This window comes from Tamandua tetradactyla, chromosome 10 (assembly GCF_023851605.1).
Source record: "Tamandua tetradactyla isolate mTamTet1 chromosome 10, mTamTet1.pri, whole genome shotgun sequence".
Taxonomy (NCBI): Eukaryota; Metazoa; Chordata; class Mammalia; order Pilosa; family Myrmecophagidae; genus Tamandua; species Tamandua tetradactyla.
This window is the reverse complement of record NC_135336.1, coordinates 51,235,858-51,380,036: the sequence shown is the minus strand read 5'-3', so window position 1 is coordinate 51,380,036 and position 144,179 is coordinate 51,235,858. Positions and strand designations below refer to the sequence as shown.

Genomic DNA, 144,179 nt, shown 5'->3' with positions numbered 1-144,179 from the left:
CCCACCTGTCACCGTTCTCTGCGGCCTGGGGATTTCCAATCCAATTCTCTCAGTTGATCCGGGGTGTCGCGCGTGGTGTGGGCGCCAGCCACCACGGTTTCAGGGGACCGCCTCTCCAATTCTCCCAGCCGGCCCGGAAAGGGGGAAGGGAGTGACTCCGGCCGTTTGCCGCCCCGCCCTGTGAAGCCCGTGCGCCTCGGCGATCTCACCTGAGCGGCTTCTCTCAGCCAGCCAGCCGTTCCAGGATGGGGTACGCTGTCTTTTTTATCTCTGTTGTGGCTTTAGGCGCTGTTCTGTATCGTTTCTACTCCCCTAGTAGCTGTCCTCAGAAGAAACTAAGATCCGCGCATCTTACTAGGCCGCCATCTTCCAATATATCTGCATTTATTTTCTTAATCTGAAGATTTAAAAGAACTCACAGTTTTTCTTTATTTATGTGTGTGTATGTGCATACATGTACATTTTCTTGTTATTTTACAGTAAACTTCTACTGTTTGGAAAACTGTTCAAAGAAACAAGATAACTAGGATTCATGCAAAACACTCAAGCAGACAATCAAAATAGAACAGTATTTTACAAAATCTGTGTTGTAGACTAGTTATAGTAGTGTACTATTGAATACTTATTTTAGATTTTCCAAAATTTCCTTGATATATGCCTATTAGTACTAGTAGTTGTAGTATCAAAGTTATCATTTTCATGCTAAGAAAAATGTACTTGGCTTGTGGGCTCTCTGCTTCTTGTGACGATGTCATTCTTCTCTGCTCTCTCTGAATTACTTATTCTCCAAAATGTTTCCTCTTTTATAGGACTTCAGAAACTAATTGAGACCCACCCAAATGGGTGGAGACATGTCATCACCTAATCCAGTTTAACAACCAATCTCGATTATATCACATCTCTAAGGAGATGATCTAATTACAGTTTCAAGCATGCAGTATTGAATAGGTATCATTCTGCCATTATGAAATGGAATTTAGATTAAAACATGGCTTTTCTAGGGGACATACATCCTTTCAAACCAGCACATACACTTACAAACTTCAATAAAAACTCAATGGCAAAGGAGAAGTCAGTTATTGGTAAAAATATTTTCTTCTTCCTTTTCCAAATCCTAAGACTTAAAATCATGCTTCACTTCTTGATAAGTCTTAGAATTTATTTGTTGTCATAGAATACTTGTCTTCCAACTTTTTGAGCATGACCTATAGTAAGAAATACATTTTACTTGAGTATATCAAGTAATGACACACATGTAACAAGTGAAATTAAAGTATCATGAAATACTATATATATATATTGACTAGAGGCAATGAAATTGATTATTTTCCTTTTTTGCTTGTTTCTTTTTATTATGTATTAGAAAGTTTTAGGTTTAAATTATGCATATATACTGAGTTCCTATACAACACCCCATTAACATCTTGCATTAATATGGTACATTTGTTACAATTCATGGAAGAACATTTTTATAATTGTTTTAGTTTCTTGGGTTGATCGAGAAAATGCCATGCAATAGGTTGGATTATGTAATGAGAATTTATTATCTTATGGTATTGAGGCTAAAAGAAAGTCGTAAATGAAGGCATCATCAAAGTGATGCTTTCTCTTCAAAGACTATGCCATTCTGGGGCTGACAAACTTGGTCCTCAGTTTGTCACATGGCAGGCACATGGTGGCCTCTCCTGGGTTTCCTGTTCTCTTCTGGGTTTCATCAATATAGGCTTCCCATGGATTTCTCTCTATTTGAATTTCATTCTGCTTATAAAGGACTCCAGGAAAGAGGATTAAGACCTATCATGATTAAGGTGTGCTGCACCTTTTAAACTGAAGTAACCTCATCAAAATGTCCTACTTACAATGGAGTCACACTAAAGGAATGGACTGAGTTTTATAACATGTTTTGATGGGGTACATACAGCTTCAAACTACCACACTCCACCCTCTGGACTTCAAAAACACATATTCTTTCTTTATGCAAAATATGTGCATTTCATCATAATATTCCAAAAATCCATAAGATAATTTTAAAATAATATTTAATACAAAGTCTCATCAAAATCCTTTAGGGTGTGGTCTGTCATGGAGCATAATTCCCCTCTGTTTGTGGGTCTGTATTACTAATAGTCCATTACGTTTAGTAGGAATCACTGTGTTGTACAGCCCTGTTTGTTTGTTTTAATTTTTATTCTATTAACATGTATTCAACTTAAAATTTGCCCTTTTAACCACATTCAAATATATATTTCAGACTTATTATTTGCATTCACAATGTTGTGCTATTGTAACCACCATCTATTACCAAAATATTTCTATTACTCAAAAGAGGACCTCTGTCCAATTTAAGCATTAACTCCCAATTCTCTTCCCCACCCCATTCCCTGGTAATCTGAATTCTAGATTTTGACTATGAAATTGCTGTCTCTAATTATTTCATACCAATGATGTCAAACAATACTTGTCCTTCTGTGTCTGGCTTATTTAACTCAACATGATGTCTTCAAGGTTCATTCTGTTGTTGCATGATTTGGGATTGTTTTCTTTTTTATGACTGAATAATATTCCATTGTATGTACATACCACATTTTATTTATCCATATAAATTGATAGAAACTTGGAGTGTTTCCATCCTTTGGCAATTGTGAATAATCCCATTATGAAGATCACTGTGTGTAAACATCAGTTCAAGCACCTACTTTCCATTCATTTGTGTATGGACCTAGTAGTTGGATTGTCAGATCATATGCATATAGTTTTATACTTAGATTTCTGAGGAACCACCAAACTGTTTTCCACAGTGGCTGCATAATTTTTGTCTTTCACCAGCAAAAAATGAGTGTTCCTACTTCTCTCCATCCTCTCCAATACTTCTAATTTTTGTTCATTTAATAGTAGCCATTCTAATGGGTGTTAAATGGTATCTCTAAGTGGCTTTTCAGTCTCTTTTTTTTTTTCTTTTTTTTGCATGAGCAGGCATCAGGAACCGAACTTGGGTCTCCGGCATGGCATGTGAGAATTCTGCCACTGAGCTACCATACCACCACCCTCTCAATGTGGTTTTGATTTGCAATTCTCTTATAACGAATGACCTTACATATCTATTCATGTGTGTTTTGACCATTTGTATAGCTTATTAGGAGAAATATCTAGTCAATTATTTTGCCCATTTTTAAAAAGTGTTTTGTCTTTTAATTGCTGCATTGTAGAATTCCTTTCCATATTCTGGATACTAAAACCTTATGGGCTATGTGGTTTTCAAATATTTTCTCCTAATGTTTAGGTTGTCCTTTTACTTTCATGATAAAGTACTTTAAGGCACAGAAGTTTTTAATTTTGATGAGTCCCTTTTATTTATTTTTCTGTTTTGCTCATGCTTTGGGCACAAAGTCTAAGAAACCATTGCATAACACAAGGCCCTGAAGATACTTCCCTGCATTTTCTTTGAGGAGTTTTATGCATCTAGTTCTTCCATTCAGATCTATGATCCATTTGGGTTTGTTTTTTTGTATATGTTGTGAGGTAAGGGTCCAACTTCATTCTTTTGCACATGCAAAAGAGCATTTTCAGCACCATTTGTGGAAGAGACTGCTCTTTCCAATTGAGTGAACTTGGTGCCCGTTCAATAATCAGTTGACCATAAATGAGAGGGATGTTTTCTGAAATCTTACTTCTATTCCATTGATCTGTATGTCTCTCCTTGTGCTAGCGCCATACTGTTTTGATTACTATGGCTTTGCAACAAATGAAAATTGGGAAATGTGAGTTCTCCAACTTCATTCTTCTGTCCAAGCTGGCTTTGGCTTTGTTGAAATCTTCTATTTCATCTTATTTTAATGCAATTCCACTGAGATATATTCATCATTTTATCAATGCAAAGTGTATAATCAATGCCTTACAAGATCACGTATTTGTGCACTTATCACCACAATCAACTTTAGAACAATTTCATTACTCAAAAACAGAAAAAAAGAAATATGTAAATAAAAAGAAAACCCAAAACATCCTGTGGTAGTTAGACTCAGTTGTCAACTTGGCCAGGTGAAGGCACCTAGTTCTGTTGCTGTGGACATGAGCCAATGGTAGGTGAATCTCATCTGTTGCTAATTACATCTGCAGTCGGCTAGGAGGCGTGTCTGCTGCAATGAGTGACCTTTGACTTAATTGGCTTGTGCTTAAATAGAGAACACAATGTAGCACAGTTTAAGCAGCTCAGCATTCCTCATCTCAGCACTAGCAGCTCAGCCCAGGCCTTTGGAGATGCAGAAAGAAGTCACCCTGGGGAAAGTTGTTGGAACCCAGGGGCCTAGAGAGAAGACCAGCAGAGACCATCTTGTGCCTTCCATGTAAGAAAGAACCTCAGTGGAAAGTTAGCTGCCTTTCCTCTGAAGAACCAACAAAATAAATCCCCTTTTATTAAAAGCCAATCCGTCTCTGGTGTGTTGCATTCTGGCAGCTAGCAAACTAGAACACATCCTATACCCCTTATCTGTCTCTATTATTTTTTAACAGATTTATCCACACACTGCGCAATCCATCCTATGTATACTATCAATGGTTCTTGGTACAATCACATAGCTTTGTGATGGTTAGGTTCTGATGTCAACTTGGCTAAATGTTTATGCCCAGTTATCTGGTCAGGCAAGCACTGGTCTGACCATTGCTGCAAGAATATTTTGTGGCTCACTGTTAAATCAAAAGGCTGGATATTAAGTCATCAGTCAGTTGATTGCATCTGTGGCTGATTACATCTGCTATCTACTAAGGCATGCCTCCCACAAAGAGATAATCCAATCCGTTGAAGGCTTTTATGAGAGAAGAGAGTTTTTTACTGCTTCTTCACCCAAGGAGCTTCTCCTCTGGAGTTCATCCAGATCCTTCATCAGAGCTGACAGCTTCTTGTCCTACAGATCAGCCCTACAGATTTTGCACTCTTGCATTCCCATGGTTTCATAAGGCACCTTTATAAATCCCATATTTACAGATCTCTTCTGTTGGTTCTGTATCTCCATAGAACCCTGACTAACACAGTTATACATTCACCACTGCAGTTAATATGAAAGCATTCTCAATTCTTCTGAAGCAAAGAATCCCACAACTCTTCTATTCCCATATTATTGATAGTTAGCTGTAGTATAATGCCTTTCTTACCATTATTACAAGAATGGTACAATGTTGCTGTTAACTATAGGAGGGAAAAATGGAAGGATCTGAAAATGTCAATGATTATAAGATTTCAAAATAAGTTTCTAAGCAGCAAGAGAATTGGAGATGTTGCAAAGGGAATGTTCAGTATATATGAATGTTTTAAAAATATAATTTATGTACATCATAAAACATCATTAGAAAAATCAGAGGACAAGCCAATTAGTGAGAAAAAATGAACGACATCTGCATACAAAAGTGCAATAGCTTTTATTTTTGTATGCTGTAAGGCAGGGTCTTATTGTAGCACCATTTGTTGTATTTTTGGGGTTTTTTTTCTTGGGGGGCATGTTTGTTTTTGGGAAGTGCATGGGCCAGGAATCAAACCTGGGTCTCCTGCATGGGAGGTGAGAATTCTACCACTGAACTACCCTTGCACCCCCCTGCAATAGGTTTTTGATGCAAACTGTATATATAAATAACAAGAAAAACATAAGGCTCGGTGAAAAACTAGGCAAAAGACATAAACAAGAACTTTTCAGGAAAAACAAGATACACTAGTAAACAAAGATACATAAATCACATTATTTTATATATCTTCTATTCGGAAAATTCCCAAATATGTCAGGCACTTTATTAAATATTGATGATGTGATACCAAATGCAACATCCTAGATACTCAACAGAACAAAGTTTTTATTATCCAAAAGTTCCAATTTGCTACTTATTATTTTATTATCCAAAAATTAGTTTACTAGTTGTTCTTTAACCTGTGCTTATATCTATGCACCTATCTCCTTTCCTAGTGTCTCTCCTATTGGCTCTTTTCACATATTATGTGAACTATTATGGTTAGTTTTATTGCTTGCAGTCTCTCTCTCCAATCAAATGCCAGATCAATTTTCTGAATTGTGCCCCCATGAAGACTTCAATCCTATTACTGTGGTCCCAGGGAAACTTCAATATTTAATACTTCTAAGATAAATTCAAATTCCAATAGCTCTCACGATCAGGTTTGCCAGCTTTTTTATTCTGTCTATCCATTGTTCACTTACCTTATCCTTCAACTGAATGTCAAACTCATTTACATAAACATTGACTCTTCTCATGATATTATTCCTGTTTTCCCCCCAAACATCAAAAATGTTTCCACTCTTTAACATGCTAGACTCATCTTTATTGACTGAAATCCCAAGATGTTATAATATACTCAACAAAATTTAAAATTGCTTGTGAATAACTTGCATTCCTTTTTATTCATAAATATATGTTCAATATCCTTATTAGATTGTAAACATTATACAATTAAATGTGATTAATTTACTGTGAATAGAACTGTAAAATGCTAGAAGATAAACACAGTATTAACCAAATCTCAGCCTTTTTTGCAAGTGACCTAGATGAACTACAGTAAGCTATTCTATATTTCAAAGTGTGCATTTTTATTCCACAATCATGAAAAATAATGCCTAACACTTGGTAATATACATGAAGGTTGTAATTTAGTGTCTAGGAGATGTTACGTTCATAGTAAGTAATTTTTCTTTCTCTACCAGCAGTGTGTCCAAATGTAAATCTCTTGGGCCCTGTATTTCTTTACTTGTAAAATAAAAACAATAAAATCTGTCCTACCCACCTGACAGGTAAGCATCCAAAAACGAATGCCTAAAAAAGCACAGGAAAAGATGTTCGGCATCATTAACTATAAGGAAATGCAAAATTAAAACCACAGTGAAATATCATCCCACATGTACTAGAATGGACACCATTTTAAAAAACAGAAACTTTCAACTACTTGAACTGATTCAGAGAAGTGGGAATGCTCATTCAATGCAGGTGACAATGTAAAATGGTGCTACACCCATGTGATATTAGGGATATACCTAGAAGAACTGAAAGCAAGGATTTAAAAAGATATTTGCACACTAATGTTCAACATGGCACTAGTTTGTTAGCTGTTAGATTGCAATATACCAGAAATGGAATGCTTTTAGACAGGGAATTTAATAAGTTACAATTTACAATCCCAAGCCTACGAAATGTCCAAACTAAGGCTTCCAGGGAGAAATACCTCAATTCAAGAAAGGCCAATGGATCTGGAACAGCTGTCAGCTGGGAAGTCATGTGTCTGGCATCTGCCGGTCCTTTTCTCCTGGACTCCATTGCTTTCAGCCTCTGTTCCTGTCAAGGCTCCTCACTTTGCTTTTCTGGGCTGGCTTTAATCTTTTGGTTTCCCTTGGCTCTCTCTAGGTTCTGCTTTGTTTAAAACGCATGGTGATGTCTGCTGGTCTCCAAGTATCTCCAAACATCCATGTGTCTGCTCTCCAAGTGTCGGCATCTGTGTCAGCTCTGTCATTTTTGACTCTCTCCAAAATGTTTCCTCTTTTAAATGATTCCAGTAAACTAATCAAGACCCACCTGGAATGGTTGGAATCACATCTCTATTTAATCAAAAGTCACACCCACAATTGGGAATTGGGTGTATAACATCTCTGTGGAAATAAACTAATTAAATTTCCAACTTACAGTATTGGATCAAGATTAAAAGAAATGACTACTCCCACAGAATTGGATCAGAATTAAAACATGGTCTTTCTGGGACACAGAACTCTTTCAAGCTGGTACAGCATTATTCAAAAGATGGAAGCAACCCAAGTGTTCATTAAATTGATGAATGGACAAATGAAATGTGGTATACACATATGAAAGAATATTATTCAGCTGTAAGAAGGAATGAAGTTCTGATGCATGCCATAACATAAAGGAACCTTGATGACTGAAATAAGCCAGAAAGAAAAGGACAAATATTGTGAGCTCCCTGGTAGGAACTAATCATAATAAACAAGCTTATAGAGAGAATCTAGAATGTAAGTTACCAGAAGATTGACTGGGGTTAGAGAATGGGCAGTTGTTAACTTGTACAGAATTTCTATTTAGGCTGATGGTAAAAGTTTGGAAATGGGTGGTGGTGATGGTAACATTATTGTGAATGTAATCAACAACAGTGAACTATATAGGTGAATGTGATCAAATAAAGAAACTTAGGTGTATATATTATGAGAATAAAAATTAAAAGATAGAACTGTACAACACAGTGAACCATATTGTAGCAGATAATACATAAGCATGTTCTTTCAAGGGTAATAACAATTGTACGATACCAATACAAGGTGATAATAATAGAGTGTGATATGGGAAAAATAAGCTAATGTAAGTAATGGATGGCAGCTATTTTAATAAAATTATCAACTGTAACAAAAGTAGATACTGTTAAACATACAGCACAAATATAAAAATAGTATCATTAATAGTAGTAATAAATGTTCCACATTTATTCAAGGTGTTGATGGAGAGGTTGTGTATGGCAAACCTATATTTTATGCATGATTGTTTTGTAAACTCACAACTTCTCTAATCGAAAGGTAAGAGGCAACATTTAAAAAGTTTTTACTAGGTGGAAGTGATATAGAACACACACAGTGCCTGCCCTCAATGACTCTCTATAAGCTACTGCTCTGATACAAAAATAAAAGGCACCTTCTGACATGGCTTAAGCAGAGAGAAGAACTTCCCTACATCACTCAGCCACCTGGACCTGGATGTGGCTCCTGGACCGCAGGGAGCAGTGTTTTTACTGTCACCTGTCTCTATATCTCTGCTTCAGTTTTCTCTTTCTGCATGTCCCTTCTCTCTGCTGCTCAAACCATGGTAGAAGATGGCCAAACACAACTGAATTTTGATAATACAGACATATAGGGACTGTCCCTTTCTTTCCCTGTTGGTTACTTCCCTGGCCCCTACTCCCCACTTACGCCTTGTTATAGATTAAATCATTATTTTGCTTCTGGGTTGCTACCAGAATGTAATATACCAGAAATGGATTGGCTTTTGCAAAAGGGATTTGCTAGGTTACAAATTTACAGTTCTAAAACCATGAAAATGTCCAAATTAGGGTATCAACTAGAAGATACTCTCGCTCAAGAAAGACTGACTCCATATGGGGTTTCTCTGTCACATGGGAAAGCACATAGTAATGTCTGCTGGCCCATTTTCTTGGGGTCATTGCTTTCAGCTCCTGGTTCCAGTGGCCTCCTTTCTAAACTTCTGTCTCTTTCTGTCTCTCTGTGAACTCTTTAAGACTCCAGTGAAGCAATTAAGACCTACCTTGAATGGATTCACCACATCTCCATGGAAACAGCCTAATCCAAAGATCCCACCCACAATAAGCCTGCACCCACCAGATTGGATTAAAAGAGCATGGCTTTTTTGGGTATATAACAATTTCAAACCAGCACACGCATGTCCTCCATAAAGACATGTTTAAGTCTTAACTGTGACTGTGAACCGATTTGGAAATGGGATACTGGAAGTTGACATTATTTGAGGTGAAGCCAATAGATTCTTGTTGTTTAAACCAAGAAAAACAGGACCAAAATCGTTAATATGATTCAAATGTCAGTATTTCATAAAATACATATTCAGGGACGCCCCATGCCCTTCTCTCTCCTTTCCATCCCATTTTACCTCCCATTAAGTAACCAACTTCATTAGTTTCTAATTCATACTTCCATGTTTCTTTTTCCAATGTTTCTCCTTCTTTCTTACCCGAAAGTTTACATACTATAAAACTTCCTTTGCATCTTGCTTTTTTCTCTTAAAAATATATCCTAGAAATCACTCTGCATGAGTTCGGAGAGCTTCTCATATTTTCAGCTGGATTGTACTCCACACTTGGCTCCTAAGCTTGAGCATTTAGTTAGTTTCTAATATTTTATAATTACAAGTAATGTCACAAAGATAAAACTGATGCATAGTACTTTTTCCATCTTATTGGAGGTGTTTCTTGTATCTTCAAAGTAAATTCCCAGAGGTGAGATTAATGTGCCGAAAGATAGATGCCTAGGTAGTCCTATTGCTTATTATCAAATTCCTCCCCACTGGAGCTTGTCAATTTTGAGCTCCACCAACAAGAAATGAGAATGTCTGCTTCCTTATAGATTCACCTATAGAGTGCATGGTTGAACATTTGAATTTTGCTAATCTTATAGGTAATATATTGTAACTCAGTGTAGCTTTAATCTGCTTTTCTTTCATGAATAGTAGAAGTAATCTTTTCATAAATCCATATTTTTTATGACCTGTTCATTAATTTTGTCCATTTTCTAATATACCTTACCTTCAGTTTTTAATTTGTCTTTTTAAAATTAAGGACAGGTTCCCTTTCTCTGTGGTTCTATACTACTCTTGAGCAATGCCGCTCTATCCAATCTAACCTACCTCCTCTTCTGTGCTGGGGCTTGGCCTGGTCATGCACCTGCAACCCCCACCTGCCAAGTAGCTTCAACAGAGAAGTGGCTTGAGAGGAAGTGGCATCCACACAGGCCCTCATCAGAGGGGCAGATGCTTTGGAGTTCCAAGATCATGATGTCATCACCAATCTCATCCTTGATGAGTTTGGTCCTGTTCTGGAACTCTGCCATCTGCTAGCCAAACAGGTCCTGCTGTTCCTGGTACAGCTGGACCACATCAAAGGCCTGGCTCTGGAACCAGTAGATCTCCACATTCTCAGCATCCACGTATAGTGACATGTGGCACAGGAACTTCACCTTTTCCCTGATGAGGGCCAGGATGGATGCTCCCCAGGCTTGACCACCTTGGCCTCCTCTCGAATGGAGAAGCTAGAAGAAGTGCTCAATTCAACCCCCATCAAATGTAATTTTTTATCACCTCATTGCAGATCAAGAATCTAAAGTAAACCATTCAAATGGGGAAAATGGGGCATGCCACTGGATATCTGGTTTGTTTTACTCGGGGAGTAATTTTCATAAAAAAAAATGTGACTTGTTAGATTATGAAACACACAAGACACATTACAACATTACAGTGTGTGGTCCTGGACCAGCCTTTGGTTTGAAACAACCAGCTGCAAATAAAATGTTGGGACATGTATGCCAGTGTGAATGTTTTCAAGGAATTAATGAAGTGGAATGTTACTGAAAGGGATTCTTTGACAAAAAAGGCAAGTTTCAAAAACAGTTTGTACACTATGATCTAACTTAAAAAATTACACATTTGCTTAAATGTGTAGTGGAAACAATCAGAAAGGAAATACACCAAATTGTTGATGGCCAATTTCTGTATGATGGGGAATACGTGATTTATATTTTTGTTTTATTTTCTAATTTTTAGTAATGCATAAGTATAGCTTCTTGATAACAAATGATACTTAAAGAATTAAAAACTATGACTAAAGACATGGGTGCATTTCAAAAGTAAAAAAAAATACTTAGTAATTTTTCTTTTAATTTGTATTTTTATGTGATCAATAAAAATATTTTGTTCAGATGTTTGCACAACATCACTATTTCTACTGTTGAAATAAATATAACAAGATTTCACATTGAAGCTGTATAGGTTACCTGTACTCTTAATGATAAGCAAAAGAAGTAATGACATCAAAGCAACAAACCATTTAATTGAGTGGTATATTCGAGAATTTCACTGGCATACATCATGGACAATGAATCAAGCTACGTGAAATGTTCGTATCCATGAGGATTTCAATGTAAGTAGCATGATTTTTAACAACAGATCTTGAAGTGTTCTTTGCAAAGTTCTTCTTTTTCAGAGAGATTGAGAATATAAATATCTAAGACTAAAGATGAAAGTATTACTAATTTGAGAATACACATTGCACATGAATCCATATTCAAACATAGTCACTAGAGCATAAATAAAACAGATTAAAATTCAACAATTCAGTGTACGTTTGATAGATGTTTTAGTTAATAAGTGATTAATATTTAAGACTTAGAATGTGTCTGACTTTGTAAAATTAGGGATTCCATATATCTGTAAACAATATTAAACATGTATACTGCCTTCTATTGTTAGTATTTGTTGAGTTCGTTGAACACGGTAACTAATTACTTTCTGTCACAATCTGTGATCTCATTAGTAATTACTCTCTCATTCTGATGGACTCTATTAGCTTTGATTTTGAAATACGTCATTGGAAAACCTCTATTTTGAACTTATATATCCATTTGTACATTATTTGACTTATACATAATTATATTTTGCTGAGTACTAATTTTATATTAAAATGATCATTTTCTGTTTTCTCCTCATCTCCCTGACTTTGACAAACATTTTTATCATATTAAATCAGTTTGTTACAAGGGTCATATTGGTTTCAGAATGTTATGAGGTTTACTTTTCATAATTCTTTTCAAAATATTTATTACTTCCTTATTTCTCAGACTATAAATAAAAGGGTTCAGTAAAGGAACTACTAGAGTATAGAAAATAGCAACAACTATATCTTTATCTTCTTCTTTAACTGAACTTGGTTGACCATACACAAAAAGAAGAGAACCATAGAATATTGAAACAGAGAGAAAGTGGGATGCACAAGTCGATAAAGCTTTGCCTCTTCCTTGTTTGGATTTCATTTTGAAAATAGTGTAAAGGATGCAGAGATAAGTGATTACAATTATGGTAATAGTAAAGATTTGAATTGACCCTGCAAAGATAAGTACCATTAGTTCATTGATATAGGGGTCAACACAGGAAAGACTGCATAATGGAAAAATATCACAAAAAAAGTGATTGATTTGATGAGAACCACAGAATGTTAACCTAAATAGTAGCCCTACCTGAATCATGGAATGCAAGTTTCCAGCTATGTAGGCCCCTGTGAGCATCTGAATGCAGAGTTTCTTTGACATCTTGGTGTGGTACTGTAATGGGCTGCATATTGCCACATACCGGTCATAAGCCATAGCTGCCAGAAGAAAGCAATCTGTAGTTTCAGCAAGACAGAGAAAATAAAATTGTGCCATGCATTCATAAAGGGAAATCATCTTGTCTTCTGAAAAGAAGTTCCCTAACATCTTGGGTGTAATAGCACAAGAACAGCAGGCATCCATCAGAGCGAGGTTGCCCAGAAAGATGTACATTGGTGTGTGAAGACGACGCTCCATATAAATCAATGACACCAAACCAAGATTCCCCACCATAGTGATCAGATACATCGCAAAGAATATCACAAACAGAAGGGACTTCAGCTCTGGTCGATCCGTAAATCCCGTGAGGATAAATTCTGTTGTCATTGAGTGGTTAACTTCGGTCATCTCCACCTTTTCTGTTGAGATAAGAATTATGAAGAAAGAAGATTCTAATTTGGAGTGGGTCTTATTTTCCTATAAATTCCCTTTGTGCAACAGGCAGAGAGGCTTCTTCAGTCATCCTCTATTGTCTTTCAAATACAGGCACACATACTTCTAGAGGAAATTATTTGCCTAAACTTCAGCTCTATGACCTCAAGCTCTGAGGTCAGGATATATAGAAGTATTTTGATAATTGCAAAGAGAGTCCTACAATAGTAAAGCTTTGCTGGGTTAATATATGCAAGGATGGTGTACAAACTATATTTGATTCAGTATTTCCAAATAATTTCCTTGTTAGTTTTTGTTTTGAATATCCTTATCTGTATACTTAAAAAGCAACTGTCCTGTGTATGTACTTTTCCACTAAAAAAACATTTTTCATTTACTATCTCATTGGAATTATGTTTGAAAATTGTGTAGACTAGATATGTTAATTTATATATCTTAGGAAGTACATAAAGAGTACTAAGAATGAAGGTGGGGATTGTTCACCATTAATGGAACTTGTCATGGAAATTGAGAAATAAATATACACATATTTATTTAATAAATAATTTGCATATATCAACTCAAATTTTTATCAACTCACTGTAGAACTTTTTCTTGCCTGTGCAGAACAAATTCTCTGAGAATACTTGCAAAAACAATTTGTATCCATTTATTTTACATATATCTTGCTTTAAAGGTCTCCTCAATGTTCTAAATATTAGGTTTATGGCCACCATATGCTAAAAATGGTGTATAAATTATGATATTTTACAGATGTAAAATATATTATTTGAGTACTATTTAAGCTCACATTCTTTTGATCATTTCTAGATCTGTTTAACGTTACTGGAGTTCACTGGCCATAATTTCCCAATATTGACATAAACAATATTCTGCTTCCAGAGAAACTCTAAACTTTGGCCCCTTTAAGATAAATTCAAATTCTATAGGGTGCCATTTAAAGTTCTCTGTATCTTCATTTCCCACCTTCACCAATAGCCTTTCCAGCTTTCTCACTCATCACTCAGTGCTCCTCTTCTTCCTCCCTCTCCCCAAAGTTCCACACTTCTTTCTGTACGTACTGATTCCGACCATGCTACTCCCTTGTTTTTGACCAAATATCAAAATTATTTCTATAAATTATTTGAGGCATAGTTTGCATATAATGCCACTTAGCAAAATTTTAACTAAATACTCCAGACCACACTTATCTCCTTTTTTTCAAGCCATCCAGTTTGTTTTATGTATCCAAAGCAATCTAGGATAATCTACATTAATTTTCTTTATAGATCCATGCCCAATTTCCTTATTAGATTAAGGCATTTGAGATTAATGGTGACATGTATCTTCTTAAAATATTTTTATTTGAAAAAACAGATAATACACTTAGAACCACGGAAAGTGCATATCTTAGCTAGCTTAACCATAGGCATATTTAAATAAAGTATCCAAATGCTCATTGTAAACCAATGTTTGCATAATAAGCTTCATAAAACAATTTTAAATTAAGGTAATAAGGAAAACAAATCTACGAATTCAGATAACAAAGTGTCTCGAATTCTAAATATTAGACCTTAACTGTGAATGTTCTCAAAATGTTCTTAAAATTTCAACTTATGTATGAGACTAAATCAAAAAATGTTTATTTGGTACAAAATTTATATTTTGACTATGCATGTCCTGATTTAACTTATGTAGGTAGTTGGTTGAACAACATAAGTACATGGAACCGTGGGTAGGTCATGAGATTTTGTTGGTTTGTCCAGTGATGCCCCGATTAATCCCAGAGTGATTCGATCAGTGAGTGGAAAAGTATTTGCAAAATCCCGTTCGGGGAACGACCAAAGCATTAACACCAGATCCTTACCGACACTAACTTTGTCTTGTGAATTTAAATGTGCACACAGCTTAGCAGTAAGAAGGAAGTTCCACAAACATTAGTGAGGAGAAGGGACTGTAGTAGAGGAGGAGATCAGAGCCAGCAAGTCCTGATAGGGAGAGAAACTGAGGCAGTCCAGGCCTCACGCCTGCTTCTTGATCTTTAAAAGTAGAAAGTGCATGATGTTTTGAGTAAAGGGTGGAGAGTGAGAGAATGGACAGCAAAGATAAGTGAAGATTTTTTTTTAAATGCCTTTTTCTACTTTGAAACAATATAAAGTAGCCTTATTTAAAAAAAAAAACACAACAACTTAAAATTGTTAAGTAACTCAATGAAGGTTTTCATCCACAAAAATCTTTAGGCGAAAATTTATACTATTTGAAGGCAAACCAGACCATGGTTAACTGTTCTTGTCACTCTTTCCTCAATTAACTGCAACTCTCCGAAGAGTAAGGGCTTCTATTTGTTCCTAGGCTGTAGCCACTCCTTCAGGGAAATCTGTTAAAGAAATTTTTGGAAAAGATGTACTTTAACCCAAGGAAACCTGACCTTTTAAACGGAAACAGAGTACTGACAGCGCTAGCCCTACGGGTATGCAAATGAGCATTTCGCTCATTTTGTGAGCCAGCAACTGCCGGTAGTTCTTGCATGCGTGGAGCCACGGCTGAAGGCAGCGTGATGCAGAACCCAAAACATTTATTGAGATGTTATCCAGTTCCCGGAGGCTCAGAAGCGCGGCCGGTCCTTCGCATTCTGCCTTACGTGCGCTCTTGGCGTAGGTCACGGCCCCACGCGCTACAGACCCAGCAGCAAACTGCAAAATAAGAGAGCCCAGCGCTGAACCACTGTTAGGAGGATCTCTATTAAGATTATGAGCCAGCTGATACCTATTTGGGCGAATCATTTTGTCCGCAATTAACCAAATTTCTTTCCAACTCGCTCTTCTAGTCCCCAAGCCAAAATTAGAATTATAATGAAAGAAGACTACTGAAGATAATTTTTTATCTACAACATGTTTCTTGATGAGAAACTTGACTAACTTGCAAGTTAATTCTATTTTTAAATCTCTTTAACTCAGTCTTCTCAAAACAAGACCTCAAAAAATTGTTTCACAACTCACTGTTATTTTTCTTCACGGAAATCTTTAGTAAAAGGCGAAAGACTTACACGGTTTTAAGAGAAACTTGACCATGAGAGTGATGGCCTTGCTCATCTTCCCAGATACTGGCAGATCACTTGTTGTGGTGGTGCCTTTGCACCTACCTTGTAAAGAATTATCCCAAACATGTTCACATTGGATACAAATCTTCTGACAAGAAAGTTATTCAAATAATAGTTATTCAGATAGATAATACTGGTAATAATTCTCATATATCTGCATTGCATTCTGGTATGCAAATTAGCTAGCCACACAAACCAGAACTTTCCCTAAACTCTGCCTCCTCTACAAATGAATGGAGAGACAGAGAGATGCGGGACTTGATTCCTGTTAAGTCCTGTCTTCCACGCAGCAAGTGCATGTGCTCAGTGTAGCATTTACCACTTCACAATTACCATTCTATCCTACCCTCCCTCTTTGATTCCTTTCTCTTCAAAAAAAAAAAGTTCAAGTCGAAACATATTACAAATATCTATGTTGCTATAGTAATGACCTGTTAGTAAATACTTTCCTGATTTCAGAAAAACATGAAGACACAAATGTTTTTACAATTAACATATGAAAATCTTAACCACCTAAATGTATATCTTAGATAGCTTACCATAGGCATATTTATATAAATTTCTAAATAATCACTATAAAGTCTGTAAGAACAATGTTTCATAAAGCAATTTAAAATTAAAGTAAGGAAGGAAAAAGTCTACAAATATATATATCAGAGTTCCTTAGATTCTAAATATTAAGCACTAGTTTAAATACTCTTTGATTAACTACCAAAACTCTGCACATTCTCAAAATATCAAACAGAATGTTATTACAAATATCAACGTTGCTATAGTTGTGACCTATGTTACTAAATATATTCAAATTTTTTATTTCAGGAATTTATTTTATCTATTGTTACTATAGCTGCCTGTATATTATTATTATCTTTTTTTACCATTTTTTAGTTGTAAGATATACATAAATAAAGCAAAGAAAGAAAAAAGCAATAATTTTCAAAGCACACTTCAACAAGCAGCTACAGAACAGGTCCCAGACTTTGTTATGAGCTAAGATTCTCTCATCTCCAAAACACTGTTCCAAAACACTGGAGGCTTTATCAGAGTCCAAAACACTGCTTCAAAACACTGGAGGCTTTATCAGAGTCATAATAACAAAATTATATAGTATCTGTCCTTTTGTGTCTAAACTTATTTCACTCAGCATTATGTCTTCAAGATTCATCCATGTTGTCATATGTTTCAGAACATCATTTTGCCTAACTGCTGTATTATATTCCTTTATATGAATATACCATGTTTTGTTCACCCACTCATCTATTGGTGGGCACCTGGATTGTTTCCATCTCTTGGCAATTATGAATTGTGCTGCTATGAGCATCAATGTGTAAATGTCTGTTCGGGTCACCGCCCTCAACTCTTCAGGGTATATACCAAGTGTTTGTATTACCAGGCCTTCAGGCAACTGAATATTTAGGAATCGAAAGAAACTTTCTGAATATCATAAAGGGCATCTATGAAAAACCCAGAGCCAGCATCACACTTAATGGTGAGAAATTGAAAGCATTTCCCTTAAGATCAGGAACAAGACAAGGATGCCCATTATCACCACTATTATTCAACATCATATTAGAAGTCCTAGCTGGAATGATAAGGCAGGAGATAGAAAGAAAAGGCATCCAAATAGGAAAGGAAGAAGTAAACTTTCACTATTTGCAGATGAAATGATCCTTTACTTAGAAAACCCTGAGATATCTACAGCAAAGGTACTTGAGCAAATAAACAAATTCAGCAAAGTGGTGGAATACAAGGATAATGTACAAAAATCAGTAATGTTTCTATACACAAGAATACATATCTGAGGTGATAACTAAGGAAAAAAAATTCCACTCAAAGTAACAACCAGAAAAATTAGGTATCTAGGAATAAGTCTAAACATGGATGTCAAGGACTTATACACAGAAAATAACAACAACAAAAAATTGCTGAAAAAAATAAAATTGACCTAAACGGATATAAACACATTCCATGTTCATGGATAGGAAGGTGATTGTCGTCAGGATGTCAATTCTACTCAAACTGATCTACAGGTTTAATGTAATACCAAAAAAAATCACAACGACCTACTTTGAAGACTTAGAAAAGCTGGTTATCATATTTGTGTGGAAGGGAAAGTGACCCCGAATAGCTAAATAAATCCTATTAAAAAAAAAGAGTGAAGTGGGAAGTCTATGACTTCCTGACTAAAAACTTACTTTAAAGCCCAGTACTGGCACAAAGATAGAAGGATTGAGCAATGGAATAGAATCAAAAGTGCAGAGATTGCCCATCAAATTTTTGGACATTTGAACTTCAACAAGGCCTCCAAATCCACTGAACTGGGACAGAATAGTCTTTTCAATAAATGGACATGGGAAAACTAGATATCAGCAGTCAAAAGAATGAAAAAGGAACCCTAGCTTCTACCCTACACAAAATTTAATTCAAAATGGATTAAAGACCTACATATAAGAGCCAGTACCATAAAACTTCTTGAAAAAAAATATAGGGAAACCTCTTCAAGATCTAGTAATGGAGGTAGCTTCTTAAACTTTACACCTAAAGTACAAGCTGTGAAAGAAAAAATAGAAAATGGAAACTCCTTAAGATCAAGAGTTTCTGTGCCTCAAAGGACTTTGTTAAAAAGGTAAAGAGGCAGCCAACTGAATGGGAGAAAATATTTGGAAACCACATATTGGATAAAGGCTGGATATCCTGTGTACATGAAGAAATTACACAGCTCACCAACAAAAGAACAAAAATACACAGTTATGAAATGGACAGAGGATATGAATAGGCACTTTTCTGAAGAGCTGCTCATCTTCATTGGCTATAAGGGAGATGCAAATTCAGATGACAGTGAGATATCACCTCACATCTATAAGAATGGTTGCTATTAACAAACAGGAAACTATAAATGTTGGAGAGGACATGGAGAAATTAGAACACCTGTTCACTGCTGATGGGAATGTATAATGGTTCAGCCACTGTGGACATCAGTTTGACATACATCTTTTAAAGTACTCTAAAATAACAAGGGAAAGGTAGAATGATCATATACACTTTTTCTCTACTCTGATCAACTATGGGAAGTGTATTTGTTTTTAGTATCTTACCAATGATAGTAAGTCATGTCTTGGAATCTACATATTGAGATTATTAACCTTGAAGAAAACACTACAAAGGAAATTATTCATAACATACCCTTTTTTTAAATGTAAGTGCCCTTTATCTGAATTGACTTATTTCTACCATTTTTTTGTTTCCTTGGTATTTCTAAGATTTTCTAAAATATATAGCTTATAAATTAATAAATAATAGTACACTTCCCATTATTCTTAGTTTTCCAATACTTAGGAAAAAGAGAAACATTTTTAAATCTTGATAGGATGTTTCAGAAGAAATCTAGTTTTTCTTTACAAGGCTATCTTTTCTTATTAAATGTTGCATTAAGAGGTATTATCTGAAGATGCTAATCATGCAAATTCCATAGTCAAAAGTGGTTAATTTTTCCATAATCTAAACATCAATCTAAGGTTTCTGGCTAAATATTAATATATGTATGTATGTATATATGTACATATGTATGTATGTATTTTAAAACACTAATGTCTACAATGAACAGAAAACAGTCAGGTGGTTTTATCCCAGTGCTGAGGAAATAGTTTAAATATGGTGGAGTAGAGACTAAAAGTTTTGAGGGGTTCAGCCAGCATCACAGATTCTTCAATCTGTGAGTGACATCTGATCCCAAGTCCTACAAATCTCTCTGCAATAATTCTGCTCATGTTATCTAGACCCACATATGAATTACTCAGATTATTCTCCTCTTTTCTGGTCACTCCAATTGCTCCCTCTCACTTTTTTACCCTGTTTTTTCTTCATATCACTAAAGAGATGTGGAGTTTCTGGAAAGTTATAGAAAGCTCCAATAGCTAAATCACAATACAGACCCCATAGGTTTGAAACAGGGCCTTCAGCAGAGATAAAATAACTATGCAAATAATAACTCCACTATGTACTGTGAACAATGCTAGAGCCAAGTAATTGAGCAATGGAGAACAATAGAACATCAGGATAAAAAGGTGATTAATGAGCTACACTATGTCAGACTAACAAAGTGTAAGTTACACGAGGCCAAAAAGCATTACATATTAAAATGAAAGTTGTACATCTAAGATCAAGAATGGCTTGGGCCAGAAAATACCGTCATCTACGAATAAGTAAACCATATCCCCAGTCATCTACCTTGTTGCTCTGACATCCCTGCCTCAGGTCATACTTCGGCAATCTCAACATTTCCCTTATGACCTAATGACAGAGGAGGAAAAGGTCATTTTGCTTCTTGTTTGGCCAGGTTTGTATGTAGGAACTGGCAAAAATGATATTCTGCCAAATTTAGCTTTACTCAGGGTGCTCCTGAAAATCATCAATAAGGGAAAATCCTCCTTTTAGACAGTGAACAGATCCATTTTCACTTTATAGAAGAGATGTGGTCCAAAGTAAGTATACATAGATTCAGGGTGAGGTAAGTGGTTTGGATGTTTGTCAGTGGCCTGGAGGAAGATTTCAAGGTAAGGGACCAGGGGATCTGTGAAAGAAGCAGATAGATGGATCTATTGGAGTGGATATGAAGGAGAGAGAGCTTTATGTCAAATTATAATGTCCACATTAGTACATTTTCCAAGGAATAAACACTAAAGATCAAGTACACAGAATGACTGAGAAAAGTACAGACATCCAGCTTCCTTCATCTGTCACCCAGTGCTGGTTCAATTGACACATGAATAACACTCAGATGGAGGCATGCACATGTGTAATGGCATGAGCCTGCTTTTCAAAACTGATATCAACTCCTATTGCAGCCAGATGTCCAACAACCCAGAAACAAAGACCACTATGAAATTCTCAATAAAGCAAAATTATTCAAAGAGAATATTCAACCCCTAGGTGAAAGTTGTTACTATTCCTACCCTGAGTGAAGGATAAATTCAGTTTAACTGTCACCATCTAATGCATATATGGGTTGTCTTTCCTATAATAAGACCTCAGGGACTAACTATGAGGGCTGACAGAGTATGCTTAACTTTGCCCTGATCTAAGATGCCTATTTACAGCAAAGGACGTGTGATATTCACAGTGACTGGTCTACTGGTTCTAACATATTCACATCTTAAAGATATCGATGCCTTCAAAAATTGATGGAATGGCCTTTAGAAGATAAAATTGTGTTTACTTCTTTGAGAAGGATGAAGGGGCTTCATCATCCATGATGCAATGCATCAAAAAATCAATGAACATTATATGATGAAATGTCCTTAGTAGGTTGAATACATGGGCCCATGAACTTACCACATGACCCATGTGGAGAATTCGTACTTTATCTTCTCACATACCTGAGCTATATGAATTGAAGGGTCCTGGTATTGAGAGAGAAAAGTTTTTACCTGAGAGTACAATAAGAATCACATTATACTTAAAGCTAAAGACAAAGTAAAATGTATTTACTGACAAAAACAGTTACAATGGACATTAAGGATATTATATATCAATAGAAGAGTCAAACTGTCAAGAATGTATGTATGTATGACACAAACAAACTTCCTTTTATTGAATAACAGAGTCGCAAAATACAAGAAGTAAACACTGATGTAATTGAACAGGGAAAATGCTATAATAATAATTGTTCTATAATAATATATGGAGACTTCAGTATACCATTTTCAATAATAGGTAGGTCATCTACACAGAAAATCCATAAGCAAACAGAAGACCGAACAATACTTCAGACCTACTTGACCTAACTGCCCTATATAGAACATCAGCAGCAGAATATATATTATGAATTGCATGGGGATGATCCTCTACCATAAGCCACAGTAGGCCACAAAACAAGGGACTTAGGTCACACACAAATCACAGAAAGCATCTTCTCCAACCGGGATGGAATGTATCTAGAAATCAATGCTAGCAGTAAAACAAAAAGATTCATATACATGTATAAATTAAACAACACGTTCATAAACAACCACTGGGCCTAAGAAACAATCAAAAGAAAAATTAGAACATTCTCAGAGATGAATCCAAAATTAAAACACAACTTAACAACATGTATGTGATGCAGGAAAGGCAGCTCTTTAAAGGACATTTATCCATGTAAATGCATACTTTTAAAAAGAAGAAATATGTCAAATCAATAATCTTTCTTAAAATCTTAAGGAACTTGAAAAAGAAGAGCAATTTAAAACTCAAGTTAGTAAAAGGAAGGAAATAATAAAGATTCAACAGAAGATTAAATGAAATTGAAAATAGAAAACAATTGAGAGAACCATTGAAAGCAAAAATAGTTTCTTATTAAAGATCAATAGAATTTTAAAACTTTAGCTAGATTGACAAAGAAAAAAGAGGACGTAAAAGCCAAGATGAAAAATGAAAAGTAGAGACATCACTATTAACCACTCAATAATTAAAAGGATTATAAGACAATACCACGAACAATTGTTTGCCAACAAAGATAATCAGGATGAAACTGAAAATTCTTAGAAACACACAACTTACCCAAACTAACTTAAGAAGAACTAGATCTTAAAAGATAGATAGATTGAAATGGTATGCAAAAGATTCCCAGAAAAGAAGTCAAGGACCAGATGGCTTCTCTGGCGAATTTTACCAATCATACAAAGAAAAATTAACATCAATTATTCATAAACTCTTCTAATAAAGTGAAGTAGAAAAAAACGTTCCTGACATTCTGTGAAGCCAGAATCAACCTGATTCAAAGCCATATAATGCAGCACAAGAAAAGAAAGTTACGGACCAATGTCCCTTGTTAGTATAGAAGTAAAAATCTCCAACAAAATACCAACAAATCAAATTCAACAGCATATTATGGATTAGAGACCATAACCAGTTGGAATTTACCCAGGATGCAATAGTGGTTCAACATAAGAAAATCAATCAATGTAATAAAAACATCAACAGAATGAATCAGAAAACAAAAGCATGATCAGCAATTGATAACAGAGAAGGAAATTGACAAAATCTAATAATATTGCATGATAATTTTAAAAAGCAGTCAGAAAACTAAGAATAGAGTAGATCCTCCTCAAAAAAGATAAAAAATCACTTATGAGATACTCACAGCTATCATCATACTCTATTGTGAGAGACTGAGAGCATTCTCCCTAAGATCAGGAACAAGACATGGCTGGGCACTTCAACCACTGCAATTCAATATATTGCTGTCCATTCTAGCTAGAGAAAAAAGGTAAGAAAAGAAATAAAAGGCAAACAAATTGTAAAAGAAGAAGTGAAAGCATCTCAATTTTCACATGACATGATTCTTTTTATAGAAAATCCCAAAGATTCCATGATAAAACTAGCAGTGCTAATAAACAAATTCATTTAACTACCCTGGTATGAGATGAACACACAATTTAAAAATTGGCAAATGATCCTAACAGGGTCATCCCACACAAACAGATATACTGATGTCAAATAACTATGTAAAGAGATATTGGACATCATTTGTCATTAAGAGATTTCAAATTAAAACAATAATGAGATATCTGCTAAACTGGCTAAAATTCAAAAAAATGACAATACCAATTGCTGATGCACATGTAGAGCAACTGGAACCCATGAAGGTCACCTTATTCTGTTGCCTGAGATTGCCTGGGATCAATGTTAATCCTGCAGCTAGAAAGCTATCTATCATGCCAATCTTGATATTTCATACCATTCCCCAATCAAAGGAACCAGGACCATGAATAAATGACTGAATCTAGAATTGAGGATGAAAATGTACAAGATAAGCCTAGGGCATACTGTAATGCCAGAAAGTTAGGCAGTACTAGCAAAAAGGAAAAAAAAAATGATAGGATTATGTCAAAAGAACACAGTAGAAAAGTGAAAAAAGTTCCTAATGGCCAAAGCAGGGAACAATGTGAGCAACCAAAAGCAGTATAGTCTTGGATTATAAGGCAAATTATAAAATAACTATCTGTGAATCAATACTAACATGAATACATGCTTAAATACATAAATAAATAGGGAAAAATAGACATATATCCCCTGCAGGTAATTCTAAATAACTTATAAATTACTCGGTCATCAGGGAAATGGAGACTAACTCACCACCCAGTCTTCTTGTGGACTTTACATAGAGACTTCTTGAAAAGAAAACAGTATGGAAAAGGAGAAAACAATCATTTTATAGTAGAGAAATTTGACAAATACTATCTCAGGCAAGTGACCAAGTTCGCAATCAATAGTTATGTCATATTGATACAATGTACTATTGTCATGATGTTGCATAATGTTTGTATGATTCAATGATAATTATACGATGATTGCCCATCTGTCTCTTGAATCCCAGTCCTATTTCTCTGCCCACTTCACTTCTTGGCTTCTTGAAAGAATTTCCCTCTCCTACTGTTTTTACTTCTTCGTGTTAGGCATGATATAAACAGGGAACAAGACCAAGGATTTGAGCCAGATGGCCTGGGTTTCATTCCTGACCTCCACTTCAGTATCTGTGAAGAAACTTTTAAAGTTCTCTGTCTCTCAATTCTTTAAAAATAGGAAGTTATTAGGAAGCAAATTAAGAAATGTAAGCAAAATTCTCAATAATTGTGCTGTAATCATGAACTGTATATAACTGAAAAGTTTCGTGTTGATACAAGATTTTCTGAAGATTAATTTAAGATAGCAAAAAAAGGACAAATATAGAAGGTGTATCAAGTAGTTTTCATCCAGTTTCAAATAAAACATCTTTCCCAAACCAGCTTATATGTTAAGTCTAGTTATTATATTACACAGTCAGAAGAGATGTTTTATACTAGTGGCTCTGTCACTGTTTCAGAAAGAGTTCCTCAGCTGTCCTCCATTATGCACTAAATTCACTCCCTGACTGTCTTCTCTCTCAATGATAAAATGGGTGAAGACAGAGCCAGATTTCCAATCCATGCACTATGGACCCTAAGTTATAGTTGCTACAATTTTGATGGATAGCTTTTCAAACAAAGGAAAAATATTTATCAGAAACTTTCAGAAAATCACATTTCTGTCTTAGGCCCAAAACAAGTTAGGTAATTATCCTTCAAAAATCTGTAGAAGTCACTGTTGTTAAGGTTGGGAGGCAAGATACAGAAATAAAAAAAATCTGGTGGCTTTGAAAGGAAAGGGGATGTAAGAATTTAAGGCTTACAACTAATAGTGTAAATTAAATTAAGGGTGCAGACATGAGGTACAATATTCACCTAATTCTGAGATCGTCAAACTTTTTGTCTCGACTGTTTATGCTCTTAAAAATTATACTGGACCCCCAAAAGGTTTTGATTATGTAGATTTCTTTATCAGTATTTAGGAAATTTAAGTAAATCATTCAAAACAAAACACAAGAAGGTAAATCTCAAAAGTTAACAAATTTTCCAGGACCAGGTATAAAAGCATCGTATCTTTCCAAATTGATTTGCAATGCTATTCTTACCATGTACTTGGATTGACTTCTGGACAATATTTTTACTTCAACCTATATATTAAATCTTGAACTAATGTGAATTTGTTTAAAACATTGAAGATTTATCACACAGTTTGATATTCAATACCTAATATCAGTCACTTTCAATGTTCTATTAGCTTATCTTTCAACATATTTTAGAATCTTGTAACAGATTCATCCCTCTCCTCTGATGTTTTGAATGGAATTACATTAATTCTCAAAATAATGTTAGAGACACACTTTAGATTATTCACAAAATTCTACCAGAAAGATTCATAATTAAATGCAAGAAAATGGAATATCTGAAAATATAAGTGATTATGAGAAGCTTCTATGCAGCAATGCAAGAAACAAGACTATAAAGGGAGAAATTAGTAGATTTGAGTACCTTGAAATGAAAATTTCTGTAAATTATAAAGCATCATAAGCCAAACTAAATGAGAAGGAAATTATTGAGAAAAAAATGTAGCACAACCACATATAAATGTTTAACAGTCTTTCATTATGTGTATGTATAAATAACAAGAAAAATCATAAGCCTCATTGAAAAAAGTAGTAAAAGGACACTATCAAGCAATTTTTAAAAAAAATAATTAAAATGGTCAATAAATTATGAAAAATATTTACTTAACTAACAATTAAAATATTTTAAAATTATATATGCTATGTCTCATGACATTAAGAAATGCATATTGAATGTCCAAATATGTCAGGCACTGAAATAAATATTAGTAGCATAATATTTAGGTATGACTGGTTGCTATTCCAAAGAGGAAACAGGCCTTCATTTTTTATCCAAAAGTTACAATTTGGTGTCTGTATTTCTTAAAATGCTGTTTATATGTATGCATGTCTTTTCTGTCTTTGAGTCTCCCCCAGTTTCAAATCTGATCACTTACATATTAATTAATGTGGTTAGTTTCATTTATTCCAGTATTTTCCCAAATAAATGCCAGATCAATTTTCTGAGAGGTACAGTATTATTCTGCTGCCAAAAAAAAGGATCAATATCTGATGCCCCTAAGATAGATTCAGATTCCTTAGGGTGGCATTAAGTTTTTCAGTAACCTGATCCGCTTTCGTCCTTATTTCCCGCATTCACCAACAGCCCTTACCAACAGCTCTTTAAACATGCGCACCTTGCCCATCATTCTTCATTTGACTTACACAACCTAGTATCTGTCATGGTTTAATATCTTATACAAAAGTGGCCATTTTCCATTTTCTCAGTATCCCTTGACTGAGAAATTTAAACATAATAGCATATCCAAACAATTCTCCCAATGAGTTTTCTTCACTTATTTGATATTTTCCCATTCATAGCTTTACAGGTCTCCTTGATGCTCTAATATATGTGAACCGGTGACCATACTCTCAGCTTGATAACCATATTATGAAATTCGATATGCAGCCATCATATACCTCTACTACTTGTTCCATAGGGACTCTGTCTAACATTTCTACTTCATCATGTAGGAACTTATTTATGGTCACCTTGCCTTGATCATTTCCAGATCTAATACTGACAGAAGCAACAGTGTGCTTCTGGAAGCCTTCAATCTTCCCTACGTCTAATATAAATTCAAATTCCTTAAGATAGCATTTAAGATTCTCTTAACCTCATCTTCCACCATCCTTATTTCAAACATTCCTACAAAAGCTCTTCCAGCTTTGTCACTCTGTCTACCCACCCCTCATGTCCCTCCTCAGCCCACAGCTAGTGCCATGTTCATTTCCATAAACAGAGACTCTGACCACGCTGTTATTCCTGTTATTCTTTACTCAAATACTAAATCCCTTCACCCTTTATTTAAAGCAATGTTTGCATATAGTACTACATAATAACATTTTAACTAATACATGGAACCCACTGATTTCCATTTCTAAAATCTAAAGCTAGGTTTATACTCACCACAATGGAGAATTTATTCAGGTTGTCTACATTACGCATTTTTTTCACGTGCAATACACAATTTCCTATTAGGTTACTAGCATTTCAAGATTAACTGTGATTTACAGTACTATTAAAGGAGGTGGAAAATACAGTAGGAAAAAAGGCAAAATTGATTCAAATCCTAGATTTATTCTGATCATTTGTAACAAGTGAACTTATTCCAGTATCCTACTAATAATATTATGTCACTCTTCTGCATTTGTAAATTGAGATTCTAAATTTCAAAGAAGAGTTCACAAGGAAATTATTCAAAATCCGTAATTTTTAAAAACATAGCTGGCTTTCTATTACCTGAATTTATGCAACTACTATTTTTGTTTTTCATAAATTATAAGATTTTTTAAAAAGAGAAAATAGCTTATAAATAAAATTTAAAAGTTTGAATGCCTTTATTCTCCAGCTTTCTAATACTAAATAAAAAAGAAAGCACTTTGAGTATTATTAGGGGGTTTTACAAAAAATTTTCACTTTGAAATTCTATCTGCTCCCATTATTAATGATGCATTAGGATATATCGACTGAAGATGGTGATCATGTATATTACATGATCAAAAAGCATTTCTTTTTATGCAGTCAACATATCAAAAGGGAATACTGTCCAACTATTTATTTATTTGAAGCCATTAAATATGAACCATTTACATTAGTCACCTATGTAAGAAGTAACTTTCAAAGCAATTGCCTGAACTATATAACAAAATTATTTTATGACTTACCTGACCATTTTGAAATTCTATTTTATATGCTCAGAATCACTCAGGATTTGTTGAAGTATTATGCTTCATCCTAGCTCTACATAGACTCCAATTTAAAGAAAAGTTACAAGGATAATGAGTTAAAATCGAAGAAAAAGGAAAATTGATAAATAAGTTTAGAAAAATATATACTCATGTATGTTATTATTAAGGGTCAACATCATAGAACCTTCTATTCTCTAGGCTTCACTGAGAAGGCCTTGATACACCTTTTGTTTTCCTTATGGTCTTAGAACTCCACAAAATTCAGAACATAAACCTTTGTTTCTGAAGCATTTGGGATTAAACTAATAAGCATTTGTTAAGCTACTAATAGGTCAGTGCCAATAATTATGTGCTTTGCAGTGGAAAGCTTGCTTTCCATTAAATCCTAAAGGCATTTTCTTGCACTGACATCATTGTATTTCTACAGGGAGCTCTGGTCCCCCAAACATACCTGTGCAGCATAATTAAAGATTCTCTGTGAGATCTTGAAGTTAAAGCAAATAACTGTCACAAAATCTATGTGATAATTATCTTGATGATTTTAACTTATTACACCTTCACAATTCTTTTCACCATTGTGTGCATTCCTAAAATGAGTGCAAAAATATCTCAGGTTTGTTTCAGCACTAACTTGAAGAAATGTGACTGTGTTTTATTAAAAATGATTAAAATATGGTAATGAGGAGACTGAACTGTGTGATGGGTTCTGACAATGTTAAAGGATTGTTCACTCTGAGTTTAATGTCTCCACATACCTCAAAGCCCTTATGGGAAAAATTTTGATATTATTTAGATTGTTTTGCCTTTTCACCTCAGAGTTTCTTTATATAGTTTACTCTGTTATTTTTTACCACTTTTCAGCATATTTTATAGTTATTTATTAGTGCAATTATAATCTGTAAACCCCTCCTCAAATCCACATTAGCATATAATCTTAAGAGGAAAGGAACTTCTTTTATTTTGTGTGAAACTTCATTCCCAACACCTTGAATATTCTGGCACTTTGTGTACCTTATAAATATTTCTTAAATGAATAAAATGGGATATTCACGAATTCCCTACCTAAGAAATCTTAATGGTTCCACATTATTTTTAAACAAAATCCATTTTCCTTGGTGTGGTATTCCACATACTCCACAGTCTTTATCTGACTTATCACCATGCTTTCTCCCCCTTATCTCAGAGCACCTGGCTATGCACATCCCTTCACTGCTCCTCAGTGCAATTGCTTCACCCTTGACTCAGTAAATTTTCTCACAAAATTTCCATTACATGAAATATCTTTCTCCACTTTATTCTACTCAATCTTATTTTTCCTTCTGCTCAAATATGATTACCTCCATGAAGAAGGAAATTCCTTTAGACCAAGTTAATTGCCCTCCTCTTGATCATCATAGAACTTATCTGCCCTCATAACACATTTGTCATTTAATCAGGGGTGACTTGTATGACAATTTAAATGCATTAAACTTAGATAAATATTCTCAAATCAAGAAACATGCCATGTATCTTTTGGCTGAGCTTACTGCAACATTTGCTAAAATTTCATTTATTTTCAGCTTTATCACATACACAGAGCAATGAACAAGATACTGGGTAGAGGGAGCACAAGGTGTGGACAGAGTGGGGCTGGAAACTTCTTAGTCATTACAAATGGTTCTTGAGATGCTAATAATCTGGTTGAGGGTAAAATAAATTATCAATGAAAGTGCTACACAAAATTTGATAAAAGGAAGTATAAACATGCTATATGAAAATATACAGAAGAAATCAACTAGTGCTTAAGAAAGAGAAGGAAGGATTTCTGAATGGAAGTGTCTTTTAAGATGAACCATACAGAATAAGTAGGACTGTAAAAGGTGAGAGTTTGTGGACCGACAGTTGCTTAAGGGAATCACATGAGTAATTGATGTGGCCTGTAAGCTTGACAGAGCAAGGTCATATCACAATTTAGATAGTAAAAAAGAATGGCTAATGATTAAGAGTTTCGAAGCAAGCATTGAGGCTAGCAGTCCTGACATTTAAGCAATAATATTTGACAGACCTATTGTATTAAGATATTATACCAGTTTGAATGTATTATATACCCCAGAAAAGTCTTGTTTTAATCCTGAACCAATCTTGTGGAGCCAGCTGTTTCTTTTACTCCTAATTCAATAATGTACACTGAAAACTTTTGATTAGATTATCTCTACAGAGATGTGGTGTCCAATTGTGGGTGTGACTTTTTGATTAGAGATGTGACTTCATCCATTCCAGGTGGATCTTGATTAGTTTACTAGAATCCTTTAAAAGAGGAGACATTTTGGAAAGAGCCTACAGAAATGACAGAAGCCTCCAAACCAACAGAGAGAGAGCCAAGAGGAATGTCAGAGCAGAGCTGATAATAGATGCAGACACATGGAAAGCAGAGACACATATGTTTGGAGATGCTTGTAACCCAGCAGACATTGCCATGAGATACTAAGCAAGGCAGAACCTGGAGAGAGTCAAGAGAAACCAAGAGATGAAGGACAGCACAAGAGAAGCAAAATGAGAACCCCTCATAGGAAAAGTCTGAAAGCTATGGAGGTCGGGAGTAAGGGACCAGCAGATGCCATCCATGTGACTACGCAACTGACAGAAGTGTTCCTGACATATCGACCTTCCTTGAAATAATGTATCTTTCCCTGGATGCCTTAGTTTGGGCATTTTTATAGGCTTAGGACTGTAAACTTGTTACTTATTAAATTCCCTTTTTAAAAAGCCATTCCAGTTCTGGTATATCACAATCCAGCAGCTTACAAACTAATACAGATATCTTGGAAGAGATAATGGAGTTTATAGGAAGTTTATGGAAAGCCCCAATAGGAAACTCACACATGGGCATCTATGATTTTGGACCAAGGCTTAGCAGTGTGCAGCATATAATTACAAACTATGCAAAGAATAACTCCCAGGCATACTGTGAATACTCTAGTGTCAGAGCTCCTGATCATTGGACACCTATTGATGGTGAGAATTTCCCTACATCAACTGGAATTTTTCAGACTATCAAAGTAGAAGTTCCTTCAGGCTCAGCAGTAAGCCATTGTAAGACAAAACTGGTACTTCCAGGATCAGGCAGAAGCTGGGATTTAGGACACAGGAACCTGCACAAGTCGGTATCAAGACATCCATATCAGGTACCAAGACATCCACATCATCTAGCTGTTACACCTATATCGCTACATCAGATAATACTTTGGGCCTCATAAGGATTCTTATGACAGATGATAGAGGAAGAAAACCCAGGCATTGTTCTAATATGGTCCATTAGGCGATGCAGATCTCTATCTCCATCCAAGGATGCCCTTGAAAGACACCAATGAGAGAAATTCCTTTTGGGCAATGCCTTGATTATCTATTTATATTGAACATAAAGAGATGTGTCCCAAAGCAAGTAGTTATAAATTCAGGAAGGGGTAAATTCCCTGGATGTTGCCAGTGACCTAGAGGGAGAAATACTAAAAGATCAGGACAAGAAGATCAGTGGAAGAATGCATCTATTGAAGTATATAATAAGTAGGGAGCTACTTATATCACATGCTAATGCCCCCCAATGTGTATCTACCATGGAAGAGGCACTAAGCAACCGAGTAAATAGAATAACTCAGCTAGTTGAAGTCATGTAGTTTATTTCTTCTGCCAACCTAGTGGTAGCTCAATGGACACTTGGACAAAGTGAATATAATGGGTTGATGGAGGCATGCATATCCCTAATAGCATGGACACCCACTTTTCAAAAGTAAAACATCTGCTACTGCTGCCAAGTTTCCAGCTTTCCAGAAAGAAAGATCCTTGTGGTTTCCTAATGTGGCATACTATCTCAAGGGGTACAATTAGCCACTCAGTAGCAAATTGACTAGTATTTGCATTTGTTAAAGCTGCCAGATTGCAATAAACAAGAAATGTAATAGCTTTTAAGTAGAGAATGTATTAAGATACAAGTTTAAAATCCTAAGGCCATGAAAATGTCCAAACTAAGACTTCCAGAAAAAGATACCTTGGCTCAAGAAAGGGCCGATGAAGTTCAGGGTTTCTCACTCAGCTGAAAAGGCACATCTGCTAGCTTTCTCTCACTACTTCTGTAAATGGCTTCCACAGGGGGTGATTTCTTTGCATCTCCAAAGGTCTCTGGTTGTGTGGGCTCTGAAGCGTTCTCTGAAATGGTTCCTTCTTAAAGGACTCCAGTAAGCACCCACACCTTGAATGGCAATAGACACATCTCCATTCAAACATTGCACCGAATCAAAGGTTGCACCGAATCAAAAGGTTACACCCACAATTTGGTAGGCACATCTCTATAGAAATAACTTAATCAAAAAGGTCCCACCCAACAATATTGAATCAGAAATAAACACGATGGCTTTTTGGAGTACACAACAATTTCAAATGGGCACAGTTAGTGTAAACATCTTTCACACTGAGAGGAAGAATTCATTCAACTGGAATACACACATAATCCAGGTACAATTTATTTTTCCAATCTACAAGATGTTAGATAGCACCACTAACTGAGGCCTGGCACAGTGATGCATATCATATCATTGGATTAAGAAATCTCCCTTACAGCAAAAGTGTTGTGGCACTGGGCAATACCCGTTCCACTAGTTCTATCACTTCCCCCATCACACAGAAGCTTCTGGTTAAAGAAAATTCTGGAGTGGTGTTTAGAACACAAAATTGAGGAGTCATTTTAACATGGATAACTTTTGATGATGAGATTACATCTTCCATGCTGTAGTGTATTCCAAAAAATAATGAATAATAATTATATGGTACCAAGTCCTCAGTAGTTTGAATATGGATTAGGAATTCTCCAGTGTCCCACTTGAGAAATTTGTACTTCTGGTGCTGTCATCTCTGATCAATATTTTTATAGAGATCTTGGTTCTCAAAGCAAAAATGAGTTTGTCAGGAACACAGCAAGAATCCTATTATATTTAAAGCCACAGTTGCCATCCAGTCAATTTTGGTTTGTGGCAAGAAACCACAAGGAAAGAAAGGTTCCAAGGGCCTTGCAGAGTGTCTGACTCAAATAGTCAGAAAGTTGTAAGGATGATATTTCACATGGTGTTTCCAAAGAATGCATTCAGCCTTCAGGTGATCCATTGGAAACTTCAGTACTCACTTGCACAAATGTGACAATAACCAGATGTGGGAGTTTGAAGCTGTTATGTTCCCAGAAATATTATGTCCCTTTAATGTCTTCCTTTGGGTCTAGCCCTATTGTAGTAGAACTCTTGTGATTAGGTTATTTCAACTGAGATGTGACCTACCTCATTCAAGGTGGGCTTAATCCTCTTATTGAAGTCCTTTATAAGATGATAAAGAATAGAAAAAACCCATAGAAGGTATATAAAAGTCCTAGGGAAGCTAAGAGAGAACCCACAGACAGCAGAGTGGAACTCAATGAAGCCAAAACCTGAAAACAATGAACCCCAGGAGACAAGGATAACTAAGCACTGCTCATGTGCCCTCCCATGTGACAGAGGTTACTCAGATGCTGGCAGCTGTACTCAGAGTCTGGTTATCATTTTACTCAGGCCTTGAGATGGACATTTCCACTGCCTAAAAACTATATATTTTAGGTTAATAAATTCATTATAAAAGCTAAAATTTTAACCAATTTTCTTAATTAAGATCAATTAGGAAAACATGGACAAAGAACTAAAAGGATAGCAGGAAAATGTCATATTAACAAAAAGAGTATTACAATACTAAAATAGAAACTATAAAGAAGAATTAAATAGAGGTTCTGGAGATGAAATACACAAAAACTGAAATGAAAAATTCAATAGAAGTTATGAACAGAATATATGAGCAGGCTGATTTGAACAGCTTCAAGATAATACAATTGAATTTGGACAATCCTAGGAGCAGAAAAAAAGGAAGACTGAAGAAAAATTGAAGTATCTGAGGAACCTGTGGGAAATCATCAATGTACTAATACATGTATCATAGAAGTCTCAGAATGAGAGAATGTGACACAATATATATTTAAAGAAATAGTGGCTGAAACATTCCAAATATGACTGAAGAAATTAACACGTGCATCCAAGAAAGCCAACACTCCACACAGATCAAATTCAAGGAGATTCATACTGAGACACCTTATAGTTATATTATCAAAATATAATGACAAAGGTAGAATCTGTGAAACAAAAAGAAGAAGCAATGTATCAAGTATAAGTAATTTTCAATAAGATTAAAAATTTTTGTCATAAACCATGGAGGACAGAAGGCAATGGGATAACATATTCAAAGTGCTAAAAGAAAAAACCTATTAAACAAGAACATTATATCTGGAAAAAATATCCTTTAAGAAGGACTGAGAAATTAAGATAATTTGGATAAGGAAGAGCTATCAGAGTTCATTTCTACTAGCAAGGCCTAAATAACAATACTAATAGGAACCCTTCATGCAGAAAGAAAAAGTTGCTAGACAGAAATATGAAGGTATAGGAAAAACAAATCTCTCTGGCATAGGTATCTGTGTATGTGGATAAATAAAAATTACAGTATTTTCTCATTTTTCATTTATATTTCTGGTTTTTCTTTGCACTTTTTATTTGACTTAAAAGAAAAATAAAAAACAGAAGTCATAAGCTTATGTTATTGAAATCAAAAAATATGAAGATGCAATCTGTGACAGGAACCACATAAATGAGCAGGACAGAGGGATGAAGAAACTGTGTGTGTGTGTGTGTGTAGACTATTGAAGTTAAAGTGCTAGCAATACAAACTAAATTTGCATCGATTTAAGATTCTAAATGTAATCCCCTGGTAACCAGCAAGAAAATCTCTAAAACTTCTACACATAAAGAAATGAGAAGTGACATAAAATGGCTCATTTCCAAATGTCATCTAAAGAAGATCAAGGTAGAACAGGAAAAAAAGAGGGACAAAAAAAGAATAAAATGATTACAAAAACCACAGAAGTCTTGCTTTACCAGTAACTATCTAAAATGTGAATGAATGGATAAAACTCTCCAAAGGGAAAGGTTGGCAGAATTTATAAAGAAGCATGACCCATCTCTGTGCTGTTTATTGGTGACACATCTTAGATCCAAACACACAGAGAAGTTGAAAATGAAAAAAATCCTATGTAAATACTGAGCAAAGAGAGACCTGGGGTAGTTAGACTAATATCAGATACAAGATGTTTTGGGTCAATGTTACAAGAGACAAAAGAGGATACTATGTATTGATCAAAAGATATATTAAAGAAGAAAATATAACAATTATAAACCTATATTCACTGGAAGCATGAACCTAAAATATGAAGTAAAGATTGACAGAATAGAAAGAAGAAAATGACATCATGCAATAGTAGCTGGAGACTTCCATGCAATACTTTTAAAACTATGCCAGGATCACCCTAATGCCAAAGCCAGATAAAGATAATGCATGGAAAGAAAATTATAGAACAATTTCCTTTATGATTATGCATGCAAAATACTCAACAAAATACTTGCAAATCAAATCCTACAGCACTCTAATGAAATTATACAGCATCCTGATGTAAGTTTTATCCTAGTTATACAAGAGTGGTTTAACACAAGAAAATCTATTAATATAATGCAGCACATTAACAAAACAAAGGGAAAAAGCCTCAGATCATCTCAATGCTGAAAAACACTTGACAAAACTCAGCATCCTTTCATGAGAAAAGCACTTGGAAAATTGGGGATAGAAGGAAAAATCTTCAACAAGGCAAAAGGCATATATGAAAAGCACACAGCTAACATCATATTCAGTGGTGACAGCCTGAAAGCTTTCCACCTAATATCTGGAACCAGGCAAAGATGCTCACTGACACTGAGCATTCAGCATTGTACTGGAGTTTTAGCCACAGCAGACAGCCAAGAAAAAGAAATAGAGACATCCAAATTTGAAGGGAAGAAGTAAAACTTTCCCTTCTTGGAAATGACCTGAAAACTTACATGGAAGGGTAAGGGACCACTTTCTTCATTTCATTCAAAGAAGAATGATAGTGGAGGACTCACACTTCCTGACTTTAAAGTTTATTGCAAAGCTATGGTGGTCACAACAGCATGGAACTGGCACAGGATGGATAAATCAAATGGAATCAAACTGAGAGTTCAGAGACAGGCCCTCACGTCTATAAACAACCAATTTTTGACAAAAGTGAAAAGACCACTTAATGGGGAAAGAATATTATCTTCAACATATGGTGTTGAAAGAAATGGATATCTATGTGCAAAAGAGTGAAAGAGGACCCCTATCTCACACCTATCATTCAGGGAAAATTTCTGTAGGTTACAAAACATCATACGCAAAATTTGAAGGCAAGTAAATCATTGAGAAAAAATGAACTGCAGCTGTGTACACAACTTCAACAGACTTTCAATGTAAAAATAAATAAAAAGATAATCACAAGGCTCACTAAAATTTAGGCAAGGACCCAAGAAGGTGATTTTTCAGGAAAATTTAAAATGGAAAAAATGTATTTAGCAATGTTTACATTCACCAGTAAGTAGAGATATAAAAATCACATTCATTAATTTATTATGTACTCAGGAAATATTTACTGAGTGCCAAATGTGTCATACAATGTATTAAATGCTGGTTACATAATATCAAATATGACACTGATATTTGAGAAGAAAATAGGCTTTCATTTAATTACCAAAAGTTGCAATTTACTGTTTATTCTTCTTTAACAAACTGCTTATATCCATGTATCCCTCTCTTTATGCAGAGTCCCCTCTGTGTTCTACTCTCATCACCTATTAGTGAATTGTTGGGATTAGTCTCATTGCTTCACATCTCCCTTTCCAATAAAATGACCAAACAGTTTTTAGAAAATAAAATTGTATTACTCTGCTTCCAAGAAGAATTCAATCTTTGATCCTTTTAAGATAAATTCAGATGACTTAAGATTTTCAGTAACCTGACCATTTCCATCCTTATTTGTCACATTCACCAACAGTTCTCACCAATAGCTCTGCCAGCATTCTCACATTGTCTGCTCATTGTTCACTTTATTCCCCCACCCCTGGGGTAAAAATACTCTCTGTAAACACTAACAGTATTCATGCTAGTATTCCATCCCCCCCAAATATCAATAATATGTCTATTCATAAAGCAGATTAACTTCTAATGTTACTAGGTTAGTAAACACCGCTGTATAGGATGATCTTCATTGTCTGAGCAACTAAACATGTTATATACACCCAACACAATCTAGAATTCCATGTGTATTGTTTTTATCCATATTTGTATGCCCAATATCCTTATTGCAAACAATTTGAGATTAACTATGACTTAAGCTACTGTGTTGTAAAATCCTAGGAGAAAAAGGTAGTATTGATCCAAATCCCACCCCTATTCTCAGGTGACCTAAATGAATGTGGATAAACTACTAAATATGTGAAAATGTGTATTTTTACTCTGGAAAAGCATGAAAAATAATACCTGACAGATAGTAGGGTCCAAATAAGTTATTTTTTCTTTCAATTTTCAGTGTTAATTTTTCTACGTATGCTTTTTTCAGATACTTACACAGCATCTGCCTATTTCTACAAATGATAAAAATCTAATACAATGTTGCATTATAAGCAGTGTGGGTTAGTGATATTACTAATAATGAAGAAGACATGTAAGAAGGGAAAATACATTGATTTAATATTCTGTAATTGCACTGTCATACATCATGGACAACTAATTAATCTATGTGAAAGCATACAAATCCATAGGGATTTCACTGTCAGTAGCATCATGTTCAACTATTGAGTGACAAATCTGCATTTGAAAGACTGTTTCACAGAGCTTGAGAAGATACAGAACTAAGAAAAAAATGGAAAATATTCTTAATTTGAAAACACATATTCTTCCATGAATCCATATTCAAACGATCTCTAGAACAAACACGAAATTGAGAATCAAATTCAAATCTCATTTTATATCTGATACATGGTGTAGCATAAGAAGGGATTAATATTTGAGAACTTGGATTGTACCTGAATTTGTACAAGATTCCACATATTTTCCAGCAATATTGCTTTGATATACTATCTTCTATTTGTAGTATTTGTTGAATTTGTTAAGCATTGCAACTAAATATATTTGGAGACAATTGAAGACCTCATGGGCAATCATATACTCATACCTAATGGACTCTGGCAGATTATATTTTGAAATACATCTCAGTAGAAACCATGTTTTCAAAACTTAAATATCCATATATACATTATTTGACTTACACATCAAAATGTAATATTATTTAATATTTTCCATATAATATTTCCATTTGACATTTTCTTATTATCCCTCGACTTTAAAAAAAATTTCAGTATATTCAGTTTGCTAGTGGGTGTGATATTTCTTTCAGAATGTTATGTGATTTATTCTTCATAATCCTTTTCACAACATTTATTACATCTTTATTTCTTAGACTATAAATAAAAGGATTTAAAAAAGGTATTATTATAGTATAAGAATATCAATATGTATGTCTTTATCTTCTTCTTGAACTGAATTTGGTAGAACATAAGCAAAAAGAACAGAACCATAAAATAAGGAGACAGGGAGAAAATGGGATGCACAAGTTGATACTGCTTTGCCTCTTCCCCTTTTGGATTTCATTTTGAAAATAGTGTAAGGAATGCAGAAATAGGAGATGACAACTATGGTAATAGTAAAGATCTGAATTGACCCTGACAAGATGGGTATTATTAGTTCATTGATATATGGGTCAACACAAGAAAGTCTGCACAAAGGAAGAACATCACAAAAATAGTGATTGATTTGATAAAATCTACAGAAAGTTAGCCTAAAGAAAACTCTAAATGAATCAGGAAATGCAAATTTCAAGCTATGTAGGCTGCTGCAGTCATCTGAACACAGAGTTTCTTTGTCATCCTGGAGTGGTACTGCAGTGGGCTGCATATGGCCACATACCAGTCATAGGCCATTGCTGCCAGAAGAAAACAGGCTGCACTTCCAGGAAGACAGAGAAAATAAAACCGTGCCATACATTCATAGAGGTAAATCATTCTGTCATCTGAAAATAAATTCTCTAACATCTTAGGAGTAATAGTACAGGAACAGCATGAGTCCATCAGAGCCAGGTTGCCCAGAAATATGTACATCGGTGTGTGAAGACGACACTCCATACAGAGCAGTGCCAACAAACCAAGATTTCCTATTATGGTGATCATGCAGATGATGGAGAACACCACAAACAGAAGGGGCTTCAACTCTGGTCTATCTGTAAATCCAGTGAGGGTAAAAACATTTTCCATGGAGTGATTATCTTTGGTCATTTCCACCTTCTCTGTTGAGATGGGATTTATGGACAAATTCTAATTTAGAATGTGTCTTATTTTCCCTTCAAATTTCTCACTGTGAAAAAGGCAGAAGAGCCTCTTCATTTGTCTTCTTTCTTTCAAATTCAGGCACGCAGGCTTCTAGGGGACATTATTTCCCCTAAAGCTAGCTATATGGCTGTGAGCTATGAGACCAGGATACATAGGAACATTTTTACAATTTCAAAGACAGTGCTTACAGTAGTGATGGTTTGCTGTATGGATTTAGTCAAGGATATTGTACAAACCTAGGATACACATATTAGTTCAGAATTTCCAAATAATTGCAATGTCAGTGTTATATTGAATATTCTTAAAGCCTACTTTAAAGCAATTTTCCTTTATATGTATTTTTTTTCCTAAGCAAACATTTTACCTATAATATTGGAATTATGATAGGAAGTACATAAAGATCACTGGAAATGAAATAGTGAGTGTGTGTCTCTGATGAAACTCACCTGGAAAGGTTTGGGAAATAACTAGCCACATATTTATTTAATTAGCAATTAGTAATATCAGCTTTATTTTTATGTCAACCCATTATGTCACCTATTTCTCTCATCTCAGAGGAAATTATCTGAGACTATATGTAAATTAATTTTTCTTTCTCTATTTATGTGAATATAGTCATTTGTTGCCTTCAGGGTCTCCTTGATGATCTAATCTTACTAGGATCATGAGCATGCCATGGTAATGGTGAACAAATTATAAGGATTGTAAGGTGTATGAATATCCATCATCTTGAGCCTTTCCATAGAGATTCCTCCCAATATCGTTAGCTTATCACATGATCTTCTTTTAATTTGATTACCCATTGAGCTCATGTTTCCTTGATTCCTATATCTATTTATCTTATTAAATTCAATGACCATAACTTTCTAATATTGACCAAATCAATAGTATGCTTCTAGGAAAACTTTTAACTGTGCTTCCTCTAAGATAAATTCTCTTTCCATAGGGTGGTATTTAAAGTTCTCTCTATCCTTAACCACCTCCATCCTCATCTCCTACATTGATCAACAGCTCGTTCAGTTTTGTCACTCTATCCACCCATTCTTCATTCCTTACTACCCACCCCTTACAACCACACTCATTTCCACTAAAATTGGACAAATATTAAAATCATTTCCATCCTTTGTCTTATTTTATATTTAATGCTACTAATTACCATTTTAGCTAAATGCTCTAGACACTACTGATCTTCATTTGCTAAACTATCAAGCATGTTTTATATACCCAAAATAATCTAGAATAGTCTACTTTGGGTTTTTAAAATACATTCATGTAGATTTCCCATATTAAATTGTAAGCATTTGAAATTAATTGTGATCTACTTCTTTGAAAAGACCTATAAAATGCTATGAAAAAATCAGAATGATTCAGATTCTATCTCCATTCTTTTTTACCTGACAATTGAACTGCTCTTCAATCCTATTAATGATACTAAGTCACCTCTTTGTTTTCTACAAATTGAGATTTTATACTTTGAAGAGTCTAAGAAGGAAATTATTCAAAATTAGTCATTTTTTAAAATGTAGGTGTTTTTCTGCTATCTGAAATGACTGATTCCTACCATTGTTTTGCTTCCTTGGATATTTACAAGACTTTCTTAGGGTGTATCTTTTTAGTTTATAAATTAATATATAAATGTAAATTTGACATTATTCTTAGTTTTCCCATCCTCCGAATAAAGGAGCAAATCAAATATATCTACTATAATATGAGGACAATTTTTTTTGCTTTGGAAGCCCATCTTCTGTCATGGGACTTGCTTCAGAAGATGTTAATCATGTAAATTCTATACTCAATACTAGGTAATTTTTTCATAATAAAACATCAATCTGAATTCTTTTCCTGAATTTTTATTTATGTTAATACATTAATTATAAAAGATTTAGTCATCAAGATAAGTTAGAAACAGCTTTATTGTACATGCTTATATTATTTAGCAGAATTATTTTGTTACCTTACTGTATGTTTTAAATTCTACCTTATAATTAGAAAAAGTCATTTCAGTATTGTTTCTCATCGGAGTCTATACAGTCTTCAATTTAAAGAAAAATTAGAAAGATCAGGAGTTGAACCTAAGAACATTTTAAAAATGATTAATTATAGAAACAGAAATTCATAGACATTATTAAAAGTAAAAATAATTTGAATATTGCTCTTACCTGATTTTCACAGAAAAGGACTATGTTACAGCTCATTACTTGCCTTACGTATAAGGATTTACAGAATTTCAAAATATAAATCTTGGTCTTCAAGACAACTAATAGGTCAGTGTTAATAGTTATGTTACTTACAGTAGAAATTAAATTTTCCATCAAATCCTAAAGGAATTAACATGCAAATGTGTCATTTCATTTCTGTGGGGAAATACATTCCCTAACATATATAAATCATGGAGGCATTAATTAATGATTAAGAAAGGAAATAACCCTCACTAAAGTGCACTGGATGATGATATTGCTGACTTGATGTAACTGATGTCACCTTGATGAACCTGTTTGCATAAAACCTAAAACAGGTAGAAAACAGCCTCAGCTTATTTTAACCACTTGCTGGAGGAAGAAAGATTAATATGGTTTATGAGATGTAATTAGAACAGGCTTGTGAGAAGACTAACAGATGTGGTTAGCCATCCTGTGAGTGACTCTGTTCCCATATCCTACAATGCTTTCTTTAGAATAATTCAGATATAATTACTAAGACCCACATATGAATTACTGAGATTGTTATCTCAGTATTCTGTTCACTCCTCTGTTCTTCTCAGAATTCCTGTTTATCTCTACTCTTTCACTTTCTTACCATGTTTTTCTCTTCATATCACTAATCACTTCTCAACATACTATATAGTTATTTTTGGTGCATCACTAATCAATCAAACATTCCACCACCAACTTTAGCATGTAGAAGCTTAAGAGGAAGGGACTGTACTTATTTTGTTCATTCCTGTATTATTATCACCTTGAATGGTGTCTGGCACTTTGATATATTCAATAAATATTCTTTGAATGATTGGACAAAAGTGATGATCAAGAATTCTTAAAAATTGTTACTGGCCCCTGATTACTTCCCAAACAAATCTATTGTCCTTATTTGGGCATTCCATATAATCAGCAGTCTATCTGCACCGGACCTATCACTTTGCTTTCCCCCACTCAGCTCAGGCGACATGGTCATGTGCCTCACCTCATTGCTCCTTTATGCATTTGATTCAACATCGACTCATTGAACTTCCTCATAAAATTTTCCCCACCTAAAACACCTTTATATTCCTCTCTTTCTCTCCTAGCCCTTATTATCCTGAGTCCAAATCTACCCACTTTCATGAGGACTCTGCCAGGTTCTTTAGGTAAAATTGATTTTCTCTCTTCCCTACACGATGCTTTCCTGCCTTCATAACTCATTAGTCACTTCAGGTTTGTCACTTAAGTTTTTCCAATTATATATATAAGTTTTGATCAAGTATCATTAAACAGGGATCTTGTCATATATGGGCACCTCATAGCAAACTGTCCTACATCCTCAATAATTAGTACATTCATTGCTAAAATTTCAGTTCAGTTCAGCCTTTATAAAGGATTTGGAATACACAAGTGTGGAGTTCAGGGTGTGAGTATGGTGGGGCTGAAAATTTCTTAGATATTATAAAAGATTTGTTACAAGAAGTTCATAATCTGGAGTAAAAATGACACATTATTAACAACAATGCAATAAAACATAAGTATTATAAAGAAGTATGTAAATATGTTATTTGTGAGCAAAAATAAAGAGCATCACAATCACCGTGAGAAAGAAGGAACAATTTTCATACAATTGTCCTTGCAGATAAATCTTTCAAATAATATGTATTTTAATAGATGAAAGACAAAGGAAGGACAGTTTTCTGTGGGAACTCTAAGCATAAGTAAAGCAAGACCTGAAAGCTTGAAAGAACAAGGCCTTGTCAGAAAATGGACACTGTCTTAGTATACAATACCACAACTTTGTTGACTGAAAAACAGGGTTTAAGGTGGTGTGATGGTCACTCACTGGCAGAATTCTCACCTGCCAAGCAGAGACCCGGTTTGATTCCCAGGGCCTGCCTATGCAAAAAAAAAAAAAAAAAAAAAAAAAAAAAACACACAAGGATTTATTGGGTCACTGGAAGGCTGCTAAAATCTAATATCATGGTCTCAACTGGTCATGCTTTCTCCCCAAAATATTGGCACTCTGTTGCTGGCTTGCCACAAACCTTGGAATTCCATGGCTTCCATCTTTACCTCTATCACATGATCCCCTCTTATGGCTTTCTCTAAGGGACTGGCTTTCTCTGGATGGGTCTGAATTTTCTCTCCTTATAAGACCACCACCAACATGGATTAAGGGCCACCCTGATTCAGTTTGGTCACATCAAAATAAAATTTAAAAGAACTTATTCACAAATGACTTCATAACTTACCTGATAATACATTTTCAAAGGTGTTATTTAAAGATAGAATCACAATGAAAATAATGTGGTGTGAGATTAAGAACATGGGAATTGTTGGGTAATATTAATCATAACTCAATCTATCAAAGATGGTAAACTTGGGTGGCTTAAGTGATAGAGTCCATGATATAAGGTGATGTTTAAAAAATTATAAAATTTAAAAATTATAAAATTTAATTTAATAATTTTATTAAAAATTATAATATGATGAAACAGTATTATTTTAATTGTAGTATTAGGGCAGTGCGTTGGTGGCTCAGTGCCAAAATTCTCACCTGCCAGTGCCTGCCCATGCAAAAAATTAATTAACTAATTAATTGATTTAATTAAAAATAATTATAGTATTAACTATAATCCATAGATTACATTATGATTCACTGTTTGTATTATACTATCTTCTTGTTTTTAAAAACATTTTTAATCTAGTAACATATAAGCAACTTACATTTTACCCTTTAACCATATTAACATGTATGATAGCATGGTGTCCAAATCAACCTTCACAATGCTGGGCTGCCATCACCACTGTCCATTACCAAAACCTTGCATCAATCCAAACATAAATTCTGCATCAGTTAAGCATTAACTTACCATTCCTTACTCCAGTCATGAACTCTGGTAACATTTATGGCACTTTCTGACTGTTTACATTTGCTTATTCTAATTTCATATCTGTGAAATCATACAGTATTTCACCTGTGCCTGACTTGTTTCACTAAACATGATGTTTTCAAGGATTTTCTATGTTATAGCATGTACCAGAATTTCATTTCTTTTTAGCTGAATAATATTCCGTTTTGTGTTTATACCACATTTTGGTTCTCCATTCTTCAGTTGATCAACATTTGAGTTGCCTTCTTTTAGCAGTTGTGAATCATTCCGTGAGCATTAGTATACAAATACCTGTTCAAATCTCTGCTATCAATTCTTTGGGTATATCCTAGAAATGGGATGGCTGGGTCATATGGTAATTCTATACTTTCTGAAGTAAAATAAAAATTTCTTCCACAGTTCCTATACCATTTTACATTCCCGTGAATGATGAATGAGTGTTCCCATATATATCTACATGTCTTCTCCATCAGTGTAATTTTCTTTTGTTAAATGATAGCCATTCTAGTGAATGTGAAATGGTATCTCATTATAGATTTCATTTGCATTTCCCAATGTCTAATGATATTGAGAATCTTTTCGTATCCTTTTTTGGCCATTTGTATATTCCTTGAACAAATGCCTATTGAAGTTGTTACCACCTTTTTAAATTGGGTTGTTTGTCTTTTCATTGTTGAGTTGTACGATATTTTTATATATCCTGAGCAAACACTTATTAGATATGTGGTTTTCAAATATTTTCTTCAATTCTGCAGTCTGTCTTTGTATTTTCATGAAAATTCCTTTGAAGGCCCAAAGTATTAGGGCAATTAGACTATTTTTTCTTTTATTGCCCATGCTTTTGGTGTAATGTCTAAGAAATCATTGCCTAACACAAGGTCCTGAAGAAGCTCCCTATGTTTTCTTCTAGGAGTTGTATAGTTTTGATTGATATTTTGATATTTGATCTGTTTTGGGTTAATATATGTATGTAGTGTCGGGTAGTATTTCACTTTCATTCTTTTGCATGTGCTTTTCTAATATTTCTAGCAATGTTTGTTGAAGAGGTTATTCTTTCCCTAATTTATGGACTTGGTTTTATGATCAGAAGTTAATTGGCCTTAGATATAAGGGTTTATTTTTAAGCTCTGAATTTGATTCCATTTCACTATGTCTGTCCTTGTGCCAGTACCATGCTGTTTTGATTATGGCACCTTTGTAACGGCTTTTTTTTAAAATATAGGTTTTGAAATTGTGAAATGTGAGTCTCCATTCCAGTCTTATAAACTTTTATCTTAAATAAATACTCTAAATTTATATCTTGAGGAATTTGTAAAAGAAGAGCAAACTAAACCTGAAGTTCATATAAGGAAGGAAATAAGAAGGGTTAGAAGAGTGACAAATAGAATATAAGGCACAAAAACAATTGAGGGATTCATAAGAATTAAAAATTTGTTCTTGGAAAAGATCAATAAAATTGACAACCCAAGAAACAGACTGACAAAGAGGAAGAAAACATGCAAATAACTAAAAATTTAAAATGAAGATTGAGATATGAATATTGATTTTTCAGAAATTACAAAGATTATAAAAGAATACCATGAACAATTGCTTTCCAACAAATCAAATAACCTAGATGAAATGGGTAAATACACAGACGAATAATTTACCTAACAATAGAAAAGTTCAACATACAAGTAAAGAGATTATATTACCTATCAAAGAACTCCCAATGGAAGTGAGACAAAATGGTAGCATAAGGAATGTGGAATTTAATTAGTCCTCTAGATCAGCTAGTAAATGGTCAGGAACTATCTGAAACAACTGTTTGGAGGGCATCTGTGATGGGACACCAATCATATATCAGTCAGGAACACATGGAAGAGATAAAAATCACAGTGAAGAACATTAATAAAGCCTCTAAACTGTGGAGGCTGGCACTCCTTCCCCTTTGCCATGGTAGAGTTTGTTGGACAAGCTTCCTCATGGGAAAAGGAAGTAGTTTCTCCTAGGAGTGAGGGAAGGTAGATCAACTAAGCTCCAAATGCAGTTTTATTTAACAAATTTGAGCTGCTGAATATAAGCTCCAAGCAAAGGTAAAGCCAAAATATACTGGAAAGGAATCCTGAGGTCTCTCTCAGCAGAGGTAAAGCAGGACAGATAGGAGGGAGTGGAAGTAGACTTACAGAGTTGGCCAAGTTCAGAATACTGGAAAAGGGCTATGCCTCAAGAAAAGGAGCATAAGTGCCAGGAACAAACTTAAGCTCTTGACAGGCAAACACTGGGGACTGAGAACTGGCTCAGAAAAGAAATTTCTTGTTTTTTTCTTTTAATAATATTCTAAGTAGCTCATTATAAAAAGCCTCAGACATTTTCAGTTATTAGTGCTGACCCAAGGAAGGATGGAATTAAGATAGATCTGAGAGACATAATAAGTAGTCAAGTGAAGGAAATAATTCCCTAAATAATGTACCTTCTCCAAGAAGGGGGAAAGTGGCAGCCCTCATTCACAGAATTCAGACCCCAGAAGCTGGAAAACAGAAACAGTTTAAGATTGACTTCTATCTCAGCCTCATCCCTGGCAGGGACAGGATCTGCTTAGAATTAAAGGCTTGGTACCATATTATGCTGGTGGGATGCTGTGGGCTTTCAAATGTTACCTGCTGGGCAGGTATAGTAAAGGAACAGAGTCTAGAGGCTTTACAGAAAAGTCTGAAAACCTGCTGGGTTTCATTCACAGGGAAACTTATTACTGATTACACCCTCTTCCTCACACCTGGGACTGTCTGGTATGGGGAAATCTAATTGGGGTCTATCATATCACAGGAAACCCTCCTCAAAAATGTTCCCTATAGGCAAGGCAAGAGCTAGAAAAGCATGAGTTAAAAGAAGCTATGCTGGAGGTCTACAGTAAATTGAACTCTATGCCAAAGAACACATACAGAACAAAGCTAGCAAACCAGAAAACCCTAGGAAAAGAAGTGAAAACAATCTCCAGAATAAACTAAGCAAGGATATCTAATGAGAAAATCCAATCACTTAAAGGCTTTTAAAGAAAAAGAGAGACTCTTTTACTGCTTCTTCAGCCTGTTAGCCTCTTCTGTGGAGTTTATTCAGATGACTTATTGGAGCTGCCAGCTTCACAGTCTCTCCTATGGGTTTTGGGCCCTTCCATTTGCATGGTTGTGGGAGACACCTTTATGAATTTCATATTTACAAATGTCTCCTGTTGGTTGTTTTTCTCTAGAGAAGTCTGACTAACACAGCTTGGTACCAAAAGTGGTTGTTGAGAAATAGAATCTTAAAAATGAGTATTTATAATTGGTGTTCTACTCTGACCATACGCAGAGGCACTAATGACTGTTTCCAATAATTAAGATGGCACTGACAGTCCATGGGGTGAGTAGGCAAAACACATACCCAGCATATCACCATTCGATTCTTTTAATTGTATGTTCACACGAGGCAACACTCTGGTTCATAATGTTTTCAACATCTTTATGAATTTTTGTGGAATTGAGAGGTATAATGATGTTGGTTGGTTGTTGTCAGATACACCAGATACAGTGATAAGGTAAAGGGATGAGCTGAAGGCCTCAAATTTGAAACTTCAGACCATATGAATGATGAAAAAGTTTCCATGTGTGCCCTGACGGAAAATCTTAATTCCTGTGGTCGCAGACTTGAGAGCTCTGAAAAACAGACACAAAGCTTCATTGTGTGAGTAGCAAATTTATAACCTAAGCTAAAATCTCCACATTGCAGGGCATTGAGTTAAAGTAAGTGCTTTGATTGGAAAGGAATGGGATCCTGAAATGTGGGATGATGATATATGGCTTGATAATCATGGCACTGGGGAGACTGTAACCATGGAATCTGCTGAGTCATTACCAGATAGACCTGTAATGGACTACCCCTAGGAAAGTCTTCCCAGACTCCAGTCTTCATAGAGGAGTTCTGTCATTCAAACTACACCTAACAAGATTCCCCCTTCACTGCCTGCTAACCCTGTAACCACCTCTGCTGGTGAAAAATCCCTCATTCCTCTGTCTGGAGCAACTAATCCTGTTTCACCAGATGAAACTTCAATGGATACCCTGCGTAATAGGCTTGAAAGACACTTCTATTCCTTTTCATGACCCACCTCCATCACCCCTCTTTGCTTCTAGACCTATAACTAGACTAAAGTCCTAACAGACCCTGAAAAATGAGGTACAAAGTATGACCCATGAGGAGGTATCCTTTACTCCAAAAGAACTGCATGAGTTTTCAAGCAATATAGACAGAATTCATGGGATGGTGGTGGAAGGAATACAATGTTGGAACAAGCTGAATTTTTTATATGGGCCCACAAAGGAGAAATTCTGCATTCAGTGTTGTAGTTTGAGGGGTTAGAAAAGGCATTAACAGTTTGTTTGAATGGTTGGCTGAAACATGGATCTAAAGGTGGCCAACATCACCTGAGGTCAAAATGCCAGAACTGCCCTGGTATAATGCAGATGAGGAGATCCAGCAGCTTAGAGAGATGGGAATGTTAGAGTGGATTTGTCAAGGAAGACCTGCTCATACACAGGAATGTCCAGAGGACACATCTTTCAACAGAACGAGAAATAAATTCATAAGACTAGGCCCATCCCCCATGAAGAACTCTGTATTTGTCCTCTCTGTAGGTCCCTCTCTGTGGGAACTGCTGTCATTGTGCTGGAATCCTTAAATCCAAGGGGGATATAGGATCCCGAGTTGTCAGAAGCCATTTGGTAACAGTTTATTACCATAAACAAGGTAGGCATGGCCATCATAATGGGCAGCAGACTCAAAGCTACAGTCAAAACAATCTGAATCATAGAGATTTGTGGCATTGAATAGTAGATCATGTGGTACCTAGAAGTGAAATAGGTGGGCAGTCTACTAAATTCCTATTTGAACTGTATAAGCAGAACAATTGTAGGTCAAGTGAACAGAAGTTTAGCTTAAGTTACAAAAACAGAGAGCCCTGGCCCCTTAATCAATTCCCAAACTTGAGAGGGTTTAGACCCAGAGCCCCACAAATGAGGGAAGGGATGGATATACTCGGGGAAGGACCCTTTTATACTTTGACACTGCTCAAAATCTACAGTTACCCTTTCTCCCAGCTTTCCAAAAGGAGACCTCCAGACTTTTACTAGAGTGACTGGTAATTGGGAAAAAGAAGTGATCAGAAATTTGGAGGAATATCAGACACTGGTTCAGAAGTAACACTAATTCCAGGAGACCCAAAATGTCACTCTGCTCCACCAGTCAGAGTAGGGGCTTATGGGCATCAGGTGATCGATGGAGGATCCAGTGGGTCCGTGGGCCCATTCTGTGATCATTTCCCCAATTACAGAATGTATAAATGTTATTGGCATATTCAGCAACTGGAAGCATCCCCACATTAGTTCTCTGACTCAGAGATTGAGGGCTATTATGGCAGGAAAGACCAAGTAGAAGCCATTAGAACTTCCCCCACCTAGCAAAATAGTGAAGCAGAAGCAATACTCTATTCCTGGAGGGGTTGCAGAGATTCATGCCACTCAAGGACTTGAAGGATGCAGAAGTGGTGATTCCCACCACATCCCCATTAAACTTTCCTATTAGGCTTGTACAGAAAACAAATGGGTCTTGGAAGATGACAGGAGATTATTGTAAACTTAAAAGTGTGGTGACTTCTATTGCAGCTGCTGTTCCAGATGTGTTATCATTGCTTGGGCAAATCAACACATAGCCTGGTTCCTGGTATGCAGCTATTGATCTGGCAAATGCTTTTTTTCTTCAATAATTGTCAGTAAGGGCCACCAGAATCAGTTTGTATTTGGCTGTCAAGGCCAGAAGTATACCTTCACTGTCTAGCCTCAGGGTATATCAACACTCCAGTCCCATGTCACAATCTTGTCCAAAGGTACACTGGGCCATTATATTGATGATATCATGATGATTGGATCTAGTGAGCAAGAAGTAGTTAAGAACTCTAGACTTATTGGTAAGGGATTTGCAGGTCAGGGGTAGGGGTTTAATCCTCAAAGTTACATGGGCCTTCCACCTCAGTGAAATTTCTAGGTGTCCAGTGGTGTGGGACATGTTGAAATATCTCTTTGAAGGTGAAGGATAAACTGTTTCATCTGGCCCTTCTTATGGCCAAAAAGGAGACATGATGCCTAGTTGGTCTCCTTGGCCTTTAAAAACAACATACTCCCCACCTGGGTGTGCTACTCCAGCCCATTTACTGAATGACCATAAAATCTGCTAGTTCCAAGCAGGGGTCAGAAAAATAGGAGGCTCTGTGACAGGTCCAGCCTGCTGAGCAAGCTGCTCTACCACCTTTGCCATATGATCCAGCAGATTTAATGGTGCTGGAAGTATCAGGGGTAAATAATGATGGTGTCTAGAGCCTTTGGCAGGTCCCTATAAGAGAGTCACAACTCAGACCCTTAGGATTTTGGAGCAAATCCTTACCATCAGTTGCAGATGACTACACTCCTTTTGAGAAGCAACTATTAGCCTGCTACTAAGCCTTAGTAGTGGCTGAATGCTGAACCATAGGCCACAAAGTTATCATGAGACTTCAGTTGCCTATCATGAGCTAGGTGTTGTCTGACCCAACAAGCCATAAAGTATGGCATAAATAGCAGTGTTTCATCATAAAATGGAAATGGTACATTAGAAGTGGGGCTTAAGCATGTCCTCAGGGCACAAATAAGTTACATGAGGAAGTGGTCCAAATGCCTATGGCCCCTACACCTGCCATATTGCCATCTTTTTCCCAGACCAGCTATGGCCTCTTGGGGGAGTTCCTTACACTCAGTTGTCTGAGAAAAAGAAAACTGAGGCTTGGTTTACAGATGGTTCTTCATGATATGCAGGGACCATGGGGAAGTGGACAGCTAAAGCACCATAACCCTCTCTGTGATGTCCTTAAAGGACAGCGCTGAGGGGAAATCTCCCAGTGGGCAGAACTTTGAGCACTGCATTTGATTGTTCATTTTGCTTACAGGGAGAACTTTTTAGGGAAATATTTGCATATTAACTCATGGGATTTTGCTTATGGGTCATCTAGATGGTTAGGGTCTTGGAAGAAGTGTGAATGGAAAATTGGTGGTAAAGAGATCTGGGGAAGTGGTATGTGGATAGAACTTTCTGTGTGGGCAAAAAACATAAAGATATTTGTTTCCCAGGTGAATATTCACTGGAGGGTGTCTTCTACAGAGGAACGCTTTAATAATCAAGTGGACAAGATGACCTGTCTTGTGAATACAAGTTATCCACTTTCTTCAGATTCTCCTGTCATTGTCCAATGGGCTCATGAACAAAGTGAGCATGTTGGTAGAGATAGAGGTTATGCATAGATTCAGCAACATGGACTTTGACTCACCAAGGTTGACCTGGCTATGGCCACTGCTGTATGTCCAAACAACAGAATTCCAGCAGCAGAAACCCAAAGTCAGTCCCCAGTATGGCACCATTCTCTGTTGTGATCAGCCTGTTGCATGGTGGCAGGTTAATTACATTGAACCACTTCCATCATGGAAGGGGCAGTGAATTGTTCTAACTGCAATAGACACAGATTTTGGATATGGGTTTGTATTTCCTATATGCAAAACCTACCATTCATGACTTACAGAATGCCTTATCCATCATCATGTTATTCCACACAACATTGCTTTTGATCAAGAAATCCACATCACAGCAAATGAAATGTAGGGATGGGCACATGCTCATGGAATTCTCTGGTCTTGCCATATGCCCCGTCATCCAGAGACATGTGGTTGATAAAAAGGCCTTTTGATGACCCAATTACAGTGCCAATGAGGTGCCAACAACTTGCAGGGTTCAGGCAACGTTCTCCAGGTAAGATTACGTATGCTCTGAATCATCATCCATCCACTCTATGGTGCTGTTTCTCCCATAGTCAGGATTCATGGGTCCAGGAATCAGGAGGTGGACATGGCAGTTGAACTCCTCACTATTATCCCTAGTTATACACTAGGAAATTTTTTGCTTCCTGTCCCTGAAACTCGGTCTACAGGGTCTTAGTTCCAATAAAGAGAAGTGTTCCTACCAGAGGTACAACAGTGATTCAATTGAACTGGAAGGTAAGACTGCCACCTGGCAGTGATTGTGAGTCAACAATCACAAAAGGTGATTAATTTTCTGTCCAGTGTGATTGATCCTGACTATCAAGCTGAAATTAAGACTGCAATTACACAATGGAGGTAAAAAAAAAGAGTTTTCCTGGAATATAGGGGCTCCCCCAGAGTGTCTCTTAGTACTAATATGCCCTGTGATTATAGTCAGTGGAAAATTGCAACAACCCAATCCAGGCAGAATTACCAATGGACCTGAAACCTCAGAAATGAAGGTCTTGGTCACTCCACCTGGCAAAGAACATGAGCAGCTGAAATGCTTGCTGAGGTTAAAGGGTACATGGAATAGGTAGTAGAAGAAGGTAGTGATAAATATGCACTATGACTGTGCAACCAGTTATAAAAATGAGGACTGTGATTGTATGAATATTCCTCCCTGTTTTATTATTAGGATGTTTGCATTTGTTCATAAGCTAATATCATGTTTTCCTCTTATCATACGACATAAGTTGCATTGCTCGTGTTACAGTATTTAAGCCAAAGAACATAGAGTTTAAGAGTGCATGTTACCTAAGGATTTTGCACCCTATTCTTGAGAGATATAGTGTTTTTCCAGTTGTACACAGAACAGTTGAGTATTTTTAGGTCAAACATGTTTGTTATTGCATTCTATTTGGAAATTATGTGTGTTTCAAGGTGATGTGTATAGCTGTCAAGTTGACAAGGTGTGAGTTGTGATGGTTAGAATCTGGTGTCAACTTGGTCAAATGACTAAGCCCAGTTCTTCTGTAAGACAAGCACTGGCCTGACTATTGCTGCAAGGATATTTCATGGCTGGGTGATTAAATCATCAGCCTGTTGATTGCATCTTTGGCCGATCACTTCTGAGATCAATTCTGGGGTGCCGCCAACAGTGAGGTATTCCAATCAGTTAAAGGCTTTTAAGGAACAAGAGAGCCTCTTCCAATGCTTTTTCAGCTAGCTAGCCTCTTCTGTGGCGTCATCCAGACACTTCATCAGTGCAGCCAGCTTCCCAACCTCCCATATGGATTTTGGGCTCTTCCATGCTCATGGTTGCAAGAGAGACATTTATAAATCTCATAGTTAAAGATCTATTCTGTTGGTCCTTTTCCTCTAGAGAACCCTAACACTTCCTCAACATGATAAAGGGAATATTTGAAAATCCCACAGCTAACATCATCCTCAATTGGGAAAAACTGAAAACTTTCCCTCTAAGATCAGGAACAGTCAACGGTGTCCACTGTCACAATTTGTTCTAGCTACTGGCTGCAGTAATGTGATATACCAGAAACAGAAAAGCTTTGAAAAGGGAGAATTTATAAGTTGCAAGTTGACCATTCTAAGTCCGTGAAAATGTCCCAATTGAAGCAAGTATATAAAAATGTCCAAATTAAGGCACCAACAAGGGGTAACTGTCACTCAAGGAAGGCCAGTGAAGTTCTGGGTTTCTCTCTCAACTGGGAAGACACATGATGAACATGCGAACTCTGCTAGCTTTCTCTCCAAACTTCTTGTTTCATATAGCTCCCCATGGGGCATTTTCCTTCTTCATCTCCAGAGGTCTCTAGCTGTGTGGACTCTTGTGGTTTTCATGGCTCTTGAGACTCTCAAGCTATTTCCAAAATGTTTCATCTTTTAATGCATCAAGACTCACCTAGAATGGGTGGAGTTACATCTCCCTCTAACCAAAGTTTAATACCCACAATTGGGTGCATCACATCTCCATGCAGATAATACAATCAAGCTTCCAACATGCAGAGCTGATTAGGGATTAAAAGAATCAGTTGACTCCACAAGTTGAATCAGGATTAAAACTTGGGTTTTCTAGGGTATATAATTCTTTCAAACCAGCCACCATTGTTCTTCAACATTGTGCTGGAAGTTCTAGCCAGAGCAATTAATAAGGAAAAAAAATAGAATGCATCCAAATTGGAATGGAAGAATAAAACTCTCACTGGTTGCAGATGACGTGATACTATACGTGGAAAATCTCCCCAAATACTATAGCAAACCTCTGGAACTAATAAATGAGTACAGAAAAGTGGCTAAAATCAGCACCCAATAATCAGTAGTGTTTCTATGCACTAGTGATGAGCAATCTGAGGAAAAAATCAAGAAAAATTTCATTTAAAATAGCAAAGAAAAGAATCAGATATTTAGGAACAAATTTAACTAAGGACACAAAAGACCTATACATGGAAAATTATAGTGAAAAAAATTATGGAAGACCTAAGTTAATGGAAGGGTATGCTGTGTTCATGGATTGGAAAATGAAATATAGTTAAGATGTCAATTCCACACAAATTAATCAATAAAATCCATGTAATACCAATTGAAATCCCAACAACTTACATTGCATGAATAGAAAAACCAATAACCAAATTTGTTTGAAGTGTAGAGTGCCAAAAATAGATAAAAATATCTTGAGGAAGAGAAATGAAGTAGAAGGTCTTACACTACCTGTCTTTAAAGCACATTATGAAGCTACAGTGGTCATAACAGCATGGAACTTAAACAAAAATAAATATATGACCAGGGGAATTGAGTTGAGTGTTCAGAAATGAGCCCTCTCACCTATGAACAATTGATCTTTGATAAGGTGGTCAAGCCAACCCACCTGGGACAGAACAACCTCTTGAACAAATGGTGTTTGAAAACTGGATATCCATATCCAAAAGAATGAAAGAGAACCCCATCCCACACCTTATACAAAAGATATTTGTGTTCCACGTGAATACTCACCAGAGTGTGACTTCAGCAGAGGAGGGTTTTAATAATCAAGTGGAAAAGATGACCCATTCTGTGGATACCAGTCAGCCTCTTTCCCCAACCACTCCTGTCATTGCCCAATGAGCTCATGAACAAAGTGGTCATGGTAGTAGGGTTGAAGGTTATGCGTGTTCTCAGCCACATGGACTTCCATTCACCAAGACCAATCTGGCTACAGCCACTGCTGAGTGCCCAATCTATCAGCAGCAAAGACCCACAATCAGTCCCTGATATGGCACCATTCCCCTAGGTGATCAGTATGCTACTTAGTAGCAGGTTGATTAAATTGGACCATTATCATCATGGAAGGGGCAGCAATTTGTTCTATATACAAATATGAAATAGACACATACTCCAGATATGGGTTTGCATTCTCCACATGCAATGCTTCCATAAAATGACCATCTGTGGTCTTACAAAATGGCATACCCATCATTCATTCCACACTTGTTTCTGATCAAGGAACTCACTTCACAGCATTACAATATGGGAATGGGTACATGCTTATGGAATTCTCTGGTCTTGCCATGTTCCTCATTATCCTGAAGCAACTGGAGCTAGAACAGTGGAATGGCCTTTGGAAGACTCAATTGCCATGCCAATTAGGTGGCGACATCTTGCAGTGCTTGGCAGTGTGCTCCAGGAGGCTGTGTATGCTCTGAATAAGCATCTACTCTATGGTGCTGTTTCTCCCATAGCCAGGGATTCATGGGTCTAGGAATCAAGGGATGGAAATGGGAGTGACACTACTCACTATTACCTCTACTGATCCACTAGGAAAATTTTTGCTTCCTTTTCCTGCAACCTTGAGCTCTGCTCATTTATAGATCTTAGTTCCAGAAGGAGGATTGCTTCCACCTGGAGACACAACAATGATTCCATTAAACTGGTAGCTAAAACTGCCACCAGGTCACTTTGTACTTCTCTTGCTTCTGAGTCAACTGACAAAGAAAGAGATTACTTTCTTTGATTACTGGCTCAGGTGATTGATCCTGACTGTCAAGGAGAAATAGGATGGCTACACAATGGACATAAAGAATGGTTTTCATGGAATACAGGAGATCCCCTATGGTGCTTTGTGATTTGTTTGTCAGTAACTGTGTTTGTGGGAGGGAGGTATTTTGGTAGCATAAATTCTATTATGGAAAAAAGAAACACTATCCAAAAATTGGAAAAAAACCAAAGCAAAACAATCAGAAATATTAGAAATATCCCAAGGTTGCAAATATCAAGTCGACTCGTTTGAGACAAGTCAAGGTCATATACTTAATTGTATATTTCATATTCTGAATTTCATATTCTGTTAAAACTGTTGAAAATAAGTTACCTTGTAGAGGCATGTTATTTACTGCCTTATACTATGCACTAAGAAGACTCTTCACCTTTTGTAGATGATAAAATCAAGGTATTCTTGGAATTCATTTTGTTTAAAACAAATCCTTTGTGTCTCTTATTGCTTTTCTATTTTCAGTTGTATTTATCCAAATATTGTCTATATGGCCTGACCTTAATTAAAATTTCTTAGGTTTTCCCTTTGTAACTTGGTCTTTATTCATATTTTTAGTTAATTTACTTATTTTGGTTTGGCCTTACAGCTTATTAATATCTACTCTGTCTGAATAATTAAATCATGTAAAATTATTGAAGAGTGCCTCTCTTGTTTTCTTTTTAACATTTTCACATCTATTGAACTTGAGATGAGTGTTTGATTTCAGGAAAAAAGAGAGAGAAGAGGACCATTGTATACGGAGACAGATACAAGTAGAGAAAGCTATTCTTATGCCTTTTAGACACTTCTTTCTCAAGATTTTAAAGAGAACAGGTGTATAGGAGAAAAGAACAGTCAAAATGGTGAACACTGAGTTGAACTAAAGAAAATAAAAAACATCAGGAAATAAATAAAACGGCCAATACAAGAAATCTTAAAGTTATGATGTCACATTATAACATAGAGATATGTTAAAGTTATAGAAGGTTAATCTTTTTTTTAATTAATGAACGGAAAAAAAGAAATTCACCCAACATTTAGAAATCATACCATTCTACATATGCAATCAGTAATTCTTAACATCATCACATAGATGCATGATCATCATTTCTTAGTACATTTGCATCGGTTTAGAAGAACTAGCAACACAACAGAAAAAGATATGGAATGTTAATATAGAGAAAAAGAATAAAAGTAATAATAATAGTAAAAAACAAACAAACAAACAAACAAACAAACAAACCTATAGCTCAGATGCAGCTTCATTCAGTGTTTTAACATGATTGCTTTACAATTAGGTATTATTGTGCTGTCCATTTTTGAGTTTTTGTATCTAGTCCTGTTGCACAGTCTGTATCCCTTCAGCTCCAATTACCCATTATCTTACCCTGTTTCTAACTCCTGCTGGACTCTGTTACCAATGACATATTCCAAGTTTATTCTCGAATGTAGGTTCACATCAGTGGGACCATACAGTATTTGTACTTTAGTTTTTGGCTAGACTCACTCAGCATAATGATCTCTAGGTCCATCCATGTTATTACATGCTTCATAAGTTTATTCTGTCTTAAAGCTGCATAATATTCCATCGTATGTATATACCACAGTGTGTTTAGCCACTCTTCTGTTGATGGACATTTTGGCTGTTTCCATCTCTTTGCAATTGTAAATAATGCTGCTATAAACATTGGTGTGCAAATGTCCATTATGTCTTTGCCCTTAAGTCCTCTGAGTAGATACCCAGCAATGGTATTGCTGGGTCGTATGGCAATTCTATATTCAGCTTTTTGAGGAACCGCCAAACTGCCTTCCACAGTGGTTGCGCCATTTGACATTCCCACCAACAGTGGATAAGTGTGCCTCTTTCTCCACTTCCTCTCTAGAAGGTTAATCTTAAATTAAAAAGACCTTAATGAATTAAGATGTAAAGGAGAGTCCCTAGAAATTATCAGACTGACAGCAGGATTCAGTCTATTGGTCATTATAACTGGATAAAGTAAAGGGTTGCATATAGCTACACAATGATCATATGATATTCTTGCCAGGAGAAAACATTTTGTGATTAAGGATTGTAAACGGGAGAAATTGCATCATGCATTCTGAAAAAAAGATATTATTTTACTCTTTGTGTAAAGCTGACTGGTATTTGGGGATCACCGTGGGTGATAGCCAAGCATCCACAAATGCTGAACATTCAAGGAATAAATACATGAAAGTGTGATCATGATGGTCATTCCACATGAGAGAAATCAGTATAATTCTCCTTACCATGGTGATGTGTTGTATTATCAAGAATACTGGGAATAGGGGATATTCTGGTCTACTTCTAAGTCTGGTCTACGTGTAACAAACTACATCAGCAATGTTACATTTTTTTTCTATGTCCTCACTGGATGTCCCCTCAAATACGATGGAGTACATGGGAAAGATCACTCACTAAAGATAGAGATTTATAAGGTGAAAATTGGGGGAGTGGAGTTGAAGTAAACCCATTCTCCTCTCAGAATGAATTTACTCATTACTAATTTAATTGATGGAAACTGTTTTCATGAATTGAAGAAATGGAAATAATTATAATTATTTCAGATCAAAAATGTGTAGGAAACAACAGATTCGTGTAAAGAAAAGGCATTCTAAGCATGTGTTAAATATATAAAGTCACTAATGAATGTGAAAAGGAAATTCTGTGTGGATGTGACATGGGCACAGTGTCAAGAGAAAAGAGTTTTGAGGAGTTTGGATTACAAAAACGGTTAAATGTCACATGTAGAATCTTGACATTTCTCTCTCCAGTAATAGACATTCGCTGAAAACTTTTAAGACACAAAGTAACAGTGTAAGAAATTTTTAAATGACTTATTTAGTAATATGGAAAATAGTTTATAGAGAGGGAAAACTGAAGTCAAGGATATTAGTTAAGAAGCTGTTACTATTTTCCAGATTACACATTAGATCACCTGGGAAAGCTCTTTGTGCCAACTAGATATTACAGTATATTACTGTAGAAATTGATTCAGTCGGTCAAGAATAAGGTCTAGGAATGTGCATTTTTTTAAAAAAAATGCTCCTCAGGTAATTGAAATTTATGTGTAGTATCGAGTCCATGTGTGATATGAGAGGAGTGTGAGGGGGAAGATGAAGAGATAAATTCAAAAGAACACATAATGTAGCATCACTTGAACCCAGTAACTTATTAGAAACAAAGGGATGATCAGTGAATGAAGGAGAAGCCACTTGGTGACTGGGTAGATGATCATTGAAAATTGAAATTGAGAACTCAGACGTAATGCCAAATTTATGGACAGAAACATCTTCTGAACATCCATGTGAGATATAATTTATATGTGAGTCTACTAGAGCTTAAAAGAAATAATGGGTTAAGAGTCATTGGAGTAGTTGAAGGGATGGTTAAGGATCCATGTGCAGAAAGAAAATAAGAAGGTGAGGAAAGAATCTTGCAGAAATGATATTAAATAGGGTCGTAGATATATGTTATGTATTATATATATATGTTATTATATGGCCAATATTTGTTCCCTTTTCCCACTGTATGACTCTTGGCTGGAATCAAAGGCTATCATCCACTCTAGAAGCCAAAAGAGCTAGAAAAGTGCTTTTCCATCATGGTTGCACCTACGGTGAAAATATTTGACCTAGCTTTGACCTATCAGTCTGACTCACGTTGGACTTACACTATAGGGAGGAAGACAAAGGTACAGGGACAAAAGAGATTTCTGGTAACAAAGGCAGCCAAGGCAGCATATCAATACTCCAGTAAGGGCATCCTACTTCCATGCCAGGTGTGTTGACAGTATGAGCTTTGGCATGTATAGTTCAGCAGTTGTGACTGTAGACCTCACTGAGCTAGAACTAAGGCATGATTTTGATTGTTGACTGGATGCCTTACTTCCTTCTGTTTCTATACATTTTTCCAGCTAATTTCTTCAACTTCCATAGTCTGGAGTCAATTTTTGTTTAATAGTTTAACCTCTACCTGGGTCAAAATTGGCAAGATGAGTAGACTTAATAAACTATTATCAAGTTTTGATATAATTTTTCTTGGAAAACCCAAAGAAGGGGAGAATAAATAACAGACAAGAGAGGAGCCAGTGTTACTGCAAAAAATTCTGAAGGAAGAAGTAAATGGCATTATGTGGAGAGGTAGTCCCTAACCCAAAGTTTGACTTAAATTTATTGTTCCCTAAATTTTATGTAATTATCTCCTACTTATTTTTTTTTGCATGGGCAGGCACCAGGAATCGAACCTGGGTCTCTGGCATGGCAGGTGAGCATGCTGCATGCTGAGCCACGGTTGGCCACCCTCCTATTTCACTTTATTACCTATCTTTGATGAAGTCTGTATTACTGCTTCCATTTACTCAGCACATTTTTTACCTTTCTTTTCAACAGCTACATGGTGGTATAATTGATATATTTTTAAATTGCATGTAGTTCTATAGTATACATATCTAATCTTTGATATATGAACAAATCTGCAAAAACAACCACCATAAGCAAAATGCTTAATGCATCACTCTATGTAAAAACTGTCTTATACCCCTTTGAAATTCCTCTCTACCAACCCCAACCACAGGCTAACCACTGATTTGTTTCCTATCACTACAAGTCAGTTGCCATTTTCTACATTTTTAAATATTGAAATCCTGGAGTATGTGTGTTCTTTCTGTTTTCATCTTTCACACAGCAAAATTATTTTTGCATGCATCCATGTTGGTTTATATATCAATTGTTCATTCCATTTTATGGATTGGTAAGAGATCATTCCATGTATTTATGACAGTTTGTTTATCCATTTACCAATTGATGGATTGATTTGTGTTTTTCCCAGTTTTGGATGTTACAGTTAGAGCTACTGGACACATATGTGCATGCATTTTGTGTGGTAGATGGTTTTATTTCTCAAGTGGAAATACTGAATTGGGGAATGGCTGTATTGTCTGGTGGGTGTGTATTAACTCTTTAGGAACCTGCCAGAATGTTTTCCAAAGTCATGTGATTAAATTATAGATATATGCCATGCCTTCAAATTCAAAATGTGTAAACCCTACCTCTCAAAAGAAGTAAATTAGAATTATCATTTACTCTAAAAAAGTTACCATAAGAGTCATTTAAATCCTCTTCAGTACTAACATTTCTCTTAATAGCAAAATTAATACAGTATTTTACATATGAACATTTGTGCATTTTATACATAAAATGAGGGTAAAATAGTACATGCTTTGTGAGGTTAAATAAGAATGTATTACATGTAGAGTTCTTAGAACAGATCCTGAACATTGTAAGAAACATTAGGTAATAGTTCGATGCCAACCAAGCATGTGGAAAGGAAGAATCCATGCCTGGCTTGTGTTACAAGCTCTAGTGTGCACAGGAATTGGGCTCTGTTTTGAGTTGCCTTGTGGCTGCATTTCATTAGGGATAAGAGAGGGGTCTGGGAATATATTATCAGGGATAGATTATTTTCCAGTTAAGGTTCATTTTGAAGCAGATGCCACTTTACTTTGCAGGTTTTATAGTCATCTTTGCATCTCAAGGTGGAAATATTTTTGTTTTTTAAAAAAAGCTTCCCTTGTCCTTTTTTTTCAAGCAAATTGCCCTAATTCATTTCTGCAAATATTCTTGTCATGATAAAATTCTGTGCTGTATTTGTTTTTTGTAGCAATGTAAGATTAAGAGAATGCTTATGTGATGGATTTTTTGGAGAGTCACACCCCTAGTTCACCCAACACAAAACTGAGAAGAAGGTCATTTGTTTTGATGTCCTCCTCCCACCACTTTTAGGACTACCTTCTCCTGTGTACCCTATGCCCCCAGTCTGTCCTGGCCTTTAAGAATCCTGATGCTTTGGTTATTAGCTGGCCATGGTCTTGGAGACTTAATGGTTTCCTTGATTTGTGCCATGTGCAGAGCCATGGGTCTGGATGCTGGTGATCTTGATCTTCGTATATTGGGTAGCTGCACATCAGGGCAAATCTATTGAGAAGAAGTCTTAAAGGCTGACTAGAAACTTGTCTCAGACTCATCCTCCTATAGTTTGTCGAAGATAGAGAACCATCTTAGAGACAGTAAAGTGGTGTAAGAAACAATTTAGTCAATGTGATCTGATGCACAGGACTACCTACATTAAGTAACATGAGAGAACCCAGGATGCAGTGAAAGTCTAGTTCAAAAGGAGTAGAAAGTGCATGCATACTCTTGTAAACCTGTAAATTATAAAATGGGGAATTCCTAAGTTCATTAGCGTATGAAAACCTAGTTTCACAGCACCACTCAAGCACAAATAAGACAGAGAGGACACTGCACATCACATTCACCTGAGGCTGATCTGGATAAGATGGCTAAGCTCCAAATGAAAACCACCAGCCAAAGCAGAGCCAATCTGCAAAGACTGTCAAAGGTCTTTTTTCCTTTGGTTTGTTTCCTTTGGTTATGTACTGGCACTCAAGAAAATCTCTGTCCTAGCACTACCTAGATAAAAATTTAGGTAACCAACATCTCAGGAAATAAATCTCAGTGTTAACATTAAAATATTTAAAAATACCATGTGAAAAAAGATTACAAGAGAAATAAAGAAACAGGAAATCATACCTCATCCAAAGAATTAAGGTAAAATCTAAGAACAATCAATGAAGAGGAACAGACTTTGGACATACCAGACAAAAGCTTTAAATAATGATCTTGAATATGCTTAAATAGATGAAAGAAAACATGACGATAGAACTCAAGGATGTGAGGAAAATAATGAATGAAAACGTGGAAATCTCTTTGAAATTCAGAAAAAGAACTAAACATAAATAGTGAAGTTGAAGGAAACAACTACTGAAATGAAAAATATTCTAGTGGATTTCAACAAAAGTTTGGAGCTGAAAGAAGTGGGAATCAGTGATCTCAAAGACAGAATAATTTAAATGAATTAGGTTGAATAACAGAAATAAAAATGAATAAAAAGGAGTAAACAGTACCTAAAGCACTTAGGAGCTACCAACCAAGAATAGCAATATTTGGAATTGAAGAAGAGAGAATGGGGCTTAAGGATTATTCATAAAAATATGACCAAAAATTTCCCAAATATAAAAAAAACATGAATATGCACATTCAAGATGCCCCATGAATGAAAAACAGGGTAAACGATAATCAAATGTGCAATGCAAACTGTAAGAGAAAAGCACTGAGTTGTATCTAAGGGAATGCCAATAAGATAAGCTGCTGATATCTTACCAGAAACCATGAAACCAGAAACCATGGAGGAAAAAAATGTAGTGGTAAAAAATAAAACAGGGAATGAAAATAACTGTCACTGAAAATCATTTTTATCTCAAAAGATTATCTTTCAACACTGGGAAAGAGATTAAGACATCCCAAGATAGACAAAAGCTGAGAGAGTTATATCAGCATTAGACCTGCCCTACAAGCAATACTAAAGGGAGTTCTTTCAAATGAAAAGAAAGGAAATTAAGGACTAGACAGGAGTGGCATAAAATTTTAAATATTTTAATAAGGATACCCATATGCATAATAACAAATATCAGTACTATTGTATTGCATTTTTAAAATGCAGCTCCAGATCTTACTTCTTACAGGTGGTAAAATGCAAATGCATGAAAAGTAATGATGATTGAATGGTTTGTGACATACAAGGTAGAAAAATATAATTTGTAACAAGTACAAAAATGGTGAAGGATGGAGAAATATAAGAAAAATGCAGTTTTAAGCTACTGAAGTTATGTTTGTATAAATCAAACCTGATTCCTAAATGTTAACTATCTGTTAACCAAAAAGAAAATATATGAAAAAACATATTCTGAAAGAAAGGAGTAGGTACTCAAAATGGTGTAATGTAAAAACTCAAATAAATATGAAACGAGGCATTCATCAACGAATTCAAGTTCAAAATGGTAGAACCCAAAAAAGGATAAAATAACAAAATTACACTAGAAACTCCTGCATTTTCAATAATTACTTTGATTTTAAGTGAATTAAAATCCCCAGAAAAAAGGGAGAGGTTGGCCAAAATGTATATGAAAGAAATACCTGACTAAATGCTTGTTAAATGCATATCACCTCAAATTCAAATCTACAGTAGGTTGAAAATAAAAGGATGGAAAAAATACACCATGCAAATAGTAACTGAAAGAGAAGTGGGGTAGCTATAGACTTAAAGTCAAAAAATGTTATGAGGGACCAAGGTCTTTATATACTGATAAATTTATCAATTCCACAGGAAGACATAACAATTATAAACATGAAATAGAAAAGCCCAAATATATGCAGCAGGTATTGACAGATGAGAAGAAATATATGGTTCAACATTAATAACTGGAGATTCAATGCACCACATGCAATAATGGATAAAATATCTAGAAAAGGACAATAAAGAAATAGAAAACTTGAACAATATCTTAAGCCATCTAGAACAGTTAATGTATAGAATACTTCCCTTAACAATAGCAGAATACAAATTTTTCCCTATTGCACATGGATCATTTTCTGAGAAAGACCATGTTTTGGATCAAAAAATTCATTGAAATTATACAACATATCTTCTCTGATCACAATGGAATGAAGCTAGAAATCACTGTGTGGTCATGGAAAACTAATAACTTAAGGAAATTAAAAAAGGTATTCTTTAAAAATATATGGGTTAAAAAGTCACAAGAGACTTCTGGAGAAGATGGCAGCTTAGTAAGTTGCGCGCGTCTTAGGTCCTCCTCCAGAACAACTACTAAATAACTAGAAACAGTACAGAACAGCTCCTGGAGCCACGACAGAGACCAGACACACAGTGTACCCCAGTCTGGAATGGCTGGACCAGCTATGAGATTCCGCTGCGGTGAGGTCCCTGAAGGGTGCACACTTCCCTGGGCTCTGGCAGCTGGCAGCTGGCCCCCCTCCCTCCTCCTTCCCAGTCCGGCTGAGAGACTCGGATTGGCGGTTCCAATAGCCACGGAGGCCGGCGACTGGAGCCCCTACCACGCACGTGGCTTCCCAGGCCAGCTGGAAGCCTCGGATTGGCGTTTCCCAGAGACGCGGCAGCTGGCAACCAGAGCCCCTCCCATGCACGTGGCTTCCCGAGCTGGCTGGGAGCCTCGGATTGGCAGTTCCCCAAGCTGCAGCGGCTGGTGACTGGAGCCTCTTCCACGCACGTGACTTCCCGGGTCGGCTGGGAGACTCGGAGCAGCGGTTCCCCAAGCCGCACGGCCAGCGACCGATGCCCCTCCCATGCACACGGCTTCCCAGACCAGGTGGGAACCTTGGATCAGCAGTTCCCCAAGCCACCGCGGCCAGTGACCGGAGCCCCTCCCACACATGCGGCTTCCCAGGTTGCCTGGGAGCCTCGGATTGGTGGGTCCCCCAAGCTGCAGTGGCGGCGGCCGGAGCCCATCCCACACTCACTGCTTCCCAGGCCAGCTGGGAGCCTCAGATCGGTGGTTCTCCAAGCCGCGGTGGCCGGCACCTCTCCCCCACATGTGAGTCTCCAACAGTAGTAGAGACTGAGTCCAACCTAACACCAATAGTGGCATTAATGAACAACTTCTGACTACTAAAAATAGGCCCTCAGCTCTGGCAAAACTGATCAAGGTGGAAGTCACCTATTGGGATAATGGGAAAAGAGGAAAGGGGGTGAAACCGAGCCTTCTGCGGCTGTTTCTGCGGAAGCTTGGTTGCCTCTGGGCTCAGCGCGGGGATTAGACAGGTTGCAACTGGCCCGAACGCAGAGCCGGGCTGCTTTCAGGGCTCTCTACCACCTGAACCTTCCCCGCGGGAGGGGTGAAATGCAACTCAGGTGGAATCCCTCTCTCAAGGAATTCAGATCCCAGAACTTCACAATTTGAAGTCATTAAAACCAACCTACAACCTTTACTCTGTCTCCACCACACACCCAGCTGCAAGAGTCTTACAAAGTTAAAAGAGCCACAACATCTTTTGCTGGTTGGACCGGCAGACAGACAAGCACCACATACTGGGCAGGTTAAGAAAAACAGAGTCCAGAGACTTCACAGGAAAGTCTTTCAACCTGCCGGGTCCCACACTCAGGGAAATCTGATTAAATGCCCAGATGCCAGCAAAAAATAACAAATCACACCAGGAAAACTGAAGATATGGCCCAGTCAAAGGAACAAACCAATAGCTCAAATGAGATACAGGAGCTGAGACAAATAATTCTGAATATATGAACAGAAATGGAAAACCTCTTCAAAAACCAAATCAATAAATTGAGAGAGGACATGAAGGAGGCATGGGATGAACAAAAAGAAGAAATAGAAAGTATGAAAAAACAAATCACAGAACGTATGGGAATTAAAGATACAGTAGAAGAGATGAAAAAAACAATGGAAATCTACAATGGTATATTTAAAGAGACAGAGGCTAGAATTAGTGAACTGGAGGATGGAACATCTGAAATCCAAAAAGAAACAGAAACTATAGGGAAAAGAATGGAAAAATTTGAGCAGGGGATCAGGAAATTGAATGACAATATGAAGCACACAAATATGCATGTTGTGGGTGTCCCAGAAGGAGAAGAGAAGGGAAAAGGAGGAGAAAAACTAATGGAAGAAATTATCACTGAAAATTTCCCAACTCTTATGAAAGACCTAAAATTACAGATCCAAGAAGTGCAGCGCACCCCAAAGAGAATAGATCTAAATAGATGTTCTCCAAGACATTTACTAGTTGGAGTGTCAGAGGTCAAAGAGAAAGAGAGGATCTTGAAAGCAGCAAGAGAAAAACAATGCATCACATACAAGGGAAACCCAATAAGACTATGTGTAGATTTCTCAGCAGAAACCATGGAAGCTAGAAGACAGTGGGATGATATATTTAAATTACTAAAAGAGAAAAACTGCCAACCAAGGCTTCTATATGTAGCAAAATTATCCTTCAAAAATGAGGGAGAAATTAAAACATTTTCAGGCAAAAAGTCACTGAGATAATTTGTGACCAAGAGACCAGCTCTGAAAGAAATACTAAAGGGAGCACCAGAGTCAGATACAAAAAGACAGAAGAGAGAGGTATGGAGAAGAGTGTAGAAAGAAGAAAATCAGATATGAAATATATAATACAAAAGGCAAAATGGTAGAGGAAAGTATTACCCAAACCGTAATAACACTAAATGTTAATGGAATGAATTCCCCAATCAAAAGACATAGACTGGCAGAATGGATTAAAAAACAGGATCCTCCTATATGCCGTCTACAGGAAACACATCTTAGACCCAAAGATAAACACAGGTTGAAAGTGAAAGATTGGGAAAAGATATTTCATGCAAATAACAACCAGAAAAGAGCAGGAGTAGCTATACTAATATCCAACTAATTAGACTTCAAATGTAAAACAGTTAAAAGAGACAAAGAAGGATACTATATACTAATAAAAGGAACAAGTAAAAAAGAAGACATAACAATCATGAATATTTATGCACTGAATCAGAATGCCCCAAAATACATGAGGAATACACTGCAATTACTGAAAAGGGAAATAGGCACATGTACCATAGTAGTTGGAGACTTCAATTCACCACTCTCATCAATGGACAGAACATCTAGACAGAGGATCAATAAAGAAACAGAGAATTTGAATATTACAATAAATGAGCTAGACTTAGCAGACATTTATAGGACATTACACCCCACAACAGCAGGATACACCTTTTTCTCAAGTGCTCATGGATCATTCTCAAATATAGACCATATGCTGGGTCACAAAAGGCACAGGATGGTCTCTGCTGGTCTTCTCTCCAGGCCCCTGGGTTCTGACAACTTTCCCCGGGGTGACTTCTTTCTGCATCTCCAAAGGCCTGGGCTGAGCTGCAAGTGCTGAGATGAGGAATGCCGAGCTGCTAGCAGTGCTATGTTGCAATCTCTCATTTAAGCACCAGCCAATTAAGTCAAAATCCACTCATTACAGCAGACATGCCTCCTAGCTGACTGCAGATGTAATTGGCAACAGATGAGGTTCACGTACCAAGGTTCATGTACCATTGGTTTATGTCCGCAGCAACAGGACTAGGTATGCTCACCTGGCCAAGTTGACAACTGAATCTAACTAACATAGACCATAAAACAGTTAGAGGAAAATGTAGGGAAATATCTTATGAATCTTACAATTGGAGGCAGTTTTATGGACCTTAAACCTAAAGCAAGAGCACTGAAGAAAGAAAGAAAGAAATGGGAGCTCCTCAAAATTAAACACTTTTGCGCATCAAAGAACTTCATCAAGAAAGTAGAAAGACAGCCTACACAATGGGAGACAATATTTGGAAACGACTTATCAGATAAAGGTCTAGTATCCAGAATTTATAAAGAGATTGTTCAACTCAACAACGAAAAGACAGCCAATCCAATTACAAAATGGGAAAAAGACTTGAACAGACGCCTCTTAGAAGAGGAAATACAAATGGCCAAAAGGCACATGAAGAGATGCTCAATGTCACTGGCCATTAGAGAAATGCAAATCAAAACCACAATGAGATATCATCTCACACCCACCAGAATGGCCATTATCAACAAAACAGAAAATGACAAGTGCTGGAGAGGATACGGAGAAAGAGGCACACTTATCCACTGTTGGTGGGAATGTCAAATGGTACAACCACTGTGGAAGGCAGTTTGGCGGTTCCTCAAAACGCTGAATATAGAATTGCCATATGACCCAGCAATACCATTGCTAGGTATCTACTCAGAGGACTTAAGGACAAAGATGCAAATGGACATTTGCACACCAATGTTTATAGCAGCATTATTTACAATTGCAAAGAGATGGAAACAGCCAAACTGTCCATCAACAGAGGAGTGGCTAAACAAACTGTGGTATATACATATGATGGAATATTATGCAGCTTTAAGACAGAATAAACTTATGAAGCATGTAATAACATGGATGGACCTAGAGAACGTTATGCTGAGTGAGACTAGTCAAAAACTAAAGGACAGATATTGTACATTCCCACTGATGTGAACCGACATTAGAGAATAAACTTGGAATATGTCATTGGTAACAGAGACCATCAGGAGTTAGAAATAGGGTAAGATAATGGGTAATTGGGGCTGAAGGGATACAGACTGTGCAACAGGACTGAATACAAAAACTCAAAAATGGACAGCACAATACTACCTAATTTTAATGTAATTATGTTAAAACACTGAATGAAGCTACATCTGAGCTATATTTTTTTTGTTTATTTTTTCTGTTTTTTAATATATTTTTTGTATTTTTTATTTTAATTTTTCTCTATATTATCATTTTATTTCTTTTTCTGTTGTCTTACTATGTCTTTTTCTAAATCGATGAAAATGTACTAAGAAATGATGATCATACATCTATGTGATGATATTAAGAATCACTGATTGCATATGTAGAATGGAATGATTTCTAAATGTTGTGTTAGTTAATTTTTTTTAATAAATAAAAAAATATATTAAAAAATTAAAAAAAAGTCACAAGAGTAATTAGAAAATATCTAGAGCCAAATGAAGTGAATACACAACATGCCAGAGCTTACGGAATGCAGTAAACGCAGTGCAGAGAAAGAAATTTATAGCAATACATGCTTACATTAGAATTCTGATACTTAACTTTGAAACTGGAGGACATAAAACAAGAGGAGCAAATTAAAACTAAAGAAAGAAACAGAAGAGAAAAAACAAAGATTAAAGTGTGGAAAAAAGGGCATAGAGAGCAAAAATAAATGAAAAAGAATTTTAAAATCTAAAACATGGTTTTTTGAAAGCATTAATAGATAACTCAAAAGGGAATAAATCAGTAATCATAAACATATTTATGAAGAAAAACCCAGGACAGATAGCTTCACAGGGGAACCTTACCAAACTTTCCAAGAAAAATGAGTACCAATCTTTCTCAAACTATCCCAAAACATTGAAGAGGAGGGAACATTAGTTAACAAATTCTTTTAGACCAACATCACCTTTAAACCAAAGCCAGGTAAGCATACCACAAGGAAAGAAAAGTAGAGAACAATATCCTTTATGTATATAAATGCAACAAGCCATCAACAGAATAAAAACGAAGAATTCAGCCTCACTTTGAAAATATATACATCACGATCAAGGGGGATTCATCAAGGTATACAAGGTTGGTTCAACACAACAAAATGAATTAAGGTAATATACCACATTCACAGAATAAAGGGAAAAACAATCATATCAATTTATGCAAAAAAGTCATTTGACAATATTGAGCACCCAATTCTTGAAAGAAACATTTAGAAAACTTGTAGCATAATGAAGCTTCCTGAACATGGTAAAGGGCATATATGAAAAAATCTACCATTAACAGCATATGGCATGAGAAAGAGAGAATGGTTTCCCTGAAAGATCAAGAACAAGACAAGGATGATCACTGATAACACTGCCGTTCAATAGTGTATTAGAAGTTCTAGACAGAGTGATTAGGGAACAGAAAGAAATAAAAGGCATCCAAATTGGAAGGGAAGTAGTGACACTTTCTATATTTGCACATGATATAATCCTACATACAGAAAATTCTGAAACTTTCAGAATAAAGCTGCTAGAAATAATAAACAAATTAAGTAAGGTGGCAGGATAGAAGATCAATAGGCAAAAATCAGATTTGTCTCTGTACACTAAAAAGGAACAATTTGAAGAAGAAATCAAGAAAAAAATTCCATTTACAAATTTGGGCACTCTGGCAACAGTTGGTCACTTTTTGCCTCCTGAGTGGCACCCCTGAACATTTGAACTTGTAAATCTGCATTATAAAATATGCACTTCACAGCACTTCATTGTTTCAATATTTATGTACAGCCCCAAAGTTTACCAAGTTGCTACTAATAAATTATAAAATACGGTGATTTCAATAATTTCTGACCATATCAGCTCACCTTTTAGAGTGCAAATGTTACCAAAAAAAGAGAGGGAAGATGGTAGAATAGGATAGGCAGACCTCATTCCTCTCCTTTGTAACAACTAGAGAAAAGGTAGACAATGACCAAGACAGTGGTTCCAGGGTACAGGTGACCAGAGAGGGACTTCTACATTAAATAGGGAGGGCCTAGATGAAAAGCAGAGAAATTATGACTGAAAGATCTGGGTGAATTTATGCAATCGTGACCACACCTGGCACAGGCTGCTACATGACAGCCAGATTGAGTGCTGAGGGGGTGGTGAATTCTCATTTCTGTTGCCAAATGGAGAGATCATCCCTCAGCCCCACAGCTGGGAGTTCCTTTGGGGGAGCACAGGAGCCAGTATAATCATTTTATCTACACAAAAGACATTAGCGTGGTACACCCATACCTGAAATGGCCACTGCAGATGCCTGGTTTTGAGGGAGACTTGGGTCTCTCACTTGGGATGAGGGGGCACACAGAGTAGAGGAATCTGATGATTGTCTGGTAAAGGAGACTCTCTGGGTCCCACTGCCTCTATCCTTTCTCCACAGAGGCCTGGAGCACTCATGCTGTGCACTGGTGGGCAGAAAGGTAGGGAGAAGGGAGGGAGCTACATTGCAGTGCAAAGAGTTCTTTCCCCACCCCAGAGGCCTGTTGATGCACACCAGCCTGGATCTTGCAGGCCAGTGAAAAGAAGGGCACTTGTGAGCTGGCTGAGGACAGAGTTGTATCTCCTGTTCCAATCTGAGATCATTCCACACAGGAGCCACAGAATCACCAGACCCATCATCCCTACATGCAGATTCTCCACCAAGTTGAACAAAGCTCACTCTCAAACCCTAGGACTGAGGGTTTCCAGAATTGACAGAGACCTGCAGCACTGACTGGATTGTTGCCTGATAAGGTCCCCATCAGTGGGCTGCATGGTCAGGAAGAGCTAGGCTTATGGGGAGGAGGTGGCTTAAGACTATCATCTGCTGAGAAGACAGAGAAAGTGTACTGTGGTGAATTGATTTTCTGCTCAGCCTTTAACATTCACAATTTAACAATTAACATTATTAAATGCATCTCACCTTAAATTCAGACCTACACTAGGTTGAAAATGAAAGGATGAAAAAAATATACCATGCAAATAGTAACCAAATGAGAAGTGGGGGAGCTATAGACATTAAGTCAAAAAAGATTATGAGGGACCAAGGTCATTATACACTGATAAATTTATCAATTGCACAGGAAGACATAAAATTATAAACATGAAATAGAAAAGCCCAAATATATGCAGCAGATATTGACAGATGAGAAGAAATATATGGTACAACATTAATAACTGGAGATTTCAAGTCACCACGTGCAATACTGGATAAACTATCTAGAAAGGACAATAAAGAAATAGAAAATCTTCAACAATATCTTAAGCCATCTAGAACAGTTAATATATAGAATACTTCCTTTAACAATAGCACCTCCATGTGAAGACCTGCTCTAGTTTGGCTTGCAATTACTGAAAAACCAAGTGTCAAAGTAGACCTTCAATGCAAACTCAAGCAACCACAAAATCTTAGGCAACTGGGGGAGTCAACTATCAAAATAACTTTATCAAGATACTCAAATACTATGAAACCAATAGAAAATCACAAAGCACATGAAGATTCAAGGAGCATCAATCGCCAAGCCAATTGGCCAAATTAAAAAGCAGGAAAACACACAGAATTTTGAACAACTAATCAAAGATGTTCATACAAATCTCATAAGTAACTTCTCTGTGTTGACTAAAAACATAAAGGATATCAAGAAGACACTAAAAGAGCATAAAGAAGCACTTGAAAGAATAAACAGAAAAATAAAATTTTATAGAAAATGAGATAAGGTACTTCAAATTTAAAATATACTAGAGACACAAACACCAAATTTGAAGAGGCAGAAAAAAATAAGTGAACTACAGACAAGGCAACTGAATTTGAAAGTTCAAAAGAGTAAATGATGGAAAAGATGGAAATTTTTGAGTAGGATCTTAGGGAAATGACAGACAATACAAAGTGCACAAAAGAATATTTTGTGTCCCCAAAGGAAAGAGAAGACTAAAGATTCAAGAAGGTTATTTGAGGAGATAATTAAAGAAAACTTTTCAACCTTATATAAGACATAAGTTTGAAAATAAAAGAAACACAACAATTTCCAAAATAGAATAAATCCATATAGACCCACTCCAAGACACATATAATCAGGCTGACAAATGCTGAAGAGAAAAGGAGAGTCCTAGCAGCAGGAAAAGAAAAGCGATTCATCATGTACTAGGGAACCATATAAGGCTAATGGTTGACTGGACAATGGGCATCATGGAGACAAGAAGACAGTGGTAAGATATATTTAAGATTTTGAAAAATTGCTAGCCAAGAATTCTCTATCCAGCCAACTTGTCCTTCAAAAGTAAGGGAGAGTTTAAAAATTTCATAGAAAAACAAATGTTGAGATATTTTGTTAACAAGAAACCTGCCCTGAAAGAAATACTAAAGGGAGTTCTGGCAACTGAAAAAAAAGTCAAGGAGAGAGAAGTCTGAAAGAGACCACAGAATTGAAGCGTATTAGAAAGGGGGAACTTAAAGTATAAAAAGAGAGGGAGAAAGGGAAATAAACCTGAGAAATAAAAACCAAAGGATAAGATGGTTGAATCAAGAACTGCCTTAGTAATGATTTTGAATGTTAATGGAGTAAACTCCCCAATTAAAAGGTACAGATCAGCAGAATGGGAAAAAAAAATTGGTCTGTCTTTATGATGCTGTGTAAAGAGACTCATCTTAGATGCAGTAATACAAGTAGATTGAAAGTGAGAGGATGGTAAAAGATATTTCACATAGGTTGTAACCAAAAGAATGCGGGGGTAGCTATATTAATATCAGACAAAACAGACTTTAAATGCAAAGATATGATAAGAAACAAGGAAAGACACTATATATTAATAAACGGAACAATTCACCGAAAAGGATAAAAATCACAAATATTTATGCAATCAAAAAAAGTGTTCCAAAGTACTTGAGGCAAGCACTAACAAAACTGAAGGGAACAATAGACATTTCTACAATAATAGTGGGAGGTTTCAATACAGCACTCTCTTCTATATGTAGAACAACCAGAGAGAGGGTCAATAAGAAATTGTAAGAGAAATCAATAAATATCTGGAGATGAATGAATATGAGAATACACCATATCAAACTCTATGCGATGCAATGAATGTGATGTTGAGAATGAAATTTATAGTTCTCAAAGCATACATTTAAAAGGAAGAAAGAACTAAAACGAAAGACCTAACTGATCAATGAAGAAACTGGCCAAAGAGTGGCAAAATATCCCTAAAGCTAGTAGAAGAAAGTAAATAAAGACTAAGGCAAGAATAAGTGAATTACAACACAAAAACAACTAAAAACAATAGACAAACTCAATAAAGCCAAAAGTTGGTTCTTCGAGAAGATCAATAAACTTGACAACCCCTTAGCTAGAATGACAAAGTCAAAAAAGAGAGAAGACACCAAAAAAATGAAACTAGAAATGAGAGGGGAGTCATCACCATAGAGGCCAAAAAAATTGTTTTAAAAAATGAGAGGACTATGAACAACTCTACACCAGCAATATAGACAAGTCAGATGAAATGGACAATTTCCTAGAAACACACAAACAATCTATTCTGACTCAAGAAGAAATAGAAGGCTTCAATAATCCAGCCACTAGCAAAGAAATTCCGTCAGTCATCAAAAACCTTCCTAAATATAAAAGCCCAGGGCACAATGCCTTCACAGAGGAATTTTACCAAACATTTCAAGATGAACTAACACCATTCCTGCTTAAACTCTTCCAAAAAAAAGGAGGAAAAAGTAACACTACCTAACTCATTGTATAAAACTAATATCACTCTAATACCAAAACCAATAAAGATCCTACAGGAAAGAAAAACTATAGGCCAATCTCCTTAATCAATATAGATGCAAATATTCTCACCATAATATTCGCAAATCTAATTCAAAGGCACAGTAAAAGAATTATACATCATGACCAAGTGGGGTTTATGCAGGCCCGCAAGCATGGTTCCACACTAGAAAATCAATCAATGTAATGCAATATATTAGCAAATCAAAGGGGAAAAATCATATGATAATATAGATCAGTGCTAAAAAGGCATTTGAACAAATTCAGCATCCTTTCATAGTAAAAACCTTTCAAAAGTTAGGAATCAAAGGAAACTTCCTTAATATGATTAAGAGCATTTATAAAAAGCCCACAACCAGCATCATACTCAATGTTAAGAGATGGAAAGACTTCCCTCTAAGATTGGGAATTAGACAAGGATACCCAATGTCACCACTCTTATTCAAGATTGTGCACGAAGTTCTAGGTAAAATAATTGTGCAAGAAAAAAGATAAGGAATCCAAATCATAAAAGGAATCCAAATCATAAACTCTCATTATTTGCAGATTACATGATCTTATATTTGGAATTTGCTTAAAGCAACTTGAGCTAATAAACAAATTCAGTAAATTGGTGGGATACAAGATTTATATGCAAAAATCAGTAGTGTTTCTATATACTAGTAATTGTCTAACCAAGGAGGCAATTAAGAAAAAATTCCATTCACAATAACAACTAAAAGAATCAAGTATCTAGGAGCTACTTAATGAAGGATGTGTTTACAGAAAATTTAGAACCTGTATACAGAAAACTACAAAACATTGCTAACAGTAATCCAAAAAGTTATTAGGTGGAAAGACATTCTGTGTTCATGGATAGGAAGGCTAACTGTCATTAAGATGTAAATTCTCCCCCAAACTAATCGATATATTCAATGCAAAATTTTGACAACCTACTTCTCAGTCTTGAAAAAGTGAGTTATCAAATTTTTTGCAATGGAAATGGACCACAAACAGCCAAAAACATCCTGGAAAAGATGATCAAAATGGGAAGACTTACACTTTCTGACTTTAAAGCATATTAAAAGCCACAGTGGTCAAAGCAACATGGCATTTGCACAAAGGTAGACATATTGATCAATGAAGTTGAATTGAGAGTTCAGAAACAGACTCTCAGATCAGTGGTCAATTGATTTTTTGACAAGGCCCCCAAATCCACTGAACTGCCTCTTAAATTGTGGGCCTTGGAAAATTCAACAGCCATATCCAAAGGATTGAATGAGGACCCCTACCTCACACCCTATACAAAAATTAACTCAAAGTGTATCAAAGACTTAAGTATAAAAGCCAATACCATAAAACTCTTAGCAGAAAATAAAGGGAAACAATGTCAAAACCTAGTGACAGGAGGTATCTTCTCAGACCTTATACCCAAAGCACAAGCAATGACAAACAACAAAACAATAGGTAGATAAATCAGAACTCCTCAAAACTTCTGTGCATCAAAGGATACTGTCAAAAAGGTGAAGAGGCAGCCAACTCAATGGGAAAGAATATTTGGAAAACATATATCTGATAAGAGTTTGATATCCAGTACATACTGGAAGAAATTCTACTACTCAACCACCAAAGGGCAAACAAACTAATTTCAAAGTGAGCAAAATAGATATGAATAGACATTTTTCCAAAGAAGAAATACAGGTGGCTATAAAGCACATGAAAAGATGTTCATCTTCATTAGCTATTAAAGAAATTTAACTGAAAACCACAATGAAATATCATCTCATGCCTATAAAAATAGCTGCTATTAAACATCAGGAAACTACAAATGTTGGCCAGGATGTGGAGAAATAAAAACACACTCACTGCTGGTTGGAATGTAAAATGGTATAGCCCCTGTGGAAGACACTTTGGTGATTCCTCAGAAAACTAAATACTGAGTTGCCCTAGGATCTGGTAATTCTGCTACCTGATATATACCCAGAAGATATGAAAGCAGGCAGGTCCTGAAGCATGAGAAAACATGAATGAGTATGAGGACATTATGCTGAGTGAAATAACCCAGACACAAAAGGACAGATACTGTATGATTTCATTTATATGAACCACCAATAAAATGCAAACTCAGAGTCTTAAAATTTAGAATATTGGGGACCTAGAAATAGATATAAGGTAGAAAAGGGGGAGTGGCTAACTAATATATATAGAATTGTTAACAAGGTTGAACTTAAATGTTTGGGAATGAAGAGAGGTGATGGTAGTTTGTTATTTGGATTTTAAGTATAATGCCATAATATGATTGAAAGATTTTTAACGTCATGTATATCATCAATTGACATTACATATATAAATAAATCCTCATATAAGCAATTTACAAAGGTATGACACTTGTACAAAAGTTAATAATAGAGTGGTATATGGGGAAAATTTCCTACTGCATTCTATGAGCTATATTTAACAATAATACTTTAACACTCTTTCATCAATAGTAAAATATGTGTCACACAAATTCTAGAGGTAATTAATTAGGGAGGGATAAGTGATATAGGATATTTTCAGTTTGTGTGTGTGTGTGTGTGTGTGTGTGTGTCTATCTGCTATTTTTCTCTTTGGAGCAATGATATCCCCTATATCATTATAGTGATGATTGTACAACTAAGTGAGGATACTGTGAGAGATTGATTATATGGTACATATGGTATGTGACCATATCTCAATAAAACCTGCGCATTAAAAAAATAATCATAAGTGAACAAAAAAATACAACTGCAGGAGAAGATGTGCAGAGAGTGCTGCACCTGTTCACTTTGGTATGGAAGTAGAATGGTGCAGCCCCTCTGGAGAGCAATGTGGCAGATCCACAGGAGGCCAAATATAGGGTCTTCATATGATCATGCAATCTCAGTACTAAGAATATACTCAGAAGTACTAAGAGCAAGGACACAAATAGACATTTGCACACTGATGTTTGTGGTGGAATTATTCACAATTGCCAGTGGATGAAGGTGAACTAAAAGTCCATCTACTGAGGACTGGAAAAACCAGCTGTGTCATACACATACGATGGAGTATTGTATGACTACAGAAAGGAATGAAATCATGAGGCATGCAATGATGTGACTGAAACTTGATGACATTGTGTTGACTGCAATAAGCTTCAAGCCAAGGGGCAAATATTGTACAGTGTTATTTTTAAAATGCCTATAAGAAAGTTAAGGTCTAGATGTAAGGTCCTCAGCAGTCACATTTGCTCTTGAGTTTTAATTGCTATTTGTAAATTCTGAGATTCTGTGCTCTTTGTGTATAACTGGCAGTTCCCTGGGACTTAGACTATCTGTGTGACACCTGAGACACAGAGTTAGAGTTCTGTAGCTCTGAAAGTTAGCATTGCTCCATACAGAAATGCTAAAGAACCTGAATAAGATACTAGAATGCAATTAGAGATATGGATGAAGGTGATCTGGCAGTACTGAGTGTCCTGCAGAGACCCTGGCAGGACTTAAGCTACCTGGGATGGTGGAATATAAAAGGGTTAACAAGGAGGAGTTTCCAAAATGGAGGATTATGGAGGATCTTTCCCCAACGCAGCAACAAACCTGGCAGAATCTGCCCAAACCAACTGTTTGGGGGCCCAAGGGACAAGTAGTGACATCTCAAGACCCAGATGAGTGAGGAATGAAGAATCTGAGAAAACATGGACGGCAACTATAAGCATAGTTATGGCTCCATAGTTATGGTTCCTAATCCTCCACCCTGAGGAAAAAGGCAGAAGGCTGCACAAACCTTCCCTGGGGTTGGCTGCAGAATGGGTCAGCTGAGGGAATTCTCTGCTGCAAGCAAAGTAGGGGATCCATACTGAGCCAGATTTGGCTGGTGAGTGAGGACACAGGAACCCTGCAGTTTCAGTCCTACCCAGTCAGATGCTGCTGGGTTCCAGGAGGTAAACAGCTTCTGAGGATGATTAAGTCACTGAAGAGTACCATCTACTGGGCAGGCCAAAAGAATGTAAGGTAAAATGAAAGGGCTTTTCAGAGCCTCTCCAGATCCTATCCCAGGCACGTTGGGGTTGGTCTACACACTCTGTATAGGTATCTGACCCTTTCTGACTGAGAAATATGGATGACCAAAATGTCAAAGCAGTCTCCTAATGCACATCCAGACAACAACTAAATCCTAATCAAGAGAGATGAATCAACCTTCAGAATAGACCCATCAAGATAATCAAATGACCAAATATCAGCAAATATTCACAAGGCATACCAAAAGTCAAGGAACAGATCAAGAAGTCAAAGGAGATGCTGAGTTTTGAAAAACAAATTAAAAATATGCAAATAAATCTCCTGAATCAATTCAAATAAATGAAGGCAAATGTGTAGAAAAAGATAAAGAATAATAAGACACAAGGAGAGCATATAGGAGAATATGAAAGAATATATAGAAAATAACAGATGTTAAGGGGAAAAGACACTGTAGACAAAATTATAAATAAACTGGAGATACACTACAGCAAGTTTGAAGAGTCAGAAGAAAGAATTAGTGAGCTGAAAGACAGATAAAATAAATTCAAGCACACAAGATAACAAATTGAGAAAAAAAATTGAAAAACTTGAATTGGATTTCAGGGAAATGATTATCAGCACAAAGTGCACAAATATATGTGTCATGGATGTCCCAAAAGGGGAGAAAAAGGGGAAAAGCACAGGAAGAATAGTCTAAGAAATAATCGCTGAAAATTTCACAAAACTTATAAAAGGCATAAATACGCAAATCCAAGAATCCCATGCACTCCAAGCAGAATAAATCCATATAGACCTATTACTAGTACATAGCAGTTAATCTGTCAAATGCTGAAAAGAAGGAGAAAATTCTGAATGCTGCAAGAGAAATGTGATTCACCACATACAAGGGAAGCCAAATGAGACTAAGTGCTGATTTCTCATCAGACACCACAGAGGGGAGAAGGCATTGTTATCACATATTTAAGATACTGAAAGAAAAAAACTGCCAGCCAAGAATTCTCTATCCAGCAAAGGTGTCCCTTTAAAAATGAGGGAGAGTTTAAAATATTGACAGATAAATAGAAGCTGAGAGAGTTCATTAATAAAAGACCAGCCCTACAAGAACTACTAAAGGAAGCCTGCCAGATAAAATAAACTCAGAGAGGCAAGTCTGGAGAAGGGTACAGAATTAAAGAGTATTAGTAAGGGTAACTTAGAGGATAAAGACAGAGAGAGAGAGAGACAAAAATATGAAAAATAAATGTGACAAAAACCAAAGGATAAGATCGTTGAATACAGAACAGCCTGAACAGAAATAACTTTGAATGTTAACAGACTAAGGTCCCCAATCAAAAGACACAGACAGGCAAAATGGATTCGAAAATATGTTCCTATTGTTTACAAGCACTCATCTTAAACCCAATGATATGAACAATTTGAAAATTAAAGGATAAATATATTCCACACAGGCAGTAACCAAAAGAAAGCTGGGGCACCTATTCTAATATTAGGGAAAAAATAGACTTCAAATGCAAAAATATAGCTATATATTAATACAGGGGCAATTCACCAAGAAGAAATATCAATCATAAATATCTATGCTCCTAATTAATTTGCCCCAAGCTCCAGGAGGCAATCACTGGCAAAAGTGACGGGAATGAAAGACAGCTCTACCATACTAGTGGGAGACTCCAACATACCACTTTCTCCAACAGATAGAATATCTAAACAGAAGATCAATAAACAGAGAAACTAAATAATATGATAAATGAACTAGACCTAATAGACATATATAGAACATTGCACCCCAAAACATCAGTGTATAAGTCCTTTTCAAATACTCATGGAACATTCTGCAGTATAGATTATATGCTAGGTCACAAAACAGTCTTAATAAATTAAAAGCAATTTAAATTTTACCCAAAGACCTGAAAACAGGGACATGTACAGATACTTTGACACCAATGTTCATAGCAGCATTATTCACAATTGTCCAGAGATAGAAACAATCTAAGTGTTCATCAACCAATGACTGTATAAGTAAAATGTGGGATATGCATATAATATATGTATTCAGCAATAACAAGGAATGTGACCCTGAAGTGCGTGACAACATTGATTAACCTTGAAAACATTATGTTAATTGAAATAAGTCAGACAAAACAGAACAAATATGGTATGATCTCACAGATATGGACTAATTATAATATGTAAACTAATAGAAATATAGAATATAAAGAAATATGGAAATAGAATATAGGTTAAATGAATATAGTAAGAGGCTAAAAAATGAGGAGAGGTTACTTAATACGTGCAAGATGTTTAACTAGGTTGAACATGGACAGAGGTGACATTAGCACATTATTTTAAGAATAATTGATAGTGCTGAATGGTCTGTGAGTGTAGTAGAAGGGGGGAGTTTAGAGTCATATATGTGACTAGAATGAAAGTTGGAGGCTAAAACATGGGAATGTATAACACAGTGAATCTTGTGGTAGACAATGCCATAATTAGATAATCACTATTAGGTACTGTAATAACTGTACAAATATTAAAAAGTGCTTTCATGATCTAGAACAAATGTACAACACTATTACAAGGAGTTAATAATGGAAGATAATGTTAGAAAATATATCTATTGCAAACTACTGATTATAGTTAAAAGTAATATTTTAGGGGTGCACGGGTAGTACCGTGGTTAGAATGCTGCCTTCCATGTGTGAGAACCAGGTTCGATTCTCAGACAATGCACCCAAAAACGCTAATATTTTAGTAGTCTTTCATCAACATTGACAAATGTACCACAAATAATATTATGTGTCAACAATAGGGCATGTAAGGATTATGGAAAGATTATGATTTTCATTTTTATTTTTATTTCCTTTCTGGAGTAGTGAAAATGTTCTAAATCCGATCATGGGGATGGGTACACAACTATGTGATGATACTGTGAGCCAGGGATTGCATACAGCAGATGATTTCTATGGTGTGAACACAGTTTAATAAAATTGGATTTTTAGAACAGTGTTTCAGAAGACAGTCCTAAAGCAAGTTCTCTTCCTCTCAGGTTTATATCGTGTGAACTAGGGAAGTGACTCTCCGCAATACTATCTATTGATCCTTCCCTTAGTCTTGGATTGTCACATAGCATTGTGCTGTCTGACAAAATAAATAGAAGACTGAATCTCAACATGACAAGAATTCTTGCAGAGAGGCAGACTTTGAGTACCAAAGAGATAATGACATCATTAACATATTTTTTTTCAATTTTCCTGGGAGTGTCCTCTTTTGTTAATATTCTTCATTGGATCCTCCTCATTCCCTTTAAAGCATGCCATCTTTCTTCTTCTCATTAGCAGAAAAGCATGTCTGGACTGTAATCCTTCTTTGTGTGGCAAATGATATAGGACTACGCATAGTAAAAAGATTACAGAGGCATACTTACTATTTCTTAGAAATTTATCTAATGCAGGTTATTACAAAGAAGATAGTATATACTATAGGATATTTACAGTTCAATTAAAATTTTCACTAATACTAAATTAAATAGAACTTTATTTTCCACGACCCTTCCCATTTAGTACTTTTTCTTCTGTATAATTAATTTCTTATTTCAATATATAAGCCCATCTCAGAAAGAAATACTAATTTTTATACAGAAAAATTAACTACTCAGCTCCTCAGTAAATATACACCAAGAAAGTAACTATTTATTTATTTGGGGATTGATGGATGGAACAATGAAGCTTGATGTGTAATAATTAAGGGTTCTTCTATTTATGAACATCTGAAAATTGAGTGTGGTAGGTAACCAGACTTAAAAGATTAGTTTGTAGAAGACAGAAAGGCAAACAATTCTATGATCTAAATGTATTTATTTATCTGTACCTCATTCAATAAATATTTATTCGGCATTCATTATATACTCTAGGCATTTCCTGACTATGGGTTGTCACACTAGATTTCTACCCTCCTGGAATTTACAGTTGTCCAGGGGGAGAATGAAGAATTGAAACAAAAATTATTAGAATTTCCTAAATTTCAATAGGATTTAAGTGCAACTTCTGGTATCTCAGTTCAGTTTTCATCCAAATCTCCACATTCCAAATATTGGTATCAGAACTAAACAAGATTTGTAAAGAGGAAGGTCTAAAAATGGATTTTATAGACATTTACCTCCTATTTCCTTCAAGGATGTGTAAGAGTCTTGGGGATTAATGAGGCTTTGAAAAATTTGGAGGCAGATATTCCTTGGAGCGAGATAATGAAGACTTGTGGATTTTTACTCTCTCCTCACCCTACTAAGCCTATTGAAAGAGACAAATGGACCCTTCTTTTGAAAAACCTATGTAAGAATGTCTGAATCACATAGCAATAAAGACAGAAAACTTGGCTAGATGGCCTGAAAGCAGCAGTTTCAAGGTTGGAGGTTGGATTGGGAGAGTTTGTATTCCTTTTGACCTAGTACACATAAACCATTCCCTAATATTCACGACAAGAGTTGGCCTGTTGTCACAGAAAAAGAGAACTTTCAAGCCATCTGAGCCTAATATAACCCCAAGGAAGGACCTTGCCTGGAAAGCAGACAGCAGAAATTAAAGCATTGTTTCCATTTATTAAAAGAACTACAGTGTGAAGGTCAGCAGAGGGAGGGTCTCCAAGAAACTCCCAAAGTGGCCCTTAAAAGAAAAACAGCCAACCATTGCATATTGGCCTTCCTGGGACATAGGGTCAGGTGACAAGGGTACCAGCCATAAAAGATTTTACTTCTTCAACATAAAGTGTCAGAAACAGTCACTTTTAGTGTAGGAAGAAATGAATTTAGGACAGGATGAAGCTGAAGCAGTCTCCTTGCCCATTACAGGATTTTCAGTCAGACGAAGCCCTGATCTAAGGGCTGTAGCTTAGAATGCCACTAATGCTTTTCCATTTTACTGACTGATTGGTCCTATAAGATTATCAGATTGGACTTGCCCTCCCCAAAAGGGACTATTTCATTCATTATTAAATGACCCCAAAACCTACCTTCGATTTTCATAAAGTAGACAGAGTTTAAAAGGATTGATAAGAAAGAATAGAAAAGCTCTCGAACTTGTATTTTACTGTTTTCCTCATTCAATAATTTGTTACATGTTAGGAACAAGGACGTCATTGGTGTGAAAATGTGAAAAAGAACTAAACCAGGTTAGGTGGTCAGGGAACAATTCCCTGAGAAATAAATAGTAATATTTGATCCAAATAATAAATAGTACTTAGTCAGGTAAAAAGAGTGGTAGAGAGGTCAGGAAAAGCTCTTCTGAAAACGTGTTTGAAAAATGGTGGTAGGAATATGCATTTTTCTAGACTCCATGATTACCTAACATTTATGCAAAATATAGTGGCATAAAAAAACAATTTACTCTCTGTCACAGTTGTGTGGGTTGATTGGAGTCAGCTATGAGGCTGTTCTTTGGTGTCTCACAGGGTTGCAGTGAGAGAGTGGCTGAGGCTGGAGTCATCTGAGGTTCAGCAGAGCTGGATATCCAAGATAGGTCCCACCCACAGGACTGGAAGGTCAGCTTGGTTGTCAGCTGATAGCTAAGCTTAGAATTTCAACTGTAGCATCTACACAGGGCATCTCCATGAGGCCCAGGCTTTTCAAAATATGGAAGGTGTGTTCTAAGAGGGAGCATCCTCCAAAGAGTTTTCTCAGAGCAGCTGTTCCAAATGAATCTACCAAAAGCGAAGGGTCCATTTATGACCTCACAGTGTCTCTTTGGTCAAACTTTATTGGCCAAGGTATTACCACCCAGCCCATATGCAAAGAAGACAGGGCCTAGAACTCATATTTCAGTGGGAGAAGTATCAAAGAATTTGGAGGCTATGGTCCACTGAAAAGACCAATAGACAGTCAATGTATGTGAAGAATAGATAGTGTGGGTAGTTTATAAAATCCTCTTAAAGAGCTTGGACTGTGTCTAAAAGTAATGTGAAAAAATAAAAGGATTTTTGATGAATTGATAGTTATTAAGGATTATTTAGAAGATCATAAAAAGTATTCATTTTACCAAGAATTTAGTGTCCCTCAGAAAAAAATAAATTCATCCTTTTTAAGAATCTACTACTAATTCAATAGGAGGATATGTATGTAGTTAATAGCATATTCCATAATATTGTGCAGAGTTCTTGGGGAACAGGACCTGATTGGAAATTGAGGGTAAAGCTTTCTCTAATCCTAATGACTATGCACTTGAAATACGACATTTTCATTTTAAGATTATTGGAAATTTTCATACTCTTCTCTAATTACCTTTGAAACTTATAATTTTATCTAAAAATGCTCTGATTTTGTTGAAGATATTTCCTTCATAGTTTAAAAAGAGGTCATAGTGACTTCATATATGCCTTCAACAGTGCTATATTTGTTCTAAATGTTTGCCTTCTATATGAGTCAACAAAAAACTTAAACACTATCCAGTATAAGCACTTCATGTAAAATGTGCAAACAAACCAAAAGCCTAATTGAATGAATTAAATTGTGCACATGGTGTCACAATTGACAAAAAATTGAACATAAACCCCTTTCTTAGCTAATAAGGTAAAACTATACCTACAAATTTCAAAGTTACTTTGAAATACTCTTTATAAGAAATATTTGCAAAGTCCTCTTGGGGGAATGTTGAGAACGGGGGAAAATTCAACTTCACCATATGGAGAATTCCTGATATTCTTGCAAAGAGTGGGGACAACCAAATCAATAGGCTGAGCCCTCAATCTTGGGATTTGTTCCCATGAAACTTATCCCCACAAAGGATAGGCTAAGCCTACTTAAAATTAGGCCTAAGAGTCACCCCAAGGGAACCTCTTTTGGTTACTCAGATATGGCCTCTCTCTCTCAGCCAACACAGCAAGCAAACTCACTGCCCTCCCCCTCTACATGGGACGTGACTCCCAGGGCTGTAAACCTCCTAGGCAATGTGGAAGAGAAATCCTAGAATGAGCTGGGACTCAGCATCAAGGGATTGAGAAAACCTTCTCAGCTGAAAAGAGGAAGAGAGAAATGAGACAAAATAAAGTGTCACTGACTGAGAGATTTCAAACAGAGTTGAGAGATTATCCTAGAGGTTATTCTTATGCATTGTATAGATATCTCCTTTTCATTTTATGGTGTGTTAGAGTAGCTAGAGGGAAGTGCCTGAAACTATATAGCTGTGTTCCAGTAGCCATGTTTCTTGAAGATAATTGCAGAATGATACAGCTTTCACAATGTGACTGTGTGATTGTGAAAACCTTGTGTCTGATGCTCCCTTTATATATGATATGGACAGATGAGTAAAAAATATGGATAAAAATAAATAATAGGGGAACAACGTTAAAATTAATTGAGTAGATTGAAATATTAGCAGTCAATAAAAGGGAGTGGTAAGGGGTTTGGCATTTATGAGCTTTTTCTTTTTTCTTTTTTCTTTCTTTTTTTCTGGAGAGATGCAAATGTTCAAAAAATTGATCATGGTGATGAATACACAACTATGTGAAGATATTGTGGGTCATTGACTGTAACCATGTCAAGAATACTAGTATGTCAAGAATGATTGTAGGTCAAGAATGTTGGTATGTCAGTTCCTTGCTTATAATAAAAATATTTTTAAAAAAGGAAAGAAATACCTTTTATGTATCCTTATCTCCCTATTCATAAATTAGAGATCTGGTGTATCAATTCTGTTCCTTCCCCAAATCCAGTTTCAGGTATAGATTTTACAATGGGGAATTCTAATAATTTCGAAGAATATCACTCAGAAATCTCTCTACTAAATGGACTGTGTTTTGCAAGGCAATGTTAGAGATATTAGATGAGATACAAAGTGAAATAGGCAATATAGTCTACTAGGGAAAATGATAGGCACATTGACCAAAGTTTTACAAAGTGAAACGTGGAAGTACTCAACATGTTATAGAAGTTCAGAAAGATAAATCATTTAAGATGAGCCTTAAACTGCTCTATTTGGAGAAAGATCATTGTAATTTTTGAAACTGAAATTTCAGTGAGTGGTAAGGGCATGATTTGAAATATATAAAGAACAGCAGTCTAGAAATAAAGGCACCATAGGAAGAAGTATGGACATAAGAAAATGAATGGATTAAAAAAAAGAGCGAGACTGACTAAAGTAAAAAGCTGGTGAATGCAAGAATATGTTTCAAAGATACAACTAGATGATGTTAGCGCTCAGCTCTTAGACTAAATCTAGACTTTATTATAGATTGCTTCTGTAAGCAATGGGGACTCATTGAAGGTTTTTGAGTAAAAGGCTGATATGATAAAGTCTGTGTCTTATTAAAGTAGGCTGGCAGAAAGTGTAAAGTGGACTGTAAAGGAGATAACTGGTGACAAGGAGGCCAAAAGAAAGGCATTGTCTTCAACCAGGTGGGGCCCTGAACCATGGTGCTGGTGTGGAACTAGATAGGAGAGTTCTAAGGAGAGAGACAACTTAAGGGTAGATTCAAAAAATGTTGTGACTGATTGAACATAGAGAACAGGGAACAAAGAGGAATCAAAGATGATGTCAACACTGAAAGTCTAGGTGATGGGAGAAAAAGTGATCTGGAGATGTAATGAGAAGATAGATGAGTTTAAATTTGTACATACTGTGATAGGTGTGAAAATATTCAAATAAAGGTGTCTTAAAGGCAGTTAAGAATTTGGTCAGGAGCTTAAGAAAGGAAGCAAGGCTAGTGACTTGAAATCATCTGCAGATTATAACATCATTTATGGAATATTTAACTTGTGCCAGACACCGTGCTAAGCACTTTACATTTATTATTTTATTTATTCCTCAAATAACCTTGAATAAAAAGCCATTACTATCATATTGAGACCAAATTAAATGAAGTCACTGTCCCAAAGTTTCTCAAACAGTAAAAGGAAAAGCTGGGATTACAAGCAGATCTATCTGAATCCAAAGCAGATCTTTAGATACAGGGCATTAACCAGAGGTAGCTTTACTCGTTCATCTGAAAAGGGCCTACCACATAAGAGCAAGCCCATATCTCCCTTTGGAATCTTAGATGCCGGACTGCGATGAAATGTACCCCACAAGGTGTTGGCCTAACAATAGGAATTTATTGTCTTGGGATTTCAAAGTCTTGAAGGTTTGATTCCTCCAGGGGCCAGTAGTATTCTGGCTAACTGGCAATTCTTGGGTTACTTGGTGTTTCTATAAGGTGACAATGTCCTCTCTTTTCACTTCTGGATTCAGCTGACTTCCTGCTTCTACTCCACCAAGTGGCTTTCTATTCTAAAGCCTTCAGTAGCAGGATTGAGACCCACATTCATTCAGTTGAACAACCACTTAACCGAAAATAACATCTTCAAAAGGTCTTATTTACAATGGGTTCACATCACAGTAATGGATTAGGTGTAAGAACATGTTTTGTTTTGTTCTTCCCCTGGGGTATGTAATTTAACCTTTCACAGTTGAGATAATAAGATTGGGTTCTGCTGCCTCTAAAAGAGTCCTGAAAGGAGTTTTAGCCAGAGGTTTTGACATTTCCCTAGAATTTGTCTTGATAACCTCATATCTTTTCATATCTTTGAAACCTCATTAAAGTCCAGGGCAACAAGAAAAGTGCCACTCAGTACCTTAAGTGCTGATGAGTTCCTCAGTGAGTGAATCTACAGAGTGGATCCCTGAAATACCATGCTAGCCTCAGCACTTAAAGTGAACCACCCAAACCTAATTGGATTGCGTGATAAAGCAGTTGGTCTCAGGAGCCTGTGAACAAACCAAAGGAATCTGACTTACTTCCATTTCCTTCATGGACCCATTTTTAAGTGAAATAAAGACATACGGGTGATGCAGCTGATCTTGATTCAACAACCATTGTTTAGCACAATCATTGAAAAACCGATAGACCCACATTAGGGCACCCCTGTTTGGAGTAGGTTAAAAACACAAGCTTTAAAAACAAAATTTCTTATAGTAAGACACAAGATTGGCTAAAAAGACTCCACTGTAAAGCTATGTGTGTTTTGATATGAACATTAGCTAGAAGCTAAAAAGTTTCCCTGACACCAACCCCAGTTCTTATCTGTGTTGAAGTGCAACCACAAGGCAAGTCACAACAGTGTCCTGGTCCTTTGCATACTAGAGCCTGAAACACTGGCCAGACAAAGGCCTCCTCATTCCTGTGTGCTGCTTTGGCTTCCTAATAATACCTAAAACTTATTGAGCTCTTACAGTGTTTTGGGATCTGAACTAAGCTATTTAGGAGTGATACCCTCTTAGGTAGGTACTGTTTTGCCCTTATTTCATGTATTCAGATGTTCTGTGCCTACTCTTAAAACAATTTCTGGTTTGTGTGGAGATTTATGTCACTCACTCATACTTCTTCCTTCCAGTTTCTAACTGATTGAGTATGAATACAATGAACTGATAAGCAGATGGAGATCAAAGTATTCACTTTCCTTATAGAGCCCTAATCACTTCAAGTTATGTTTTGAATTGAAGCCAAATGAACTAAGCTCCCTATTACTCACTTCAAGATCTGAACCTCAGAACTAACCACTGACTTGAATTGGGTCTGCAGGCAGACTATATACACATCACCAGCCAGCAGAGGGGAGATGGTTTGGGACTTGTCTCATAGAGCCAGTCTTCAGCAGAAGAAAGAGCTGCAAAACACAAGAGAGAAGTAGCTCTGAGAAGACAGGCACGGTGCCACAGCTGTTTATTCCAAAGAATAAGTACAAAGGCAAGCCCACTGTCTTTCCTCTAATGGTCTTCATAGGAGAGAAAGAAACCTTTATTTTACTTTGGAGAAGTGCTTTACAAGCAGAGATACCCATTGAAATCCCTGGGAAAAATTGAATAAACCACATTACCTGGCTACACCCCAGGCCAACTAGATCAGAATCTCTAGGGATGAAATGCAGACATAAGTTTTGACAAAGTTCTGTAGGTAATTTCACTGTGCAATCTAGGCTGATGAGTAACCACATAGAGGCTTGGTGACTGCATCCCCGTGTAATGCAGCCAGTAATAACCAGCACTTTTTGAATTGCTACTTTGTGCTGAAGAATTTACTAGTCCTCACATCACAGCTCCATGAGGCAGATAAAATAATCATACCCATTTACAGATTGGGAAATTGAGGTTCAGAAATGCTAAATGCGAAACATGGAATTACAAATTTAGTATTCTGTCTCCAGAGCTGGGTACTTAACCACCACACACTGTGCTGCTTCTTGTGGATGCCTGGATCCCAGCAACCTCTCCAATAATATAATATTCTCCCCTCCCCCCCCCGTAGGGAGGATCAAATTAGATTTGGAGAAATAGGAAGATTTCATTGCAACATTCTTTCCTAAAGAGAGGGCATCAGCGGCCCTTCTATGGAAATGAGGAAGAAGAATAAAATTTCCATTAACTAACATTGATAGAAATTTGGAAAATGGGTGTTAGGAAATAAGAAATCAATAATAAGAAATGGTCAGAGCTGTTAAGCAATTGAAGTTTGATAGCAAAATTTTATAATTTTAAATAGTCATCCTTGGTATCTCAAGATTGAGCATAAGAAGAATCAATAGCACAATCTAGGGCTACGATTTGTGAAGGAAAGTGCCATGAGAGGTTACAGGAGCAAGACATTCACAGATGATTGTGAACATGTTGATCAGAATCCAAGCCGAATAGACAAAAGGAGAACGGAAGACTAGAAGACAGGGTGGGACTGAAAGGCTGCAAGACAATTGAGGTTAAGTTCATAACCAGGGACACTAACCACAGGGTCAGTACTTGAAAGGTGATGCATTATAAGTATCTCTGATATTTTAAAAGGTGAAGACAAAGCAGAAAAAAAATATTTACTATTTCTTATATCATATTTCTAAAACTCTTCAAAAGTAGAAGGTAATATAAACTGGATCCTGCTTTATGTAAGTTTGCTCAAACTGAGTAAATGTTTATATGTGAAATACTTATGTCTTAGCTTTCTTTAATGCTGAAGTAAATAGCATGCAATGGGTTGTCTTAAAATGGGAATTCAATGACTCTTGGTTGTGAGGCTTGGAAAAAATCCAAATGAAGGTTTCATCAAGGCAATGCTTTCTTCACAGAGACTGGCCTTCTGGGGTTGACTGCTGATGATTCTTGGTTCTAGGCTCCTTTTCACATGACAGTGCACAGAGTGACCTCTCTTGGCCTCTCCTTTCTCTTCCAGGGTCCATTGATGTTCAGCTTCTTCCTTCCAGTGACTTCCACTCTCTCTCTGTCTGAATTTTGTTCCATTTATAAAGGACACCAGTTAATAGGAATAAGATCCATCCTGATTGAGGAGGGACACAACTTCTTAAATACAACTGCAAACCACCACACTGTATTTATTTTTCTGATAATAGAAATTTTAACACTAACAAGGATTTAAGTGACTCTGATGGTAATTTCCATAGAGCAAATAATCATTATAACTTATTCCTTCTGTGGCTCAGAGTTTTCACATATTGTACTTGCAGGGTGTAGCCTAGATCTATAACTTGATCCTGGAGAAAAATATATCTCAATATATTTTTATCTCAAAAATATATTACATTAGGGTGTTTGAACACTTGATGAAAAATAGAAAAATAATTTGATACACAGATGTGTTGCCTTGTTTCATTTCTTTCTTTTAAAGGTATGAATCATCACTCTCTTATGAGAAGAGAACTGGGAGGGGGCAAAATCTCCATCAACTGTGCCAGGAGAGGGCTGCAAGGAGCTTGTGAGTTGACACTTTGCATGTTCAGAGCTGCACCCATTAGCTGTAATGTTGCTAGTAATATTTCTGGAAAGAAAAAAAAGGTTGTTATTTATTTGTTGTAGCAATCATCTCATTCTTCTCATTTGTATTACTTAATCATTTCACCTATGAGTGACTTATCATCTCTAACATCCTACCTTCCCCAACCCTACACCAACACTTACAGCAGGTAAAACTTTTAACACCAGTTTACTATTAGATTATAAAACTCTTGAAATTCTAGTGCATTGTGATATATAGAGCTAGGCCCTTAGTTTTTACTGAATGAATAAATTATTCTACAGTTATTCTGCTTTTTTAATTGTATCTACTTTTGGCAATTCAATTATCTTTTAATAATTTACCCATAAGATGTGTAAAAAACAAAGTCCCTGATCCAGTCCCTAAGAACCTGTGTGATCCCACCCATGATGACCTCCCAAGACACATTTGACACCTCCCTGCTTCATCTGTACATGCCAGCCACATTGAACTTTTTTTTTGTCCATCAAATAATCTAGGCCCTCCAATGAACGAGGCCCTGTGGATGGCAGGTGTCCATAGGCATCCCCTTGTCAGAAATGAAGATTCTCATGCTCTACCTAAGAACTACTCCATCCAATCTTCATTTCACATGACCTCTAGTAAATTCACAGATATAGGAGTTCGGGAGGGATCCTCCATAGATGACTCACTCAGGTAGGGGTGCTTTGGCTTCAGATGGATCTGCTGCCTACTGGTGTTTCCCTTAGGTGAATGGCCCCCACACAAGAAGACACTGAATTAGGCTGCCTTTTACTGAAATTCTGTTAGGTAGTTAGGTAGTCATGAGCCCACCTCATGGGAAAAAGGGGTCCACCCCAAGGTCACCCCCAAGAGGCTAGAACCACCTTTAACAAATGGTTAAATTGAGCAAACTATGGTTGAAACATACCACTGTTAACAGAAGGTTACATTATGAAATCGAGCAGACTGAACATTCAGTTAAAGCAAGAAACAAAGCTGCAAGGGAAAAACTCCAAGAAAGTCCCCAGTAAGGCATGCACAGTACTACCATCAGTTGGCCCACAAAACTTTAAACTAAAACTGTGACTGGGCCAGTCTGGTTCTTCACCAACTGAGCCCATCCTTCTTTAGGACGTTTTTCTTCCTCACTGTACTTACTGCTTTTAATAAATCACCTTGCTCACCCAACTTTGACTTGCATTTCAATTCTTTGTCTCAGTGAGTCAAGGACCAAGACTCCAGGGCAGGTAAGGCTGTGGATGACAGTTCTTTGACTCTTTTCTCTTTTCACTCTTCCCTAGTAGATACCTACTCATCCTTCAGATTTCAATTCAAAGTGGGAACTTAGCAATTTGAGCTGCAGATTCTAGGAATGACAATTTTACTTTTTCTTGACTCACAAAAGGGAATCTAATGTTTTGGCCGCATTAAAATCATGTTTTTGATACCTCAGACTTGACCATGCTAATCAACACACTCAGAGAAGCAAATTGTGTATTTAAACTGAAGTTTACGAAAACACGTCAGAAGTTTCAATTGTGGTAGAAAATGGTGGCATAGGAAAATTTTAATTGCTACAACTAGGTGGATCTACATTGACTTGGTGTTCTTTATTTCGCAGTCTGTAATGCCCTGTGGAACAACATGCACTTCTCATAGGAGTCCAAGTCCACAATGCCAAGATGAGCAGTTTAACTTTATCCCAAAGGGAATCCCTGGACATTCTTAGGGGAATTTCACTTTTATACTTTTAGTTGGTTACTCTTGTTCTCAAAGCAAACATATATGTTGCATTTCCTGAATCTGAGAAATGAAACCTCCAAAGGAATCACGGTGTAAAGAATTGCTATCTATGTTACCGTCATTCAGTTGCTACTATATTTCCCCAGCTCTAGAAAGCCTAACACTTTTAAATTTCTTACCCTATATAGGTAAGGGAGAAATGATTTCTTTAATATTCATTATTCTGTATATGAAAGTTAAAAATGATGATGAATTGATGATAATTTTGGGCTCTGTTTAAAATATGCCAAAATAATCTGGTGAAAATTTGAAAAACTTTTTAAAATTATTTTCATATTTTGTTTTAAAGACTGTAAAATATGAATAAGGAAAATAGCTGTAATACTGAATTGTTCCTTTTGATGATGTTTATTACATGGTTAACCTAACTGTAGTGACTTTTGAAGATAAGTTTTGTTGAGCTAGAACATTAAACAACTAAAAACCAGATTTAAAGATTTGTGTTATAATTATTCTTATATAAATAAAACTTTCTCCTGCTTCTGATATAATAGTATTATGTTTAAACACATCTGATTAAAACTTTTAAGGTGAGTTGTTTAAATATTAACAACTTTATTCTTCACCCTCTTCTGACAATAATTCAAATCTCTCTCTCTATGTCTGTCATTTATCTACCTATATCTATATCTATCTATCTATCTGCCTGTCTATCTATCTAAAATGTTTTCTTTCATGGCCCATTCCAGTAGCTATGATTTACTAAGTATCCACAACACAAATCGAATCATAGGGTTTCAATTATTTAGTGATTTGGGGTTTGTTGGGGGCCCATTTCCACTAAAAATCCACTTAGAATGAGAAATATTGGTTTGGGCTATTTATACAGTCTGTATTCGAGATTTAGTCTTTGGCTCAATTTTACTCTGCTAACAAACTTCTGAAGAAGAAATTGTTTTCTGGTAAAAACAGTAGTATTTCTAGAGAAAGTCACCTCTAATCATTCTACTAGGAAGACAAAACGTGTAACAGATTTTAAATATTGAAAAAACTTTCACACAGTGTCAATGTATTTATGAACTACTCAATATTTGTAAAGTAATATTTAAAAGCAAGGTCCCTCTTTCATCCACCAGCTCTACAGAAAAATTAACTTTGAATTTTGACGAAAAAAATCAAATCACCAAGAGTGACTGAAATTTTAATGAATATGAGATGTAAGACACACATTTACCTCAAGCTGCTGAGTCTTTCCTTTTGTTTTATTTTTCTTAGATACTTCTTTTCCACTCTAGGTTCATTTTCCTACTCTTATTCATCTATGCCTCTGTTATTTTGGCCTATTTTTCTTCCTCTCTCTTCTGTCCTTTTTCTCACTGATCCAAATTTCCTTTTCTACTTTTGCTCCACTTTAGATTTCTTCAGTCTGCTCTTCTCAAATATTCCACAGGGAAGTAATTTTAAATTTGTCAACAGGCAATACACAAATGCCACCTGGCTTTTTGCATGTCATGGAGTATTATGGAATGCTATATCATTCTCCTGCTGTTTGCACCATTTATTTCCTGTTCACTTCTCATTGGTTTGGGTTATTTATATGGTCTGTATTCTGTTATTTATATAGTCTGTCTTCAACAATAACAGAAAAAGGAAATGGAATTGCTCTCAATAAAGCCTTTATTAATCTCTTATTTTTTTATATTCATTGATCTCTGCTCACTTCTTATCCTACCAGAACTTTTATTTTGGCATATGGTACTGTACGTAACTTTGTACTTCTTTAGCATCTTTCTTCCCCTACTTCCACGAGAGGATTCCCAATTTCCCTTCTGCTTTTCTGACCACTCTGCTCAGTATACCTTTCTCGCTCTGCTTTGTCTTTCTTTTGTCCCAGCTAGGAATCTTATTTTCAAGTGACATAAACTAGCTTTGGTGATTTAAACAGTAAATGGGTTTATTAAATGGAAATTTGCTCTAACAAAGAATTGCTAGGGAAATTGGAAAATTCACCAGGGAAATTTTGTAGAAACAGAAGAAAGACAGACAGTCAATCAACACTCAAAATAATGCCCCCAACCCTAGCTCAGTAGGAGAAGCCATCTTGACTTCTGATGCCAAACCTCGTACAGCTAATGCCACTAGCATGGATATAGGATGCATTTACTGGATTCTTAATAGAGCTGCCTTGAGTGTCTTTGATACCACAATTCTCTTTTGTCCCTGTACATTTGTCTCCCTTTCTCCATATTCAAAATCCTGGGTAGGTGAATTTGATTGGCCAAACCCAATTCAAGTCCCTTTACTCTAGGGGTATCGGAATGCAAGAGTGATTTTCTGGGCTTTTGGCTTTTAGAGTGGATGGTAGCCTCTGATCACCAGTAAGATATTGACCCCCCCAAAAAATAACATATATCCACTATTCCCTTTCATGCCTCACTTCATCAAAATTATTTCCTTGCACTTTTTTTAATACTCTTCTCATGGATCCATAACCATTACTTTAACTACCACAATGACTTCAAGGTATTATTTATATTAAGCTCTAGTAGGTTCATATTATTAATACACCTCCTGGATGTACAGAAGGTATTTCTCTGTATAAATTTACTGATACTCCTGAGTTCTCAATTTCAATTTTTGATGACCATCTACCCAACCACCAAGTGACACCTTTCTTCTTTACTGACCATCTCCTTCATGTCTCATAAATCACTGTGTCTTAGTCACACGACATTTCCAATTGTTTTATTATATCCCTTCATCTTTCTTGTCACTTCTAATATCATATCACACGTGTACTAGACACTTCACACCTTTCACGTATGTGAAGCATTTCTTTAAATGCATATTCCTGCACTTCATTTTTGACATAATGAATCAATTATCTCAGTATCTCTATCAAGCACAAAAGTTATTGGCAATTGTTTTTTGTCATGTGGTTTGAGAACAAACAGAAAATAGTAACAGCTTCCTGACTTCACGTATGTGTACCCCAGATCTCCCCAAGCAGATGACTTCAATTTCCCCTCCTTGTAGCCTATTTTCTACACTACCACATAATTAATTTTAAATTATCTTACAATAATGCTCCCTGTTCTAAAAGTTTTCAGTGCCTGTCTTTTGCCTGAATGATAAATTTCAAGATCCTGAATATGACATTCACTTCACTTTGTAATATAAGCTCTGCAATAACCTTTACCCCTGATGCTGAGTCCATGTCACACTCAAGTAGTATTTACTTCCCACCCTCATCAGTGTCCCTATATATTTAGCATGCATGTAGAATACTGTTTGTTTTTTTAAATCTGTTAAATCCTCCACATTTTGCACTATATAATTGCATTCATTCCCACTTCTTCAGTCCTCCAAAATAGTTTCCACCAATTATAGAAATATCCAATCAAACTAAAAGGTCATTCTGAAAACAATGATTTAATATCAACTCCCATCTCCCAATTTTCACCTTGTAAATTCTTAGTAAATTTTATTTTTACATTTGTTCCTTTTTATTTCAGTGGACATTCAGTGAAGACACGGAAAAAGAAAATGCAACATTGCTGACAAAATTTGTTCTCACAGGACTCACAGATCAACCAGAAAGGCAAATCCCCCTGTTCCTGGATTCTTGGTGGTATATCTCATCACCATGGTGGGGAACATAAGACTGATTGCTCTCATCTGGAACGACCCTCATCTTCACTCCTGCATGTATTTATTCCTTGGGTGTTTGGCATTTGTGGATGCATGGCTGTCATCCACAGTGACCCCTAAGATGCTGGTTAGCTTTTTAGCTAAGATTAAAATGATATCTCAATCTGCATGCATGATAGAATGTTTTTCCTTTGCAATCAGTATAACCACAGAATATTTTCTCTTGGCTACAATGGCCTATGATCTCTATGTAGCAATATGCAAACCCTTACTTTATCCAGTGATTATGACCAATAGACTATGCATCCAGCTGTCCATCTGGTCATTTGTACGGGACCTTCTTCATACCTTAATTCATGAGAGCATTTTATTAAGATCAACCTTCTGTAAATCCAACATTATACATCACTTCTACTGTGATATCATACCATTGTTTAAGATTTCCTGCACTGAACCTGCTATTAATTTTCTAATGCTATTTATTTTTTCTGGTTAAATTCAAGTGGCCACCATTATGACTGTACTTTTCTCATATACATCTGTTCTCTTTACAGACTTAAAAAAGAAATCTAAAAAGACATTAGGACTCCTCTCCCCTCTTCCCCCTCCTGCTCTGGTGGCTCTACAACCACCACCATGCCCTCCTCTGCCTTCACCGGCTCCTCCGCCACCGGCCTCGACAGCCTTGGCACCCTCACCTTTCCTCCTCCAGAACAGCTACTGGGGGAGTGGAGACAATACAGAGTAGCTCCCGGAGCCACAAAGGAGATCAAAGGGACGGCGTACCCCATCCTGGAATGACTGACTGTCTGGGAGAACCAGCTCCGGTGAGATCACCGAGGGGCGCGGGCTTTCCTGGGCGGGACGGTAAGCGGCCGGAGTCCTTCCCTTGCTCCTTTCCAGGCCAGCTGGCAGAATTGGGCAGGTGGTCCCCTTGGGCCACGATGGCTGGTGCCCCCACCACACGAGGCCCCCAGGACCAACTGAGAGAGTTGGGTCGGAAATCCCCAGACTGCGGAGAATGGTGACTGGGGGGTCACTTCCAAACACATGACTCCCAGGTCTAGCTGGGAACAGTGCATTCTCTCAGGCTGTGACAGCTGGTGCCCTCCCACCACACTTGGCATCCCGGGCCGACTAGGAAACTCGGTCGGGCACTCTCCCCTACTGCGGCAGCCGGCGACCCTCCCCGCGTTCGGACCCCCGGGCCAGCTGGTACTCTTCCAAGACGCTTCGGCTGCCGAACCTCCCCTACGGTGAGAGTTTTCCAGAGTTATAGGACCCACAGCAACTTTCACTGGTGGAACCCATAGACAAACATGTGCCACAAGCGCCACCTACTGGGCAGGATAAGAAAAACAGAACCCAGAGATTTCACAGAAACAATCTTTCAACCTGTGGTGTCCAACACCCAGGGAATTCTGACTAAATGCCCAGAAACCAGCAGAAGATAACGGATCACGCTCAGGAAATTGAAAATATGGCCCAGTCAAATGAACAAACCAATAGTTCAAATGAGATACAGGAGCTGAAACAACTAATGCTGAATATACGAACAGAAATGGAAAACCTCTTCAAAAACGAAATCGATAAATTGAGGGAGGACATGAAGAAGACATGGGCTGATCAAAAAGAAGAAATAGAAAAACTGAAAAAACAAATCACAGAACTTATGGAAGTGAAGGATAAAGTAGAAAAGATGGAAAAAACAATGGATACCTACAATGACAGATTTAAAGAGACAGAAGATAGAATTAGTGATTTGGAGGATGGAACATCTGAATTCCAAAAAGAAACAGAAACTATCGGGAAAAGAATGGAAAAATATGAACAGGGTATCAGGGAACTCAAGGACAATGTGAATCGCACAAATATATGTGTTGTGGGTGTCCCAGAAGGAGAAGAGAAGGGAAAAGGAGGAGAAAAACTAATGGAAGAAATTATCACTGAAAATTTCCCAACTCTTATGAAAGACCTAAAATTACAGATCCAAGAAGTGCAGCGCACCCCAAAGAGATTAGACAGAAATAGGCGTTCTCCAAGACACTTACTACTTAGAATGTCAGAGGTCAAAGAGAAAGAGAGGATCTTGAAAGCAGCAAGAGAAAAACAATCCATCACATACAAGGGAAACCCAATAAGACTATGTGTAGATTTCTCAGCAGAAACCATGGAAGCTAGAAGACAGTGGGATGATACATTTAAGTTACTAAAAGAGAAAAACTGTCAACCAAGACTCCTATATCCAGCAAAACTGTCCTTCAAAAATGAGGGAGAAATTAAAACATTCTCAGACAAAAAGTCACTGAGAGAATTTGTGACCAAGAGATCAGCTCTGCAAGAAATACTAAAGGGAGCACTAGAGTCAGATACAAAAAGACAGAAGAGAGACGCATGGAGAAGAGTGTAGAAAGAAGGAAAGTCAGATATGATATATATAATACAAAAGGCAAAATGTTAGAGGAAAATATTATCCAAACAGTAATAACACTAAATGTTAATGGACTGAATTCCCCAATCAAAAGACATAGACTGGCAGAATGGATTAAAAAACAGGATCCTTCTATATGCTGTCTACAGGAAACACATCTTAGACCCAAAGATAAATATAGGTTGAAAGTGAAAGGTTGGGAAAAGATATTTCATGCAAATAACAACCAGAAAAGAGCAGGAGTAGCTCTACTAATGTCCAACAAATTAGACTTCAAATGTAAAACAGTTAAAAGAGACAAAGAAGGACACTATCTACTAATAAAAGGAACAATTAAACAAGAAGACATAACAATCATAAATATTTATGCACCGAACCAGAATGCCCCAAAATACATGAGGAATACACTGCAAACACTGAAAAGGGAAACAGACACATATACCATAATAGTTGGAGACTTCAATTCACCACTCTCATCAATGGACAGAACATCTAGACAGAGGATCAATAAAGAAATAGAGAATCTGAATATTACTATAAATGAGCTAGACTTAACAGACATTTATAGGACATTACATCCCACAACAGCAGGATACAACTTTTTTTCAAGTGCTCATGGATCATTCTCAAAGATAGACCATATGCTGGGTCACAAAGCAAGTCTTAACAAATTTTAAAAGATTGAAACCATACACAACACTTTCTCGGATCATAAAGGAATGAAGTTGCAAATCAATAATAGGCAGAGTGCCAGAAAATTCTCAAATACATGGAGGCTCAACAACACACTCTTAAACAACAAGTGGGTCAAAGAAGAAACTGCAAGAGAAATTAGTAAATACCTAGAGGTGAATGACAATGAAAACACAACATATCAAAACTTATGGGATGCAGCAAAGGCAGTGCTAAGAGGGAAATTTATTGCCCTAAATGCCTTTATCAGAAAAGAAGAAAAGGCAAAAAAGCAGTAATTAACTGTCCACTTGGAAGAACTGGAGAAAGAACAGCAAACTAATCCCAAAGCAAGCAGAAGGAAAGAAATAACAAAGATTAGAGCAGAAATAAATGAAATTGAAAACATGAAAACAATAGAGAAAATCAATAAGACCAGAAGTTGGTCCTATGAGAAAATTAATAAGATTGATGGGCCCTTAGCAAGATTGACAAAAAGAAGAAGAGATAGGATGCAAATAAATAATATCATAAATGGAAGAGGAGACATAACTACTGACCTCACAGTAATAAAGGAGGTAATAACAGGATACTGTGAACAACTTTACGCTAATAAATACAACAATTTAGATGAAATGGACGGGTTCCTGGAAAGACATGAACAACCAACTTTGACTCAAGAAGAAATAGATGACCTCAACAAACCAATCACATGTAAAGAGATTGAATTAGTCATTCAAAAGCTCCCTAAAACGAAAAGTCCAGGATCAGACACCTTCACATGTGAATTCTATCAAACATTCCAGAAAGAATTAGTACCAACTCTGCTCAAACTCTTCAAAAAAATTGAAGTAGAGGGAAAACTACCTAATTCATTCTATGAAGCCAACATCACCCTCATACCAAAACCAGGCAAAGATATTACAAAAAAAGAAAACTACAGACCAATCTCTCTTATGAATATAGATGCAAAAATCTTCAGTAAAATTCTAGCAAATCATATCCAACAACACATTAAAAGAATTATACATCATGACCAAGTAGGATTCATCCCAGGTATGTAAGGATGGTTCAAAATAAGAAAATCAATTAATGTAATACACCACATCAACAAATCAAAGCAGAAAAATCACATGATCATCTCAATTGATGCAGAGAAGGCATTTGACAAGATTCAACATCCTTTCCTGTTGAAAACACTTCAAAAGAGAGGAATACAATGGAACTTCCTTAAAATGATAGAGGGAATATATGAAAAACCCACAGCTAATATCATCCTCTATGGGGAAAAATTGAAAACTTTCTCCCTAAGATCAGGAACAAGACAAGGATGTCCACTATCACCACTATTATTCAACATTGTGTTGGAAGTTCTATCCAAAGCAATTAGACTAGAAAAAGAAATACAAGGCATCAAAATTGGAAAGGAAGAAGTAAAACTATCACTGTTTGCAGACGATATGATACTATACATAGAAAACCCAGAAAAATCCACAACAAAATTACTAGAGCTAATAAATGAGTACAGCAAAGTAGCAGGCTACAAGATCAACATTCAAAAATCTGTAGCTTTTCTATACACTAGTAATGAACAAGCTGAGGGGGAAATCAAGAAATGAATCCCATTTACAATCGCAACTAAAAGAATAAAATACCTAGGAATAAATTTAACTAAAGAGACAAAAAACCTATACAAAGAAAACTACAAAAAACTTCTAGAAGAAATCACAGAAGACTAAATAGATGGAAGGGCATACCGTGTACATGGATTGGAAGACTAAATATAATTAAGATGTCAATCCTACCTAAACTGATCTACAGATTCAATGCAATACCAATCAAAATCCCAACAACTTATTTTTCAGAATTAGAAAAACCAATAAGCAAATTTATCTGGAAGGGCAGGTTGCCCCGAATTGCTAAAAATATCTTGAGGGAAAAAAACGAAGCTGGAGGTCTCGCGATGCCGGACTTTAAGGCATATTATGAAGCCACAGTGGTCAAAACAGCATGGTATTGGCATAAAGATAGAAATATTGACCAATGGAATCGAATAGAGTGCTCAGATATAGACCTTGTCATCTATGGACATTTGATCTTTGATAAGGAAGTCAAGCCAACTCACCTGGGACAGAACAGTCTCTTCAATAAATGGTGCCTAGAGAACTGGATATCCATATGCAAAAGAATGAAAGAAGACCCGTATCTCACACCTTATACAAAAGTTAACTCAAAATGGATCAAAAAACTAAACATTAGGTCTAAGACCATAAAACAGTTAGAGGAAAATGTAGGGAGATATCTTATGAATCTTACAACTGGAGGCAGTTTTATGGACCTTAAACCTAAAGCAAGAGCACTGAAGAAAGAAATAAATAAATGGGAGCTCCTAAAAATTAAACACTTCTGTGCATCAAAGAACTTCATCAAGAAAGTAGAAAGACAGCCTACACAATGGGAGACAATATTTGGAAATGACATATCAGATAAAGGTCTAGTATCCAGAATTTATAAAGAGATTGTCCAACTCAACAACAAAAAGACAGCCAATCCAATTACAAAATGGAAAAAAGACCTGAACAGACACCTCTCAGAAGAGGAAATACAAATTGCCAAAGGGTACATGAAGACATGCTCAATGTCCCTGGCCATTAGAGAAATGCAAATCAAAACCACAATGAGATATCCTCTCACACCCACCAGAATGGCCATTATGAACAAAACAGAAAATGACAAGTGCTGGAGAGGATGCGGAGAAAGAGGCACACTTATCCACTGTTGGTGGGAATGTCAAATGGTGCAACCACTGTGGAAGGCAGTTTGGTGATTCCTCAAAAAGCTGAATATAGAATTGCCATACGACCCAGCAATACCATTGCTTGGTATCTACGCAAAGGAATTAAGGGCAAAGACACAAACGGACATTTGCACACCAAAGTTTATAGCAGCGTTATTTACAATTGCAAAGAGGTGGAAACAGCCCAAATTCCCATCAACAGAAGAATGGCTAAACAAACTGTGGTATATACATACGATGGAATATTATGCAGCTTTAAGACAAGATAAATTTATGAAGCATGTGATAACATGGTGGACCTAGAGAATATTATGCTGAGTGAGTCCAGCCAAAAACTAAAGGACAAATACTGTATGGTCCCACTGATGTGAACGGACATTCGAGAATAAACTTGAAATATGTCATTGGTAACAGAGTCCAGCAGTAGTTAGAAACAGGGTAAGATAATGGGTAATTGAAGCTGAAGGGATACAGATGGTGTAACAGGACTAGATACAAAAACTCAAAAATGGACAGCACAATACTACCTAATTGTAAAGTAATCATGTTAAAACACTGAATGAAGCTGCATCTGAGCTATAGAGTTTTTTTGTTTTTGTTTTTGTTTTTTTTTACTATTATTACTATTTTTATTTCTTTTCTCTATATTAACATTTTATATCTTTTTCTGTTGTGTTGCTAGTTCCTCTAAACCGATGGAAATGTACTAAGAAATGATGATCATGCATCTATGTGATGATGTTAAGAATTACTGAGTGCATATGTAGAATGGTATGATTTCTAAATGTTGTGCTAATTCTTTTTTTCTTTCCAATAAAAAAAAAAGACATCTGGAAAGCCTTCTCCACCTGTAGAACCCATCTCTTATCTCTCTCTTTCTACTATGGTCCTCTTCTCTTCGTGTATGTACACCCTGATCATAGATTCACTGGCTAAAATGTTAAAAGGGATATGTTAAAGTGAAGTTCTCTTACTAATATGATTTCTTATTATTAAAGCAGTCAAAAATTTTGCAGTTAGATGTGGGTATGATTTCTTTAGTGCATAAAGTTTTCTGTTGTCACAATTGACTTAAAATGTTTAAACTTGGCATTGTGGTCATTCACATTTTAAACAGGGAGCTTTTCCTAACACATTGTGTGGAATGCAACAGGAAACTATCACATTACTAGCATTACTCTGATAACAAAGTCAGGTATACAACACTACAGATCCATTACCTTATGACTATATATGCAAAAATCCTCAACCTAATACTACCAAATTGAATCCAGCAGCATATTGATTATACACCATGTTCCAGTGTTTAAAAGACTTGAGCTGTTAGAATCTAGTAAACACCTTAAAATATTTGCAGCTAATATTCAAAAATTTACAAGAAATTGTATTCATGGCATACAGTCATTTAAACAGAAAACAATTGTAAACATTTTAAATGCTTTTATGTTCTTCAATGTGGCTTTGTAAATATAGTGTGTGATAAGACAGTGTGGCTCCATTGTAATCGACTTCAGCGGGATGTCTTTAATTTCTAAAACACTGCATATCCTGGAGACTCATATCACATTTAACTCTATAGTGGTGGCAAACTTATGTTTGGGTGAGTTCATGTAAGTCCCAGAAATTCTGCTAGCCATCTGTCATGGTCAGGTTCATTTGTCAACTTGGCCAAGTTGTGGTGGTTGTTTGCCTGTTTGGGCAAGTGCTGTCCTGTGTGTTGTAATGAGGACATTTCATAGAATTAGATCATGATCACATCATCTGCATCCACAGCTGATTCCATTTGTAATCAGCCAAAGGTGAGTGTCTTCTGCAATGAGTGATGCTTAATCTCATCACAGGAAGCCCTTTAAGGAGGATGAAGAAGAGACAGGCTCTATTCCTGCCGTGGCTTGTGAGCCTCTCCTCTGGAGTTCATCCAGACCCTCCATCAGTATCCTTGGTTTCACAACCTGCTTCTGTAGAGTTTGGACTCTGAGTTCCCAAGGTCATGTGAAACACTTTTATAAATTTTATATTTGCGAGTGTTCCCTGTTGATTTTGTTTCTCTAGAGAACCCTAACTAATGCATCTTGGTACCAGGAGTGGTTCCTAAGGAACAGAATCTTAAAAATGGGTTTTCATGAATGGTTTTCTACTCTGACTGGACTCAAAGGCACTAAAGACTCTGATTCCCATAATCAGAATGACACTCCCAATCCATGGAGTGAGTGGCAAAAGAGATAGTCAAAATATCACCATTTGATTCTCCGAATGCTTCACTTGTACAGAGCCAGGCTCTGGGAGATAATGTTTTTGACACCTTTACAGGTGTATATGGATCGATAATGATGTTGGGGGTGAGGTTGAAACCCTAAGTCATGCTGAATTTTCTCTAGATAATGCTGTAATAGTTTGCTCTGAGGATAAAACCACCCACAACCAGCCTGCCTTGAGGTGTGGGCCACCCAACCTCCTTCTGAAGGGATTAGCCCTAGAGTGATTAATCCTGTTTCACCAGATGAAACTGCAATGAAGCCCTGAAGCAAATGGCTTGAAAGATATTTTTAATTCTTTTCATGGCCCACCCCCACCACCCCTCATTTCTTCCAAATCTATAACTAGACTAAAGTTCCAACAGACCCCTAAAGGTGAGGTACAAAGTATCACACATGAGGAAGTACATTATACTCCAAAAGAACTGTATGAGTTTTCCAATTTATGTAGACAGAAATCAGGGGAATATGTGTGGCAATGGATTTTAAGGGTGTGGGATAATGGTGGGAAGAATATAAGGCTGGATCAGGCTGAATTTACTCATATGGACCCACTAAACAGAGATTCTGCATTCAATGTTATAGATCAAGGGGTAAGAAAAGGTATTAACAGTTTGTTTGGATGGTTGCTTGAAACATGGATCAAAAGGTGGCCGAGATTACCTGAGGTTGAAATGCCAGAAATGCCCTGGTATAATGTAGATGAGGGGATCCAGAGCCTTAGAGAGATTGGAATGTTAGAGTGGGTTTATCATGCAAAGCCTGCTCTTATACCCCAGGAATGTCCGGATGATGCACCTTTTACCAGAACAGTGAGAAATACTTTGTGAAATTAGCACCATCATCCCTGAAGAGCTCTGTGGTTACATTTCTCTGTAGGTCAGATATTACTGCGGGAACTGCTGTCACTGAGCTGAAATCCTTCAACACAATGGAGATGATGGGATCCCGAGTTGGCAGAAGCCAGGTGGCAGCACTTAATCGCAAAAGACGGGGTAGATGTGGCTATTATAATAGACAGCAAACACAAAGCAGGCATCAAAATTATATGACTCACAGAGATTTGTGGATTGGCTAGTAAATGATGGGTACCTAGAAATACAATAGAAGAGCAGTCTACTAAATTCTTGTTTGAGCTTTATAAACAAAAGAGTTCTAAGTGAACAGAAGTCTAACATGAATTACAAAAACACAGGGCCACAGCCCCTTAATCAATATCCAGACTTGACAGTTTACTGACCCAGAGTCCCTTGAATGAAGGGAGGCCAGGTTCCTTTGGGGAGAACCGTGATACACTGCCACAGCTTTATGCTGTTAATCTTCCTCCAATCATTCCCGAAGGAGACCAACAGCCTTTTACCAGAGTAACTGCACTGGGCTAAAGGAAATGATCAGATATTTCAGGGATTATTAGACACTGGTTGAGAAGTAACATTAATTCCAGGGGTTCCAAAATATCACCCTGGTCTACCAATCAGAGTAAGGGCTTATGGAGGCCAGGTGATCAATGGAGTTTTAGCTCAGGTCCATCTCACAGTGGGTCCATTGGGCCCTTGGGCCCATTCTGTAGTTATTTACCCACTTCCAGAATGTATAATTGGTATAGACATATTGAGCAACTTGCAGAATCCCCACATTGGCTGTCTAACTCATGTAGTGAGTGCTATTATGGTGGTAAAGTCCAAGTGGAAGCTACTAGAACTGCATTTACTGAGCAAAATAGTAAATCAGAAGCAATATTGGATTCCTGGAGTGATTGCAGAGATTACTGTCACTCTTAAGGACTTGAAGGATGCAGGGGTGGTGATTCCCACCACATCCCATTCAAGTCTCCTATTTGGCATTCACAGAAAACAGATCGGTCTTGGAGGATGACAGTGGATTATTGTAAACTCAACCAGGTGGTAACTCCAATTGCAGCTGCTGTTCCAGATGTGGTATCATTCCTTGAGCAAATCAATAAATCCCCTAATACCTGGTATACAGCTATTGATCTGGCAAATGCTTTTTTCTCAATAGCTATTAGTAAGGACCACCAGAAACAGCTTGCTTTCAGCTGGCAAGGTCAGCAATATACTTTCACTGTCCTACCTCATGGGTATATCAACTCTCTAGCCCTATGACATAATCTTGTCCTCAGGGACCTCAATCATTTATTCCTCCCACAAGACATCACACTGGTCCATTATATTGATGATATCGTGTTGATTGGACCTAGTGAGCAAGAACTAGCAATTACTGAAGGCTTACTGGTAAGGCATTTACATGTCAGAAGATGGGAGATAAATCCAACAAAAATACAGAGGCCTTTCACCTCCTTGAAATTTCTAGGTTTCCAGTGGTGTGGGGCATGTTGAGCTATCCCTTCTAAGGTGAAGGGCAAGTTGCTGCATCCGGCCCTTCCTATGACCAAAAAAGAGTCACAATGCCCAGATGGCCTCTTTGGATTTTGGCAACAATGTATTCCTCATTAGGGTGTGCTACTCCAGTCCATTTATCTAGTGGCCAGAAAAGCTGCTAATTTTGAGTGAGGACCTGAACTAGAGGGGGCTCTGTGACAGATCCAGGCTGCTGTATAAGCTGCTCTGCCATTGGGGTCAGATGATCCAGCAGATCCAATAGTGCTGGAAGTGTCAGTGGCAAAGAGAGATGCTGTCTGAAGCCTTTGACAGGTCCCTATAGAAGAATCACAACACAGACACTTAGGATTTTGGAGCAAAACTTTACCATCTGGCCAGAGGTGCATTTGTTTACTGATTCATGGGCTGTTGCTAATGGTTTAACTGGATGATCAGGGACTTGGAAAGAGCATAAATGGAAAATTGTTGACAGAGAGGTCTGGGGAAGAAGTACGTAGATAGACCGTTCTGAGTGGGCTAAAAACATGAACATATTTGTGTCCCATGTGAATGCACACCAGAGGGTGACTTCAGGAGAGGAAGGTTTTGATAATCAAGGGGATAAGATGACCCACCCTGTGGATATCAGTGAGCCTCTTTCTGCAGCAACTCCTGTCTTTGCACAATGGGCTCATAAACAAAGTGGTCATGGTGGTAGGGATGGAGGTTATGCGTGGGCTCAGCAACATGGACTTCCACTCACCAGGCTGACTTGGCTACAGCCACTGCTGACTGCCCAATCTGCCAGCAGCAGAGACCCACACTCAGTCTCCAATATGGCACCATTCCCCGAGGTGACCAGCAACTACATGGTGGCAAGTTGATTATATTGGGCCACTTCCTTCACGGAAGGGGAAGTGATTTGTTCTAAGTGGAATAGACTCATACTATGGATATGAGTTTGCTTTCCTTGCAAGCAATGCTTCTGCCAAAACTACCATCCGTGGGCTTACAGAATACATTATCCATCATCACGGTATTCCATATAGTATTGCTTCTGATCAAGGAACACACTTCACAGCAAATGAAGTGCAGGAATGGACACATGCTCATTGAATTCTCTGATCTTATCATATTCCCCATCATCCAGGAGCAGCTGGATTGATAGAATGGTGGAATGGCCTTTTGAAAACTCAATTACACTACCAACTAGGTAGCAACACCTTGACAGGCTAGGGTAATATTCTCCAGGAAGCTGTATATGTTCTGAATCAGCATCCATAGTATGGTGCTCTTTCTTCCATAGTCAGGATCCGTGGGTCCAGGAACCAAGGGGTGGAAATGGGAGTGGTACCACTCACTATTACCCCTAGTGATCCACTAGGAAAATTTTGTTTCTTGTCCCTGCAACCCTGAGGAGCTCTGCTGTCTACAGGTATTAGTTCCCAAATGGGGAGTGCTGCCTCCAGGAGAAACAACAATGATTCCACTGAACTGGAGGTTAAGACTGCTACCTGGTCACCTTGGGCTACTTATGCCACTGAATCAACAAGCCAAGAAGGGTTACATTATTATCTGGGGTGATTGATCCTGGCTGTCTGGGGGAAGTAGGACTGTAACTACATATTAGGGGTAAAGAAGAGTTTTCTTGGAATATAGTAGATTCCCTCAGGCGTCTTATATACTACCGTGCCCTGTGATTAAAATCAATGTAAACTGCAACAACCCAATCCAGGCAGGACTGCCAATGACTCCAAAACTTCAGGAATGAAGGTTTGGGTCACCCCATCAGGCAAAAACCACGGTCAGTTGAAGTGCTTGCTGAGGGTAAAGGGAATATGGAATGAGTAGTGGAAGAAGGTAGTGATAAATATGAACTTCAACCACTTGATCAGTTACAGAAATGAGGACTGTAATGCTGTGTTGTTCATATTATATTATTTAAGTTGCAAGATATCAAGTTTAAGAATTAATGTTGCCCAAGGGTTTGCACCCTATTCTGGAGAGATTTAATGTGTTTCCAGTTATATGCAGGACATTTGAATATTGTTAAATAAAAAAAAATGTGTGTTTTATTGTTTTCATTTGGAAATTGTGTATGGTTTAAGGTGATACATATAGCTGCCAAGTTGACATGTGGTGGACTGTCATGGGTCAGGTTCATGTGTCAACTTGGCCAAGTTGTGGTACCTGTTTGTCTGGTTGGGCAATTGCTGGCCTGTCTGTTGCAATGAGGACATTTCATAGAGTTAAATCATGATCACGTCAGATGCACTTTTATGAATTTTATATTTCATGTGTTGTTGAAAACCAAATAATTTTGGTTGCATATTACCAAAATTCAAATAATGTTAAGATGATATGATATTATAATGCCCAGTGGATGACTGGGAAGACATGAAATAAGCTCATGCTTGAAAGTTGTAGACCTTTGAAAATTAGTTTTCCCCACTCCATAATCTTTAAGTATAATGAGTCATTTATCTTTAGGTTCACACCCTACTTTTCAGCTCTGGACACTAAAATCCACACATATTCCTACTGATAGCACTGAGATCCTAAACCATAAAATTACTGTGCTCCTTTGTTATATACCCCAGAAAATCCATGTTCTTTTCTTAATCCAATCTTGTGGGGGCAGATCTGCTGTTCAGGAAGGAAACTTGATGATTAAATTATTTCCTTGATAAGTCTTAGAATTTATTTGTTCTCATAGAATAAGTATCTTCCAACTTTTTGAGCATGACCTATGGTAAGAAATACATTTTGCTTGAGTATATCAAATAATGATGCACATTTCACAAGTGAAATTAAAGTATCATGAAATAATATATATATATATTGACTAGAGACAATGAAATTGATTATTTTCCTTTTTTGTTTATTTCTTTTTATTATGTATTAGAGAAGTATTAGGTTTACAGAATAAATTAGGAAAAAATACTGAGTTCCTATATAACACCCTACTAACACCTTGCATTAGTATGGTACATTTGTTATAATTCATGAACAACATTTCTATAATTGTTTTAGTTTCTTGGGTTGATCATGAAATTGCTATGTAATAGCTTGGGTTATATAATGAGAATTTATTATCTTATGGTATTGAGGCTAAAAGAATGTCATAAATGAAGGCATCATCAAGATGATGCTTTCTCCTTAAAGATTATGCCATTCTGGGGATAACAATTCTTGCTCCTCATTTTGTCACATGGCAGGCACATGGTGGTCTCTCCTGGGTTTCCTGTTCTCTTCTTGGTTTCATCAATTTCAGCTTCCTGTAGATTTCTCTCTCTTTGGATTTCATTCTGCTTATAAAGAACTCCAGGGAACAGGTTTAAGACGTATTATGATTAAAGTGAGCCACATATTTTTAACTGAAGTAACCTCACCAGAAGGTCCTACTTACAATGACATCACACCCAAAGGAATAGATTGAGCTTAAGAACATGTTTTGTGCAGTACACACAGCTTCAAACCACCGCCTGAAGTCCACCCTCTGGACTTCAAAAAGACATATTCTTTCTTTATACAAAATATGCTCATTCCATCACAATACTCTAAAATTCTATAAGATATTTTTAAAATAATGTTTAATACAAAGTGTCATCAAAATCCTTTAGAGTGTGGTCTGTCATGCAGCATAATTCCCCTCTGTCTGTTGGTCTGTATTACTAATAGTCCCTTACTTTTATTACGAATCACTGTGCTTTACATTCCTGTTTGTTTGTGTTAATTTTTATTCTATTAACATATATTCAACCAAAAATTTTCCCTTTTAACCACATTCAAATATATATTTCAGCCTTATTAATCACATTCACAATGTGTGCTATTATAACCACCATCCATTACCAAAATGTTTCCATTACTCAAAAGAGGAACTCTGTCCAATTTAAGCATCAACTCCAAATTCCCTTCTTCACCCCATTCCCTGGTAATCTGAATTCTAGATATTGACTCTATGAAATTGCTTGATCTAATTATTTCAAATCAATTGTTTCAAACAACATTTGCCCTTCTGTGTCTGGCTTATTTAACTCAACATGATGTCTTCAAGGTTCATTCTGTTGTTGCATGATTCGGGATTGTTTTTTTTTATGGCTGAATAATATTCTACTGTATGTACACACCACATTTTATTTATCCACATAAATTGAGAGAAACTTGGATTGTTTCCGTTCTTTGGTAATCGTGAATAATCCCATTATGAAGATCACTGTGTGCAAATATCAGTTCAAGCACCTACTTTTCATTCTTTTGCATATGTACCAGAATGTTTCAATTACTATTGGCTTTGCAACAAATGGAAATTGAGAAGCATGAGTTCTCCAACTTCATTCTTCTGTTCCACGTTGGCTTTGGCTTTGTCGAAATTTTCTATTTCTTCTTATTTTAATGCAATTCTATTGAGATATATTCACCATTTTATGAATACAAAGTGTATAATCAATGCCTTACAAGATCACATATTTGTGCATTTGTCACCACAATCAACTTTAGAAGATTTTCATTACTCAAAAACAGAGAAAAGGAAATATAAAAATAAAAAAACCCCAAAACATCCTATACCCCTTATCTGTCTCTTTTATTTTTTAATATTTTATCCACACACTGTACAATCCATCCTATGTATACTATCAATGGTTCTTGGTACAATCACATAGCTTTGTGATGGTTAGCTTATGATGTCAACTTGGCCAAATGTTTATGCCCAGTTCTCTGGTCAGGCAAGCACAGGTCTGACCATTGCTGCAAGAATATTTTGTGGCTGATTGTTAATCCAGATGGCTGGTATAGTAAGTTATCAGTCAGTTGATTTCATCTGTGTCTGATTACATCTGTTATCTACTAAGGCATGCCTCCCACAAAGAGATAACCCAATCCGTTGGAAGCTTTTACAAGAGAAGAGAGTTTTTTACTGCTTCTTCACCCAAGGAGCTTCTCCTCTGGAGTTCATCCAGATTTTTCATCAGACCTGACAGTTTTTTGCCCTACAGATCAGCCCTACAGATTTTGTGCTCTTGTATTCCCATGATTTCATAAGGCACCTTTATAAATCCCATGTTTACAGATCTCTTCTGTTGGTTCTGTTTCTCTATAGAACCCTGACTAACACAGTTATGCATTCACCACTGCAGTTAATATGAAAGCATTCCAATTCTTCTGAAGCAAAGAATCCCACATCTCTTATATCCCCATAGTATTGACAGTTAGCTGTGGTATAGTCTCTTTCTTACCATTAATACAAGAATGTTACAAATGTTGCTGTTAACTATAGGAGGGAAAAATGGAAGAATCAGAAAATGTCAATGATTATGAGATTTCAAAATATGTTTCTAAGCAGTAAGAGAATTGGAAATATTACAAAGGGAATGATCAATCTATATGAATGCTTTAAAAGCATAATTTATGTACATCATAAAACATGTTAGAAAAATCAAAGAGCAAGCAAATTACCGAGAAAAAATGAACCACATCTGCATATAAAAGTGCAATACCTTTGTTTTTTTGTACGCTGTATAGTGGTGTCTTATTACAGCACCATTTGTTGAATTTTGGGTTTTTTTTTGGGGGGGGGTGTTTTGGGGAATTGCGTGGACCAGGAATCAAACCTGGGTCTCTTGCATGGGAGGTGAGAATTCTACCACTGAACTACCCTTGCACCCCTTGCAATTGGTTTTTGATGCAAACTTTATATGCAAATTATAAGAAAAATATAAGTTTCCATGAAAAACTAGGCAAAAGACATGTGTAAGAGGTTTTCAGGAAAAATAAAATTTATTAACAAAGATACACAAATCACATTATTTTATATATCGTCTATTCAGAAAATGACCATTTATGTCAGACACTTTACTAAATATTGATGATGTGATACCAAATACAACATTCTAGATATTCAATAGAGCAAAATTTTTAGTATCCAAAAGTTACAATTTACTACTTATTATTTATTTTATTATCCAAAAATTAGTTTACTAGGTGTTCTTTAACCTGTGCTTTTATCTATGCACATATCTCCTTTCCTAGCATCTCTCCTTTTAGTTCTTTTTATATATTATGTGAACTATTATGACTAGTCTCATTGCTTCTAGTCTCTCTTTTCAATCAAATGCCAGATCAATTCTCTGAATTGTGCCCCCATGAAGACTTCAATCATATTACTGTGTTCCCAGGGAAACTTTAATATTTAATATATTCAGTATTTAATGCTTCTAAGATAAATTCAAATTCCAATAGCTCTCACTATCAAGTCTGCCAGCTTTTTTTTAGGTTTTTTTTAAATAATTAATTCTTTTAAATACCAAAAAAAACACCTAATAAATGTAAACATTCCTATTTTGATCAGTCCATTCTACATATATAATCAGTAATTCACAATATCATCACATAGTTGCATATTCATCATGATCATTTCTTAGAACATTTGCATCAATTCAGAAAAAGAAATAAAAAGACAACAGAAAAAGAAACAAAATGAAAACAGAGAAAAACAAAAAATATACATACCATACCACTTACTCCTCCCTTTCATTGATCACAAGCATTTCAAACTAAATTTATTTTAACATTTGTTCCCCCTATTATTTATTTTTATTCCATATGTTTTACTCATCTGTTGACAAGGTAGATAAAAGGAGCATCAGACACAAGGTTTTCACAATCACACAGTCGCATTGTGAAAGTTATCTCATTATTCAATCATCCTCAAGAAACATGGCTATTGGAACACAGCTCTACATTTTCAGGCAGTTCCCTCCAGCCTCTCCATTACATCCTGCTAGTCTGCCAGCTTTTTTATTCTGTCTATCCATTGCTCACTTCCTTATCCTCCAACTAAAGGGCAAACTCAGTTCCATAAACATTGACTCTGCTCATGATATTATTCCTGTTTTCCCCCCCAAAATAAAAAATATTTCCATTTTTTAACATGCTAGACTCATCTTGATTGACTGAACTCCCAAGATGTTGTAATATACTCAACAAAATCTAAAATTGCTTGTGAATAACCTCCATTACTTTTTATTCATAAATATATGTTCAATATCCTTATTAGATTATAAACACTATAAAATTAAATGTGATTAATTTCCTGTGAATAGAACTGTAAAATGCTAGAAGATAAACACAGTATTAACCAAATCTCAGCCTTTTTTGCAAGCAACTTAGAAGAACTACAGTAAGCTATTCTGTATTTCAAAGTGTGAATTTTTATTCTACGATCATGAAAAATAATGCCTAACACTTAGTAATATACATGAAAGTTATAATTTAGTGCCTAGGAGATGGTATGTTCATAGTAAGTAATTTTTTTTTCTCTGCCAGCAGTATGTCCAAATGTAAATCTCTTAATCTCTTGAGCACTGAATTTCTTTACGTGCAAAATAAAAGCAATAAAATCTGTCCTACCCACCTGACAGGTAAGCATCAAAAGCAAATACCTTAAAAACACAGGAAAAAATGTTCAACATCATTAACTATTAGGGAAATGCAAAATTAAAACAACAATGAGATATCATCCCACATGTACTAGAATGGACACTATTTTTAAAAACAGACTTTCAAGTACTTGAGATGATTCAGAGGAATGGGAATACTCATTCAATGCAGCTGACAATGTAAAATGGTGCTACACCCATGTGATATTAGGCATCTACCTAGAAGAACTGAGCGCAAGGATTCAAACAGATATTTGTACGCTAATATTAAACATGGCATTTGTATTAGTTTGTAAGTTGTTGGATTGTAATATTCCAGAAATGGAATGGCTTTTAGAAAGGGAATTTAATAAGTTACAAGTTTACAATTCTAAGCCTATGAAAATGTCCAAACTAAGGCCTCTATGGAAAGATACCTTAATTCAAGAAAGGTCAATGGATCTGAAACAGCTGTCAACTGGGAAGTCACATGCCTGGCATCTGCCGGTCCCTTTCTTTCTCCTGGACTCCATTGCTTTCAGCCTCTGTTCCTGTCAAGGCTCCTCACTTTGCTTCTCTCGGCTGGCTTTCATTTCTTAGCTTCCCTTGGCTCTCTTTAGGTTCTGCTTTGTTTAAAATGTATGGTAATATCTGCCGGTCTCCAAGCATCTTCAAACATCCATGTCTCTGTTCTCCAAGTGTTGGCATCTGTGTCAGCTCTGTCATTTTTAACTCTCCGCAAAATGTTCCCTCTTTTAAAGGATTCCAGTAAACTAATCAAGACCCACCTGGAATGTTTGGAATCACATCTCTATTTAATCAAAAGTCACACCCACAATTGGGTGTTTCACATCTCTGTGGAAATAAACTAATTAAAAGTTTCCAACCTACAGTATTGGATCAAGATTAAAAGAAATGACTGCTCCCACAGAATTGGATCAGAATTAAAACCTGGTCTTTCTGGGGTACATAACTCTTTCAAGCTGGCACAGCATTATGCAAAAGATGGAAGCAACCCAAGTGTTCATTAATTGATGAATGGATAAGCAAAATGTGGTATACACATATGAAGGAATATTATTCAGCTGTAAGAAGGATTGAAGTTCTGATGCATGCCATAACATAGAGGAACCCTGTTGACTGAAATAAGCCAGAAACAAAAAGACAAATATTGTGAGCTCCCTGGTAGGAACTAATCATACTAAGCAAGCTTATAGAGGTAATCTAGAATGTAAGTTACCAGCAGAGTGACTGGGGTTAGAGAATGGGCTGTTGTTAACTTGCACAGAATTTCTATTTAGGCTAATAGTGAAAGTTTGGAAATGGGTGGTGGTGATGGTAACACATTATTGTGAGTTTGATCAACAACAGTGAACTATATATGTCAATGTGATTAAACAAAGAAACTTAGGTGTATATATTATGAAAATAAAAATTAAAAGATAGAACTGTACAACACAGTGAACCATATTGTAGCAGATAATACATAAGCATGTTCTTTCAAGGGTAATAACAAATGTACGATACCAATGCAAGGTGATAATAATAGAGAGTGATATGGGAAAAATAAGCTAATGTAAGTAATGGATGACAACTACTTTAATAAACTTATCAACTGTAACAAATTAATTCCTGTTAAAAATATAGCACAAATATAAAAATAGTATTATTAATAGTAGTAATAAATGCTCCACATTTATTCAAGGTGTTGCTGGAGAGGTTGTGTATGGCAAACCTTTATTTTATGCATGATTGTTTTGTAAACTCACAGCTTCTCTAATTGAAAGGTAAAAAGTAACATTTAAAAAGTTTTTACTAGGTGCCAGTGATATAGAACACACACAGTGCCTGCCCTCAATGACTCTCTATAAGCTACTGCTCTGATACAAAAATAAAATGCACCTTCTGACATGGCTTAAGCAGAGAGAAGAACTTCCCTACATCACTCAGCCACCTGGACCTGGATGTGGCTCCTGGACCACAGGGAGCAGTGATTTTACTGTCTCCTGTCTCTATATCTCTGCTTCTGTCTTCTCTTTTTGCACGTCTCCTCTCTGCTTCTCAAACCATGGTAGAAGATGGCCAAACACAACTGAATTTTTATAATACAGACATATAGGGACTGTCCCTCTCTTTCCCTGTTGGTTACTCCCCTGCCCCTACTCCTCACTTATGCCTTGTTATAGATTAAATCATTATTTTGCTTCTGGTTTGCTAACAGAATGCAATATACCAGACATGGGTTGGCTTTTACAAATGGGATTTGCTAGTTAACAAATTTGCAGTTCTAAGACCACGAAAATGTCCAAATTAGGGTATGAACAAGAAGATACCCTCTCTGAAGAGAGTCTGATCCCATGTGGGATTTCTCTGTCACATGGGAAGGCACATAGTAATGTCTGCTGGCCCATTGCTTTTGGGTTTCATTGCTTTCTGCTCCTGGTTCCAGTGGGCTCCTTTCTAAACTTCTATCTCTTTCTGTCTCTCTGTGAACTCTTTTGAGGACTCCAGTGAAACAATTAAGACCTACCTTGAATGGGTTCGTCACGTCTCCATGGAAACAACCGAATCCAAAGATCCCACCCACCGTAAGACTGCATCCACAAGATTGGATTAAAAGAGCATGGCTTTTCTGTTTGAAATAACAGTTTCAAAGCAGCCCCGACATGTCCTCCCTAAAGAACACATGTTCAGGTCCTAACTGTGAGTATGAATCCATTTGGAAATGGGATACTTGAAGTTGACATTATTTGAGGTGAAGCCAATAGATTCCTGCTGTTTAAACCAAGAAAAACAGCACCAAAACTATTAATATGATTCAGATGTCAATATTTCATAAAATATATATTCAGGGACATCCCATGCTCTTCTCTCTCCTTTCTATCCCATTTTACCCCCCATTAGGTAACCAACTTCATTAGTTTTTAATTTATCCTTCCACGTTTCTTTATAAAATGTTTCTCCTTTCTTAACCCAAAGTTTGCATACTATAGAACTTCTTTTGCATCTTGCTTTCTTCTCTTAAAAATAGATCCTAGAAATCACTCTGCATGAGTTCAGAGAGCTTCTCATTTTTTCAGCTGGATTGTACTCCACACTTGGCTCTTAGGCCTGAGCATTAGTTAGTTTCTAATATTTTATAATTTACAAATAATGCCACAAAGATAAAACTGATGCATTGTGCTTTTTCCATCTTATTGGAGGTGTTTCTTGTATCTTCAAAGTAAATTCCCAGAGGTGAGATTAATGTGCCAAAGATAGATGCCTAGGTAGTCCTATGGCTTATTATCAAATTCTTCCCCACTGGAGCTTGTCAATTTTGAGCTCCACCAACAGGATATGAGAATGTCTGCTTCCCTGTAGATTCACCTATAGAGTGTATGGTTGAACATTTGAATTTTGCTAATCTTATAGGTAATATGTAGTAACTCTGTGTAGCTTTAATCTGTTTTTCTTTCATGAATAGTAGAAGTAATCTTTTCATAAGTTCCTATTTTTTATGACCTGTTCATTAAGTTTGTCCATTTTCTAATATACCTTACCTTCAGTTTTTAATTTTTCTTTTTAAAATTAAGGACAGGTCCCCTTTCTCTGTGGTTCTATACTACTCTTGAGCAATGCAGCTCTATCGAAACTAACCTACCTCCTCTTCTGTGCTGGGGCTTGTCCTGGTCATGCACCTGCCACCCCAACCTGCCAAGTAGCTTCAACAGAGAAGTGGCTTGAGAGGAAGTGGCATCCACATAGGCCCTCATCAGAGGGGAAGATGCTTTGGAGTTCCAAGACCATGATGTCATCACCAATCTCATCCTTGATGAGTTTGGTGCTTTTCTGGAACCCTGACATCTGCAAGTACAGCTGGACCACATCAAAGGCTGGCTCTGGAACCAGCAGATCTCCACATACTCAGCATCAACATATAGTGACATGTGGCACAAGAACTTCACCTTTTCCCTGATGAAGGCCAGGATGAATGTTCCCCAGGCTTGACTGTGGAGAGCTGCCTCCCAGGTCGGGCCTAGTGGACACGCCGCAGCCTGCCCTAGAGTTCCCCCCGCCCATCGAGTGAGCCAAGATGGCGCCCGCATCCTGTTTCCGCCTTATACGTATACCCGACGTTCGGGCCAAGATGGCACCCGATCGTCACTTCCGCCCATGATGTACACGTCCGCCTCTCCTATCCACCTATCCCAGCCTTGTACGTGTAGCTCAGCCATTGGTAATCACCACACTATATCTAGGACCCCGGGCGGGAAGTCGGGGAGACAGCCCGCAGAGAGCCGTGCTTGACGGCTGCATAGAGGTTGTCCCCCGCAGGGAGTCTCCCCCCTGCGTGAGAAATGTAACAAGGTGTGTAAGTTTAGCTCCAGTAAAACTTGGCACTTACGACAAACCTGGAGGAGTGTGTCCGAGTCTTTTTCTTCAGCGTCTTCCCCCGCCGGCCGGGGACCAGAGACCAAGAGAAGAAGCTCCGGACAAGTGGTGGCCCGTACGGGGAACATCCTCGTGCCTCTCCTGATTCCTCTCAACCTTCGCGCCTGATCACCGCGAAGAGGTAAGTGTCTTTGCTTTACTTGAGGGTTAAGGCCCGTGGGTACTCAGGCCACCCCGGGGGAGAGCTCGGTAGACGTCACCGAGCACGCTTGAAGCTAGTGCCGACTGCAAGCATGGGGCAGTCTGAAAGTTCACCTTTACTGTCTTCCCTGAAAACATTGTTAAAGCACAGGGGTATCTCAGTACGAAAAAGCTCCCTTCAGCGCTTTATAGATGATGTTTTCACCTTTGCCCCCTGGTTCATCACCACTGGGAGCCTTTCTCTGCCCTCTTGGATCAAGCTCGGCCGTGATATTGACCGAGCGCGTAGGACGGGTTTAGGTATGGACCCGATCCTGGTCCCCGTATGGGAGACTGTCCGCGCCTGCCTGGAAGCGGAGGCTGCTACGGGCCTAGGCCCGACCCTCGCCCTAGAACAGGCCCGAGATGCATTACGAGATGCCCGGTCTGCCTCGTCTACGGACGGTTCTTGCAGAGGCAGGCCGTCGGAGCCAGGCGCCTCATCAGACAGCTCGGACTCAGCATCAGAGGACGGTGAGGGCGTGGGGACAAATGAAAACCCGTTAATTGAGCTAGAAACCTGCCCACGACCTTCCGCCCCGCCCGCACCCGCGAGCGTGACGCGGGGGCCTTTGTGGGGAGGTCCTGGTGTTTCCGCCTTAGACCCCCGATACGGGCTCCCCCTAGTGGCCGACTCGGGTAACTGTCATGATTCTTTTTCACCCCCTCCAGAAGGTAACCCTGAATTTCTGGAGCGCTGGCAGGAGGAGGGACCACTTTGCCTACCTCCGCCGCCCGCGTATACAGCCCCACAGGGCCGCTCGTTAGCTCTTGGTAGGGGGAGATTCTTTTGGAGATGGAACCCTTTTAATGCGATAAGTGCTAATCAGCCAACAGGCATGTTTCCAGTCCTTATTAATCCTCCCGGTAATAACCAGTATGAGGCCTATGACTATAAAGTGTTAAAAGAATTAAGACAAGCTGTTCATCAGTATGGCCCGAATGCACCATTCACTCTAAATATGGTTGAGAACCTCTCGGCACTAAACCACACGCCCACAGACATTTATCAGCTCGCTCGTGCTTGCTTGCCTCCAGGTCGGTACATCGACTGGAAAGCGTGGTTTGAGGAATTAGTGGAAGAACAAGCGGCAAAGAATGCCGCAGGGAGGCGGGGTGGGTGGAATGCTGACATGCTACTAGGAAAAGGCACCCACGCCCACAATCAGACGGGGTATCCACAAGAAGTCTATGCTCAAGTCTTCCGCTGCTTTGTGGGAGCATGGAAAAAGCTGACCGGGGAAGGGGAAGCTCAGGCCTCGCTTACCAGCATTCACCAAGGACCCACCGAACCATTTGTAGACTTTGTGGCAAAAATGCAGACCGCAGCAGAAAGAATCTTTTCTGACCCAGGGGTAGCAGAAACAGTTATCAAACAGATGATATTCGAACAGTGCAATAAAGAATGTAAAGTTATTCTTGCACAAAATCGAGGGAAGTCCCTGACAGATTGGGTTCGCCTCTGTAGAGATGCTGGTAGCCCTTTAACTAATGCAGGTCTTGCTGCCATGCTAGCTAGCTCTCTACATGTGGACACAGGAGACTCGGGGGGTCCTGTGGTAAGGCCTAAAACCTGTTTTGGATGTGGCAAACCAGGTCACTTTAAGAGGGAATGTCCCGGTAGAGCCCCTAATCAGCGGCAAAATGAACCCCGAGTCCAAAGCAAACTCTGTGGCCGCTGTAGAAAGGGACCCCATCGTGCGGAAGATTGTAGATCAGCCTTCAGCGCAGAAGGGGAGCGTCTCTCTGGAAGACCAGAACAGCCCTCAAAAAACGGGCGGAGGGGGCCCCCCAATACGGAGGGCCCCCGCCCTGCTCCTCTCCGCTCCGTGCGTCCCCCGGGTCCGCAGGATTGGACCTCTGTGCCACCTCCCGACTCGTATTAACCCCCTCCATGGGTGTTCAGCTAGTGAAAACTTCCTTTAAAGGGCCCTTACCCCAAGGGGCTGTTGGGTTAATATTAGGGAGAGCGTCCATGGCCCTAAAAGGACTAACAGTTATACCAGGCGTGGTAGACTCAGACTTCACCGGCTCCCCCCAAATCATGGTTCAGTCACAGCAAGGCACCATAGTCATTGCAGAGGGCGATAAATTGGCACAACTCCTGCTCCTGCCTAGTTTACATGCTGCCTTTCCAAGCAGACCCGACCTAAGGGGAGACAGAGGATTTGGATCGTCTGGGGAAATCTTTGAAGGTTTACATATGTCCCTAGAGAACCGACCCATGTTGACACTCAAGGTGCAAGGCAGGCCCTTCCTGGGCCTGCTGGACACCGGAGCTGACCGATCTATTATATGGCAGCAAGACTGGCCCGCCTCTTGGTCGCTATGCAAAGCGGAAGAAATCCTCACAGGGATCGGGCAGTGCTCTGCTCCCATGATAAGTGCCTCCGCCCTTCACTGGGCAGATGACGAAGGACATCACGGCTCTTTTCAGCCTTTCGTGCTGGCTTTACCCGTTTCCCTATGGGGAAGAGACGTACTGACACAAATGGATCTTACCCTAACAACTAATTATTCCAAAACAGCCAAGGACCTTCTAAAAGGTATGGGATACGTCCCCGGAAAAGGATTGGGGGCCTCCCTGCAAGGACGCCCAGCGCCTGTACAGACCATACCCAATCCAGGCAGGCAGGGCCTGGGTTTTTCGCGGGGGCCACTGAGGGAAGATTCCCACCCACCCCAATAAAAATAACTTGGAAAACATTGACCCCTATTTGGGTGCCTCAGTGGCCCTTGCCACAGGAAAAGCTCAATGCGCTACACGCGCTTATATCAGAACAGCTAAAAGAAGGTCATATCATTCCGTCCTCATCCCCTTGGAATACACCTGTATTTGTCATAAAGAAAAAATCAGGGAAATGGAGACTATTACATGATTTAAGAGCCATTAATAACTGTATGGAACCCCTAGGACCTGTTCAAACGGGGTTACCCTTGCTCTCCGCCTTACCGGAGCATTGGCCTGTCTTTATACTAGACCTTAAAGACTGTTTTTTCTCAATCCCACTTCACCCTGAAGACACCCCAAAGTTCGCCTTTACCATACCTTCCCTTAACCAGGAAGGGCCTAGTCAACGATTTGAATGGACAGTCCTGCCCCAGGGCATGACCAATAGCCCTACTATGTGTCAACTGTACGTTGCCGCACGGTTAACTGATACCCGGCGACGTTTCCCTCGAGTGAAAATCGTTCACTACATGGACGATCTTTTACTAACTTCTGCAGACTTACCCCTCCTTCAGGCAGCGCTGTCACATCTAGTGCTGACGCTCAGAAATACCAATCTCATGATTGCTCCTGAAAAAATTCAAATGGCTGATAATGCCACCTTCCTGGGAGCGAAGCTTTCGCCCACTCAAGTCTCCCCCCAAAAGGTGTCTCTTAGAACAGACACTCTTAAGACCCTAAATGACCTGCAAAAACTAATGGGGGATATCAATTGGGTTCGCCCATACTTAAAACTACCCAATGCCACACTGGCACCTTTATATGATTTGTTGAAAGGAGACCCAGATATAACCTCTCCCCGGCTTCTCACTCCCGAAGCACGGCGAGCACTAGCTAAAGTAGAGGAGGCACTCAGCACCGCTGTCATAAAAAGAATAAACCCCCATGAACCTTTTGAAGCCTGCCTGCTGCCCACAGAACTGCAGCCTACGGCAGTGCTGTGGCAACAAGGACCACTACTCTGGGTCCACCCCGGAATCTCCCCCAGAAAAAGTTTAGAACATTATCCCACAGCGGTTGCAGAATTGGCCTCAGAAACCCTAAAAAGAGCAGTGCAACACTTTGGCCAACACCCTAAAAACCTCAGAGTGCCATACTCTTCCCGGCAACTCGAAACGCTTACTGGGTGCATAGACCAATGGGCTATTCTCAGGTGTATTTTTGCAGGAAATATTGACAACCAATACCCGAAAGACCCCCTCTTGCAATTTATTACCCAACATCCAATAATTTTTCCTAAAATAACTTCACCTAAGCCACTAGTGAATGCCCTCACCGTATACACGGATGGTTCCAGCTCCGGTTCAGGAGCATACTGTGTAGAAGGGAGTACTCCCAAGACAGTATTTTTTCAACCACAAAGACCTCAGTGGGTAGAATTACAAGTCATTATCACTGTCCTGAAAGAAATCACCGATCCTCTAAATATTGTATCAGACTCCCTTTACGTAGTGAATTCTGTAAATATTTTAGAAACGGTGGGCGTTATAAAGCATTCTTCCTCAGTAAGACCATTCTTCCTCAAACTTCAGGAAACCATATATTCCCGGCAATGCCCCTTCTTCATAACCCATATAAGAGCTCACTCAGGCCTGCCAGGTCCCATGGCGCAGGGAAATCGCCTAGTAGATAAGGCCACTCGGCAACCACATATTTTCCCAGTGCTAACACCATATCAGCAAGCACAGGGATTCCATACTAAATTTCATGTCAATGCAAGCACCTTGGCCAGACGGTTTCAAATACCGTGTGCAGCTGCCCGAGATATAGTTAGAGCCTGCAATAATTGTTCCGAGCAAAAGGCAGCCCCTTCACTGGGCATCAACCCCAAAGGTCTCATCCCAGGTGACATTTGGCAAATGGATGTCACTCACCATGCGGAATTTGGCAAAGTGAGATATTTACATGTATCTATAGATACATACTCCCAAATACTATTCGCCACGGCTGAGACCGGAGAAAAAGTTCACCAGGTTATTTCGCACTGCCTTGCCGCTTGGGCAGCATGGGGCAAGCCAAAATTGTTAAAAACAGACAATGGACCAGCTTACACCAGTCAAACCTTTCAAAGGTTCTGTGATACTATGGAGGTGCAATTAAAGCATGGCATCCCTTATAATCCTCAAAGACAGGGAATCATCGAAAGAGCACATAGGTCTCTTAAAGACCTGCTCAAAAAACAAAAAGGGGGAATAAGCCATGGCCTATCCCCGAAGGCTCAACTGTCAGTGGCTTTATTTACATATAATTTTCTAAATGAAAACCCACTAGGGGTGACACCTGCCCTTCAACACACCACCTCAAGCCCACCGCATAGAGGTCTAGTCCGGTGGAAAGATATTCTGTCAGGACAATGGAAAGGCCCTGACCCGGTACTTAGTTGGGCCAGAGGCTCTGTTTGTGTTTTTCCCCAGGAACCAGGACGTCAACCTGTGTGGGTTCCGGAAAGACTGGTGAGAACCGTGACGTCGCCCGAGGACGCCAAGGAACTGTTGCCCAGAAAATTGATAAGCCTCCAACCAGAGCCACCGGATCCGGTCTCCAACTCTGCTGATGATGGCGACGACCGAAAAGATGACAACAACAGTGCAAGTGACCCTCCGACCGAGTAGAAGAGAGACTAACTTTAACCCCACTTTTCCCACTACGAGCTACTGTGGGACCAAGTCACCTCATGGTTCTCTTGGCCCAGGTTGACCACTTGGATTCTTTTAGCAGTGGGACTCTTAGTAACTCTGCTCATTGTTAAATGTTTGTTAGAACGCTTGTTCCAGACGCAGCAACAGCTACGCGTCACCACTATGTTGGCTATGTCACTCGCCCCTGATGCTCCTGGCAACGACCGTCCCGCTACCCAGTCCTTCCCCTCACTGTATGACCCGTCCCGGCCACTCAGGGCGGGGCGCTCGAAAACAGGATCTGCTGCAAAGCCCATGGCCGTGTCCCGGGTGTAAAAGGCGGCACCAGAAGTCATAATTTTTGTCTAAAGGATGATCTCTACGGCGGAGTCACGGTCCTGGCCAGACTAGACTCCGGCCATTGCACAGAGACACCTAATGACGCTCTCGGCTCTGGTTGCCGCTCTCCTGCCCCCCTACATAACCCAGTTGCGAGGCGAAGCACTGCAGGGAGAGTCACGTGGTTTCCAGCTCACGGGCTCTCCGGTCTCTATATGAGGTGAGCATTCTGGTCGGTGCCAGAGGTTCAGCCGCAAGATGGCTGGAGCCTAGTCCAGACTCCCCAAAGCACCAAATCATGTAGTGGGCCTCTCAGGCTCATGGGAGCACACTCATCAATGGAGACACTGGGTCAAAATGAATAAAAAAGGGGGAGATGTGGAGAGCCGCCTCCCGGGTCGGGCCTAGTGGACACGCCGCAGCCTGCCCTAGAGTTCCCCCCGCCCATCGAGTGAGCCAAGATGGCGCCCGCATCCTGTTTCCGCCTTATACGTATACCCGACGTTCGGGCCAAGATGGCACCCGATCGTCACTTCCGCCCATGATGTACACGTCCGCCTCTCCTATCCACCTATCCCAGCCTTGTACGTGTAGCTCAGCCATTGGTAATCACCACACTATATCTAGGACCCCGGGCGGAAAGTCGGGGAGACAGCCCGCAGAGAGCCGTGCTTGACGGCCGCATAGAGGTTGTCCCCCGCAGGGAGTCTCCCCCCTGCGTGAGAAATGTAACAAGGTGTGTAAGTTTAGCTCCAGTAAAACTTGGCACTTACGACAAACCTGGAGGAGTGTGTCCGAGTCTTTTTCTTCAGCGTCTTCCCCCGCCGGCCGGGGACCAGAGACCAAGAGAAGAAGCTCCGGACACTTGACCACCTTGGCTGCTTGTAGAATGGAGAAGCTAGAAGTGCTCAAATCAACCCTCATCAAATTTAATTTTTATCACACCTCATTGCGGATCAAGAATCTAAAATAAACCATTCAAATGGGGAAAGTGAGGCATGCCACTGGATATCTGGGTTCTTTTACTAGGGGAGTAATTTTCATTAAAAAAATGTAACTTGTTAGATTAAGAAACATACAAGACACAAGCAGTTGCAGTGTGTGGTCCTGGACTGGCCATTGGTTTGAAACAACCAGCTGCAAATACTGTGTTCGGACATGTATGCCAGTGTGAATGTTTTCAAGGAATTAAATGAAATGAAATGTTACTGAAAGGGATTCTTGGACAAAAAAGGCAAGTTTCAAAAACGGTTTGTACACTATGATCTAACTTTAAAAATTACACATTTGCCTAAACGTGTAGTGGAAACAATCTGAAAGGAAATACACCAAATTGTTGATGGCCAATTTCTGTATGATGGGGAATACATAATTTCTATTTTTGTTTTATTTTCTAATTTTTAATAATGCATAAGTATAGCTTCTTGATAAATGATATTTTAAAAATTAGAAATTATGACTAAAGACATGGGTGCGTTTCGAAAGGAAAAAAAATACTAAGTAATTTTTCTTTTAATTTGTATTTTTATGTGATCAATAAAAATATTTTGTTCAGATGTTTGCAGAACATCACCCTATTTCTACTGTTGAAATAAATATAACAAGATTTTGCATTGAAATAGTTTAGGTCACCTGTACTCTTAATGATAAGCAAAAGTAATGACATCAAAGCAACAAACCTTTGAACTGAGAAGTATATTCAGGAATTTCAATGTCATACATCATGGACAATGAATCAAACTATGTGAAAATATTCATATCCATGAGGATTTCAATATAAGTAGCATGATTTTCAACAACAGATTGAGAAATGCTCATTGTGAAGTTATTCTTTTACAGAGAGATTGAGGATATAAATATCTAAGATTAAAGATGAAAGCATTACTAATTTGAGAATACACATTGCACATGAATCCATATTCAAAGATAGTTACTAGAGCATCAATAAAACAGATTAAAATTCAACAATTCAGTGTACTTTTGAAAGATGTGTTAGTTAATAAGTGATTAATATTGGAGACTTAGAATGTGTCTGACTTTGTAAGATTAGGGATTCCATATATCTGTAAACAATATTAAACATGTATGTTGCCTTCTATTGCTAGTATTGAGTTTGGTGAACATTGTAACTAATTACTTTCTGTCACAATTTGTGATCTCACGAGTAATCATTCTCTCATTCTGATGGACTCTATTAGCTTTGATTTTGAAATACATCATTGGAAAACCTCCATTCTGAATTTATATATCCATTTGTACATTATTTGACTTATACATAATTATGTTTTGCTGAGTTCTTATTTTACATTAAATGATCATTTTCTGTTTTCTCCTCATCTCCCTGACTTTGACAAACATTTTTATCATATTAATCAGTTTGCTACATGGGCGACATTGGTTTCAGAATGTTATGAGGTTTACTTTTCACATTTCTTTTCAAAACATTTATTACTTCCTTATTTCTCAGACTATAAATAAAAGGGTTCAGTAAAGGAATTACTAGAGTATAAAAAATAGCAACAACTATATCTTTATCTTCTTCTTTAACTGAACTTGGTTGACCATACACAAAAAGAAGAGAACCATAGAATATTGAAACAGAGAGAAAGTGGGATGCACAAGTGGATAAAGCTTTGCCTCTTCCTTCTTTGGATTTCATTTTGAAAATAGTGTAAAGGATGCAGAGATAAGTGATTACAATTATGGTAATAGTAAAGATTTGAATTGACCCTACAAAGATAAGTACCATCAGTTCATTGATATAGGGATCAACACAGGAAAGATTGTATAATGGAAAAATATCACAAAAAAAGTGATTGATTTGATGAGAACCACAGAATGTTAACCTAAATAGTAGCCCTACATGAATCATGGGATGCAAGTTTCCAGCTATGTAGGACCCTGTGAGCATTTGAATGCAGAGTTTCTTCGACATCCTGGTGTGGTACTGTAATGGGCTGCATATTGCCACATACCGGTCATAAGCCATAGCTGCCAGAAGAAAGCAATCTGTAGTTTCAGCAAGACAGAGAAAATAAAATTGTGCCATGCATTCATAAAGGGAAATCTTTCTGTCCTCTGAAAAGAAGTTCCCTAACATCTTGGGTGTAACAGCACAAGAACAGCAGGCATCCATCAGAGCGAGGTTGCCCAGAAAGATGTACATTGGTGTGTGAAGACGATGCTCCATATAAATCAATGATACCAAACCAAGATTCCCCACCATAGTGATCAGATACATGGCAAAGAATATCACAAACAGAAGGGACTTCAGCTCTGGTCGATCCGTAAATCCTGTAAGAATAAATTCTGTCGTCATTGAATGGTTAACTTCAGTCATTTCCACCTTTTCTGTTGAGATAAGAATTATGAAGAAATAAGATTCTAATTTGTAGTGGGTCTTATTTTCCTATAAATTCCCTTTTGTGCAACAGGCAGAGAGGCTTCTTCAGTTATCCTTTATTGTCTTTCAAATACAGGCACACATACTTCTAGAGGAAATTATTTGCCTAAACCAGCTTTATGACCTCAAGCTCTGAGGTCAGGATATATAGGAATATTTTGATAATTGCAAAGAGAGTCCTACAATAGCAAAGCTTTCCTGGGTGAATATATGCAAGAATGGTGTACAAATCTATATTTGATTCAGTATTTCCAAACAATTTCATTGTTAGTTTTTGTTTTTTTTTAATTAAAAAAGAATTAACAAAACAATTAGAAATCCTTCCAATCTACATGTACAATCAGTAATTCTTAATAACATCACATAGTTGCATATTCATCATTTCTTAGTACATTTGCATCGATTTAGAAAAAGAAATAAAAAGACAACAGAATAAGAATTAAAACAATAATAGAAAGAAAAAAAAACAAAACAAAAACAAAAAACCTATACCTCACATGCAGCTTCATTCAGCGTTTTAACATAATTGCATTACAATTGGGTAGTATTGTGCTGTCCATTTCTGAGTTTTTATATCCAGTCCCTTTTTACAGTCTGTATAGTTTTTGTTTTGAATGTCCTTATCTGTATATTTAAAAAGCAATTGTCCTGCACATGTACTTTTCCACTTAGAAAACATTTTTCATTTACTATCTCATTGCAATTATGTTAAAAAATTATGTAGACTAGATATGTTAATTTATATGTCTTAGGAAGTGCATAAAGAGTACTAAGAATGAAGGTGGGGATTGCTCAACATTAATGGAACTTGTCTTGGAAACTTGAAAAATAAATATACACATATTTATTTAATAAGTAATTAGCATTTATCAACTTAAATTTATATCAACTCATTGTAGAACTTTTTCTTGCCTGTGCAGAACAAATTATCTGAGACTACTTTCAAAATAATATTTGTATCCATTTATTTTACATATATCTTGCTTTAAAGGTCTCCTCCATGTTCAAAATATTAGGTTTATGGCCACCATATGCCAAAAATGGTGTACAAATTATGATATTTTATAGATACAAAATATATTATTTGATTACTAATTAAGCTCACATTCCTTTCATCATTTCTAGATCTACTCATCTTTACTGGAGTTCAATGGCCATAATTTCCCAATATTGACATAAACAATATTCTGCTTCCAGAGAAACTCTAAACCTTGGCCCCTTTAAGAGAAATTCAAATTCCATAGGGTGCCATTTAAAGTTCTCTGTATCTTCATTTCCCACATTCACCAATAGCCTTTCCAGCTTTCTCACTCATCACTCAATGCTCCGCTTCTTCCTCCCTCTCCCCAAGTTCCACACATGTTTCTATAAACACTGATTCCCACCATGCTACTCAATTGTTTTTGACCAAATATCAAAATTATTTCTATAAATTATTTGAGGCATAGTTTGCATATAATGCCACTTAGCAAAATTTTAACTAAATGCTCCAGACCCTACCTCCTTTTTTTCAAGCCATCAAGTTTGTTTTATATATCCAAAGCAATCTAGGATAATCTACATTAATCTTATTTATACATCCATGCCCAATTTCCTTATTAGATTAAAGCATTTCAAATTAATGGCGACATGTATCTTCTTAAAACAGATAATAAACTTAGAACAACCAAAAGTAGATATCTTAGCTAGCTTAACCATAGGTATATTTAAATAAAGTATCCAAATGCTCATTGTAAACCTATGTTTGCATAGTAAGCATCATAAAACAATTTTAAATTAATGCAATAAGGAAAACAAATCTGCAAATTCATATAACAAAGTTTCTTGAATTCTAAATATTGGAACCTAACTGCGAATGTTCTCAAAATATCAAGTAGAAAGTTATTACAAATATCTAGGTTGCTATAGTAATAACCTGTGTTACTGAACACTTTCCTGATTTCAGAAAAATATGAAAACACAAATGTTTTTACAATTAACATATGAAAATCTTAATCACCTAAATGTGTATCTTAGATAACTTATCCATAGGCATATTTAAATAAATTTCTAAATAATCACTGTAAAGTCTCTTAGAACAATATGTTTCACAAACCTATTTAAAATTAAAATAAGAAAGGAAAAAAGTCTACAAATATAGATATCAGAGTTCCTTAGATTCTAAATATTAAGCACTAGCTTAAAAACCATTTGATTAACTATCAAAACTCTGCACATTCTCAAACTATCAAGCAGAAAGTTATTACAAATATCAATGTTGCTATAGTTGTGGCTTATGTTACTAAATATTTTCAAATTTTTGATTACAGGAATTTATTTTATCTAATGTTACTATAGCTGTCTATATATTACTTTTCCATTGTTTAGCTGCAAGATATACATAAATAAAGAAAAGAAAGAAAAAAGCAATAATTTTCAAAGCACACTTCAACAAACAGCTACAGAACAGGTCCCAGACTTTGCTATGAGCTAACATTCTCTCATCTCCCAAACACTGCTCCAAAACACTGGAGGTTTTATCAGAGTCATAATAACAAAATTATATAGTATCTGTCCTTTTTGTCTAAACTTATTGTACTCAGCATTATGTTTTCAAGATTCATCTATGTTTTCATATGTTTCAGAACATCATTTTGTCTAACTGCTGTACTGTATTCCTTCATATGAATATACCATGTTTTCTTCACCCACTCATCTATTGGTGGGCACCTGGATTGTTTCCATCTCTTGGCAATTGTGAATTGTGCTGCTATGAGCATCAATGTGTAAATGTTCGTGTCACTGACCTCAACTCTTCTGGGTATTAACAAGTATTTGTATTGCAAGGCCATCAGGCAACTGAATATTTAGAAATTGAAAGAAACTTTCTGAATATCATAAAGGGCATCTATGAAAAACCCAGAGCCAGCATCACACTTAATGATTGGAAATTGGAAGCATTCCCCTTAAGATCAGGAACAAGACAAGGATGCCCATTATCACCACTGTTATTCAACATTGTATTAGAAGTCCTAACTGGAATGATAAGGCAGGAGATAGAAATGAAGGCATCAAAATAGGAAAGGAAGAAGTAAACTTTCACTATTTGCAGATGACATGATCCTTTACTTAGAAAACCCTGAGATATCTACAGCAAAGTTACTTGAGCGAATTCAGCAAAGTTGTGGGATACAAGATTAATGTACAAAATCAGTAATGTTTCTATACACATGAATGGCCTATCTGAGGTGACAACTAAAGAAAAAAATTCCATTCAAAGTAACGACCAGAAGAATTAGGTATCTAGGAATAAGCCTAACCATGGATGTCAAGGACTTAACACAGAAAATAACAAAAGAAATGCTAAAAGAAATAAAAATGACCTAAACAGATGTAAACACATTCCATGTTCATGGATAGGAAGGCAATTGTCATCAGGATGTCAATTCTACTCAAACTGATCTATTAATGCAATAGGATTAATGCAATACCAATCAAAATCACAACGACCTACTTTGAAGACTTAGAAAAGCTGGTTATCATATTTATATGGAAGGGAAAGAGACCCTGAATAGCTAAATAAATCCTAGAAAAAAAAAGAGTGAAGTGGGAAGACTATCACTTTCTGACTTTAAAACTTACTTTAAAGCCCAGTACTGGCACAAAGATAGAAGGATTGAGCAATGGAATAGAATCAAAAGCGCAGAGATTGGCCACCAAATTTTTGGACATTTGATCTTCAACAAGGCCCCCAAATCCACTGAACTGGCACAGAATAGTCTTTTCAGTAAATGGACATGGGAAAACTAGATATCAGCAGTCAAAAGAATGAAAAAGGACCCCTAATTTACACCCTACAAAAATTAATTCAAAAGGGATTAAAGACCTACATATAAGAGCCAGTACCATAAAACTTCTTGAAAAAAATATACTGAAACCTCTTCAAGATCTAGTAATGGAGGTAGTTTTTAAACTTTACACCTAAAGCACAAGCTGTGAAAGACAAAATAGAAAATGGGAACTCCTTAAGATCAAGAGTTTCTGTGCCTCAAAGGACTTTGTTAAAAAGATAAAGAGGCAGCCAACTGAATGGGAGAAAATATTTGGAAACCACATATTGGATAAAGGCTTGATATCCTGTGTACATAAGGAAATTACATAGCCCACCAATAAAAGAACAAAAAAATGCAGTTATGAAATGGACAGAGGATATGAATAGGCACTATTCTGAAGAGCTGCTCATCTTCATTGGCTATAAGCGAGATACAAATTCAGATGACAGTGAGATATCACCTCACACCCATAAGAATGGTTGCTATTAAACAAATAGGAAACTATAAATGTTGGAGAGGACATGGAGAAATTAGAACACCTGTTCACTGCTGGTGGGAATGTATAATGGTTCAGCCACTGTGGACATCAGTTTGACATACATCTTTTAAAGACCTCTAAAATAACAAGGAAAAGGCAGAATGATCATATCTTTTCTCTACTCTGATCAACTATGGGAAGTGCATTTCTCTTTAGTATCTTACCAACGATAGTAAGTCATGTCTTGGATATCTTCATATTGAGATTATTAACCTTGAAGAAAACACTACAAAGGAAATTATTCATAGCATACCCTTTTTTTAAATGTAGGTGCACTTCACTTATTCCTACCATTTTTCTGTTTCCTTGGTATTTCTAAAATTTTCTAGAATATATAGCTTATAAATTAATAAATAATAGTACACTTCCCATTATTCTTAGTTTTCCAATACTTAGGAAAAAAGAAACATTTTTAACTCTTGATAGGATGTGTCAGAACAAATCTAGTTTTTCTTTACAGGGCTATCTTTTCTTATTAAAAGTTGCATTAAGAGGTATTATCTGAAGATGCTAATCATGCAAATTCCATAGTCAAAACTGGTTAATTTTTCCATAATCTAAACATCAATCTAAGGTGTCTAGGTAAATATTAATATATGTATGTATGTATATATGTACATATTATGTACGTATTTATTTTAAAACATTAATATCTACAACGAACAGAAAACAGTCAGGTGGTTTTATCCCAGTGCTGAGTTAATAGTTGAAATATGGTTTAGGAAACATCTTTAAGATTTGGTGGAGTAGAGACTAAAAGTTGTGATGGGTTCAGCCAGCAGCACGGATTCTTTAATCTGTGAGTGACATCTGTTACCAAGTCCTACTAATCTCTCTGCAATAATTCTGCTAATGTTATCTAGACCCACATATGAATTACTGAGATTATTCTCCTCTTTTCTGGTCACTCCAATTGCTCTCTCTCTCACTTTTCACCCTGTTTTTTCTTCATATCACTAAAGAGATGCGGAGTTTCTGGAAAGTTATAGAAAGCTCCAATAGCTAAATCACAATACTGACCCCATGGTTCTGAAACAGGGTCTTCAGTAGAGATAAAATGACTATGCAAATAATAACTCCACTATGTACTATAAACAATGCTAGAGCCAAGTAATTGAGCAATGGAGAACATCAGGCTAAAAATGTGATTAATGAGCTACACTATGTCAGACTAACAAAGTGTAGGTTACATGAGGCCAAAAAGCATTGCATATTAAAATCAAAGTTGTACATCTAAGATCAAAAACAGCCTGGACCAGAAAATACAGTCATCTATGAATAAGTGAACCATATCACCAGCCATCTACCTTGTTGCCCTGACATTCCTGCTTCAGGTCAACTTCGGCAATCTCAGAATTTCCCTTATGACCTAATTAAAGAGGAGAAAAACGTCATTTTGCTTCTTGTTTGGCCAGGTTTGTATGTAGGAACTGGCAAAAATGATATTCTGCCAAATTTTGCTTTACTCAGGGTACCCTTGAATATCATCAATAAGGGAAAATCCTCCTTTTAGACAGTGCACAGATCCATTTCCATTTTATAGAAGAGATGTGGCCCAAAGTAAGTATACATAGATTCAGGATGAGGTAAGTGGTTTGGATGTTTGTCAGTGGCCTGGAGGAAGATTTGATGGTAAGGGACAAGGGGATCTGTGAAAGAAGCAGACAGATGGATCTATTGGAGTGGATATGAAGGAGAGAGAGCTTTATGTCACATTATAATCTCCACAAGAGTATATTTCCTAAGGAATGAACACTAAAGATCAAGTATCCAGAATGACTGAGTCAGTTGTGAACATCCAGTTTCCTTCATCTTTCACCCAGTGCTGATTCAATTGGCACATGAATAACAATCAGATGGAGGCATGCACATGTGTAACAGCATGAGCTCATGCTTTTTGAAACTGATATCAACTCCTATTGCAGCCAGATGTCCAACTTCCCAGCAACAAAGACCACTATGGAATTCTCAATAAAGCAAAATTATTCAAAGAGAATATTCAACCCCTAGGTGAAAGCTGTTACCATTCCTACCCTGAATGAAGGATAAATTCAGTTTAACTGTCACCACCTAATGCAGATATGGGTTGTCTTTCCTATAATAAGACCTCAGGGACTAACTATCTGAGGGCTGACAGAGTATGCTTAACATTGCGCTGATCTAAGATGCCTATTTACAGCAAAGGACGTGTGATATTCACAATGACTGGTCTACTGGTTCTAACATATTCACATCTTAAAGATATTGATGCCTTCAAATATTGATGGAATGGCCTTTAGAAGATAAAATTGTGTTTACTTCTTCGAGAAGGATGAAGGGGCTTCATCATCCATGGTGCAATACATCAAAAAAATCAATGAACATTATATGATGAAATGTCCTTAGTAGGTTGAATACATGGGCCCAAGAACTTACCACATGACCCATGTGGGGAATTTGTACTTTCTCTTCTCACATTCCTGAGCTGTATGGATTGAAAGGTCCTGGTATTCAGAGAGAAAAGTTTTTACCTGGGAGTACAGTTAGAATCACATTATACTTAAAGCTAAAGACTAAGTAAAAATGTATTTACTGACAAAAACTGTTACAATGAACATTAAAGAATATTATATATCAATAGAAGAGTCAAACTGTCAAGGATGTATGTATGTATCACACAAACAAACTTCTTTTTATTGAATAACAGAGTCGCAAAATACAAGAAGTAAACACTGATGGAATTGAACAGGGAAAATGCTATAGTAATAATTGTTCTATAATAATATATGGAGACTTCAGTATACCATTTTCAATAATAGGTAGATCATCTGCACAGAAAATCCATAAGCAAACAGAAGACCGAACAATACTTCAGACCTACTTGACCTAACTGCCCTATATAGAACATCAGCAGCTGGATATATATTCTTATGAATTTCATGGGGATCATCCTCTACCATAGGCCACAAAACAAGTGACTTAGGTCACACACAAATCACAGAAAGCGTCTTCTCCATCCAGGATGGAATGTACCTAGAAATCAATGCTAGAAGTAAAACAAAAAGATTCATATACATTTGTAAATTAAACAACACGTTCATAAACAACCACCGGGCCAAAGAAACAATCAAAAGGAAAATTAGAACATTCTCAGAGATTAATCAAAAATGAAAACACAGATGCAGCTTCATTCAGTGTTTTAACATGATTACTTTACAATTAGGTATTATTGTGCTGTCCATTTTTGAGTTTTTGTATCTAGTCCTCTTGCACAGTCTGTATCCCGGTTTTTTTTGTTTGTTTGTCTGTTTGTTTGTTTGTGCCTTTTTTTTTACTATTATTATTATTTTTATATTTTTCTCTCTATTAACATTCTATATCTTTTTCTGTTGTTTTGCTAGTTCTTTTCCTTAATCGATGCAAATGTACTAAGAAATGATGATCATGCATTTTGTGATGATGTTAAGAATTACTGATTGCATATGTAAAATGGAATGATTTCTAAATGTTGTGTTAATTTCTTTTTTTCTTTAATTAATAAAAAAATAAAAATAAAAAAATGAAAACACAACTTAACAACATGTATGTGATGCGAGAAAGGCAGCTCATTAAAGGACATCTATACATGTAAATGCATACTTTTAAAAAGAAGAAATGTGTCAAATCAATAATCTTTCTTAAAATCTTAAGGAACTTGAAAAAGAAGAGCAATTTAAACCTAAAGTTAGTAAAAGGAAGGAAATAATAAAGATTAAACAGAAGACTAAATGAAATTGAAAATAGAAAACAATTGAGAGTACCATTGAAAGCAAAAGTAGTTTCTTATTAAAGATCAATAGAATTTTAAAACTTTAGCTAGATTGACAAAGAAAAAAGAGGACGTAAAAGCCAAGATGAAAAATGAAAGTAGAGACATCACTATTAACCACTCAATAATTAAAAGGATTATAAAACAATACCATGAACAATTGTTTGCCAACAAAGAAGATAATCAGGATGAAACTGAAAATTCTTAGAAACACACAACTTACCCAAACTAACTTAAGAAGAACTAGATCTTAAAAGATAGATAGATTGAAATGGTATTCAAAAGATTCCCAGAAAAAAAGTCAAGGACCAGACGGCTTCTCTGGCAAATTTTACCAATCATACAAAGAAAAATTCACATCAATTATTCATAAAGTCTTCTAATAAACTGAAGTAGAAAAAAATGTTCCTGACTTATTCTGTGAAGCCAGAATCAACCTGATTCAAAGCCATATAATGCAGCACAAGAAAAGAAAGTTACGGACCAATGTCCCTTGTTAGTATAGAAGTAAAAATCCTCAACAAAATACTAAAAAATAAAATTCAACAGCATATTGTGGATTAGAGACCATAACCAGCTGAAATTTACCCAGGATGCAATAGTGGTTCAACATAAGAAAATCAATCAATGTAATAAAAATATCAACAGAATGAATCAGAAAAAAAAGCATGATCAGCAATTGATAACAGAGAAGGAAATTGACAAAATCTAATAATATTGCATGATAATTTAAAAAACAGTCAGAAAACTAGGAATAGAAATGATCCTCCTCAAAAAAGATATAAAATCACTTATGAGATACTCACAGCTAACATCATACTCTATGGTGAGAGACTGAGAACATTCTCCCTAAGATCAGGAACAAGACATGACTGTGCACTTCAACCACTGCTATTCAATATATTGCTATCCATTCTAGCTAGAGAATAAAGGTAAGAAAAGAAATAAAAGGCAAACAAAGTGTAAAAGAAGAAGTGAAAGCACCTCAATTCTCACATGGCATGATCCTTTTTATAGAAAATCCCAAAGATTCCATGATAAAACTAGCTGTGCTAATAAACAAATTCATTTAACTACTCTGGTATGAGATGAACACACAATTTAAAAATTGGCAAATGATCCTAACAGGGTCCTTCCAAAAAAAGAGATATACTGATGTCAAATAACTATGTAAAGAGATATTGAACATCATTTGTCATTAAGAGATTTCAAATTAAAACAATAATGAGATATCTGCTAAACTGGCTAAAATTTAAGAAAAATGACAATACCAATTGCTGATGCACGTGTAGAGCAACTGGAACCCATGAAGATCACCTTACTCTGTTACCTGAGATTGCCTGGGATCAATGTCAATCCTGTGGCTAGAAAGCTATCTATCATGCCAATCTTGATATTTCATACCATTCCCCAATCAAAGGTACCAAGACCGTGAAAAAATGACTGAATCTAGAATTGAGGATGAAAATATACAAGATAAGCCTAGGGCATACTGTAATGCCAGAAAGTTAGGCAGTACTAGCAAAAAGGAAAAAAAAATGATAGGAGTATGTCAAAAGAACACAGCAGAAAAGTGTAAAAAGTTCCTAATGGCCAAAGCAGGGAACAATGTGAGCAACTAAAAACACTGCAGTCTTGGATTATAAGCCAAATTATAAAATAACTATCTGTGAATCAATACTAACATGAATACATGCTTAAATACATAAATAAATAGGGAAAAATAGACAAATATCCCCTGCAGGTAATTCTAAATAACTTATAAATTACTCGGTCATCAGGGAAATGGAGACTAACTCCCCACCCAGTCTTTTTGTGGACTTTACATAGAGACTTCTTGAAAAGAAAACAGTATGGAAAAGGAGAAAACAATCATTTTATAGTAGAGAAATTTGACAAATACTGTCTCAGGCAAGTGACCAAGTTCACAATCAATAGTTATGTCATATTGATACAATGTACTATTGTCATGATGTTGCATAATGTTTGTATGATTCAATGATAATTATACGATGATTGATCCATCTGTCTCTTGAATCCCGGTCTTATTTCTCTGCCCACTTCACTTCTTGGCTTCTTGAAAGAATTTCCCTCTCCTACCGTTTTTACTTCTTCGTGTTAGGCATGATATAAATAGGGATCAAGACTAAGGATTTGAGCCAGATGGCCTGGGTTTCATTCCCGACCTCCACTTCAGTATCTGTGAAGAAACTTTGAAAGATCTCTGTCTCTCAATTCTTTAAAAATCGGAAGTTATTAGAAAACAAATTAAGAAACATAAGCAAAATTCTCAATAATTGTGCTATAATCATGAACTGTATATAACTGAAAAGTTACGTGTTGGTACAAGATTGTCTGAAGATTAATTTAAGATAGAAAAAAAAGACAGAAATAGAAGGTGTATCAAGTAGTTTTCATCCAGTTTCAAATAAAACATCATTCCCAAACCAGCTTAAATGTTAAGTCTAGTTATTATATTACACAGTCAGAAGAGATGTTTTATACTAGTGGCTCTGTCACTGTTTCAGAAAGAGTTACTCAGCTGTCCTCCATTACGCACTAAATTCACTCCCCGACTGTCTTCTCTCTCAATGATAAAATGGGTGAAGACAGAGCCAGATTTCCAATTCATGCACTATGGACCCTAAGTTTTAGTTGTTACACTTTTGATGGATAGCTTTTCAAACAAAGGAAAAATATTTATCAGAAACTTTCAGAAAATCACATTGCTGTCTTAGGCCCAAAACAACTTAGGTAATTATCCTTCAAAAATCTGTAGAAGTCACTGTTGTTAAGGTTGGGAGGCAAGATACAGAAATAAAAAAATCTGCTGGCTTTGAAAGGAAAGGGGATTTATCTGGGAGAAGACTGGAAGCAATGAAACTAACCACATTAATTAATATGTAAGTGATCAGATTCGAAACTGGGGGAGACTCGAAGACAGAAAAGACATACATACGTGTCTAAAAATTTAAGGCTTACAATTAATAGTATAAATTAAATTGAGGGTGGAGACATGAGGTACAATATCCACCTAATTCTGAGATCGTCAAACTTTTTGTCTTCACTGTTTATGCTCTTAAAAATTATATTGGACCCCCAAAAGGTTTTGATTATGTAGATTTCTTTATCAGTATTTAGGAAATTTAAATAAAGCATTCAAAACGAAACACAAAGAAGGTAGATCTCAAAAGTTAACAAATTTTCCAGGACCAGGTATAAAAGCATCGTTTCTTTCCAAATTGATTTGCAATGCTATTCTTACCGTGTACTTGGATTGACTTCTGGACAATTATTTTTACTTCAATCTATATATTCAATCTTGAACTAATGTGAATTTGTTTAAAACATTGAAGATTCATCACACAGTTCGATATCCAATACCTAATATGTCACTTTCAATGTTCTATTAGCTTATCTTTCTGACATATTTTAGAATCTTGTAACAGATTCGTCCCTGTCCTCTGATATTTTGAATGGAATTATATTAATTCTCAAAACAATGTTAGAGACACACTTTAGATTATTCACAAAATTCTACCAGAAAGATTCATAATTAAATGCAAGAAAATGAAGTATCTGAAAATATAAGTGATTATGAGAAGCTTCTACGCAGCAATGGAAGAAATAAGACCATAAAGGGAGAAATTAGTAGATTTGAGTACCTTGAAATGAAAATTTCTGTAAATTATAAAGCATCATAAGCCAAACTAAATGAGAAGGAAATTATTGAGAAAAAAATGTACCACAACTACATATAAATGTTTAACAGTCTTTCATTATGTGTATGTATAAATAACAAGAAATATCATAAGTCTCATTGAAAAAAGTAGTAAAAGGACACTATCAAGTGATTTTTTAAAAAATAATTAAAATGGTCAATAAATTATGAAAAATATTTACTTAACTAACAATTAAAATATTTTAAAATTATATATGCTATGTCTCATGACATTAAGAAATGCATATTGAATGTCCAAATATGTCAGGCACTGAAATAAATATTAGTAGCATAAAATTTAGGTTTGACTGTTTGCTATTCCAAAGAGAAAACAGGCCTTCATTTTCTATCCAAAAGTTACAATTTGGTGTCTGTATTTCTTAAAATGCTGTTTATATGTATGCATGTCTTTTCTGTCTTCGAGTCTCCCCCAGTTTTGAATCTGATCACTTACATATTAATTAATGTGGTTAGTTTCATTTTTTCCAGTCTTTTCCCAGATAAATGCCAGATCACTTTTTTGAGAGGTACAGTTTTATTCTGCTGCCAAAAAAAGGGATCAATATCTGATGCCCCTAAGATAGATTCAGATTCCTTAGGGTGGTGTTAAGTTTTCAGTAACCTGATCTGCTTTCGTCTTTATTTCCCACATTCACCAACAGCCCTCACCAACAGCTCTTTTAACAGTCTCACCTTGCCCATCATTCTTCTTTTGACTTACACAACATAGTATCTGTCATGGTTTAATATCTTATACAAAAGTGGCCATTTTCCGTTTTCTCAATATCCCTGGACTGAGAAATTCAAACATAATAGCATATCCAAATAATTCTCCCAATGAGTTTTCTTCACTTATTTGATATTTTCCCATTCATAGCTTTACAGGTCTCCTTGATGCTCTAATATATGTGAACCGGTGACCATACTCTCAGCTTGATAACCATATTATGAAATTCGATATGCAGCCATCATATACCTCTACTACTTGTTCCATAGGGACTCTGTCTAACATTTCTACTTCATCATGTAGGAACTTATTTATGGTCACCTTGCCTTGATCATTTCCAGATCTAATACTGACAGAAGCAACAGTGTGCTTCTGGAAGCCTTCAATCTTTCCTACCTCTAGTATGAATTCAAATTCCTTAAGATAGCATTTAAGATTCTCTTAACCTCATCTTCCACGATCCTTATTTCAAACATTCCTAGCAAAGCTCTTCCGACTTTGTCCCTCTGTCTACCCACCCCTCATGTCCCTCCTCAGCCCACAGCTAGTGCCATGTTCATTTCCATAAACAGTGACTCTGACCACGCTATTATTCCTGTTATTCTTTACTCAAATACTAAATCCCTTTATTTAAAGCAATGTTTGCATATAGTACTATATAATAACATTTTAACTAATACATGGAACCCACTGATTTCCATTTCTAAAATCTAAAGCAAGGTTTATACTCACTACAGTGGAGAATTTATTCAGGTTGTCTACAGTACGTATTTTTTTCATGTGCAATACACAATTTCCTATTAGGTTATTAGCATTTCAAAATTAACTGTGATTTATAGTACTATGAAAGGAGATGGAAAATACAGTAGGAAAAAAGGCAAAATTGATTCAAATCCTAGATCTATTCTGATCATTTGTGACAAGTGAACTTATTCCAGTATCCTACCAATAATATTATGTCACTCTTCTGCATTTGCAAATTGAGATTCTAAATTTTGAAGAAGAGTCCACAAGGAAATTATTCAAAATCCGTCATTTTTAAAAACATAGCTGGCTTGCTATTACCTGAATTCATGCAACTACTATTTTTGTTTTTTCAGCAATTATAAGATTTTTAATAAGATAAAATAGCTTACAAATAAAATTTAAAAGTTTGATTGCCTTTATTCTCCAGCTTTCTAACACTAAGTAAAAAAGAAGGCACTTTGAGTATTACAAGGGGTTTTTAAAAAAATTTTCGCTTTGAAATTCTATCTGCTCCCATTATTAATGATGCATTAGGATATATTGACTGAAGATGGTGATCATGTATATTATATGATCAAAAAGCATTTCTTTTTATGCAGTCAATATATCAAAAGGGAATACTGTCTGATTATTTATTTATTTGAAGCCATTAAATATTTTCCATTTACATTAGTCACCTATGTAAGAAGTAACTTTCAAAGCAACTGCCTGAACTGTATAACAAAATTATTTTATGACTTACCTGTCCGTTTTGAAATTCTATCTTATATGCTCAGAATCACTCAGGATTTGTTGAAGTATTATGCTTCATCCTAGCTCTACATAGACTCCAATTTAAAGAAAAGTTACAAGGATAATGAGTTAAAATCGAAGAAAAAGGAAAATTGATAAATAAGTTTAGAAAAATATATACTCATGTATGTTATCATTAAGGGTCAGCATCATAGAACCTTCTATTCTCTAGGCTTCACTGAGAAGGCCTTGATACACCTTTTGTTTTCCTTATGGTCTTAGAACTTCACAAAATTCAGAACACAAACCATTGTTTCTGAAGCATTTGGGATTAAACTAATAAGCATTTGTTAAGCTACTAATAGGTCAGTGCCAATAATTATGTGCTTTGCAGTGCAAAGCTTGCTTTCCATTAAATCCTAAAGGTATTTTCTTGCACTGACATCATTGTATTTCTACAGGGAAATTTGGTCCCCCAAACATACCTGTGCAGCATAATTAAAGATTCTCTGTGAGATCTTGAAGTTAAAGCAAATAACTTTCACAAAAATCTATGTGATAATTATCTTGATGATTTTAACTAGTTACACCTTCACAATTCTTTTCACCATTGTGTACATTCCTAAAATGAGTGCAAAAATGTCTCAGGTTTGTTTGAGCACTAACTTGAAGAAATGTGACTGTG

The 144,179-nt window shown here is 36.8% G+C and overlaps 2 protein-coding genes, 1 non-coding gene and 2 pseudogenes across 3 annotated transcripts; 1 reads left to right on the top strand and 4 right to left on the bottom strand.

The window, feature by feature from the left end:
• Positions 1 to 12,326: 12,326 nt before the first annotated feature.
• Positions 12,327 to 13,277, bottom strand: LOC143647921 (olfactory receptor 5K1-like). The gene has a single exon (XM_077117603.1). The coding sequence runs from the start codon at positions 13,275 to 13,277 to the stop codon at positions 12,327 to 12,329; it is 951 nt and encodes a 316-aa protein (XP_076973718.1).
• Positions 13,278 to 16,256: 2,979 nt separating this feature from the next.
• Positions 16,257 to 16,372, bottom strand: LOC143649026 (U5 spliceosomal RNA). Its single transcript, XR_013158904.1, has one exon. It is a non-coding gene; the product is annotated as a U5 spliceosomal RNA (small nuclear RNA).
• Positions 16,373 to 38,921: 22,549 nt separating this feature from the next.
• On the bottom strand, positions 38,922 to 39,888 carry LOC143647920 (olfactory receptor 5K1-like; annotated as a pseudogene).
• A 26,213-nt stretch (positions 39,889 to 66,101) lies between these two features.
• Positions 66,102 to 104,646, top strand: LOC143647664 (olfactory receptor 5H8-like; annotated as a pseudogene).
• Positions 104,647 to 126,835: 22,189 nt separating this feature from the next.
• On the bottom strand, positions 126,836 to 129,367 carry LOC143648855 (olfactory receptor 5K1-like). The gene is made up of 3 exons (XM_077119312.1): positions 128,458 to 129,367; positions 127,601 to 127,683; positions 126,836 to 126,925 (listed from the first exon to the last, which is right to left on the bottom strand). Exons 1-3 carry the CDS (start codon positions 129,365 to 129,367, stop codon positions 126,836 to 126,838), a joined length of 1,083 nt encoding a protein of 360 aa, XP_076975427.1.
• Positions 129,368 to 144,179: the final 14,812 nt, after the last annotated feature.

Coding starts and splice junctions, on each gene's coding strand:
- LOC143647921 (XM_077117603.1), bottom strand. CDS start 13,277: ATGACCGAAGTTAACCACTCAATGACAACAGAATTTATCCTCACGGGA.
- LOC143648855 (XM_077119312.1), bottom strand. CDS start 129,367: ATGACTGAAGTTAACCATTCAATGACGACAGAATTTATTCTTACAGGA. Junction 127,684..128,457: donor AATAAATGTTTTGAAAAGAA/ATGTGAAAAGTA, acceptor TGATGTCATTAC/TTTTGCTTATCATTAAGAGT. Junction 126,926..127,600: donor ATTTCAACAGTAGAAATAGG/GTGATGTTCTGC, acceptor GAGCACTTCTAG/CTTCTCCATTCTACAAGCAG.